This window comes from Ochotona curzoniae, unplaced genomic scaffold, assembly GCF_017591425.1.
Source record: "Ochotona curzoniae isolate NIBS_2020 unplaced genomic scaffold, NIBS_Ocur_1.0 contig_1014, whole genome shotgun sequence".
NCBI classification, from domain to species: domain Eukaryota; kingdom Metazoa; phylum Chordata; class Mammalia; order Lagomorpha; family Ochotonidae; genus Ochotona; species Ochotona curzoniae.
In genome coordinates this window covers 44,722,712-44,866,890 of record NW_024464920.1, presented here as the reverse complement: position 1 = coordinate 44,866,890, position 144,179 = coordinate 44,722,712, and positions in this window count along the sequence as shown.

Genomic DNA, 144,179 nt, shown 5'->3' with positions numbered 1-144,179 from the left:
AAGCACGGATCTCTTCCGTGTTGCCCTTTAACTAGGCTCCTGCTAGTTACTGGAAACTTCCAGATGGAGCATTGGCCAAGACCGGGAAACACCCACTCGCAGACCTCTATGGATGTATGCTATGGCCTTATACCCACCCGTGTCTGTGGCTGCCTGTCAGTGATTGGAAGCAGAATAATATTACTTGCCCCAGAATTCCAGTGATGGACAAGTGGCAACTCCCAGGACTACAGGATCTAGAAATATAGAAAAAAAAGAAAATCCTTTGGAAGAAGTCCCACAGTTGACAGAATCTGAGGCCTGAGTGTTCCCTCACCCAGCGGATGGATGTGCAGCAGAGTTATAAGGATGTAATTGGAGATTGTGAGATGGATGGCTGTGTTCCTGCTGCTTTAGCTCGTGCGATGGTGCTGCTGCTTGTCTGACACATACAGAGCAGCTCCTTTCCTTGGAGAGTAGACTGGGGGATCGTGAGCTTTGCTTTTTGTCATTGCACATGAGGAGAAGTGAATCCAAACTGTCCTTGAGGAAATAGCTCAAACATCAGAGTGGACACTGTGTTATTATGGTGGTGTTAGCTGCTGCAGTGTATATGGTTCAAAAGTTCAGTGCTTTATACAACAGTATGCCAAATCTAATCCAAAGTAGGACTTGGATGGTGTGGAATTCTCCACACAGTGGTTCTGGGACCCAGACTGACAACAGCTGCTCCATCTTACACAGGTGGCTTCCAAGGTTACTCTGGGCATTGAGACAGAAGGAACAGAGTGCAGATTCAAAGATTCAAGTGGGAAGTCACAAGCCCTGGGCCTAGAATATTATTCATCACTTTTGCCAATATCATAGGGAGGAATCTAGTCATGTGGTTAGGTTAGAGCCAGGCCTAGACTATCATTCAGCACTTTTGCCAATATCATAGGTAGAATCAATTTGTTGTAGAATGTTCTGGGAGACATCGCTTAGCTGTGAACCTAGGGTGAAAGGAAAAGAGATTTGGCAGACAGCTGTTTTTGGCTTTAGACCTTATTCCCTCAACTGTCAGTCAAGGCTAAGAACAGAGATTGTGTTGTTGGATTATTCTTCTTTGTGACCAGTGGGCCCTGGTGAATTTTCTTGGCAGGACGTTGCATTGTAGGCCACTTAGGGTGTAACTAAACGACGGGAGGGAAGCTCTACAGCAGTTGGAAGAGATCTGATGTCTTACTATGTATGCCAATCGTGTGTGCTCTGCAAACCAGGGGACCTGGAAGCTGGTGACATCACTCAGGTAATAAGCACGGGTCCTCCAAAATACAATGTGGTCCTGCCACTGACATTCCCCGCCTTGATACCTATGCACATGCTGTTTCCACTTTCAGAAGGGCTGCAGACACACCCACTTCTCCGCTCTGGTGAGGCAGGTGATGGCCCAATTCCTTCAAGTGGTCCCCTTCCCAGGATTCTGTGCCTGACAGGGTAGAGCTGGGTTCAAGTGGGAGGAGATGCTGTCTGTGGGTTAATGTTTGATCTTTATATGTGGGTGAAGTGCCGGCTACACCTCTGGCCTGCTTAATGTAAGTACCTTATAATCGCTTTAATACTGAAAGAGAAAAGGGGACCAGCTTTGTGATTTTTTTATTAACTAAAATTCCTAATACCCCCTTTTTTGTTTCATGTTATTTCCTTTCAGTAAGAAATCTGCTTAGTACGTTTATTTGCTTTGGGTAATGATAGACCTCATTTATGTGGGTGGTGTGTACATGTGTATTTGTGTAATTTTGAAAATTATGCTTGAACCACATGGGTGCTTATAAGGGTTTCAGATAAATAATGCCTTTTGAGGGACTAAGTTCCTACTCTGCATTGTTAAGTTAATCATTCTCAGATTACTTTCCTTCCTACTGCTATTTTTCTGTAAATTTTCTAGGGATGATTCTGGTCAGAGCTCTTTTTGGCAGAAATGGGAACAAATTGAAATTTTTACAGAATCAAAAAAATATTTTTCGAACACGTTTTCTTATGTAAGTCCCCTGTACACCACGTGAGAAGGCGTTGCTTTTCCTCCTGAGTTTTAATCTCTGTTCTCTGTATTTTGTCTTGCCATTCACAACCTTTTACCTGCCTCTTTGAGAACTGGTTGCTAGCATAAAGCTGTTCCAATCGTTGGAGCTCAGAGTTGGGCGTCTTTCTCCATCCCTGTCTAGATTGCCAAAAATGAAGATGCCAGCCTCCCCTAGATTAAGCTCAAAGAAGATCCTGGAGAGTGAGAGATAAAAGCCATGAAGCAACTCAGAAGGGCTGGCTTGTCCTGTCCTTCCCCAGATGACAAGCAAAACAATCTGGAAGCTAGAGAGAGCCCCATGTGAGAGGCTATTCTGTCCCCTGCTGCTTCAAGAGGGAAGAGATTAGAGTCCACAGACTCTCTGTGAAGATAAGGTTCCCAAACCTGCCAGCTTTCTTTTTGGAGCCTGCATGAAAACTGATGGCTCACACTTCAACCTGAGTGTTAGGTAGCGCTGCTGTGGGGGTGGGAGAGTGGTTAGTACCCAGGATGAACCACATTGCCTTCAGGGGTACTGGCAGGGTTGTCAGGATAGGTTACATCATTGCTACCAGTATTTCATCCCTCCTGTATCCATACTCCTGGCTCTTGACTTTGGAGTTCTTCCATGACAGGTATAATATACAGACATTCCTTAATTTAACAATGGTGATCTATCCCAATAAACTTGTTACCAAGTTGAATAAATACAAATGCATTTTTTAAGAAAAGATTTTTTAAAACGATGTACAAAGCAGAGGACAGACAGATAGGAAGATTTTCCATCTCCAAGTGGCTGCAATGGCTGGAGCTAAGCCAATCTGAAGCCAGGTGGGTATAGGGTCTCCCATGTGGGTGTAGGATCCCCATGGGTCCCAGGTCTCCCATGTGGGTGTAGGGCCCCAAGGCTTTAGGCAATCCTCAACTGCTTTCCCAGGCCACAGGCAGGGAGCTGGATGGGAAGCGGGGCCACTGGGATTAGAACCAGTGCCCATAAGGGATCCAGGTGTGTCCAAGGCGAGGACTTTAGCTGCCAGGTTAGCATGCTGGGCCCTCCAAATGCATTTTTAATGTACTTGACTTACCAAGCACCAGATCTTAGCCATTCAGTGCACAGGAGAATATTGGTTGTTCACCCTCTAAGTGTGAGCCATGTTCACTGCTGCTGCCCAGCACGGTGAGAGAGGATTGTACCTCTTATTGCTCGCCTGGGAAAAGAATCAAAATCAGTTGCCAAGTATGGTTTCAATTGAATTTACTGCACACCACTGGGAAGCTAAAAATTATAAGTCAGACTGCTAAAGTTTGAAATCCTCTTTATTCCTCTACTCCACATATGAAGACCATGCGAGTTCCATAAGCCACGGGGAGGCAGATGGGAGTCACAGTTGCCCCTGTTCACAGTCTGGGGCTCAGGAGGCATCATATGTCTTCTTTCATTTATTTTGCACTTCCACCATTGCCATGAAGAGAGCTGTGGGAAAGGTGAGACACGTGGGACAAACCTGTGCCAGCCCCTCAGACCCGAAGCCAGGCAGGACTGAGCTGGAAACCTGCAAGTAGACAGTAAATGCATGCTGTTGTTGTAAACTACTGAGTTTTGAGATGTTAGTTATGCAGCATAACTGTGGCAAGAGGTAACAGATACAGTGGGAAGCACGTGCGGTGAGAGCAGGAATTTGCAAGGAAAATTTGGAATGTCTACTTGGCAAGTGACTTTGAACTGGGCAATTATCTATTCAACAATATTCCATTGAATATTTACTATGTGCCAGGAACTGTTTTAGGTGCTGGACAAGCAACTCATATTCTTGCTTTCCTACAGCTTATATTCTAATGATATAATTATAATATTATAATATAATATGTGCTTACACTAGACTGAGCATTCACCTGAAATAAGACAAAGTCTTATCTAGTGGTTTTTCCAGTCACTCTTTTAGAAGACTGTTTGAAGTACCAAGTGAATGGACTCAACCATTTGTACATTTAGGTAGCAGATTTAATTTGCAAAACAAATAGTGGTAATACTGTTATGATGAATTACTAACCCATATAAAGTGCTTTAAGCTCAGGCTGTGCCAGTGCTTGTTCCAGAATTGTGTATATACTTCTTGCCAAACTCCCTGACTCAGCATTGTTGTGTCCACCTTTTACTGAAGAGGAACCAGAGGAACTAAGAGCTTTTGTAACCTGCCTATGGTGTTGTGGCTTGGAAGTGACCAAGCTGGGGTTCAAATTTAGGATGCAGTTTTTCTAAGCCATGGGTGTGTTAACCTTTCTTATTTTTATTGGAAAGGCAGATTTACAGAGAAAAGGAGAGACAGAAAGATCTTCCATGTGTTGGTTCACTCCAGAAGTGGCCGCAATGGCCAGAACTAAGCCAATCTGAAGCAAGGAGCCAGAGCCACTTCTGGGTCTCTCACATGGGTGCAGGGTCCCAAGGCTTTGGGCCATCATTGACTGTTTTCCTAGGCCTCAAGCAGGGAGCTGGATGGAAAGTGGAGCAGCTGGGACATGAATTGGTGTCCCTATGGGGTCCCGGTGCTTGCAAGTTGAGGATTTAGCCACTGGGCCATTGCACTGGGTCCAGCTATTGTTCATCTTTACTCACTAGCAACCTGAAACTCTGAAAGCCAGGAAGTTTACAATAGGAGTGCAAATTCAAACGTTGCGACTAGAATTCAAGCATTTCCCCCTATTAACAAGCAGTCTGGAATTAAAAAGCAAATTAGTGTCCTGGGATTGATTGATTTTTCCTGACCTCTGCTACAATGAAGTCTCATTGAGGAACCTTGAAACCACAAGTAAGATCAGGTGATGGCTGTAGTGAGCGCTGAGAGAAGACAGATGACAGTACTGTCAGATGCAAGGCATGCGAGTTGTAGCGTGCAAGAAGACAGGATGGAGGGGGGCCAGGAAAGGTAGCATGAGCTTAAGTGGATCGCTTGGGTGGGTGGGAAGAGCCGTAGGAGAAAGGCAAGCACTTCCACCCCTGGCTAAAGCAGTAACAGCACAGTTGAATAATTTGTGATGAAGAAGGCGGGTTTTATCTCTCTCTGGAAGCCTGAAGCCACTTAAAAATCATCTTGCATTAAGGACCTCTGAGGCTTATCCTATTCGAATTAGGAAAATGCACAGGGTCTCCAGCCTGTGAAATCCTGAAGGCGCTCTACTGCCTCCCAGCTCCTTTCCTGGTCTCTGTAATGCCAAGTGCAATCAGCACACACTTGGCTTTTATCTAGTCAGAGATTTTTTTTCTAAAATGTTTTGAAGGAGCATAAAGCTATTAATGGAGTTGGCGGTGGTCATTCCAAAGGCTGTAGTTTGCCTTTTACTTTTATGTGAATCATAAAATTGTGCTCAAATAGTCAGAAATAATGCCCAAAACTTTTGAGTGGAGGGCAGTAGTTCAGTTTAAATCTCATTTTTGGGTCATTTGAAACAACTAGAGGAGCAGGGTCAGATCTCTCTATGTTCTACAAATAATCAAGCTTGGACTTTGTCTTTGTAGCATTCATTACAGATGGAATTCCTGTGTGGCTTCTTGGGCAACAGGTTGTTCCCCACACTAACATCTGAGTGTGATACAGAACATCTCCCTCCTGTTGACTGCTCTTTCCTAGCATCTGGAACTTGATCCATAAATATTTGAGTCTGGCGGGGGAGTGAATGAAGCCACATGAAATATGCTGCTGGCAGCATGGGTGGCCTTGCTGCTCACACTCCAACCTTCTCTGTTCTGAATTGCGATGCTTGATGTGGCTTATTTGAGGAAGAAGGGTGATGATTGATGCTCTGGTGGGCTGGAAAATCAGCACGCTGGGGCCTTGACCCAGGAAGCGGAAGCTGGGCCCTGGGCTGGGCAGTAGCTAGGGTAATTGGCCTGGCCACAGAATCTGGCTCCAGGAAGCCCAGCAAGGAAGTCCTGGCAGAAGGTCCGTGGGCTGCATCCATTTTGGAGCCTATTTTGGCAGTGGGACTGGTGGGAGAAGCCAAACAGGCAGCAAAGAGCAAACATGAGGACCAGCTGAAGCTGCTCTTCTGGGCATCACGTGGGCTTTGGCACAAGTTAGTGGTGAGTGTCCACTGACATGGAAACAGCAGCTCTTGTCTCAGAGAGACTGACAGATGCTAGGAATGCCATGGATGCTCTAGGAAAGATCTGGAGTCTGGTGAGCACAAGATTTCGACAGGCTTTGTGATGTGATAGAGTACCCAGAAACACTGCAGCTCCTCAGGTTGTTAGAATGGCTGTGGTTTGTTAACCACAAGGCTACCTCCCACCTGCTTCATGACTCCAGAGTCTGGTTATCACAGCAGCCTGCTGGTCTGGAATGGACCTCCAGGTCCTGGGTCTGAGGAGCATAACCTAATTCTAAATCAGACTCATAAACAGAGAGCTGATCGTGACTACATAACCAGCTCCTTTTGGAACTAGCCAAGTCATCCTGAAGATGGGGACCATAATATTAACTGAGCTAGAGAGAGCTAGTCGCTCTTCACAAGACTACAATATTTTGATGGTGTGAGTCAGGTGTCCCAAAGCAAGTCTCAATTAAGATAATATAGGAAGGGATTGACCAGAGAGTCCCAAGTATATGTTAATGGGAACTTCAAAGTCTGTGCTGGGATGACTGTTGAATATAATGCCTAGGAGGGTGGTACAAAATGGAAGCAGGAGACTGAGTACCAAGTCTTCCAGAAGATTGCTGTTGCCTGGTACGTAGTGGATTGGCTTAAGGATGGGGACCAAAAGATAAAAGAACCTTGTTTGCAGAAACAAAGGGAAAAGATTATTCTGGTATGAAGCAATGATCTTCCTTTAAGGATATTCTAGTTCCAGGCACAAATGAAAGCTATTCTCCTTATTTATTGAATGTAGACAAAGCTTTCACTTGTTGCTTTTTGTGGTCACAAAAGTATGTACCCGTGAGGGGCACCAGATTTTACCTGGTACTTGGGTAGGACAAATGGGAATGACTCCCTTTTAATTTATCCTCTTTCTGCCCCTAGAAAATAGTTAATGATCTCTTTGATTTAGTCCTTATAATCTTTTAAAACTTGATAACCTTTATCCTTACTACCTGCTCTACTCACTTATCCTATAACCCATCGTCTTCATCCCATTTTCTATTAATGTAACAAAATAACTAGGATCAGAAAATTGTATTAATAGAAATTTATGGTCCTGGCATGGTGGCCTAATGGCTGAGGTCTTGGTCTTGCATGTACTATGATCCTGTGTGGTTGCTGGTTCATGTCCCACCTGCCCCACTTTCCATCCAGCTCCCTGGTTATGGCCTGGCAGGGCAGTTGATGATGCACCTACATCTCCATTCAGTGTTTGGGGTGTTCTTGTCCTTATCTCAACATATAAGGCAACCAATTCCATTTGCTGGAGAGAGCCCAGGATTTATTTAAAGATTTGCTTATTTTTATTGGAAAGGTAGAATAGATACATAGAGAGAAGGAGAGTCAGAGAAAGATCTTTCATCCACTGGTTCACTCCCCAAATGGCCTCAACAGCCAGAGATGAGCTGATCTGAAGCCAGGAGCTTCTTTTGGGTCTCCCATGAGAGTGCAGGTTCCCATGGCTTTGGGCTGTGTTTGGCTGCTTTCCCAGGCCACAAGCAGGGAGCTAGAGAGGAAGTAGAGCAGCTGGGACATGAACCAGCGCCTTTATGGGATACTAGTGCTTGCAAGAAGATTTAGCCATTGAGCCATCATGCCAGGCCCTAGTTCATGATTTAGTAGCAAAGTAGTAGAGCTAGGACTCATATCTGGGTTTTGTCCACTTAATCTCTTAACTTCCTCTGTGAATTATAATTTCATTTTTGCGTCTCTTGGTTGTCACAGAAACCCATGGGTTGTGCTACCCTCAACAGCCTGATGCTAAATATCAGTTCCCTTTCTCTTTTCCGGCCAAGGTCATTATTCTGTCCACCATTCCTTCTTTGATATAGACCTTCACTCCCTCTGTTGAATCAAAATGTTCTGGACTCTGTGTCTCAAAGAAAGTCATTTAAATCCCATTATTATCTTCCCAGAGGGCCCCAAGTTCTCTCTCTTGTTCTGGTTCACTTTCCCCGTGATGGCCAAACTCACAGCAATGCCCCCATCATCATCTGATAGCTGGAGGCTAGTGCTTTGGATGCTTCCATCATTTCTGCTCTGCCTGCCACCATGGGGAAAGTGGTTACCTTTTGCAGATCTCTGGGTCAGCAGGCACTGGGCGGCTTCCAGGACATGGTCCGTGATGTGTGTCTGGTTCTGCCAATGGCAGTGTGGATGGATGACCTCCATCCCTCATTCTGATGTGTGTGGTGGCTGTGGTGTAAAGAGAACTTGAAGAGGAGCACGGAAGATTGACCCAAAAGGATTCCTGATTGTACCTAACCGATGTGCAGCTCACTGTGAGCCAGGCGCTATGTCACAACTTATTTGCATGGATATTTTTATCAATTTCTCAAAATCATGCACTTTGAAATCTAATTTTTTTAGGACTGAGAGCAATGCCCCATGAATTGGAGGCATCCTAGTATAAATCTCCAAAAACTGAAATGAGTCCCATCTTTCACCGAAGCCAAGGAGATTAGGTTGCCTGCTTGAGATCACACGAAAACATAGATTATTAACCTGGGAGTTTGAATATAGAATTTGTTGTCTCATTATGCATGTCTCATGTTAGTGAGAGCCAAAATGAGGGGCAGAAAGTCTTAGGAGGAGGAACCCTAAACTTCCAATCAAGGTATGAATTTGAATCTCAACTTTGCCACTTACTATTTTGGAGCAAATGCATTAATTCTGATTGACAGCCACTGCTCATTGGCCAAGTTCCTTCTGCTCTGTCCTTACTGTTACAAAGAGTTGAATTGTGTCTCCTCAAAGTTCATATGCTGATGTATGCCAAAATGTGACTTACCTTGGAGAGAGTCATGACAGAGATATCTCAGTTACGATGGGGTCCTTGGAATAGGGCTGGTGTTACTACGAAAGTGGAAAAGCCTGATGCAGAGTCACATGTGGAGGGAAGAAAGGGTGGAGACAAGCAAGGTCAGGAGCCCAAAAAAGAGCTTTCTTTCTCCCTTCCTCTGAAGAAAGCAACTCTACTGACACCTGACCATGGATGTCCCAGCCCCTGAAACAGACAAGAGGCATCTGTTGTGTAAGTCATCACCCAGTGTGCTGATGGGGCAAGGAAAAGACTTGGAAATCCCTTTGCAGCAAGTGCTGAGCACAGGGACTGTAGTAACTAATGGAATGTGGGAAGAAAGTATGCCATGAGCGTTGGCACAGGTGTCCTGCTTTCCTGGGAAAGGAGGCAGAGGTCTCGGGTGCACGTTCTTTATCCTACCTTATGTATCTATCTGGCAGTGGATGGGATGTCTGGGAAATTGTGTGATCAGAAAGGAAAACCAGAGAGAGCCACAGATATGCCAGTTCTGCCACCATTAGCCTGCCTGAACCACCTCCTTCCAGACTTGTGGCTTTGTCTAGAACCTTCAACTGCACTTGGTCAGGCCAACTGCTGCTTGCCGTTGAACTAGTTCCTGCTACGCTCTGGGAATCAGCTTCCTCTTTTCCCGAATGAGGGTGATCAGATTCATGGGGCCATTGAGCAGATGAAATGAGAATCTACAGAAAATGATGCTGTAAATGGCAAAACACCATGTAGCTGTGAGTTATTGTCACAATAAACAAAAAGCCTCCCCAGAGCGATCATTCCAGTTTAGGGCTTATTCCCAACCCCAGCCTCATGCCGCCTCATGTCAGCTCCCCCGCCAACGGGCCAGATGGACTGAGACATTTTGTTTCCCGTCGTTAGGGCCTGATTATTATTTAAAGCTGAAGGAGGCCTAGAGATCATTTAGTCCAAATGCATTTGTTTTACGGGTAAGGATGCTGGGGCCCAGAGAGGCGTACTGACTAGTCCAAGGTCACAAAGGAAGTCTTGGGCAGAGTAGCGTCAATCTCATCTCTGGATCTTGGGGCAGGGCTCCCTGCTGACATGTACAGGCGGACTGCAGCCTCCCATGAGTTTGTATCAAATCATCTGTTTCTTAAAGCACTTTTAGGATCCAGGGATCTTTTGCCCTCTGATCAGTTCAGGTCCTCAGCAGGAAGATGAAGGGGCTCTGTCCGGTGAATTCTCTGAATCTCTGATTGCTTAACGCAATTGAGAGATAAGGTGCCAAAGAGACAACTAAAGGAACTCTCAGTCCTCAGGTGGATGGCATCTTCATCATCAACAGGAAAGCCTAACAAAACAAAGGAAGTCTGACAATTTAGAGGTCAATGTGGGCCGTGTTCACAGGGATCTTCACAGTACCCAACCCCTCCCCCTAGTCTACAAAGTAAAAGGGTGGAATACATCATTTTGAAGCAGCATGGTGCTGCTGAAATGTCTAGAGCTCTCTGATTTGATGAGATAGTTCTTATTTAGGCCGGGAGGTGGGAGGTGGGGCGCTGTGATGAGGAGGCAGACCTGACTTTTAGGATCTCCAGGTTAGTTCTGGGGAGGCTGTGGTGAGTCTGGTATTTTGGTTGGGAATCAAAGACTTGGAAGTTTAAGAGTGTCATTCCTGAATTAGAGGCTCTGCCAACTGAGCTCAGGCCAGAAATATTTGATAGCATGGACAGTTGCACGGAAGGAAAACTTTGCTGTTTGCAGATTGGAGTTCAAAAGATGTTGGTTCCATATCTGCTTCAAGTTGTAAGTGGATGGAGGAGGATATACTTTCACATCTCTAAGCCTTAATTTCTTACTGTACGAATGGGATAAGTGATACGCCTTCAGGTTTTTGACAAAGTATGCTGACCATGGGCTAGAGATTTAGTCAGTAATTCTTCATGACTCATAAAAGCAATGAAGAATATTATGTGAAATTTTTCTGAATGCTGGGTCATTTCCTTTCTCAGAGTTATTTATTATTATTTATTAGGAAAAGGGCTGCCTTTACTGCATAACTTTAGACATTGTTTAACTTCTGCATCTCAGTTTAGCTATAAAATGAGACAGCCATGCTTTTGTCATGGGATAATTATGAAATGTCAGGATCTTAGTATCTATCAGATAATTACAGCAGTGCCTATCATAAAAGTAAAACTCAGTGTGAGGCACTTTAAAAAGTTCATAGAAAAATGCAATTAAAATCCAAGTTCAGTTTGGGACAAAAGTTAAAAATCCATATATACTTTTTTCATAACATACATTTCCATGGATAATGAAAACAATTTTTGCATTCACATGTCTTTGTGCCAAAATAAGTTCATACTTCTGATTCTAATTTTCCTTGTAATTTTTTTAAGTATTGTCATTGATGGTAGCTTCTTGTTATCTTTTTATTTTAGTAGTAGATTGCAAGGAAGTTCCGAGCTGGGTCTCAGATACTAATAATCCCAGACATTAAGAAGGAATAATGACAGCAATCTCTAATAATATGGAAATAGATGGGATGAAAATAATCCATTTTGCTGATTGCTGTAGCTGGAGGTCTGATGTAAGGACACTTTCTACTAAGAACTGAATGTATAGCATTTCTCTTCTCAGAACTCCTAAGACTGCTTAGCTTCCACGTGATCCTGGGTACCCGCTACTCACTGTCCAGCTCAGATGTGGTGAGGCTGCTTCACCTATTGTCAAGATTTGACAGTTATGATTTTTCCCAGGGACCCACTGTAAGAGCCTTCATCATGGAGAGAGATGAGCATACCTGGGCGTGCATGGGTTAGCCTACAGCTCCCACCCAGGACAGTCTCAAGTACCTCCACCAGCCAGATGGGTGAACAACCACAGCCAGGATCATCCCACACCAGTGGCAAACAAATAGTTTTGTGTCAGCTTACCATTCAGCAAGAATCAAACTGGTGCTCACTGTAGTTCCAATACCAAGTGTCAGAGTCAAATATATTTTCAAATCACACTTCTATTAGGTATTGCATGTGTGACCCTGGGCAAGTTATGCCAACTTTCTGAACGTCAGGTTCCTTGTTAGAGTAGAAATTATAACACCCACTGTGTGGGGACATTGTATTAATGAAGAAAGTGGAAACATCGTATGTGGTGCCTGGCACAGAATATGTGCTTAATAAAAATACATTTCTTTGTTCTTCCCAAAGCTCTTATCACTCTGCAACATTTCAGCAAATGTCCCTGTAAATCTGCCCTTCCAATAAAAATAAATAAATTAAAACATGAAAATACAGCCTCGATAGTGCAAAAGTCACTTTCAACTTGGTTTTCAGAGCATGTTGGCTTGGTCCTTTTAAATGGTCCCAGGCTTCCTGGGTGTCCTTGGTACACACATTCAGACGCAGCAATTTAGTCCGTGGCATTTCCAGCCTGTCCAGAGAGGACAGAAGGATCGATCTCTACTTAGTAAAGTGATTATTCTTGTTGCCAATAAACCTTAAAATTGTTTTGTGTTTAATGTTATTTTTAGTGTTTCCTTGGGTCTTACCTCTTCTAAGGCTGCATCGTTTGTAATGGTAGTATGATATTTCATTATTTTTTAAAGTTTATCCCTTTATGATTGAGCATTTATGTTGCAAATATATCCAGCGGACATAAGGGATATTCAAAAAGTTTGTGGAAAATGTATAACTTTATGAAAAGATACATGTGGACTTCAATTTTTTTTACATTAAAATAAACTTGCTTTAACATGTTGTTTTCCACAAGCTTTGAGAAGTGAAGATTTCATATAAAAATTTAAATTTTTAAAAATTTCATTTTTTGCGACAGAGTTCCTTAGGCTCAGGAATTTCCCCTTTTGCCCCTCCCATGTTCCTCCCCCACTATTATCCCTGCACTATGACAATAGTGTGGTCGTTCAGCACTAGTCACAATTCTATATTCTGTAAACTTTTTTTTTAAAAAGATTTCTTTTATTGGAAAGCCAGAAATACAGAGAGGAGGAGAGGCAGAGAGGAAGATCTTCTGTCCGATGGTTCACTCCCCAAGTGAGCGCAGTGGCTGGAGCTGAGCCAATCCGAAGGCAGGGTCCAGGAGCTGCTTCTGGGTCTCCCATGTGGGTGCAGAGTCCCAAGGCTTTGGGCCATCCTCCGCTGCTTTCCCAGGCCACAGGCAGGGAGCTGGATGGGAAGTGGGGCTGCTGTGATTAGAACCAGTGCCCATATGGGATCCCGGTGTGTTCAAGGCGAGGACGTTAACCGCTATGCTATCGCTCTGGGCCCATTCTGTAAACTTTTTAAAGTGCTCTCTTTACACTGAGCACTTAGCCAGAAAGACTTCATCTTTCCTCCCAAGTTTAAGATCACTTTCTTGAAGCAGATTTCCAGGAGCAGGATCACTCAGAACAATAAAGCCATGGTCATTTAAAGACTTCTGAAACAGAGTTCTAAATTACTCTTCCAAAGGGTGCACAGTTTAACCTCCTGCCAGTGTTGGCGCAGAACCAGCTCGCAGCCAAGAGGCAGTGTTTGCAGCAGTTACTTTGAGCAGCGGAACAGAACAAGCCCAGCAAGCTTCAAAGGGACTTCAGAAGAAAGGCTGGGTTTGAACAGGGATGCAAAGGAAAGAAGGGGAGGACTGGCAGACCTGGGAGCCAGGAGGCTTAGCAGGGGAAGTGGAATGATAGGCGGGGTGGGAGGGGTGGGTCTTTTGGACTTGGCAGGACTTCAAGATTCCATGCATTGCTGGAGAACTTCTCTACTCCTTTCCTTGTGTTCCTGGAGATTCTCAATGCTACCCTCACCACGGTGCTTCCCACCGAGCACTTAGCCCAGGAGATAAAGTAACCAACTGCTACTCATGTCTGGGTCATGGTGGCGGGGTGCGGTTCCTGGAAATCATGGCTAAATGGATCAAATGACCTTTCTGCCAAATAGACCTGCTTCCTCCAAGTGCCTGTGAGTGTCAGCCACATACATGAATTTCCCGTTTCCAGCATGGGAATTTTGAAATGCCTAATTGGGCATTTTTGTCTCCTTCTGGCCTTGTCTCTGGTCTCTGTGCCCTGTCTCTCTCCAAACTTATCTGCAAGCTCAGAACCAGACTGGACTCTGGGGCATAAAGTCTCACAACTTGACAAATAGTTGCAGGACACCTACTGTGTGTCAGATACTGTGTAGGTGCTGTTGAAGTGTGATGAGCCAAGTGTCTGCTCCCACAGGGTTTGTTGTGTAGTTGGGGTGGAGGCACGGTGGCCCAGTAAGCAGCTAACCTCAGAATTCTTGCCAGGTTTGAGTGCTGTGGCTGGTTGGGAGCTAGTGGGATGAGGCTGCTCTCCGGCACCAGTAGTCAGAGAAGGCCATGCCTCTACTGGAGGCCTGAGTGATGATGAGCAGCCATCCAGGCAGAGAATGAACGAACAGCGGAGAGCTTGCAACAGAGGGGAGAGTACGTGAGAAGGGCTGCAGGACGGTAACAGCTTGGCTGGTTTGCAAAATGCAAGGAAGCATGTTATAGTTCATCACAGTATGTGATAGGAAAGAGAGTGGAAGATGAGGGTCAGGGTCTTGTGGGTTAAAGGGAGATCTTTGGATTTTATTGTGAGGGTGATAGAATTGCAAGCAGGAAAGAGTGAGAGCAGATGTGCTCTGAGCAAGAGACCACTCTCCTGCTATTGAGAGACAGGGGACACTCCTGTGAGGCACACGGAGTTGGGGATTGGTCAGTATTCCAGGTAAATGATGGTGGTGGCTTGACCCGGATGGTGGTGGGACAGGTGCCTGGGAAGTGTGGATTCAGGTTGTGTTTCGGCCATGGGATGTTGGGGTGAGTGTCCCAGAGGAGGTTGAGTTACTTGGTTTGCATGTCTAGGTGAAAGATGGCACTGTGGGAATGACCATCTCTTCAAGACCAGGCATCACTTTTTTTTGTTTGTTTCCCTTGGGTCTCCCCTAGCACCTAGAACAATAGCCTGCTCATGGTAGTTTCCCTACCACCTCTTGCCCAATTTACCATAAATTGTGTAGAGAATCCCAAGCCCTGTGTCCTTGGCCTATTGTATATAAGAAACATGCCCTCACTTTAAAAATTGCTGATGGGTAACGAAGGAGGATAATTAGTGAGAAAAAAAATATCAAAACAAATGCGCACTAAATTTATGGGCATTCTTACTGAAATATCTTCTAGGGAGTAAGGATTACTACAAATCCCTGGGGTGAGCAATAGCGGGAGATGTAAAAGCAGAGAAATTGAAAGTCAGCAAAAAAAAAAAAAAAACCCTTGGCAGTTTCCAGACTTTGTTTTCTGGAAGACAAATGGTACTGCCATGAAGTTGGTTTTATGGGTCAGCTCCTTGACCCCTCCCCTTCACCCTCTTTCCCATCTCACGCTGGAAGTGTCTCCAGAGTGAAAACACATCCCCATTTGTCACTTCTGGCTGCCTGCCCAGGGAGTAGGATTGGAAAGAGGAAGCTGGCTTGTGGGTCAGAATCCCAGTGATGCGCAAAGCAGCTTGATCCAGGCGGGCAGTTGGAGTGGGAGCAGCATCTGAGTGCAGCTCTTCAAGCCTCATTCCCTCACACATCCAGTGCCGCCTCTCTGGAAAAGCAGATGCTTACCTGGGTGGGAGAAGGCACTGAGCATCCCTGTTTTGGTTCCTTTCTGGCCTCCTCCTCCTTCCCACCAGCCCATAGGAAGCCTGCCCTGGCTGCTCCTCAGGGCATCCATGGGGAAGCCTGCATGTGCTCTGTCACCTTGGTGGAGCAATTCTGCCTAGTGCTTGCCACTCAGTGAAGCCTTGCTCTCCAACACCTCTGTCTGAGGCGAAGATGACCTTTAAAGTCCCCTCTGTCTGGCTCCTTGTGTGTCTCAGATGGCCTTGCACCACGGCGAGGGAGAGGTCTGCTGTGCTGAGGCCTCCAGGCCCCAGCTCTGATACCGAGGAAGCAGTGGTGTGGCTGTGACTCAAGACAGCAGGCTCTGGGCAAAGGTTCACACGGCAGAATGGCCCACAGGGAGTCTGGTGGCCAGTGGGTCTCCTTAAAGTGTCATAGAGTGTATGGAAGAGGACATTTATTCCCGTACTGAGGTTGAAGGAAGCAGGTAGTTATTGGTGGAAGCCCTGGATTGTGGGGGAGGCTTAGGATCCAGCCCCACTGGGGCCAGATGTGTTTAGTTTTGCCTGCTGGCCACCCATTTCTCTTTCTTGAGGCAACGGCACTCCTTTCCTTTGGGAAGTTACTTATCTGTGAGAACATACAAGGATCTTCTGCCTCAACCCAGCAAATTGTAATTCTGAGGAATTTTTGGAAGTACAGGGAAGAACAGATGCAGGCCAGGGATCCTCTGCAGCCCTCTTGTCACCAGAGGTGGCATGACTCGGTATGGAGCAGTGCAAAATCAACACAGAGGTGTCAGATGAGTACAACACTTGCTTCCAGCTATGCCAGAAGCTGCCCATCTGGATGTAATTTGGAGGTACACTCCCTTGTACCTTAAGCCACCTACTATGGTCTCAATGTATCAACTATCAATTAATATTTTGAAGCCCTAATCCCCAAATGAAAGGTATCAGGATGTGGGGCTTGAGAGAGTGATTCTATCATAAGGATGGAGCCCTCATGAATGGGATTTGTGCCATTATGAAAGAGACCTCGGGGAACTCCCTAGGACACACTGGTAAGGAACCATTGGTGATCTTGGAAGTCGGCTGAATCTTGGACTCTCAGGCTCCAAAACATGAATGAATTTCTGTGGCTCATAGGCTAGTCGGTTTATGATATTTGATTGGAAACCTGGAATATTCAAGTCACCAGTTTAGATCAGTTTTCCCAATTGAAACGTAAGTGATCAAAATTGAAAAGAAATCAGTGACTTTTTTCAGAAGCAGATGGAATCCACATGTTAATTCTTTGAGCTGTACAAATGTTCATGGAGCCATTGCAAGGCTTGGTGTGGAGGGCTGATGGCACCAAGGTGAATCAAGGCATCACGCTTGGCCTTAGAAGCTCATGGACTTGCTGGAGACACAGACAGCTGGGCAAGTCCCCATGATGCAGTGTGGCACCTGGGCTGGGAGCATCATGGTATCCCAGGAGAGGCAGCCATTCTTGAAAGGGAGCAGGGAATTAGGGCTTCAAGACGAGCAGGATTCACAACAGCGGGGAAGAATAGAGTGATTCTATGACAGCATGGAGAAGGGAGAGGCCGGAGGAATGTAGGTGACTGACATGTAATAATAATAAATGCAAGTAACATTATGGAATGCTTGTCACACGCTTAGCACTGTTCTGAATTCCTTACATACACAATCTCATCTAATCCTTATGATGATTTCATGTGCAGGCAACTTTTTTTTCACTGGTGAGAAGGGGTTAACGAACTCTGGCAGCCACGTAGTAGGCCAGGGATGCTAGAATGCAAAAGGCAAAATGTAGGGGAAGATGACAGGTAGAACTCTGGAGAATTTGAGTTGGGCCCAAATTGCAAATGGCTTTGACCATAATGCAAAGGGCTTAATGAGAAGGCCGAGGGAGCATTGCCATCTACTGTCTACTGGGACAGACACCTGACCTCCTCAGACCTTCACCCTTCCCTGTCTGATAAACATGATTAGAGCCACATTCTTACTGACAAAATGCAGACACGTTTTCATTTTCCCTGACTCTCACTTCCAGTAAATAACAAAAAGAAAACCCAAGAGTCCTGTCTAGTATTCTTTCCAGCACCCTCTTTATGATGATTTTTATTCCTTTTCTTCTCCTTATTGTCACCGGATGAGAGCTGTCAGTCCCATCTACAAAGATATACACATAAATACATAGAAATAAAAGTTTACTTGTGTTTTATCGGTGCATGAAAATTTGATTTCCTTCATATGGGCAGAGCCTATAAACAAGTTTTACCAAGAATTATTCCTCTCCCATTTCTTTTCCTGCTAAACATTGAGGGCTCCTTCCTTAAACAAAAAGCAATAAATCCGAATTTTGCAAATGAACAAAAACTTATAAATTTAGCTTCCGCTGAAATGTAAAATTCAGCAAGGAGCTTGTCGTTATTTTGCTCATACAAGAAACAACAATTCCAGAACTGTCTTTGCATGATAACACCATTTTTGCTCTTTAATCAATTTCTTCATGGTTTTGTTTGGCAGCAAGTTCCAAAACGGTGATTCACAAAGGGAAGAAACCACATTGCTCAAGTTCCCTTGGCTGTATAAGGTTAGATGTCCTAGGATTCTCTAAGATGCTCTGGGTTTAATCTACTTTGCATAATCTCTTTTGTCCTAAAGAGGTCAGCTTTGGCAAGGCCTCTGTATTCTTGGTGCCATCTGTGTCGTTAGATGAGGAGATTCTGAGTAATTCAGTTGTAAGGCTGCCTATGTGATGGGAAACGTCACAGGAATTCTGCCAGAGTTCCAGGTGTCTCCAGGCTTCAGCTCAAGGAGAGACAGGCTTGGTGTTTGTCACTGTGAATGGCAAGCCACAAGCTAGAGGATTTCTCACTTTCTGGGTCTTTGAGAACAATGAAAGAAAGCATTAGGACTTTTGAATGGTGTACCTAAGGGTTGCCTTATTCAGCTTGCTGAAAAGGTCCGTGAAGAATGTCCCCCTCAGATGAGTCTGAGAAGGGATGTTCTTGAACCTGGGGGTTGTGGTGGGGGGAATCAGCTGTCTGTCCGAAGTTCAGTGCCTGGAGTTTCCTCCACAGTAGCTGGGAAATGACCCCAGCAAGGGCTTAGGAGTGTTGTCACTTGATAAATAAAGCTGGTTCCAGGCAAGGGTTCTCTGAGGTTGACGGGTAAGGTTTGGCATTCAAACACACTGGTGCAGAAAACACCCAGGGACAGTGAATCTAGCCTGAGACTTTTTGATCTGTGGTTTTAATTCTGTGTGGTTATGTGACAGGCCACTCTAATATATAAGTGGCCTTAGCAGCACCACTCATTTGGCTCATGATTTTGTGGACTTGCACTTTATTATAAGCTTGGTTTGTGGTTCTTCTGCTCTGGATTGGACTCACCAGAGAGTCTGCATTCATGTGCTTCTGTTGACCAAACTGATCTCCAATACTGGAGTGGAGGAGCGTGAACTCCACTGGTTTATTCTCCCTGCAGCTGGCTAGCCAGGGCTTATCCACCAGATGGCTGGGTTCCACGAGCAGCTTGAAAGCAAGTTCGTGACATGAAGCCCAATTGTTCTGCAAGTGTTTACTTGTGTCACCTTTGCTTCTGTAGTCACATGGTCAACTTGAGGCATGTATACAGACTTTTACTTAGAGAGCATGGATGAGAACACTCTATGGCCATTTCCCCAATCTACCACATTTACACAGCACAGGAGAAACTTAGAAAAAGGAGGCCAATCTGACCATAGCCTTTCTCTCACTTGTAAGTTTAAACCAACTGAAGAAAGTGCATGCAAGTCCAACGAGGCAGAGCAAAGATCCTCTTCATTACTATTGATGTTAGATAGGGGACATAGCTTGCATCTGTAGTATGAACAGACTTTCTGCAACCTTTTTCTGGAATGAAAGTAACCATCTGGAATTGGGTTTGCCTTGCAGGATCTTAAAAGCGTGCGTGCGTGCCTCTGTGTGTGTGTGTGTGTGTGTGTGTGTGTGTGTGTGTGTTGGACAGGTGGATGCCAAAGACCAAGGAACACAAGAAAGACATTTGGTAGAGATGCTTTATCCTCTGCTTTGTAGAAAAAAGTGGACCAATGAACGCTGGGCACTTCCTCTTTCATCAAAGAGGTAAAGAAAAACGTGGCAAAGGGAAAAAATGTTATTTCATGGGTCCACATGGGAATATGTAAAAGGGAGAAAAATGCTCCCGCTAAATTGATAAGTGTTTCCTAGCAATGGAGGTATTCTTTTTCTGCCCCAAGCACCATATTTTTTCCTCTAAGTGAAATTTTGCCTGGCAACAAAACCATTTGGCATTTTGAAGAGGTGAACGCTCGTGAAATTTCCCAATGGGACTTGCAAAATAGGATGTCGTCTTTGACAGACTAAGTGAAAACGGGTAAAACCAGAAATTGGCTGCCTTGAAGAACACTGGTAATTACATCTTATGAAGAGAAATAGCTGCCAATTATTGACCCATTTCTGAAAACTAGAGGGATTTTATGTCTTCAGAGTGGTGCCATAAACTAGGAAAGATACTTCTGTTTTCTTCCCAAAGACCCAAAACAGTTTGGCCTTGACTTGGGGTGCACCCACTCCTGTGGCTTTCATTTTTGTTGGGTTGTATCATGCACATTGGATTTTCATGGTCACAGTAAGGCCCTTAATACTCAGATTTGCAAAGGTGTTAAATTGCTTGATTTCTATATGTTTGAGCCTTAGCGCTTGTGTCTCCTGTTTCATGCATGTTGGAAAAAGTCTGGCAAAACCAAGCAGGCTTAGTCAAATCTAGCCAAGCTTGATCTCTTATGGATACACACATGGTTACTGCATGGTGCTTGCTTTCTTTTTCCTTTGCTTCTCTGCAGGGTTGGGGCACCAGGATGTAGGCAACTGATGGTCCATGGTCGTCCCCTCTTGTTGCTGAGTCCTGGTGAATTCTCTCCACAGGTCCTTGTCATCTGTGTTGACATTTGCTTCTGTGGTCTGGGGTCCTTCGTGGTGTTCTGCAGACAGGCCATGATTTCTGTGCCTTCTGTCATGACTCAGGCTCTGTTGGGTCACATATCCCATCTTAGCACTTTGCCAGCCCCTTGCTTGCCTTGATGCTCTTGGTGCATTTATTTCTATCACTTTGGGTTATAAAGGCCTGCATCCTATAAAATGACCTGTTAGCCCATCCGCCAATGCTCCTCCTCCTGCCATTGCTAGTTCTGCCATTCCCATGCCCTGCCGGGAACAGGTTTTTGGCAAGGTTTGAAGACTACCCAGAGGACCCTGTAGGGGAGGACATGTGAGATTTCCTGCAGTCCTTTGATGTGTCTGTGAAGCCCCTCCTCCACATTCAACTTACACTGCAAAGTGAATCAGTGTGGTTTTCTCCTTCGTGGCTTACCTCAGTGAGTAATTGTCTCACCTATCTACTTGTCAGTCATGATACCGCATCTTATGTTTGCTCTCAGTCTTCTTTATCTCGTTTAATGCCTATGCTTTGTTTTGTTCAAGGCTTAGCTCTTGATTCTTCCCTCCAGGTTTTAAGGCTTGCTGTCACTGTCACAGCTCTCATGCAGGCATTGTGAAACCTTGAGTTCTTGCTGTGGGTTGAATTATCCTTCTCTACTGAGGGCATAGCATACAGAAAGGTTTTACTGCTGGTTGACATGGTAGGGGCTGGAGATGAATTGAGATGGTATTGTAGAGTTCTAGCCTCCCACAGAACCCCACAACATCTTACAGAGAAGCCTACTGTATTAGGGATAGTCCAGGTTTGATTAATATTGAACATTTTTCAAACTAAGCATCATTTCCACAAAATGGGCACTTAGAGGCAGTCATAAGTTGATGCAGTCATTCTCGGGGCAGGAGAAGAGGCTGGTACTGAGATCACCAAGGGTGACAAGTAGGTGGATGTGGGCAGAGTGTGAGTGGACACCATCACCATCCCCAAACAGTCAGATGTTCTAAGCTCTGCACTGGTGTTGAACACCCATCTTGTCCTTAACAGCTGTTCCATGCTATCTGTTGCACCAATATATCATCCATCTGTTCACTAATAGATTTTATTTCCTAATGACAGAACACAAAATTCCTTCCCTCCAACAATCAGGAAAGTGTGGAGTGAGGTGCTGTGCCTTAGAATTCAGTGCGTTGGAGTCGGTGGAAAGGCGCTTGCATCTCGGTTTAGTTCTTTACAGCTGTATGGCTTTGGGCAAGTTACTTACTTTCTCTAGGTGTTAGTATTCTAATCTGAAAAGTGTGAAGAATGATGTCTAACTCCTGTGTTTGTTAAGAGAATTAAGTGAGCCATGGTATGTTCTTGGCAGAGTTCTTCGCGCTGGAATGGGCAGTTGGCCTGTTGGTTAAGATGCCCAAGTCCTACATCAGATAGCTGTTCTTGGCTTTGGCTTCTCACTTTGGTTTCCTGGTGAGACAGACTCTGGGAGAAGTGGTGGTGAGTTAAGTGGCTGGGTTTCTGCTTCCTTTGTAGAAACTTGGATTCTGCTCCCAGCTTCTGTATATGGCTCTAACTCGGCATTGGCCACTGTGGGTCTGTAGGTATTTAGTGGAGGGGAGCTACCTCTCTGCCTCTCAAATATTAAAAAAAAATGTTTAACACAAAACAAGTGCTGGAGATGCTAGCCATTGTTCTAGTTGTGCTGTTTGCAATTTTTATTGTTGGTTTTCAGCAGAGCACTGTAGACTTTGCTTTGGGTTCATCTTTGTTTTTCAATGCCAATGACTCGCACTGTCCTATGTTAGAGTAAGAATGGCTAAGGGTCAGGTGCCAATTCAGTTAGGTTGGCTCTGAGCGTTCTCTGGCAAGATCATCATCATCATCATCCAGAATCGCGGCCATTTTGGAGCCCGACAGTGTTTGACGATGAAAAAATGGGCAAACATGCATGATCTTTGTTGGCATTTTCAAATTCACACTAGAACTGGTGTAGATCAGCCATGCAGAGTCATCGCTGCAGAAAGCGTCTCTTATTGCTTGTCACTGAGATCCTATGTTAGATATTGTTAGATGGTGATTGTGATCTTTACACTTATTAGGAGTGAACAATTGCATGACATACCACAAAAATGTATTTCTAGATAGATAACTGGCAATGCACTCAGAAGAAAATTTATGAAACAAACCTTGTGTTTTGTTTTCTGGGAACTTGGAACAATTCATGCAGGACCATGGGTATATGTATTAAAGAATGTCTTTTGCAGGTCTCCTCATATACCAACATTCCAGATAGCCAGCCCATCCACACGATGCTCCACCCAAAGACACATACAAAGTATATGGTAGATGCCCATTCAGTTGTAGCAAAGCTTCCAGGACTCAAAATTATCCAAGTGTAGTGGTGAACGAGAGCAATGGAATCAGTACTTCAGGAGTTTCCTGTTCAGATCAGATAACACAGCAACTGTCTCGGACACGCCAGACACAAGATTGATTACTGCATGATCAGTCTGTGCCAAGTGCTGCCAGATGTAAGGGATGAGAGAGCTTGGAAAATGAAGCCAGAAATGAGAGAGCAGGAAGACAGCCAGTCAGTGCATCAAAGCAGGGAAAGAAGGCTGAAGTCTGGAGTGCTAGAAGAAGCATGGGAAAGGCAGAGGGGAGGGAGTCCCTGTGGAGGCATAAGGCTGGTGGAGCAGGCTACATCTGAGAATTTTAATCATTTTCTGGGAAGTGTGCTTCTTGCTCTCTGAGTGGGTGGCTCCTCTGAGACCACCCAGAGGAACAGGTGAGTTGGAAGGAAAGTGCAGCCTCTTCTCTACTGCCTTGAACAGGTCACTTTGCTAATCTAGTAATAATCAAAGACCTGCATGGGCAAGATGCTGGCTCTTCCAACTAGAAAGGCATTCCTTGCTAATTCAGGGCAGTCCTCAGGAGCCCCATGGGTAAAGAGCTTAGAGCAAATGCTCCCAAGAAGGGCCAAGGGCTATTGCACTGATGGCTTCTGACCTTGTACAAGCAGAGGCAGTGCATACATCGTTTGCTCTGCTGCTCTGTGCAATTAGGGCCTGCTAAGAATTGGCAGAGAAGTTCAGCACATTGTGGCTCAGAAAATTCACCCCAGCTTGTAGTTTTTATTACCCCCCAAATACAGTTTGTGTCAGGGATGTGCTTGGGGCAGGGAAAGATCATTTCCTGACCCCAATCAATAGGCAGAAGCTATCAGCCTGGGATGTCCTTGCCCTGTCTGGGAGCAGTTCCCACGAAGCAGGGCAGAGTCATTTCTTTCAGAATCCCCCTTCTACCACGCTGATTACCCTCAATGCATCCCCTGGCTTCTGAATCAAGTGCCTGCTCCATGCTCAGCAGGACTGCCAGCTGGTTTGACATTTTGTGATTCACTCGTAGAGGAGCAGGTTTTTTTTGGATGAGCCTGTTGAGGCTGAAAACTTAGCCCTGCAAAATCTTCTTAGTTATAAGCACAAAATGATGTGCTGTGAGCTTGCCAGGCAGATGCAGGATGTTCCCAGCAGTCAGGTCACATGGTTTGTTGCTGTAGAGACCCTGGTTCTTTGGGGGCATGGCTCTGGAGCAGTGGGCATCAGGGATTCCAGCAGAGACATTCCCCAAGTGCAAGCTCAGAGATTCTCCATTGGTGTTGTCTTTGTGGGGCCCTTTCTGTGATTGCTTATAGTAATCAGATGGGCTAATGAAACAGATTTGGCTCTGCTTCTTGGCTGCTGTGTGTCATCAGGCAACTTGTCTACCTTCTCTGACTCCGTATTCTTTACCTGTAAAATCCAGGTTGAAAGCACATGTCCCGGAATGGTTGGGGATTCCAAACAGGTTGATGTAAATGGAGTGTGAGGGGAGCCCAGGGCATACTGAGTACATGCTTGTTGCTGCTTTTTGATCTATTTTAGAATTGGCATCTACTGCCTCTCTGTCTCCTGTCATTGACTCCTTAGCTGTGTCTCTAGGAGTGGGCTAGGAAAATCCATCTCTTTTTTTCAAGATCTATTTATATGAAATGCAGCTGGCTCATTGCAAAAGATATTGGGAATCTCAACTGATGACAGACCTAATGCTTTTATGGGGACGAAGTGTGATCTTTGGGATTAAGTCTCTTATAGAAGCTTCCAGGAGCAAAGGGAACTGTATGTCAGGAATGGCCTCTTTCGTGTGTACCTGTACATGTCCCGTCTTGTCTGTCATCTAAATCATTTATTTCATCATCTGCCTATTCATCTATCTTGCATCTTTCTGTGACTACTTCTGTCTCTTCTCTTTTTCCTTCTCTTTCTGCCTCTCTCCCTCTTTTCCTGCCTCTCTGGCACTCTTACACATACACACACACACACTTCACCAAATCATCAGATAAAATACTGTTTCTTCTTCCCTGAGAGAACAAGTGAGGGGAGGAGAGGAGCCAGGGAGCTCCATCCATATGAAGAAAATGTCTGGTGGAGGAAAGAAGCTCCCTACTGCCAACCTCAACCCACTGTTGCACACAGTATATCTAAACCAATCATATCTTTGATTCTTGAAAATGTGATTTCCTGGCTGCGAGCCCATCAGGGGGGTTTCCTGGTGCCTAGACTCCCCCAAGGAGCAACCCTCATGTCTCCTTTCCCATCTGAAGTGGTAGAGAACTTGGAATTGAGCTCTGCCCTGCCAGCCTCCAACTTGCTCCACTCCTGCTTTATCAGAAGAGATAAATCCTCCACTTTGGCCAGGACAGTTCCCTGGACAGCTGTGAGATTCAAGGATTGTCCAGTCTGCTTCCCCAGAGACACCTGTCTCTTTCACTGTGATGACTTTTCCTAGAAGGGGTTGTCATCTGGTTCGTTCAGGTGTTCCTGAGAGGCAGCAACAGATTATCGCTTCTGGTAGTTGCATTTTTTCAAAGAATTCCTGGGACTCAGCACCTCCACAGTAAGCAGCTGTTTAATCTGAGATTAGCTCCTGTCACATCCAGTGCCTGCCAACAGCATTAAGGTTCAAACACATTCAGCACAAGGGCATTGCATTATTTTTTTCCCATCCATCACCAGGCCCCTAATATGAATTACTTCTTAGGGAGAGAAAGAAACCATTTATAGAACTGGCCTTTCAAATGCCAATGTGTTCGTTTATCAGATTGTTTAACTGGAAGGAGGTCTGCTAGCACCTTGGCAAAAGCCTTCCTGGAGACAAATGTACTACATGGCTACTGGGAAGTTAACATTTTTAGATAAAGAGGCAAAAGACGTGGCACTAATCAGCAAATCCAGAGCTTCCATGGAGCTTTTCGGATTCCATTACCTAAACTGGATATGGTCCAGTGAAATGCATTTGCTGATAATTTTGGAGGACAATGTGGGTGTTACTTGCCTGATAAACACTCTCCCTTTCACAGAACAGACTATTCTGTGGGAATTATTGTTTTGCTAATCATATGCAGTCTTGGGATTGTCAATCAAGGTACTGCATTCCTGGGCGCAGGATGGGTGAGAGACTCCAGCTTAGCCAATCGGAAGTCCCTTCTCTTGAGTCTAATTTTCAACATGAAATATCATGATGGCATCCAATCATTCCAGTGATTCCTCAAACAAGCTGTGCATTTGTTCCCAGAGTCATCCTGGCTCCCATTCTTTTCAAGATCTGGTTCCCAGCTTCTCATGTGATTCTGTGAGCTCTCCCATACCTGGCTAGCATGTTCAGGTCTGCTGAGTGCAGCTCTGCTGTTTATTGCTCACAATCGCATCTCTAACTGCTGTTATCTTCATGGTGGACATGTGGTTTCTGGTGCCTGCTGTTGTAGCATTTGTATATTGGGTGAGGGGAAATGGAATGAGAGTTATTTATTTTAAAAGATTTCTCTAATAGAAAATGTGTATTAGAAAGAAAATATACATTGGTTTCAATGTTTTTGCATCAAATTAAACTCATGCAATTTTCAATCAAGCTTTTCACTACAAACAGCCTTGTACAGTGGGATCAAGTTACTGGGCATTTGCTTGATTTTCACCATACTGGATCGTGGCTCTTTCACTGGTCTGAAAGCAGCTGCACAAGTACAGAGATGGTTATTGGATGGACTAAGTTTAGCCATGCTTAATGTCCCCCAGATACATCCTGCAGGCTCAGCTGCTTAGGTTTGGCTGATGACAACTGCAACTTATCTATCTGCTGGCTCCATCTGAACTGGGAGGAGAGATGTGGGAATGTCACCAACTGTTAGCAGGAAAAAGTGCAGTGGATGCATAGAGAGAGAAGCAGAGCTTTAAAACTTACCTTTTTGCTCTTTGGTGTCTCACAACTACTCCCGAGAGTGGGCATGTGTCTGCTGTGTGCTTCCTGCTTCCCATTCCGGTCTCACCTTAAATGTTACCTCCCCTGAAAAGCCTTTCCTGACTTTGGAATGTGTCTGGTGTGTACACTTCACAAACACCATCTGTGTTTCCTTATTGGTTGTTTACAAGCCACATCACCACTAGAATTTTAGCTCCATGCAAGTGGATTCCACTTCTGTTTTATTTGTCTGTGTAGCTCCCAGATCTGGGACAGTGCTTGTCTCATAACAGGCTCTAAATGATTGTTTAGAATGATGTGGTCTCCCCTTTGAGTGGAGATGTTACTGTGGGTTGAGTTGTATTCCTTGTAATGGTACAAGCAAGTCCTAATCCCTGGCACCTATGGATGTGGTATTTACTGTTGTAGTTAAAGTAAGCTGGAGTGTTGGACTTCAACTGTATGACCAATGTCCTTAGAAGAAGAAAGTAACGTGGATACATACAGAGGGAGGATGCTACAGTAGGATGGAAAGTGATGTTCTTGCCAGCCGAGCAGCCCCAGAGATTCCTGACAAACACCAGAAACTGGGCGACAGGCCTGAAACAGGTGCTTCTCTAGAGTCTCTGGAACCGACTCCACTGACAGCCTTGATTTTGGACAATATATTTGTTATCTCTTCTTAGCATAACCCAGAAGTGTGCAAGCTGTTTCTCCCTTCTCTAAGTTGGGAACAATCCCTCTTTATTCAAAGCTTGGCAAAATCTCTTAATTCACGTTTCCAAAAATTTGTTGAGGGTCTACTACACTGATGCAGCAGAAGTTAGACTGCTTAAGTAAGACTTTGTCAGTAGAGACAATCCTACCCAATTAGTCCCTTTCTCCTTTGTACTCCTATACAGTTTGGCAGAGCTCTAAAGGAGGGCCCTTAGTGTGTTATGTTTTGATAAGATTTTTTTTTTTAGCTTTTTGATCTCAAGAGCTCTAGCTCTTTAATATTGAGTACATGATGCTCGGTAAAAGAAAATACTCAATAAATACAACAAAAGGCTGAAAGAGTAGATGGTGGATTAAAGAACATATTCATAATACAAATAAAAGAACATTATATTGCAAAAGGTCCTTCTTGTGCATATTGAGGGAGGAGGAGGTGGCATGGAGAGACAGGTGAAGTGGAAATGAGAGTCAAGCCTAATTCTAGGTCTGTTACTAGAAAGAACCAGTCCTCATCATGGAGAACTGAGTAGATGGAAATGAGTGGGTGGAGGAAGGGAAGAAAGATGGGAGAGGATGAGCGGGGGGTGGGGGAGAGAAGGAGAGAGAGAAAGAAGAGACCTATTTTAGTTGAATGTAACTTCTCAGGTCAGAGATAAACAAGGATAAAGGCAATTGCTTCAGGAGGTGGTGGGCTCGCCACTGCTGTGGACACTCGAGCCAAGATGGATGGATGGCGGTTGGCAGGACACCCTCTATGATGTGTGATCCTACCTGCAGGACTTCAGCGGGAGGACTGCCTTGGAGATCTTTGAGCCTCACTGATCAGAACATGCTTTTAGTCTCGAGGCTTGGGCAATAAGGATGGCCAGCACTGGACTTTGCGGAAAAGAAAGATCTCTGGATGCATCTGTGAAGTGGTGTGATATTTTGCAAGAATATCCTAGTGCCTTAGGAAAATTGTTTTCAATCTAAACAGATGCTTATTCAGTCTTTGGGCCCTTGAATTATAGATTTTTTTGGGGGGTGGGGTGGGTGGAGTAGAGCAGGCAGGCAGGCTCAGTGTCAAAAGCAGGACTGAATGACAAGAAGACCTAAAACAGGGCTTTACCTCCATCAGTGATCAGGCTGTGATGCGTCTGGGGATCTAAACTTCTTCATAGTAAACCTGAGGCTTCTTCAGGTTGTTTTTGCATTCGTGTAGCTTATTTTGCAAACTTTGCTTTTTTCCTAATTAATTTTCAATGAAAATTAAGTTTACAACAATAAGTTAACAGGGCTATAGAGAAAACACTGTGTTGTAAGGAAAGAGAAGTAGGACATCAAGCAGTGTCACAAAGAGTTGCCTAAAACTAAATATCTAAATACTTCCAAGGGACCCAGGCAGGGTATGGGAGTGGAAGAGGAGAGAATTAAAAGGGAAGAAGGTTTTCTTTGATTTCTGCAGAGACTGATTTTTATTAAGAGTAAGTGACTGACCTAGACTATGGGTTACACAGGCACTAATTGTCTCCTTGTTTGTTAATTGTCTGTATGGCTCTTTCCAGTCCTGTGCACAATTGTTAGAACTTCAATGTATTTAGAGTATCATACTAATAGTGCATGTTAAGATTAAGAGGGAGGCAGGAAGGGAGAAGGAGCGACAGACTGACTGACTGACTGACTGACTGACTGACTGAATGAATGAATCATTGATCTTTTGGTTGACTCCCCAAATGGCTACAATTGGCTGGCAGACTGAAGTCAGGAGCTTGGAGCTCCATCCATGTCTCCCACGTAGATTGCACTTGGGCCCTTTTGCTACTTCTCAAAGTGTGTTAGTAGGGAGTTGGGTTGAAAGTGGAGCAGCCTGCTCTCAAACTGCTTCTTATGTGGGATTCTAGTGCCAGAGGAAGTGGCTTATGCCCCTGAAACTTAAATTTCTCTCATTTGCTGATGTGCAGTTTGAGTTCAAGACTATTTTTAAGATCAAAGATATAATGGAAATGAAAGTGCTTTGTATAGTCCAAGTTGCTAACTCAATGTAAACGACATTATTATCCCTCCAGGAATATTTGCATGTGAAATGACAATGGCTGGAAGACAGTCAAGCATGGCATGAAAGGATGAATTCTAATGGTGGAATTTTAGCTGTTGTGTGTGTGTGTGTGTGTGTGTGTGTAAGTGGTTCATGGCAAATGTGGAAGCGAACTGGAAGAGGGGGTACTTTCTGTTTGGGAGACGTTTTCATCCAACTTCCATGGAAGGACAGGCTCATTCTAGAAGACAGTGGAGGACTTGCACTTGCTTTGGGAGCCTCAGAGGTAAGCAGAGCCATTGTTTGCTGTCCAGGCATCGGGAGAGGCAGGCTTTCCAGTGTTAGATGAGCTTTCTTTGCATTTGAATGCTTTCTTTGCTGGCTCTGTCTGAAATCTGAGGCAGTTAATGAATTTATTCTAACTTCCCAAGAAGGGAGAGATTGCCCTTTATTGCAAACCTCCATTCTCTTAGGAAGCCACAGTATCACTGATTCTGCCTTCCAGATTCCAGAGCTTGATGGAAATCTGGGCTGGGCTTTTTTTTCCCAATTGTTTCCTTCTGGTGAAGATTTTTTAAAAAATTCTTTTCTTTTTAATATTGTTCACACAGTTGAGAGGGATGTATGTCCATGTGGTGGAAAGGGTCAGGTGAAGAGGAAGGTGGGTGGGACAAATGTTTCAGGTTTTTTTTCTTTGTTTTTGTCTTCTATGTCTGCAAGGCGGGAGAGGGAGAGGGCCTCTCCTTGCTGCCAAACTACATCAGCACTGGGATGGGGAATGGTTATTTGATGACGCCTTAGAGAACCCATGTGGGGAAGTGCCCTGAGGGTGTTAGCTGAGTGGTTTTGATAGTTCTGAGAAGCTGTTTCATTGCTACAGGATTGATAAAAATCTTCCCAAGGTCTACTGTTTAACAAAGTCCACCTTAGCGAATCCCCAGCCCCTGAAACATGCTGTAAAGCTTTGCCAGGAGAACTGTTCAACCTGCTACGCTTTCCGTTCTCTGATAATACAGTTGACATCCCCTACTAGATGAGCTGACTGTCGTGTTCCCCATGTGCATCTGGACATGCTGTCCACTGCACAGGCATTGGCAACTGAGGAGGCCCAGGTCAGACTACACATTCTGTGACTTTGCCTGTCGCCAGGGTCTGGTTGGGGAGACCCCGTGAGAAACCTTGTCAAGTCAGTGCAGGATTAGGTTAGGTCTGTCACCTGCACCAGCCAACTCACTTAGTGGTGGATGCAGCTGCCTGGTCAGTTCCACCCAGTCCCATCTCTCATATAAACTGACAGGTTCTGTGGCCCAGCTGAGCTAGCCCACCAAAGACCTGTTCCTCATGCTTACCAGTAGGTTCCCAAGGCCTAATCAGGGCAATCCCACAATAACCTACCAGGTCCACCTCCAGCCTTGGGGCAGGGTCCATAGAGTCATCTTTTGGGTCTTTGAGATCCTCTGGGAATTTTATACAGCCGTGCATGAAGCACAGTGGGATGGCAATGGCTTACTAAGAAGAAGATTCAGTGAGAGTTTATGGTGGTTATCTGAGTTTCCATACCAAAGCTATGATGTGTGAGTTCTTAGAGGCGGACAGAAATACCAGGAATTTATTCATTTAACAAATATTTGTAAAGTACCTCCTATGCCAGGGCTCAATAGAGCCACCTTGAATAGAGCTGTGAAAAATAAGACTTCTGTTCTCCAGAAGCTTAATGGCTTGCTGGGGCAGATGGAATCTATTAATCCATGGCTATTTTGTCAACTGGAGAAAAATGAAGACCTGCAAGAAATGTGTAAAAGGAGGACGAGGACTGTGGACTTGAATTTTCAGTTCGTACTGAATGCTAAGGAAAGGCTACACTAAGAAGATGATCTTTACATAGACTTGGAAGAAGTGAGATACATGGAGATTTGGGAGGAGTGAATTCCAGGTACCGGAAGCAAGTGTGAATTTCCTGAGGCAGAGTTCTTGCTTGACTGATGTTTTTTTTAGAAAGAACAAGAACATCTTTTATAGTTGAGCTCAGAGAGTGATGGGGGCCGAGACTGGAAAACACGAGAGAGATTGGAAAGGGAAGTATTGGATTTTGCCGTGACAAGAATGTTAGTAAAGTTTTTTCTTACTTTGAGGGGGGAAGGGAGTCGTTGGAGGGTTGAGAAGAGCAGTGTGATGTGGTCTGACACTTGCATTGGAATGGTTGTGTTTGGGTGCTGTCTGCAGGACTCAGCAAGGGAAGACAGAAGCAGGGTGAGTAGGCTGTGTGAGGAGCCAGGAGAAAGGTTAGTTCAGGGTCGTTGCAGTAGAGGTGGTCAGCCGTGCTCAGTTTCCAATCTGTCTTGAAGAGCGGACTGATAAGGTGCACGCGATTTGAGAGAAAGTAGAGTCAAACTTGAGTACATGCTTTCCATTCCCCTGAGCATGTGTATTCCCTCTTCTAGAAGGTATACTTCACAAACATTAAGATCTTCACCTGTTTTATTCAGTTCCATGCCTAGAACAGAGCCTGGCAATAAAAATATAGTATCTATACACACATACACATATATATTACACCTATATATAGTTAATGCATATCAGAGAAACTGGCTTGGGAGTAAAACTCGGGAGTTCGATATAGCAATCAGTATGCATCTTCTTAAAATATCTTTTTAAATTTGGATGAATTTCAATTTATTAGTTTCAAAAATGGGTCATACTTTTGGTGTCATAGATAAAAAAATATTTGCCTAACCCAAGAACACAAAGGCTGTTTTCCCCTTTGTTTCTTTCTATAATTTTTTTAAAGAAAGATTCCTTTATTTTTATTTCAAAGGTAGATTTACAGAGAGAAGGAGATAAAAATCTTCTATCCATTGTGTTGCTCTCCAAGTGACTGCAATGCCCAGAGCTGAGCCAATCCAAAGCCAGGGGTCTCCCTCCAGTCTCCCACGTGAGTGCAGCGTCCCAAGGCTTTGGGCTATACTCAACTGCTTTCCAAGGTTACAAGCAGGGGGCTGGATGGGAAGTGGGACTGCCAGGACATGAATTGATGCCTATATGGGATGTTGGAGCTTTAAGGGGGAAGATTAGTTATTGAGCCATTGCACTGGGTCCATTTTCTTCTAGAATTAAAAAAAATTTGTTTCCTACTTAAGTTTATCATTTATTTTGAATTTATGTATGGTCAGGAAATGAAGGATACTTCTCTTTTGCATGTGGGATAGTCCATTTTCCTCTAACCATGGATTGTTCTGAGTTGGTTTTCAATGTTATCAATTGGACATGTGAGGCAGAGGAAGCAACAAGTATAAAATCATGAGGGCTGGAAGTAGGAGAGAATGTGATGGTGAGACTGTACATGTTCTGTCATTGGCTGCAAGTATCACGTGGAAGAGAAGTGAGGAGATTTAGAGCTTTGAAGACAGAGAGCTTATGCAGAGAGCCTGGCCTGCCTTTGCATGTTCCCAGGAAAGCTGGAAATATTCTTGAAAATTCGTAATTTGAATCTTCTCTTCATTTTACTTATGTGGAGATGAAAGCCCACTCCCCCTCCCAAAGGGATGCCATTGAAGTTTAATTATTATTTTACTTATTTTGTCAACCAGAATTGCCTGAGATAAGAAAGGCTGAAACAGCACCCTTAGCATGGCTTTTTATTTTTTTTTAAAGATCTTAAAGAGAAGATGACTCATGTTCTATTTCTGTACAGGACTGATTCCCACCCTGAAGGTGCTGATGAACGGTTTGATGCTTTTTTGTAGAGGGGACTCCTGAAGGCATCCTTCCCTGTCTGACCACCCCCCCCCCTTTTTTTTAATCAGCACCTGGAATGAAGGTAGGAAAAGTTGCTTCTTTCAAATGTTTGAAAGACTTGAAGGTGGGAGCAGAGAGAATATTTGGAATAGAATAGTCATAATCTTCCACGATTCCTGCATTTTAGAGTTCTCACCAACAGTAGTAAGAAGGCCTTTGTCAGACTGGATGTTAAGCTTTGTACTCAGAATCACAAAACAGCTGAACAAAGGGCTGATAGTTAAAGCCAAGCACAGATCACCATGAAGACATTATCAGGGGAGGGTGATCCACTAAATAAAAGCCTGCAGGAGCAAAACTGGGCATACTCCTGGGTCATGACTGGCGGTGCAGCTTGGGTCAGATGACACCTTCAGCACTCTGTTATGGACTGTACCAGGGAAGGCAGACACAGATGTCCGATACGGATTCTGGAGCTGGATTGTCCAGTCCCTGACTCTGTCCTCTGGTAACTGGTTGTGGCCAAATACTTGGCTCCCCTCATCTATCAGAAAGGAAAAATCCTAATGTCATGGCTTGCTGTGAGGTGCAAGTGAGTTCATGTAAAAGTGTTTAGTGTATGCAAGATAGGAATTAGTATAGCTTTTAGTTTCCCTTTACTGAAAACCTAGCTGTACTGTACCTTATGAGCATTCATTATGTTATTTGCTAATCATAATTTTTACAAGATGAAAATATTTTATCCACCTTCTGAGGTTCAAACCATTGGACAAGGAGCCTATTCACAAATACTGTTGGAATGATGCTCTTGGGACAGAACTCCAAGTCGGCTTGGCTCCCAAGTGGCTGTTTTCCAGTAGTACACTCATTGTACTGCTCCTCGGAGTTCATTAGAGGGAGAATGACTCGGAGCCACATCCTCCAGTTTGGAGGAATTGGTGAAGATGAGTTGGCTACATCCAAAGAATAGATAAGAGGAATCCAAGTCTTTTGGCATAAAATTAGTCTTTACCTGCTGGAAATAACCTAACAGTCACATTTGCTAGAGATGGAACATGCAGCCTTGTGTACTAGTTGGTTCCCCATCAATGGGATGTTTAGGCAAAGCAAGACAGATTGAAACACTGAAGAGCTGAAGGGAGTTGATGTCTTCTAAAGCTGTTTGGAATTCTGTGATGGTCTGTTCTTGTCTTTGAACCTTTGTGTCTTTGTTTTCAAAGCAATTTTAATGATATTAATATCTTCCTGATTCTAAAGGGAGCTATTAGGGTTAAGCAAAAAGTGTTCATTAAGCACACCAAGTTCCTGAGAAGAAATGCACTATTTTTAAGATAAACTATTATTGTAACACTCTGTGTAACTGCCAAGTGGATAATGGAACCAGGAATCTGCTAACTCATGTACATAACAAACTGTGATAATTTCTCAGAACCAAATGTGTTCATTGCACGTGCCCAAGTATTGCAGTCGATAATTGCTATCATACCCACTGCCTTGGTGCAGAGCAAATTCTCATAAATTATTTGGAGGCTTTGAAAGTAAAACACAACAAACGCAAAAGTAATCTTGTACTTCATTTGGAACCTCCCCCAAGAATTTCCTAATACGAATGCTGAGATTCTTAGTGATGAGGTAGAAATCTAGGAATGAAATCCAGACAGAAGAGCTAGCTGTGGCCTTATGGGGTCTACTGATGGCCCTTTTCGGTGTTCTCTTTTAGAGGGTGGACCATGGCCCTTGTCCATTTCTACTTTGCTTTTCTAGCCAATGATGTTGGCATGTTTTTGTCCGTTTGGGCCAATGAAGCTTAATTGCCTGCTAATTTCGTACTGGATGGAATTCATTTCAAGACCAAATGAATTAACAGATGAAACTCCCTTTATCTATTATTCATGAGCTTGTTAGAACAGGAGGGAGCATATTAGCTGCATTAAGGGTTTTACATTGTTTTAATGAACTTTTTTTGATGCTCATTTTATGGCTGTGAAGTTGCGCTGGCTTTAACATATGTAAATGGCTCCTCTGAAGTCTTCATGGACTTGAGAAGGTGGGAGACCAGTGTGTGCATGAGGCAGAGGAAAGAATGACATCTGTCAGGAACAAACCTCTACTGCAAACAAGAGTTGTTGGTTTTATTTTTCAATATATAATTTATTATTTTCAAAGTCACAGTTACAGGGTGATACACACACACACACACACACACACACACACACACACACACACACACACACACACAAAGAAGGGTCTTTTTCCAATCATTCATTCCCCTGACCACAATGGCCAGGGCTGAGCCAGATAAAAACTAGAAGCTTCACTGAGCTCTTCACGTGTTTGGCAGGGTTAGGGTTAGGGGCTCGAGTTCTTGGTCCATCCTCTATTGCCTTTCCCAGGCAATTATCAGGGAACTGGGTCAGAATTGGAGCACTTGGGTCTTGAACCCATGTTCATGTGGGATGCTGGCATTATAGGTGGAAGTTTTACCTACTATGCCACATCAGTGGCCCTATGTATTATTTTGGGATGACGACACATTTTTAGTTTACATTGAAGTTAAAAATTTAATCACTGTACTAAATGAAGATTTCAACACACAAAATGTTAAAAGAACATAGTCCAGTAGGAAAAATAGGCAAGGGGTATCAACCAGAGTCACATGAATACATGTTAGCTGATAATGTGTGTAGGAATCAGATTATTAAATAGTATGTGGAGATTATCAAGATATTGGCAGAGGAAGAGGAGCAAGGCATGGAGGATGTTCAGTGAGAGAGATAAGGTTTGATTTATTAAATTCACCAGTTTAATAAATTGCTGTTTTTGGCATGCGTGATTAATGACTAATTCTCACATGCAGTAAATGCTGAAGGTCTGAACCTGTTTCCAACAGTTTTCTAATGACCGACAGGTGTTGCACGTTCTGGTCTTCAAAATGTTGGTTCTATCCTTTGAGACATCTCTGAGGAAATCCATCTAGAGGTTGTTTTCTTAAGGTCAGAATGTATCAAAAATAAGAAAGAGCCGTTAGAATGACTGGAAACATACCCTCTAATGAGGAAGCTAGTGGGTGGATGACGGAGTTGACATTAGGAGGTTCATGTACCACGAGCTCCAAATGCTGTCTTGGTTACTCTCCTTAGTCTCACTGGTAATGGAGCAAAGACCTTTTTCAGGGAACTTGTCTCTGTCCTGGGAGATAATTACACAGTCCTGTTGCTAAGTCTAGGACGAGACAAGTGATCCATTCTGGCTGAATGTGCTATCCTCAGTCAACCTAGAGTTGGGCCCAGGGAAACATCTTTAGAGTACTGCTTGTCTGCAAGGCTCTGGGCCAGGTACAAGGTTAATCCTGACATGCTCCCTGTCCTTGGAAAGATTCAAAAATCAACAAAGAATCTTATTGAAGCTGGGAGGGAGAAATGGGAAGAATGGCTCAGAACTGTCACAGGGTGGTCCCTGACATGAATGTTGTTGCCTGCCGGAAGCAAGGTCAGAGCCGTAGATAACAGACTGAACAGGTGCTGCAGGAAAAGCTCCAGTGTCAGCTATTTTGTTGCTTTGTCAGACATATTTTACTAACCTATAATTTAAAAATACTCATGCAGTAAGAGGAACAAAAAGTGACATTAGTCAAGGTTCTGCCATGTGCCACACGTGGCATTAGTCCCCCTCCCCATGCTGGCATCAGGAACACCATGGAGCACCCAGTTTTCTGACGGTCTGTGTTGCTGAGGAGCCATCTGGGGTCCAGCGAGGGGCTGTCTCCTGGCCCACATTACATCTGTTCCTTTTCCACATGATGTGAAATCCTGATGTTGCAAGCAGTGGCAAGGAATGGACGGTACTGAGACAAAACCAGACAGGGAAGGTGGGAAGGAAATAAAAGGGAGACGAGTGGAGGTGTGTGTTCGGTGGAGGTGGGAAATGGTGCTCTAGATGCTGAGGGATATTTCTGTCCTCTGCCTGGGGAGTTGAGAGCCTCTGGGAAGGGATGTGCCTAATTGGCAGTGGTGTGGGCCATGAGGAAGGAGGAGGATTGGAAGACGAGGCTCTGGGGAGCTTCCCACCCTCACTTGCTGGATGGGTTGTTGCTAAGCAAGTAGCTGGCAGGCAGGGAAAGCAGCAGCAGAGAGAAAGGTGAGGCTTAAAGGGGAGACAGATGACAAGGAAGCTGGAACTCTAAGACCCAAGGTGCCACTGCCTACCCCTGGACTCTAAGAGGGTTTCATCTGCTCACCTGTGCTCTGGTGAAACAGTCCCATCATGCTGTTGGCATGTTGATTGATGATGATTTTACTGATATTTGGAGGCATTTTAGTAATAACTATATCTAATTTTCTGGAGCACTTGCCATCTGCAAGGTACGCCATCATGTGGACTTCCCAAAGCTCTATGTGATGAAAGTTACTGTCATTACCTCTCTTCATCAGGTGATGAAACCAAAACTTAGATAGCAGAATAAGCAGATCCTTACTGAGTATTAAGGGATATGACTGTCTTCCTTTTTGAACCTGCCCGTTTTTGTCCTTCTAATTGACCTAGGAACCTGTTTGTCTTGCCGAACCAACAGATTACAGATTAAAAAAAAAATCACCAGAGAATAAGACCATTCATTTATTTCATGGAATTAAACTTCTCCAATGTAAAATAGAGTGTTAGGCTCTGTTAGCAGAAAGATAAGCAAAAGATACATGACCACTGACTGAAAACTGCTTATAATTAAAAACGCAGCAGCTATTAAACAAATGACCATGGATGCAAATACTCACAAGTGTATACTCGGTGAACAGATTCAGGTGGGGATTCAAGGAAGGCTTCCTGGAGGAAGTGACAGATCAGAGAGCAGAAGGCAGAATGGATTTTGAGGTGATGGGGAGTCAGGGGGAGGGTTGGGTGAATACGACCATGGTCTCAGAAGGAGAGCGGAGTCAGGAAGATGCAGTGTATGTAAAGCCTAAAGAAGAGTACTTGTGTCCCGAGACTAGAGTGAAGGTAAGAGTGGTGAAAGAGTGGCTGCTGTGTTGGCAAGGACACAGTAAGCTACTTCAACCTCCTACTCAGAGTGGAATACCAGCTGTCAGCAGAGGCATGATGAAGATACTCCTCCTACTTGGGAGGAGTGGGAGCAACAGGAGAAGCATGCATCCGGTGAGATGGTGGCCTCAGGAAAGAGAAGGGCAGCTCCGAAGAGGTGGGCATGTGGCTACCTGGCCTTCTGTTGATTTCACCACAGAAGGTTGTGCAGAGCACATTTCACATTGGTGGTGCATTTAGTTGGATGGACAATCAAATGGGACCCATTGGGCTTACCGTACTTTGACCTCCGCATGGTACCTGCTGTTTGACATCAACAGGAATTTTGAGGAAGTACAAATGCCTTGGCCTTGGCTTTGGCTTTTGGTTCTCTGGTAGTCTATAGAGGAACTCATAAGAAGACTAAGAAACTCAACTTTCAATGTGGAGACCTGGATGTTGGTTTAATCTGACATCAGCAGGAAGCTGGAATTGGGAGCCAGAGCTGGGATTTGAACCCAGGCAGTCTAATATGGGATGTGGACATCCTATGCAGCCTTCTAACTCCTGTGCTGAATGTCCACCCGGAAATTCTGCCTTTTTTAAAAAGTGGAGCTCATGCTGAATTTTTTCACTGTATTTGCATTATAGTAAAAACATTCTCAAGATTTTCAAATAACATGTAAGCTTGAAGAATAAACTGCGTCTTGGTATATTGATCCTATGTTCCTTGACTCCTCATTGCATGATCCTGGGAGGCAGCAGGGAATCGCTGAGATATTTGACTCCCCACCACCCACATGGAAAGACCTAGGTTGGATTCTGGTTTCTTGGCTTCTGCCTGTCCCGACTTTAGTTCTTGCTGGCATTTGGGAAGTAAACCAATGTGTGGACAATCTCCCTGCTTGTGTTCCTGTCACTCTGAGTTCAAATACAGTAGAAATAAACAAAAATTAAAAAAGAACAGGGAACCAAAAGCCACCAGGAGAAACAGGTCTGTCTGTCTGTTTACTCCCATGACTAAGAGGACTGGGTTTTATTAGCCCTATAGACGTGAAATATGAGCCTGTGGCTTCAAAGGGTTGATTTAGGAAATGAGACGGCTACTAAAGCCAAGACCTTCAAGTGACTACATCCTTAGTGAATGTGTTTACGAAAATTTCAGTTGCCGCTGTAAGAAGGTAACAATTGTCCATCCTGGGGTATCCTCTCTGTGGAAAATTCTCAATAATTTTAAACCTTATTTCTATACTCACATTGGTTTGGAGTCAGTCTTTGGACAATCCATGTGCTACCAAAATGTCCAAAGAAAATATGCAAGTCCTCTTAGAGTGATAACTTTGACATAGAATAAAATATCTGGCAGGAAATGCCTTCAACCAGGTGGCATAAGATTCTGACAAAGTCTTACTGAAGTCAAATTCACAATTAAAAAAAATTACAAAATGCATAAGGAAGTAATATGACAGAAAAGCAAAAGCAAAAGCCAGACAATGCAAGAAGGTTGTCACACGATGGATTTTCTGGATGGCAATTAAAAATACATTCCAAATTATTAAAACTGGAGAAGAAATTGAATTTTCTCATTCTTATTTATGTCTGATGGAAAAAATAGAATTAAAGGAAAGCAACATTTGAAGAGTTAATGATTGAGACTTTCCTTGAATTTATTAAAGATGGGAACTCTTAGTTAAGTACAACAAAGTCTGAACATAAAAATAATGCAATAATGTTGAGGTGTAATTACAGAATAAGAATGAGAGGTTCATTCATGCAGAATATTTTTGATTTCATACTTGAGTGGCACTTTGGTAATGTAAGTATTATTCATGGGACATTTCCGGTTTTCTTTGATTTTTCTAGATGATCTTTTTATTTGCATACTGAATGTTTTGGCGAAAAGTCTCAAGTCAACCTGTTTTATTCTCTTCACTTGTCCGTCTCCTCCTTGCTACAACTGGACTGAGAAGTAGACAGTTTGGTCATCCAGTTTATGCTTTTCGCTCATCCTTTTATCATTAACGACACAGTTTTATTTGTTAATTTTTCTAGATTTTAATTTTATTGGAAAGATAGTGGAAGGAGATCTGCCATTCTCTGGATCACTGTCCAGAAGTCCCTCATAGCCAGGGATGGCCCAGGCTGAAACCCCAGACAGGAGCTTCATCTGGGCTTGCACACGAGTGACAGCAACCCAAGCACCTGGGCCTTCGTCTACTGCCTCCCAGGAAACACACTGGCAAGAAGCCGAATTGGAAGTGGAGTAGCCTGGCCTTCAAACAGGCACTCGAATATGGGATGTGGGCACCTCATGTCACAACATAATTGTTGTATCAAGTACTTGCTCCTAATACACAGCTATACACACACACACACTGGGAGCACGTGCGTTGTAAAATGATATATAAGGATTATATATATAATGTATCTCTGTATATATACATATTTAAAATCCTTTTATATATAAAAAAAATTTAAGATCCTCACATAGTAAAATTGGCTTTTTCAGGGAAACATTTCTATGACTATTAATACATAGGCAGATTTATGTGACTACCCCTGCAATCAGAAATACGGAACAATTAGATGAATTTGCAAACCTCCCTTGTCTCTTTACAATCAAACTCTTTCCTAGCTGAAGCACTTGCAGCCTTGGATTTGCCCTTCAGTATAACTGTGTCTTTTCAAGAATGTCGGTTACATGAAATCCTACAGTCAGGTGCCTTTTGAGGTTGGTTTCTATCGTTCAGCATTACACTTTGGAAAGAAGCTGTGGGTTGGCAGCTTTGGTCTTGTGGCTGCTAAGCAGCATCTATTGGATGGAGGACCACGTGTTGAATGGTATTTGGACTGTTTTTGGTATGGGACCGTTATGAAGACAGATATAATCAGCATATCCACAGATTTTTTTCTGAGTGAGTTTTCATTTCTCCAAGGCAGAATTACTGGGCCAAAGGGTAGTATGTGTGTAATTGCATAAACATCTGCTAGGTCATTTTTTTGTAGAATTTTACGTTCTTACCAGTGATAATTAAGCTGTTTTGTTTCTCCATACCATTACTGGTACTTGACATGGTCAATATGTTCGCATCTTTAGTTGTTACAATTAAGTTGTACAGTTATCTATCATTGTGCTTTTATATTTCCCTCATGGCTACTGATATTGAATTACATTGTGCAGTATCTTTTTTATTATTTCCCCCAGTTTTAAACTGGAGTCTCTGCTATTGAGGTTTAGGAGTTCTCTTGTTATTTCTCATGCAACTTTTGTCTAACTTCTCTTTCTGGTGTCCTATCTCAGGATGTTCCGCAATCCAGCTGAAAAGCGTGTTCTTCTGATTTATTTTTAAGGTTTTATAGTTTTGCATCAACATTGCTGATCTGTGCTGAGTTGATTTTTGTATACGATGTGGAATATGGCCAAGTGTTCTTTGGTACATGGGTATCTGGTTAGAGTATCACTGAGTTTCCACATACATTTGTTGAAGATCAGTTTCCCATATTTTGTGTAGCCCTGTTTCTCAGCTCTCTCTCCTTTTTCATTGATTTGTGTATATTTGTTTTCCCACAGATGCCACACTATGCTTTATAAGAAGCCTCGCAATTGCATGCTATGATGACTCAATTGCTTTTGAAAGTTGTGTAAATTCCTCTGATTCCATTATTTTTCCTCATGAATTTTGGATTCAGCTTATCTATCTAGAAAAAGTCCCTGGGGTTTTGATTGGATCTGTATTGATCAACTTAGAGAACTGACATCTCTATTACGTTGCGTCTTGCGCTCCAATGAACACAGATGTGGCTGCCTTGATGTTTTCCCCATTAGCCACTTGTAGTTTTCAGTTTGCAGATCCCATATGTGCTTTGTTCGATGTATGGTGATGGACATTTTCAGTTTTATGAGAAAATGCTCCCAAAAGACTGTACTGACTGATTTATCTATGTAACAGTGGTTGGCCATATACTTCTACATTCTTATTCACAGTGAATATTGTCAAGTGATTTTAAACAGTTTTGGTATATATACATAAATATGTACGTATATAAATACAGCTATATTAAATGATTTCTTTTGGTAAGTAGGCAAGGACATTCCACCCCAACTTTCTTTAGACTCTTCATGTTGAATTTAGAAAGACTTCTGAGAGCCTAGCTGAAGATCTTTGCAATTTTCTAAGCAATGAAACTGTGACAGCTCAGACAGTAGGAAATAGCAACAGTTCGGCTAGATCTTCTGAAACACTTGTGGGACATGTGCATAACCTGACCTTTGCCATTGCTTTGGGTTCTTGGAAAGTCCCAAAAGCGAAGAGAGCGAGCGTATCTCAATGCAGGATGAGATCTTGCTTTTCTGTTACAGCTCAGGCAGTAGCAATAAACGGATGGACCAAATTGGGTTCTGTAGACAGAATTGGAAGGACCTGTTTGCCTGGTTCTGCTGTTCACCTGCAGGTGGGATGTGACTCTTACTGATGGAATAGTTTAAAGTGCATGAATTTTAAACTGGTTGTCTGTCCTATACCACTGCAGTTGCTTGGATCATTTGTGTTGTGCACTGATGTAAACTTGGTTGATTGAATGATTCACATCATGTGCCAGTCCTTTCTTAATTGATTGGATGATCATTGCTTAAGAATCTTGGAACGTGGCTAACGGGGCCACTCCCCTTTTCCATATGTTGTAGTATGGGACATTCCGCTGGCTGGTGAATAAACACTCTTGAGCTTCTAAGTCTGCCTCTGTCTCAATTTTGGGATAGACTTGGTCAACTGGAACAAAATCATCCAGTCTCCAGATGCACATTTTGGCTTCGAGATAGCCTTGAGTACATGAGATAAAGACCCGGGTTTAATTTCCAGCTTTGCACTGACCTGAGATGTGAATCTGGGAAAATAAGCTTCTGTCAAGATCTCAGTTTCTTGTGATGTTAAATGAAGTTAAAGATCCAAAGATTGTTCTAGTTATATGAGTGATCAATCACAGTTCTCCTTTGAAAGATAAAGACAGGAGTAGGGAAAATAAAAAAAGAAAGCATTGAAAAGAGGGAAAAAGGCTTCATGGTCAGATTGCTGGCTTATTAGGCAAAGATTAGTTGTCCAAATCAGCTGTCTCTTGCAGCGAGACTTTGGGGGTGAGGACATGCGGGGCATTCATGACCTCTAAAACATCTCCTGATTGAGTGTGCCAATGGTGTTTCTGACACTCAACCACAGCTGCAGTTCAAAACCTTCTTTTGCTTTTTTTTTTTTTAGCATTGTGATTATATTTCCTTTGCACCATAGAACAATACGTGTGTTAATCTTGTCAATTTCATATGTAAATGTGACTTTTGAAAATGCCAATTTCCTGCCGGCAACAGGTGGAAAACAAAGTAGAAAGAAAAAAAATGGTAATTTTGTGATAGAAGGAATGAAAGTTCAGAAAGAGCAAGATATTTTCGATTTCACAATTATTTATTGAGACCCAGTTGGGTGCCAGATGCTATCCCGGGTGCTGAAGATTCAGAGATGAGCCCTGCATCTGTGTCACTGCCATTAGTGACATTTCTTGGAAATGCCCAGAGTGGTGAGACCTGGATGCATGCCCTGGCTTGCCAGGCTGGACCATCCTTTTGGAGACTACTAGAGCATGTTGTTTTCAATATCCATGACACTGAAGCAATTGGGTTGTTCCTTCTGCTTCTATTTAACCCCAGTATTTCCCAGCCTGCTGGAAAAGTAGCTTTACCCTTTTCATTGCTAACTAAGCATTTGATCACAATAGAGTTCCTGTAATAACACTGTGTTTCTTGAAGGCATTTCACATACTAGAAAAAAGATATTGATTGTTTGATAGCATTTTATTTCTTTGTTTGGCTTTTCACTTGGAAACAACTATAAATTCATAAGAAGTTGCAAAAAATAACAGATTGGTCCCTGTGCCATTCATTTAACTTTGTGATTACATATATATGTAATTATATGTATTATATATAATACAAATGTATTTATATATAAACATGAGAACATATCTATTATGTGTAAGGATATATGTTACATATATTTGGGGATATAACTATGTACAATCTTAGTACAATATTAAAGTCAGGAAATTGACATTGGTGCAACATATGTGTATAGTTGCATGCTATTTTTCACATGTATATATTAGTGTAGTTCTATTTTGTACCATGTGTAAATTAGTATAATTCCAAGCTATTTTATCACATGTGTAAATTTTTGTGATTACTGTTGATATGAGAATATGGCATTATTATACCACCACAACATCTGCCTCCTGTTCCCCCTTTGCAACCATTCCAAACATCTCCATTCATTCCCTACCTTTTTCAGGCCCTGAAAATCACTAACTTACTTTCCATCCCTATAACTTTGTCATTTTGTTGTATAAATGGTGTCCCGCAGTAGGTGACCAATTGAGAATTGCCTTTTTTCTTCTATTCATCCAAGTTGATAGTTCTTTTGTTTTTATTTCTGAGTTGTTCTTCTGGATCGCCATGGTTTGTTTATCTTCATCTTGAGCAGCATCCTGATTGCTTGCAGCTTTAGTCTATTGTAAACAAAGCTGTAAGGAACACTGACATAAGATCTTGTGTGGACACATATTTTCATTTATCTTGGGATTTCCCTTGAGTCTAATTGATGGGCCATATGGTTAAGTGAATGCTTACTGCTTAAAGAAACTGCCAAATGGATTTCCAACGTGGCTGCTCCCATTTCGAATTCCAACTAGCACTGTATTAAACATCTAGCTTATGCATTTACTTGCCAGCATTTAGTATTAATATAGTTTTTTTTTAAATGTAGCTGTAGTTAGTGCTGCCAGACATGTTTTCTTTACTTCTGTGTTCACATCATTTTTTCTCATTTTCTAATCAGTGTTTCCATCTTTACAGATAAGTTAGCAAGTTTTTAAACATACTCTAAATATTGTTCCTTTTCGAGATATGTGGCTTGCAAATCTTTTTCCTTCCATGATTTATCTTTTCATATTTCTAATACATGTACTTCAGAGTGAAAAAATATTTTAGTGAAGTCAGACTTATTTTATGGATTGTACTTTCATGTTATGTTTAAGAAATTAAACTTTTAAAATGTATTTCAAAGGCAGAGGGAGACAGAGGAGAGTTCCCCATACGTTGGTCCACTCAGCAGATGCCTACAATGGTCTGACTGCCTTGAGCCTGGAACTCTGTCTAGATTTTCCAGGTGGGTGGCAGGGACACGAGTCGTTGAACTATTATCTGTTAGCTCCCAGGATTCACGCAGTTAGGAAGTTGAATTAGAAATGGCAGAGCCTACACTCAACCCAGGCACTTCAATAACAGAGGCATCCCAACGGGCATCTTTTAAAAAGTTATTTATATGAGGTGAACACATTTCGTGTATTTCACAATGCAGATTTAGGAGAATAATGATACTTTCACCGTACTCCCCTACTTTCACCGTACTCCCCTCCTGCCACATTCCTCATCCCCTCTTTTCCTTCCAAGGGTGTCTTCATTAGTGAACCAAATGGCACCCTTATTTTATGAGCTTTTAATGAAGCCCTTGCTTCTAAAGATTCTTACCTATGGTTTCTTCTTAATTCTGATGCTTTTCTATCTTAGGCTTGTTTTTGTAGAAGATGCGATGTTTAGGTTGGGATATTTTATTTGATAATGATTGGATTACTTTTGCATGATTGTCAAAAATCAGTTGGCTGTACATACATAGGTAGGGCTATGTCTACATAGCAGTAATTCATCGATCTGTGCTTCTCTTTCGAGTACTGTGCAACTTTGTTTACGGTAGCAACATAACACATCTTAAAATTGGGTAAATGTGAATCCTCCAACTTTATTTTTTCTTTTGAGAACTGTCAACTATTTTGGCTCCTTTGTTTTTCCAATTCAACACAGTTATAATAGTATTTTTGGAAACAGTTGAATACCCACAGAAAGAAATGAACACAAAATGAAGCTAAACTTAAAGCTTATACCTTGCAGAAATGCTAACTCAAAATGCATCATAGGCTTCAGTATAAAACCACAAAAATTTGAGAAAAATACAAAGGAAAACAAGAAAACCTGCAGAACCTAGACTTTATGGTAAAAACTGTAGAATTGACACCCAAATCAGGATCCATAAAAGGAAAGATGAACAAATTGAATTTCATCAAAGATGTGTTTATTAAGTTTTAATTTATTGTTATTACAGGTATTGGGATTCTCCCCCTCCCTCTCCTTTCTACTTCATCAATTTCACTTCCTGCCATTTATCCCAATATTGTTATAGTAGAATCGTCCTTTGTAACGGCTACAGATTTAACATTCTGCCATATAGGTGTATATGATAACAATGCAGGTATAAAAGGTAGAAAATCTAGTGTCATATTGTGAAGGCATATGTAAGTGTTTCATTGGAGTTCTCCTTTCCTCAGTATGGATGCGTAGTGCAACGCGTCTTCACTTCCTGCTATGCTGGTCCTCATCACATATAGAACATTTCACAAAGGAACAAGTCCAAATGGCAAACAAACATATGAAAAAATGTTCCAGCTCCCTGGCAATAAGGGAAATCCAAATTAAAACATCGATGAGGTACCACCTAACACCAGTAAGATTGGCCCACATAAACAAGAACACCAACGACGCTTGCTGGCGAGGATGCGGGGAAAAGGGAACCCTACTCCACTGCTGGTGGAGCTGCAAATTGGTACAGCCTTTATGGAAATCAGTCTGGAGAACACTCAAACAACTCAAAATCTGCATACCATATGACCCAGCAATAGCACTCCTAGGAATATATCCAAAACACCTGTTTTACGACAAACCAACATGCATCCCTATGTTCATTGCAGCACAATCAGTAATTGCAAAAACATGGAAGCAACCGAAATGCCCATCAGCAGAAGATTGGATAAGAAAGCTTTGGTTCATCTACTCCATGGAATACTACTCAGCTATTAAAAAAAACAAAATGCAGTTCTTTGTGGCTAAATGGGCCCAACTGGAAACTATAATGCTAAGGGAAATGAGCGAATCCCAAAAGGTTAGATACCACATGTTTGCCTTGATTTAACCTGTAATTTTTTGTTTGGTTGTTGGTTATTTTTTGAACCTGTCATTGATACTGTCTCAACCCAGATGTTTCGAAGAATGGAACTCGCATTATTTTTAACATATTGTTTACCCAATACTATGTCAATTAATTCCACAATGTTGTATATTGATACTGAGGCCTTGTTGGGGCTTTTAACTGACCGGATCTTTACTCTGTTAGACCTACCTTCAGACCAGAGAAGGTCTCCCTAAGAGGCCACTGAACTTATCTGGACAATAAGACGCTGAACTTTATGCTAGGCATGTGTTTGCAAGGAATGAATCTCAACTGAACTTGAACTATGGTTATGCAGCAAGGTGGAGGAATCCACCATGGGGGGAGGGATATGGGAGGGGTGGGGGGAATCCCCAGCGCCTATAAAACTGTACTACATAATACAATGTAAATAACAATAAAAAAAAAGATGATGACAGAACAATAAGTACAGTAAAGGGTTTGGTGCCATAGCCTAGCAGCTAAAGTCCTTGCCTTTCAAGCACCAGGATCCCATATGGGCAGCGGTTCTAATCCTGGAGACCCCACTTCCCATCCAGCTACCTCCTTGTGGCCTGGGAAAACAGCGGAGGAGAGCCCAAAGCCTTGGCACCCTGCACCTGTATGGGAGACCCGGAAGAAGCCCCTGGCTCTTGACTTTGGATTGGTTCAGCTCTGGCTAGTGTGGCCACTTAGGAAATGAATCGATGGATGGAAGATCTTCCTCTCCGTCTCCTCTTCTCTCTATATCTGGCTTTCCAATAAAAATAAATAAATCTTTTTTTTTTTAAAAAAAGAACTATATGTGAGTATATAGATGTCTCTGTGTGTGTTCACCTATATGTCCATTTGTCTTGTATTTTGCATGAAAGTTGCCTAATATCAGAGAGAACATACAATGCCTGTCCTTTTGGGATCAGCTTAGTTTATTGAGCACAATAGTATCCAGTTGGGACCATTTTGCTGCAAGTGGTAGAATTTTATTCTTTCGAATGACTGTGTAGTACTCCATGGAAAAGATGTACCAGAGGTTCTTAATCCATTCCTCTTTCGATGGGTATCTGAGTTATTTCCATGTCTTTGCTCTAATGGATTCTACTGCTATAAATATAGGGTTGCAGTTTATATTCTCTTATGCAGATTTCATCAAAATTAAGAGTACTTATTCTATAGTGCATCTGTTAAGAGGCTGAAAGAGAAATTCTGAAAGTGAATGAATGAGCCAACAAAGGACTAATATCAGGATTGTATGAAGAGCTCACAAAAAATGAGCAACAAATTAAAGAACTCAACTGGAAAATGGACAAATACATTTTTGGAAATTTCACCATCCTTTTTAGGATAACCAAATAGCAAATAAACATCCAAAAAGATGTTTAAACTCATTAGCTGCCTAAGAGGTAGGGATTAAAATGACAGTATGATTCACTGCAGATCATTCAGACTAGCTAGAATAAAAGCGAGTGATAAATGCTGGCCAGGACGTAGAGAAAATGCATATAGCCACTTGGGAAAGTAACTTGGCCGTTTCCTAGAAAAGTGAATGTCAGGATTATATTTAACATGTTGATCTTATGGTCAGCAGTGTGGCAGAGCTCAAATTAGCTGTAATGATATGCCTGTGTATTATCTTAACTTCTATGTAAAAAATCATTTCCTTGGATTATCCTTCGTCTACTTCTTTATCACTCTTTATTCTTTCTTTACTACCCTTTATGTATTCCTTTCCGTTTCTTGTATCTGATACCCTCCTGCCATGGCGCCCCCTCCCCCACCTTCCTTCCAACCTTCTCATGTGGGATGAAACTTTATATTCACCTACGGAATCAGCTTAGACTTTAGAGTCCAGAGGGCTTTCGTTAGTTGTCCACTTAGACACTCGGACAGAAGTCAGAAGCTCATCCTGAGCCCCATTCCCTCAGTCTTACGGCTTAGTTCTTAGTTCCACTTCTTTAGTGGATGATGCTGGATCACAAAGGCACCAGGTCAATCTGTTAATGTTTTCAATGTGAGCTATCTCTTTATTTTGCTACAATAAGAAATTGGCTGTTTTCTCCCTCAACTCCTTGGTTGAGTATCTAGTAAACTATTTTTATGGTTTTATTGCCCCTTAACGTAGGGATTGGAGGAAGAGCTAAGTCAGCTCAGCATGCTATAGTCACAGAAATCCTCTTACAGTACATTTTTCAGGAGGAAATGCTTTTTGATTTTCAAACTTCTGTCCCATGACATGGAAATGTCTTGCCAGTGTAAAGTGGGTCTCCTCTTTGGGCTGTGTCGTGGGGCCATGAGTACTTATCTTGTGGAGCTATCAGGGAGCTTGGGTCAAATGAAGGCAAAGAGTAAGTTTACTTCAGTTTCTAGGCAGTGGTGGCCCTCAGTAACTGCTAACCCTGATTACAGAGATTCAAATATCCGCTTTATCTGAGGCACCTACCTACTTCTCTATATTTTTTAATTGAAATAAACTCTATTTTAGGATAGTTTGGCCTTTGCAGGATTGTGAAGATAGGATAGCACTCAACTGTTTGTCCTGGTGTTGACAGCTGCAAGATAATTGTATGATGCAATGAAGGAGCCACACCGGCACAGTATGGGTTAACTGCATTCTGTGCTTCATTTGGGCTTTTTACCCGAGATCCCCTTGACTTTGCCTCCCAGGGTAGTAGCCCAGCTTGGTCATTTGTCATATTTTTCAAGGGCATACAGAGCACTTTCTGTCACATCCTGAACTTGAACCAAGCCATGTGAGATAAATGCATAGATTCATATCTGGTCTCTCAGGTGTGTACCAAAATGGAAATGAGATCAGTTTGTTTTGAGGCAGACAATATTAGTCATGGTGCACATTTTCATAAACTCCTTTATTTTAAAATTTTGTTTCAATAAACTTTAACAAGTTCAATGCAATTTGTGGATACAATTCTAAGAACATGATATTCTCTTCTTCCCTCCCTTTAATCATTCTTCCTTCTTTCTCACTGTCTTTTTTTCCTCAGATGAAATATTTTAAATTTACATTCTCATAAAAGGCTTAATACAAGTTCAATGCGATTTATGGATACAATTCCAAGAATATGATATTCTCTTCCTCCCTCCCTTTAATCATTCTTTTTTTTGTTTCTTAGATAGCATATTTATAGTTTACATTATCTTAAAAAGGCTTAATACTTCACTGAATAAGAACTTTAATATATTAAAAGCAAAAGTACTGAGTTTAGTTAGAATGCAATGACTGCAAACAATAACTGAATGCAAAAATGATCATTTTACTCAAATATAGTAGATTTAAAGTATTCACAGAAATTAAAATTATAGCATAACATTCTTTTTAAAATGTATTTATTTGAAAGGCAGAACTACAGAGACAGCAGGAGACATGGAAAGCGATCTTCCATCTCCTGGTTGACTCCTCAATGGCCACAATGGCTAGAAAAGTCAGAAGTTGCTTCTGGGCATCCCGCATGAGTGTAGGGTCCAAAGTGCTCGGGCTGTTCCCCATTGCTTTCTCTGGCACATTATCAGGAAGCTGGATTAAAAGTAGAGCAGTTGCAGATTTGTATCCTGGCTGCTCCATTTCCCATCCAACTCCCTGCTTGTGGCCTGGGAAAGCAGTCGAGGATGGCCCAAAGCCTTGGGACCCTGCACCCCTGTGGGAAACCCTGAGGAGGCTCCTGGCTTTAAATTGGTTCAGCTTTGGCCGTTGCAGCCACTTGGGAAGTAAACAGGTGGATGGAAGTTCTTTCTGTCTCTCCTCTCTATAAATCTGACTTTTCAATAAGCAAGCAAACAAACAAATCTTTTTTAAAAAGTGGAGCAGCTGGTACTTGAATTGCACCCCTTCCCCGTATAGGTTGCTGTCACCACAGGCAGTAGTTGCACTCACTATGCCATGATGCAGCCCCTAGTCAAACATTCTTAACCATCGGTTTGATAAAGGTATAAAACAAGTTTTTTCTTAACAAAAGTGTATTTACAGCAACACTGGCAGACATTTGTGTTTTCTAATGCTGGACTTTATATCATTCTTGATACCTACGATACCAGGATAGACTAAAGCGGCAAAATGATGGAGTTGTAACTGTTGAGGGACTAAACCATAGTTAAAGTGGGGGAAGGTAAGGGAGGGTGGAGGGGGAACTCTGAGTCTAAGGAATTCTATCATGAAAAACAAAGTATTAAAACATTTAGAGAAAATGTGGTATTATGCTGTTCTCCAGTTGAGTCCTTTTTGCTGAAGAATTGCAGAATTTCATTTGTTCATTTTTTTTTTAAAGCGGAATGATATGCTATGGAAATATATGTACCACATTTTCCTTACCCATTTGCCAGAGGATGCATTCCCTGGTGGATTCCAAATTTTGGCTATGGTGAACAGTGTTGCTATAACCAACAGGTGCAGGGATATCTGATTGCTTGTATTCATGGCTTTTGGTTACATACGCAGTAAATTTGCTAAATCAAATGGCAAGTCTATTTCTAGATTTTTTTTAAAGGTAATCTCCGCACTGTTTCCCACAGTAGTGGCACTCATTTACATTTTACATTCCCATCGTTAGTGTATAATGTTCCCCTTTGTCCACATGCTTGCTGGCATTTGTTACTCTCTGTGTTTTGGAGTTTAGCCATTCTGACAGGGCTGAGATGATCTCATTGTGGTTTTGACTTGCATTTGCCTGGAGGCTAGTAATGTGGAGCATTTAAAAATACATTGTTGGAGTCTCTCTCATAGAGATATGCAAATGATTATAAATCCTGAAAAACCCTCATCCTGGCAGATTCTATTCTATTTCACAAAAAAAGCTAATGAGGTTTTTGAGCATTAAGAGACTTGCCCAACAGGTCTGGTCCGGCTGGCTCCAGAGCCAGAGTTCTTGAGCTGCACTGTAGGGCCCCCTATTGCCTCCATCCTCCCACCATCCAGTGGCAAGAATGCAGTCAGGATGGGTTAAACTCTTGTACCTTTCCCAGGTTGGTGAGTTTAATTGCATCTCTGATTCCTCTCTGGGAAACTCCTAAAACAAAGCTGCTTGTAGGGCAGCTGGGAGGATGCTACGGATGTCCTGTCCCACAACTAGCTCTTGCAAGAATAGCAGCCCCTTGGAAAAGAGGAGGGCAGGGGTGAGTGGAAGGACAAAGAGCCAGGATCCTGGAAAGCAGTGGACTTCAAACCTGCACCTGCACAAGGGACTGGAATCCTTCGTCAGTCATTTCATAAAAGGCTTTTTTGGAATATAGGTATGTTCTCATGAATTCAGGATTGAAAAATAATTATGAAAGCCATATGAGGAATCACAGTGAAAATAATCCTCCCCTGACCCAGTGCCTCCCTACTCATTGTCTCTCTTCTCTTCCTGAGCTTTTTCTTCGTGGTACTTGCTTCCACTTCACTCTCTGCTCAGTCTCTGCCCATCTCAGTGGATGCAGTGGTGGGCACGACCAAGACAATCACGATTATCCACTTATTGATCAGCTTCCATGAAACTCGCTCATCGTCGTCTCAAGTTTGCTGCAATCTGATGTTCTGATTACTCCCTTATTACGTTCTGCTTTGGACAAATTACTAAGCCAAATTGAAATTCATGGTTGTTACAAGCCATTTCCAAGACATCACTCAGGAGCAAGTCGAGTGACGCTTCTTGCTTACTTTTCTGCCTGTTAGAGTTTGCATCGAGAGTGCATCCCATGCCATGCCCATTAGTCTGAGGTTGTTGTTATATTCATGACCTTCACTTTGGTTTGTTGCAGTCTATTTCTGTTGTTGCATTTTCACCATCTCATATCAAATTCTGACTCTCACCTTGCACAGTGAGGGAAAACTGCATGTCTGGGTTGCTTTATTTAGCAGATGGCTGGACCGATGACAGATCTTTTGCTTTTTCCTCATCCCTTGGACAAGGTGGAGGAGAGTGGGTAAAATCACGACTTCCTCTGTGCTTATTTTTGAACAAAACCTCCTTAAAACTCAGAAGAACTCTTCCTCCCGAGGAGGCTGGCAGCTGTCTGGCCCAGGGACACAATTACAGTTTTGTCGTTAAGATTGGAAGTCACTCCTCCTTTTCCTCCGTACAGCTTACACGGATGGAAACTCACTTGGTGGAGCAGTGTGGAGTAAGGCGTACCCTCCTTCGCCTGCTGAGGAGTGGGAGTTGGCAAATGTGTCGTGTCTGTGAGGAGCCACTTTGCATTCCTGACTTTTTTTGTTTTTATGATCTTATTACCTGCACAGAACTCAGCTCTCTTTGAACTCAACTATCTTTGGTTGGTGTCAGGCAACGTGGCTTGCTTCATGGCAAGGAGGAGGTGGTTCTCCATAAAGAAATCGACGTGGGCACTGAGATCAGGTGGTCCTGAGTTCCTGCTTCCCTGGATTCTGGCTGTTGGGACTTGCAGTCGTTATCTTCCCACCACATACATCTAAGGCCCAAGGATGCCAACCTAATTTGCCCATCAGCAAACATTTCCTTGTTCTTCTGGCTAGTTTTACTGGGAGAAGCCTTCCTGAGCCTGGCACTGCCACCTGTCACTGTGTCTCATACCCCAGAAGGGGGCTGAATGGCTCGTTGGCTCACAACAGAAATTAGATAAATGAGAGAGCCCTGGGTGTGGGGGTGAGACCGAGTGTTGCTGCCCACGCTGACCTGTGCTGATGGTGTGGGCTCTCAGCAGGAGGTCAGTGTACACACAATGCTGCATTGTCTGTCTTTCCTCACAGGAAATATAATTGAAAGACACATTTGTTCTGGTATAAATGACTTTGAAATCTTTAATGTTAGGAGTCTTCAGAAACCATTTGTGGGAAATATGTATTAACAAATTGCATGGATTTCAAAAGTTTTTAGATCAAAATTAACTTGCTTTTTATTTTCCATAAACTTTCTGAAGTACCCCATACTCATGTGAGCTTGGGGCAATTTAATGCCTGCGAGTCACACTTGGATTGTTACTTGCATGAGGATAATGGAACCGTCTGATGGAGCTGGTGAAGTAATTTATTCATGATGTGCTTTACTTTATGTGAGAAAGAGGGAGGAGGAGAGAGAGGTTCCACCTGCTTGTTCACTCTGCAAGTGCCTGCAACAGTGGGGGGCCCTGCGGAAGTCAGGAGCTGGAACTAGGACTCCCACATACAAGGAAGAGACCTGGTCATTGAAACAACGCTGCTGTCTGTCTCAGGGTAAGCAGTAGCAAGAATCTGGAGCTGCAGCTGAGTAGTGAATCCCGGGCCCTCCATTATGAGATGGACGTCCTAAGCAGGTGAGACACCTGCCCTATGGAGCTGTGGTTTGAACAGTTCTTCTGCAGTTTCAGTTGTCCTGATGGGAGAAATGAAATCTGATTTTGATATCCTGCCCAGAAGCCCAGTTAGTAAGTACCATAGTACTTACTAATCAGGGCCGCTTTCCCTATTAGCACTTTACTTGATGTTGGCCACTCAGTGTGGCCTGGCACATGGTTTCTGCCCTGATAGAACGTGGAGACTACAGAGCGATGTTCTTGGCACAGATAAACTGACTGCAATCGCTAGTCCGTACAGGGACATGGGTGCTTCCTGATTTAGAGTCAGCATCTCATTGTTCCTTTTTCAGACTCTGCCTGGTTATGGGGCTTCTCCTTAATTTTGACACTATCAGAGTTTGCTTCAGCATTGTTTCTTCATCTTCAGAGCCTCTTTGCCCGCGAAGGTCTTATTCATCTCCACAGCCTATTCAAGTGGACTCCTGGTGAAGCTGTTTCTCAATGGCCTGCTCTGGTGGATTCACCTGGAGGTGCAAAGAGTGTGAGCTCTACACTCAGACCGCCAAACACGTCTCAGTTATCCTTCTAATGTGGCTATCAGTTTATCTGTCTGGGCTTCTTTCTTTATAAAATAGTAATGACAGTGCTGACCTCATAAGGCTTTTGTGAAGAATAAATAGAATAAGGCACATTATGGGTCTGGCATATGGAAAATGTACATAAATATCCGACTCATGTTTTTCTACCCTTTAATGCATATTTATTTTATTCCTTGATTTAGAATGACGTCAAAAATTCCCTTTTTACTTCCCACTAGGGTGAGGGTGATCTATCCTCAATTTAAGGTGAAGTGTGAAAGAAGACTTTCTTGGTAGCACAAAAATACTCGTTTTTTAAAAAAGAGAGCAGGAGGGCAGGAAAAGGTGAGGATGAAGCCTTGGATTTAATTACAAGGGAAGTGCTATGCTGATGCCAGGACCTAGTTATGGAGGAGTGAGACTCCTGAGACATGAATGGGGATGTTTGCAGAACCTCACGTGGTCCAATTAATCAAAAACCCAGCGTCTCTCAAAACCTGGAGACTGAGTGAGCAACAAGGGCATGCATGTTGCCATCGTGGTGATAATATCTAACTCGGTGTCAGAGGGCTCTCCCTTCAGTGACCGCCTGATCCGTTTTGGACAGGAGCATGGAGGGCATCTTGCATGTGTCCTCCTGGAACTGGAGGAGAATCACTATGCCTGCTGGGGATTTTTGGGGATGCTAGAGGTACATACACTCCTTGACCGACTTACCTGATCACATACAACCCTCCATCTAATCTTGAACGGAGCTCTCATTTTTCACTGTCAAATAGCCAATATACACCCAATGACCTGGGCAGGTGAGGCCAGCTAGACTCTGCTTGCTGCAGTGATGCTGGTGCAACAAGCACAGCAGTGGAGCACCCATGGTGCTGGCATGGAGGCTGCAAATGGGCTCCTGCTCCAACATCAAGACTGAGCCAGTCCTGCTTATAGTCCATCATGTTTATTCCATCACAAGCAATGCTGCTTCTCCAGCTCAGCCCCTTTGCTAGAGGAGAGTGACCAGTAATTTGGTGCAAACCTTGCTGCATCACACCACTTCTACACTGGGAAGTGGAAAGCTCATGGAGCATTTTATGTGTTGCTAAGAGTTGCCTACATATTGCTTTGGACCAAGGAACTCAGTTATAGCAATAGAAATGCAGCAATGGGCCAATGACCAGGCAGTAATCTGGCTGTGTGACTGGTCCACCACTTAGAATTGACCTGACCAAGTGTTAGCATGACCTTTTGAGAGAACAATGAATAGAACACAACAGAGATGGCATCTTGCTGTGTGCAGTAAAGACACTACCTACTAGATCATTTGCTTGTGCTGTGTCCCTAGTAGGGAGGCTACATAACTAATAAGCAGGCAGTGGAGCCGGCAATGGCCTCGCTCACTGGGACTCTGTATCTGCCGGTTTAGAGGGGGGACATTCCCACCAAGGTGTAGAGAAGGATCCTGTGAATTCACCAGTTTGGCGGCTGTTTGGCCTTCGCAGCCTTCTCCTACCAAGAGATGAACAGAACAGTAAGGAAGTCACCATCCAGGAGCACAGTGGGATGCTTCCCCTGGTGGATGTGAGCTCCACCCGATCAATTGCACATCCGAGGAGAGTCGAGGGAGCACTGCTGCCTGATGGCTACGGCAGGGATGCTGGCTGGCTGGTTAGTTTTTTTGTCCTGTTGTTGGAGTTGAGTTGAAGCACCAGTTCCTTTTAAGTCAAGAGCCTGATGATTTTCAGACTGGAACCACTTCATCAGGTCTCCTGGGTGTCTCAGTTGCTGACTTTGGGTTTTGGGGTGTCTGAGTTTCCTGTGAGTGGATTTCTTTACAAGTCTCTTTACACACACACACACACACACACATTCACACACATGTCCATGAGCTATGTGTTTCAGTGTCTCTACAAGGGTTTTCGGATGTCTCGTGGAGGATTACGCTCAGCCTAGTGGTCAAGATGTCCTCTCCCATATGGGTGTAGGTAAGATTGCTTTCTGGATTTGGTCCCTGACTCCATTTACCTGTCAGTGCAGACTGAGAGGCCGCAGTGATGGCTTGAATAATTGGATTCCTGCCACCCACTTGGGAGCCCAGATTGTGTTCCTGGCTCTGAGTTTTGGCCCTGGTCCAGCAGTGGCCCTTCCAGATGTTTGGGGAGTAAATCAAACATCCAGGATGGGAGGTCTATGTGACTCTAAAATAGTTCATGGAAAAATATATATTTTGCAAAAAGCTGTGCATGACTGGTAAGTATGGGGGTACAGAGACTCAATCCTGCTGCTGGGCAGGGCAGCTCTGCAGGTGGCTTCAACACCAGAGCTCGCTGAGCAGCCGACCTGTGTGCTGTGAGGGTGTCCCAGCTCAGCTGGTTGTCCACAAGGTGCCTCTGCTACATTTCCCGTGCACAAGCTTCCATCTGAGTCTGTTTCTGGAGAAAGCAGACCTAAGACATCTTTGTATTATTACAACACAAGATTAAAAAAAATAAATATGCTCCCTAACTATAACTTGAAGGAGGAATAAAAGTAAAACTGTAGCCAATGAAATAATAATGCCTTTAATAGTTAACATAGAAACAATGTATCAGGCAAAACTATCTCAGAAGGTAAGAAACAGTGAGATGCTGGCGTCGTAAAATTGCCATGAACTTGAGGGACACACGATTCAGAGATATTGTTTTGCCAACATCCCTTGAATGTAGCGAGTGATCCTGCTGTTGGGGATATTTTTGTGAATTAGCTCTCAACTCTAGGTAATTTCTGAACACAAATAATACAACATTCTCCTGATTTACATGGTAATTGTAACCCTGAATAGTTCTGTGTAAAAATAAGGCAAATATTACTTGATTTTTTATAAGATGAAACTATGAAGGTTCTCAACTCAGATAATTATAAACATTTTTTCCACTTGTCCAGGACTGTCTGCCAGAATGCTGGCAGGCTGCGAGGGCTGCAGGACAGTTCTTGCTGTGTGGAGCTAATGGGAGCCTTGCTGTGCATCGGCCACATGGATGCTTACCCACCTGCGCCTGCATCACTGAGACACACAGACATTTCCTGTGTGCCTCCCATATGCTCTCCTGAAAAACAAGGCAGATGGGTAAAAGAAAAATAAGTGAGTTTTGAGAAGTAGCCTGGAGACTGCACCCTCCCAGTACTCAGAAGCAGGTCTCAGGTCTGAACCCAGGACTGTGAGACGAAGCCCCAGGCTTCTGTTTCCATGCCAGGCATCTTCCCTAGCCTCGCCAAGAAAGGTCGGGATCAGAGAAATATCTTGTTTGACTTCAGTCCCATCTTCTGATTCTTACTCAAAGTTGAAACCTTTAATTTATTGATGCTGGGGGAGGAGAGGGGGGAGGAGAAGGAGAGAGGAGAGGAAAGGAGGAGGAAGAGAAAATATGAATGAGAATGAAAACGTTACACTGCTGCTTCACTCCCCCAACTTCCTGCAGAGGCTGGGGCTAGACTAGGACTGAGTCCAGAAGCCAAACACTCAATCCAGGTGTCCCATGGGGATGGTAGGAGTCCAGCTACTCGAGTCATCACTGCTGCCTCCCAGGGACTGCATCAGCAGCAAGCTAGAATTAAAAGCCAGAGCCAGGATTCAATTCCTGGCACACTCAGGTGGGGTTTGGGCATCCCTATTTCTGGGTCTAATGTGTGTGCTCTCTGCTAAATTAGCAGCTTCTATTTTGAGCATCTTGATGGAAGGTCTCTGGCATAAGCCTTTTCTAACTGCCTTTTCAGACAGGCCAGCAAGGTGGGCAAGCTTAGCAAGCTTAGCTTTCAGGGTTTGATAGCCTGGCAATTAGTAATTAGCTGGCCCTGGCTGCGTTTTAGTAGTTGTGGGGCGATTACATCGGAATGACACACAGTCCCCTCCACTCTTTTCTCCTGAGGGAGAGAGAATGAGAACGTTCATGCGGACACTATGGTGGTACCTGAGGAGGCTGAAGGCTTTGCCCTGAGCCATCTCTTTGGTAGAGGACCAGAGAGCAAAATTAAGCTAGAGAAGGTAGGTTGAGTCACTCTGTATGAATAGTTTATTTGCCTATAATTCTTTCACCCTGTGCCACTGTCTCTCCAGTCTACACACTGTGAGCTCTGAAAGCAGGCATGTTGTGCCTGAGCAGTTTGCCAGTGCTCCACAGACACTAGGCATTCGTGGGAGGAACTGACAGAGCAACAGGCTTAGTATGGTTGAACCTGGTCTGTGCCGCCCACTTATTGAATAAAGGACCAGGATTCCAGCCCATGTCTGTCCCAGACTGGAGTCAGTGCCATTTCCCCTCCTAGGAGGCAAAAGTCAAGACTGTTGACCGGAAGCATTCAATGTAATAGTGAAGCCAAACCTGGGTGTGAGTCCTAGCTCACCCTGGTTACTGAGTGATCACAGCCAGGTGCTCGCGTCTGTCTGAAACTCGGTTTTCTCTTCTACAGGTTGACTGTAGAAGATGGCCCCTGGAAGATGAGGTCATGTGGAGGATGAAATCACACAGTATGGGCAGAGTAAGGGTCAGATGCCATAGATTTCAGGATTACATTTGCCAAATGGTGAACGTTATTAATGCTTGGGTATTCTCCATTTTGCTATCCCCTCCTGGTTGTTGAAGCACATTTTGAATTAGTATGGTTTCTTTCTTCTTCCCATCACTCCCAATAGGAAACATTAGTATATATATTTAACTTGTGTGCTTGGGCTCAAGACCTGCAAGCAGGAGCTCCTTGAAATGCTTTCTAGCTGTTTGAGCCCTGCTCTTTGTTGCTAGCTCACCCGGGGATAAGCCCAGAGGTCTGAGTTCCACAAAAAGTGCACTAATATTGTTGAATTTGTTCACTACAATCCCTTCTCCCCATGAAACCTGGTCTCCCTTATCCGTTACACATCCTTATTCTCCACTCAGACCCTGTTCATCTTCCCCTTCCATGGCTGTCGTAAATAATTCACCGCTTCCCCTCACAGCAAGCTCACTGCCTATCACTGTGAATTATTTACAGAAGAAATTCTGACTGGAGAAACTAAGATCATGGCACGGGTTATTTATGCAAAAGGGATGTGAGCTTTCTCAGACTTCACTCTTGCGTTGTGACTTCCCCGATTATGATTCTTAGTACTTGCCCAGCCCTTTGGAAGCATAACCAAGCTGATTTCACAGTCAATCTCCTGTACAAGGGGGAGCAGTCACTCTTCCCACTTGTATGAGCAAGGGGTAAAGGGATTAGTGCAAATGTGGAGTCTTGGGCTGATGTTCTTTCAAGACCTGTGCCCAAAGCTGCAGTTTTCCTGACAATTTCAGGTGTAATACAAATACGCCTTTCCCTTCACATTTGTTATCAGTTAAGATAGCAGAAAAGATCTCCATCAGTTTTCCTCTTGCCTTATGCAAACTCCTCATGAGGTCAAGAAGCGGTTATCTTTTCTGAAGCTTGCTCTGGAACACTTCTTCAGGTTTTAAAAAGAGACCCTACCCTTAGCCTTTCTCTGTCTGCCAACTTGAGTAAGGAGTGTTACAAGGACCATAAATGACTTCCTGCTGGCATGTTGCTGACTGTTGCGCTCTGTGCTCTCACCTCCACTCCCAGAGCTCTGAGAAGCGAGCATTAATCATACTCTTTCTATACAATGTTCAGAACTGGACGAGAAAATAAATGCCAAACAACCAAAGGGCAAAGGAGCACTTCCATATTGGATCACTGTATTTTGAATGTACAATATTCTGATGTTCAGGAATCCCAGTGTTTGGCCCTGATTTGGGACTTCAGGATGATGTATTCAAGGGAAAGTTAGGTTCTCTTTAGCTGTCATCCTTACCCGGAATAACTTCCCTAAGCTTCCCAAGGCCAGAGAAGGATACCAGAGAAGAACAAGGTTTGAGACCGTCCACTGGAATATGAACATGGGCCCCAACTCTTGTGTGCATATCCTTGGAGACAGCACTGGAGTGGGTCAGAAAGGAGTGCCCAAGTGGGATATATCCACATATGCTATTTTCCTTTCTGGCATCATGTTTCTGATACTCATTGATATACCTAGAAAGGAGAGTGCCTCGTTAACTAAATTCCATTCAGATGAATGGATAAATAAAATGTGGTACTTTAATCTATGGAATAATACTCAGCCATAAAAAAGAATGAAATCCTGTTTGCAACAAAATGGACCCAGCTGGAATCTGTTATGCTCAGTGAAATGAATGAGTCCCAAAAAGATAAATATGTTATCTTTGATATGTGACCACTATTACATGGAACACACACACACTGACATACACTGACAAAAATTTCTGTGTTGGAAAGGCAGATTCAAAGAGAAGTGGAGACACGGGAAAATCTCTTGTCCGATAATTCACTCCCCTAGTGGCCACAACACAGTTGCACGGTCCCAAGGCTTTGGGCCGTCCTCAACTGCTTTCCCAGGCCACAAGCAGGGAGCTGGATGGGAAGCAGGGCTGTTGGGATTAGAACTGATGTCCATATGGGATCCCAGCATGAGCAAAGTGAGGACTTTAGTCGGTAGACTACTATGCTTGACCCAGCTGTTAAGTCTTTCTTACAGATTCTGCCCAAGACCCTATATGAGGCCCACTTTTTGTTTCATATTCTTGCTGCAATTGGTTGAAACCTCAGCTAAACTACTTAATCCAGGGGGCCTGTCCTGGTTTATCAACATGCCCAATCCAGGACTGCTATTCACTTTGAACTTGGCTCCTTGGAAGCTCACAGGCTATCATGGAGACTGTGGCACCTTCCTCCCCTCAGATGTGCTTTCCTGCACTCTGGCACCATCCTCAGGTAAGTTGTGGCACGTGTAGCAGTGTGATGCTTGCCAGCTATGACTCTGCAGTGATCCTGGTGGCTTAGAGAGGAACAAACTATTTCTGCACCAAGAGTTCCAACAGACATGCAGGTGAGTCTTCTGGTCTTGGTCTAGGTCATGCATCCATCCCTGAGCTAATCACCATGGCCAAGGAGATAGAATGCTTGGACTGGCCAGGTGCTGTCCTTCAGTAAGACCATGATATGTGTGTGTGTGTGTGTGTGTGTGTGTGTGTGTGTGTGTGTGTAGGGGTTTTACACAAATCATGTGGTCTAAGATTAGATGGTGTGAGGATTCTTCAGGAAATACAAGATGTTATGCCCAGAAAGGCACACAATCTTTTTTTTTTTTTTTTTGCCGATTCCTTTAGGGTTTTAATAAGTACACATTGCATTTTAGTATAGTCTTAGACTTACAGAAAGATTGTGAAGATGAACTCCACACACACAGATTCTTTTATTAACATCTTACACGATCATGGTACATTTGACAAAATGAGCCAAAGCTGGGCCATTATTATTCATTAAGGTCCATATTTTATTCAAACTTCTTTAGTTGTTAGCAAATGTATGTCTATTTTGTTTGGTTCCAGAATTTTATGTGGGATGTCATTTTACACCTAAGGTATCAAATCTTAGATTCATCTTAGCTGTCAGTTTATTGGACTTTTCCTTTCTTTTGATGACCTTGACAGTTTTGCAGAATGCTGGTCAAGTATAATATAGAATCTCCCTCTGATGAGATTTGTTGGATGTTTTTTTTCATGGTTAGACCAGGGTTGTGGTTTAGGGGAGGGAAACTACAGAAGGAGAGCACCATTCTCGCCATGTCACGTCAAGGTTTCCTGCTGTCAAGGTGACTTGCCCTCTTGAAGTTCAACTCAGTCTGACCTGAAGTTTTCTTACTGGTATTCATTTCCTGTGTCCTCATACCTTCTCAGCAAATGGCCACTACATACGGCTTGCACATAGCGTTAGTATTTGACATTCTTCTGTATGAGGGATTTGTCAGTTGTCCCTCATAGACCTTAATATTCACTCACTTCTTTACATCACTGTGGATCAGAGCTAGGGGCTGTGTCTGCATTTGGTCCCTGTATCCCTTTGGCTTACTCCATCTGTGTGTGTGTGTGTGTTTTCCCAATTCCTGGATTTTTGATACCACTGATGTCCCAGACTCACCTTATCTCCTAATCCTTGAATGAACTGACTCTCTAAGAAGTTCTTGTTCCTTTAATTGTAAATATTAGGGATTAGCATATGGGTGTTAGGTGTACCTCTTGCTACTGATGTGAGAGTGCTCCCAGGCCCTTACTGCCGATAGAACAAGGAAAAACTATGTTTATGTGTAATATATGTATTCACAATACAAATGTATACATACATATGCATATGTATGTGTAAACATTTCTCTGTGCAGCCATCTGGATACACATGTTGACCTCAACGCGAGTCCACAGGTGTGAAACACTGACCCACTGCCACAAGTATTATTCGAGCCTTCTCTGCCTTGTGCAGCTTTTAGCATAAATACTTCAGAATTATTGATTCAGCCTGTCTCTGGATTCAGCATTTTGCTTGTGTGACTGTATTACAGTTTACCTTCATTTTCCGCTAACTGTAATATATCCACCCAAGTAGCTACCAATAACCTCTGGTAATGTATGTATACATTCACTTTGGTCTGACGTCAGTGACATTAACAGCTGAGCCTTTAGTTTCGTTAACTATATTTCAAGCTCTTTGTTGCCACCCGTGGCCACTGGACAGATCACAAGGTCTTCATCCTATGAAGTTCCATTGCACAGGCTAGAGCTTTTCTTTCTCTGTGTTTATCTACAATGTATTTGCTGCCACAGACCAGTCTGTCTTTCCAGCCTTGGCTGTCAAGCCCGTGCTCACCCAGGGAGAGGAGGACTTGAGTTGCAATGTGCTAAGAGCTAGATGGCAAAAATGCAGGCGTGGCTTTGGAAAGTACCAGTCCTGTATATCAGAGAAGTATGCAAAATGTCGTGACTCCTAGAGGACTTCTGGACTGAGGACAGATGTTGGCTAGAGAAGAAGACATCCCAAGAGTGGTTCAAGTTTGGTTCAGGGAATCCTGCAGGAAATGCAAGCTGGCCAAGGGCAGATCCATGGTATAGACTGGCGGGTGCCATGTACAAGGGTGTACGAGTCCTCTAAGAGCTTTGTTTACTGAACAGGGGAGCCAAGACTGTGTGTGCTTGGAACCCTGTGCCTGGGAGTACAGTGGCAGGGCGTGTACTTGGTGGTTTGCCTGGGTAGGCTGTGCCTTGCAAGTAGCTTTTGATTTTATGATGAAGGTCATGGGGAGTTAGTAGAGAATTTTAAGCTGAAGAATGATGTGATTTTTATCTCTGGCTTAGAAATATCACCCTGGTGGTTGTTGAATGTCGTTATGGGTTGGGGTGGGACTGAAAATAGAAGACGTGGGCTAGTTTGCAATGAGATCAGGATTTTTTTGTTCTCCTTTTGACTTTCCTTAACTCTCGTACCTCCTACTACTTGCAGTGCTAACCTCCAGGGATTTTCTTGACAATGTTCTCTCCTGCTCTTCTCTTCCTATCTGTTTTTCTTAAGTGTGTGAGTTTTCTAACACTGCCAGAGCAAATCACCACCAATTTTAGGGGCTAAAAACAGTGCACATTTATTGAACGTCTGCCATGTAGAAGTTGGAGCCACAGTGGGCCTTAGGCAAAGCCCAGCAAGGCTGCAGTCCTCTTGCAGGTTCCAGGGAAGAATCTCTGTGTTTTTGTATTTGACAGAGACTGCCCACATTCCATGGTTCTTGACTTCCATTTTCATCTCCAAAATTCCTGCTGATGGGTCACACCCCTGTCAGCTTGCATCCCTTGGACTTCTCATCTGACTCCGTCATCCATCAGCCACATGGGCTCCTTTCTGTAACCCCAATCTCTCTCTCCAGCAGTCCTTCCAGTAAACCACAACTGCAAAGTGCCTTTTGCCTTGGAATGGAAGATACTCCTAGATGAATGTCTTTGGGTGAACCTTAGTTCTGCCCAACACTGTGTTTCATAGGTGTTTCTGGCTTTCCATTCACTCTAGCCTTTTTACTCTAGACTCATATTTGGAAGGTGGTGTTTTAAGTCTCTATTACGTATCTGGGGGAAATAATCATGTGAAGAAAGGAAAAGTATGTTTTATGGAGCTTGTTATCAAAGATAGCGAGATCACGGCAATGGAGAGGATGTTGGTCTCCAACCTCTGAGAACCTCCATATTGCCCTGGTTATGGAACACCATCAGGTTTCTGATCCAGCCAAGTGAAGGAGGAAAATGAAGTATCCAAGTGCAGAACCAGGCAGAGCCCTCTGTGGTGCCTGGAGGAGCCAGGTAGGTGTTTGGTGGCCAAAGGGAAGCGTCTGAGAAATGGGTCCTGGCACACAAAGCTGCTTTCAGGCACCTGAGGAGAATGAGTGAGAGAATCAAACCACCAAGGGGCAAGCTTATGATTGGATTCAGGCTTTTGCGGAGGCAAATTGGGATCCTATCTTTTTTCCCCAGAAAAATTGTATATTTATATGGGAAGAGACACAAGGAATTTGGGTAAAAAGTAAGGCTTGCTTTGCAGGCAGATTTTCCTGGGATCTCCAACTTCATTGCCTAGAATGGTCAAGATGAACTACTCTGAATTCTTGTTTACAGTGTCTAGCTTCTAGCTTCTTCCCACTGTCATCTCCCCATCTCACTGCCATCTTGTAGGCTGTATTTTAATGATGAGAGAATTGAGTCTGAGAGATGTGAGAATGCAGTCAGAATTCACTGGAAGCTCTGCATTGAAGAGGCACACATCTCTATGTAGATAAGCAGACAGTATACTTTGGGAAGGAACATACAGTGGATGCCTTACACTTTGGGAGCCAAAGGGTTTCTGCTGCAGCTATTTTGCTCTGCCATTGCAGCCACTCAGCAACCACAGTTAGCGTGACAAGGGGTGGCCACATTCAATCAAAGTACGTCCATAAAATAAGGTAACAGACCAGATTTGGCACCAGTTAATCATTCACTGACCTTTCACTGAATCTGGTGAAAAAACTATGCCTTTAAGCCATACTCCATCACTTAATGTTCTTAATTACTCCTTGTTTTTGTAAATGTTGCATGGGTCTTGTTTTCATTAGATTGGAAAGAACTTTGGAGCCAAGGGGTATCTTCCTCTTTAAATGGCCTCATGAATCCAGCATGGTGACTCCCACTGCAGTGCATTTGAACAACGAGTCACTGAATTGTTGACTTTTATGTTGGCCAGTGTATACTACAGTGACCAACTGTAGTTTGAAACTTCCTTTTCTTGGATGGAAACTCTGAAGTTCAGGCAGAGGCTACGTCTTTGTCAACCCCAAAGCTCATAAGAGCCAGATCTGAGCTGCAACCCTGTGGTTTCATTCTGCACTCTTATGTACCAGGATCGCTGGCACTGCTCAGAGAGGAGCCCCTCCTGGTTTGCTGCTGACAGACAAAAGAATTGGAGCTGATGACTGAGGGCAAGGGGAACTCAGCCCACGTTGTACTGGTGGAGTCAGACACTCTGACATCATGCTCCTGCACGTGCAGCCTTCAGCAGTCAGCGTCAGATCACACCACTGGGCACACATTCCCTGTAATACCAAGCCTGTCATGTACTGGGAGCTTCCATGTACCTGGCACCATACTAATCACTGTGTCTGCATTTAATTCCCTGTCTTTGGATACCTTCAAGCCCTCTTACTACAACATATTAAAATTTTAATTAAGGAAACACGTCGTGGCACATATCCTTTCCATTAAGTGTGAGGCTTCATTAAGTACCTTCCTGCTTACAGGCAACGGGACTTTCTGAAAGATCCCCATCAGCAAAAATCCATTCAATCTACTACATGGGGAGTGTGTAGTTATTTCTGGAGTCAGGTCAGCACGTCCCTGTGTTTTCTCTGCCGGGAACTTCACTGGGCTTACTCCTGGCAGTCTTCTTAGGCCATGTCCTTTGGAGGAATTCCACATGCACGTGGTCTCCCTCTTCCGTCCCCGGCACATCCTAGTTCCTACTGTTCTACAGCTCCACCTTCTGATGAAGCTGTTTTATATTAGTGACGTGACCTTAGCTGTTGCCAAGCCTAGTTCCCATCACAAACTGCTGCTGAATGAAGAAAGTCTAAGTAGACTCCTTTAAACTGCCAGTCGCATGTATGCAGCACGAACACTCAGATACCTACCGATGGCTTGCATACATCTCCTAAGGATGTACTCACAGCATTTGTGACATAACACAAACTGTCTCATCTGCAAAACCCTGGGAGCTTGGTATCTACTCACTTTCAGACCCCTGTGGATGTGCACCTTGGGGAACAATGGCATGGAGGGCTTTCTCTTTTGTTTTCAGTCACCACGACTAGGTTCAAGCTTGCCTTTTCCTGTGTCCATTTGGATGCCAGTGAGTTGGCATCGGAGCAGAACAGAGAGGAAGAAGAACCAGCGACATTAGCCAAGATTCTGTTCTATGAAGGCAGCATTCGAAACCAAGTTGAAGTTTGTTGCAATGCAAGTTCCAGAGAAAATATGCCATTTTTCCAGTGTGACAGCATGGTGCCATTTATAAAAGCGCAATCACACTGTGCTGGCCAGAGTTGACCCAATCAGAGCAGGCAGGGATATCGGAGGTCAGAAATTGCAGCAGCTGGACTGGGAGGACCAGATAGTACATTCAGATCTGCAGCTCTGAGTAGAGCAACTTGGGGCAAATTACTGAGCCTCTCACAGGGCAAAGGAGAGAGCAGTAGGGAGATGCCCATTAGATGCTTCCTACTGTCCCATTCTGCTCTGACATTGACGAATTCTTTGCAGCCAGAAGACAAACATCACTCTCATTCTGAATGAATAGACACCTTGCAGTAGATTAAATAGTGCTTCTCTTTTCACCCTCCACATCTTAATCCCTGGAATCTATGAATGTGACCTTGTAGGGAAAAGGTGTAATCGAATTGTTTGCTTTTGTGGTGTCATTTAAAGATCCTGAGTTAGAGGGGATCATCTTGGATTACCTGGGTGGGCCCTAAATCCAATGACAAGTGTCCTTGTAGGAAAGGCACACACGCAAGGAGAGGCAGTGTGAGGACACAGATTCTAAGATACCTAAATTCTGGGCTTCACCAAAACCGGGCGAGAATACATGTGAGCTGTTTTGGAACACCCAAACTGGGGTCATTGCCAAAGTTGTTACTGGAGACTAGTCCAACCCGGAGACGTGAAGAATGGGGGCACCTGGGGCAAAAACCAACCAAGGCAAGCATCTTGCAAGTTCTACTTTCTACTGCGTTGTTCACAAAGCATGGCATTACTGAGCTGCTGGGATGGTTGAGTGCTAGGTTGGCTTTGTTGTCCCTTCTGGTCCCAACAAGCTAGAAGATCATTGCCCTTTATCTGCTGAAGCCCAGTGGGAAGGTAGTCAGCTTTTGCGCAAGCTGTCAAGAAGATGGTGTGATTGCACCCACTGATGTCAGGGGAGGTTCCTGACCCAGGTAAGAGCTGTGGATGATGATTCTCTTGGCTTTGCAGAAAGTGCAGTAATACTCCTGGTGCTCAGCAACCTGTTTCCTTCATTCCTTCCTTTCTTTCTTCCCTTCCTCCCTCCCTTCCCCCTTCCCCCTCATTTCCTCTCTCCCTCTCTCCTTCTTTCCTTCCTTCCTTTCTCTCTTTCTTCCCTTCTTTCTTGATTTGCTTTCTTGGAAAGGCAGATTTACCCAGAGAAGGAGAGACAGAGAGAAAGATCTTCCATCTGCTGGTTCACCCCTCAACTGGTCACAACAGCTGGAGCTGAGTCAATCCAAAGCCAGGAACTTCTTTTGGGTCTTCCACATGGGTGCAGGGTCCCAAGGCTTTGGACCATCTTCCCTTGTTTTCCCAGGCTACAAACAGGGAGCTGGATAGGAAGCGGGACTGCTGGGATTAGAACCGGCACCCATATGGGATCCTGGTGCATTTAAGATGAGGATTTTAGCCGCTAGGCCACCACGTCGGGCCCCCTGTTTCTTGATCATGCTTTCTGTTCCCTACAAGTTCTTTCTTTGGCATTCCTTTCCTCTACAGGGGAGTGGAAACAGAAAGAACCTTAGACTCACTGAGTAGCCAGTTCCCAATTTAATTCTGACCCTTTTCCACCTGCGTGACCCTAGGCTGTGTGTAACTCCTTGCTCCTGGTGGAGACTTTGTATCTTCAGCCACAAGATGAAGGTGACAATATAGACTCCCAAGGGCCATCTGTGGTCCAGCATCTCCTGAAATAATTGCATCTAATCTTTGCTGGATGTTTATTATGCGTCAAGGTCTAAGAACATTGCTAAGTTCTTATCTGCTAAGAACATTGCAATAATAGTCTTGTTTAATTCTCACCAGGGTACTGAAGTAGATATGGCTATCAACTCCATTTAATAAGAGACAAGGATTGGACAAGCTGAAGTAATTTGCTCCAAGAATGGGGGCAAAGTCAGCCTGGAACTTGGGACTCTCTTACATGAAGCCTGTACTCTAACCCTTAAGCCACATTGCCAGCTGTTAGCTGAGTAAATGTGTGTTATGTTGGTTGTGGTTGTTGCAATCTTCAGATTACTTTTCCCCCATGGAGTCTCTGCAATAGCCTTTAAATTTTAAATTAGGGAAGGTAATCAGCAAATGATGGCCCTTGAGCCAAATGGGCCTGCTGCCTGCTTTTGTCAATCTAGTTTTATTGGAACCCAGCCCTGCCCGTGTGTGTGCGAGTTGCCTGTGGCTGCAGGCTGCTTTTGCTACCCGAGCTGGGGCTGAGTGTTTGCCACGGAGCCTCTCTGGCCTGCAGAGCCAACCTGCCAGCCTTGGGGTAGGTGAGTGCCGGAGCTTTACAGTGAGGAAGGAGTGGATTCCAATCCTCCTCTCACTGCTCTCTGGGCTTGGAGAGGCCTGGTGAGCTCTCTGATCTTCACTTCCCTCTTCTGGGAAGCAGGCAGGGCAGTGGCTGTCTTAGGGTTGAGTAAGAATATCCAGCAGAGAGCCCGGATGGAGAAGTGGATGCTCCCTACGAGATCATGCCTTTTTATTTCCAAGGCTGTTATGACAAATCTAACCCACGACAGGGCACTTCCCAGAGGCAGCCTCCCCAGCCTCCTCACTCTTCTATTTCAGAGGCTGCTTCATTCCAGACCTTCTTGGTCCTAGGTGGGCTGGAGGCTTCCCCACCTTACACCTTCCTTGCTCAGGTTTGCTCCTGCCTGAAGTCTCTAGAAGGCCCAGACCTTGCTCTAATGGAGAACTGGGCAGGTCTAGTTGGTCCAGATGCCCCTCCTTCCGAGCCCTGAGTAGATCTGGCATCCTCACAGTGAGCAGCCTTCAGGTTCCTTGAAACACACCATGGCTTGGCCCCTGTTTTCTTTGATTCTCCGCCAAACCTATTACATGTGTCGGAGCAGCGAGGGCCTAGAAGAATTACGACTTCCATTTGGCTTCCGCGGCTGCTTAGTCTAATTTGCGCTGGCTTTGAAATACAGCAATTGCTGTTTTTGTGGTTTGGAGTTGGGGGTTGTTTTGAGTCCTGTGTCTTGTCTCTCTCTTCCAGCTTTTCCCCTTTCTGGAGGGGCAGGAATGGGGCAGGCGGCATAAGCAGTGAACCGCATGGAGGCTCAGCTGCCACCATCAGAACTATCTCCTCTACGGACTCACTGGCTGCAGCACCAGATTTCATTAACTGAATGACTACATTGCAAGGCGAAGCATGATAATGGGGTTGTAGCTAATCAGAACATATGGAAGGGTTCGCCGTTAGCTTTGATGCCCGACTAGGGAGGAGGGTGGTTTAAGTAGAGTTGCATTACCCACATAAGGACACACCAGCCATCCCCGAGAATTCCTTCTCTCCCACATTGCCTCCTGCTCTGGTTTGCGTCCTCTGTAAGCCCCTATAAGCTCTCCCATGGCGATAAATTCAAGTTCATGGAAGTGGGGCCCAGCATGGTAGCCTAGCAGCTAAAGTCCTTGCCTTGCCCGTGCTGAGATCCCATATGGGTGCCTGTTCTAATCCCTGCGACTGCACTTCCCATCCAGCCTTCTGTCTGTGGCCTGGGAAAGCAGTTAAGGATGACTCAAGAACTTGGGACCCTGCACCTGAGTGGGAAACCCAAAAGAAGCTCCTGGCTCCTGGCTTCAGATCAGCTGAGGTTCAGCCATTGTGGCTACTTGGGGAGTGAATCATCATATGGAAGATCTTTCTGTCTCTTCTCCTCTCTATGTATTTGACTTTCCAATTAAAATCTTTTTTTTTTTAAAAAGTTCATGACATCAAGGGCTGCTGTTGCTGAAGGAAGTTGCCAGCCCCAATAGGGTCTCTTTGATCTCTTCCTGTTTGGCTTCCTGGCAGCATGCAACACCATTACCTGTTCCACTACTCCCCTTTGGCCTCAAATGGGTTCTAGGACATTGTTTGCTTCTTTCTTTCCAATTTCTCTGGAATATTCTTCCTCCATCTGTCTCCTCAGTTTGCCATGTAATACTCAGAAGCCTCCCGTTGCTACACAAGGTGAGAAAACTGTAGGAATCAGAAATGATAATCATCCCATTTCCCAGATGCATGCCCAGCGGTTCTGCTTTCAATTTCCTGATTGGGTTCTGGAGGGCATGTATGAGGGCCTCAACTGGTGACTTGGCGGCCACATCTGCAACCTGTGAGCTCACTCCACTGGTTTCCCCACACTCCACTGCTGAGGTCTCCACCGAATGTATACATCTGGGCTTAGATGGCAGAGAATAAAGCATTCGTAAGAATTTGTGCTATAGAAGTTCCTCCAATGTGTCTAACTTCATGGGAGTTTCAGAGTTGTGTCAGAGTAGAAGGATTTTGTTGACAATGAACTTACTTATTAGAGGTTGCACTGATTCACAGAGGGAATTTACTTCTCGGGATGAAACATGGGAATGATTGGCTGACCCAAGGGTACCCACCTCCTTAATATTTAGTTTTATTGGGAAGACAGATTTACAGAGGTGAGACAGAGCTTCCATCTACTGGTTCACTCCCCAAAAGACCACAATGGTGGGATATGAGCTGATCCAAAGCCAGGAGGTAGGAGCTTCCTCCAGGTCTCCCAAGTGGGTGTAGGATCCCAAGGTTTTGGGCTCTCTTCTGCTTTCCTGGGGCACAAGTAGAGAGCTGGATGGGAAGTGGAGCAGCTGGGACAAAAACCAACATCCATATAGGATAGTGGTGCTTGTAAAAATTTAGCTATTTGAGTCATTGTGCTGGGCCCCCGAACGGTATCTTTTCAACATCACCCCTGACCACCAACCCCACCACAAATGCATAATTCAAGAAATACATGGACTCTGTAGCATTTGATTGTGAATAGCTCCCTCCTGCCTTCTTGGATGAGGGACTGGCTCTGGTTGCTTGAATCACTTTCCTGGAGCTGCCTGGGAGGCTCTCTGTCCAGCCCAGGATACAGCTGTGAGTGATGACTTTGTGTGGGAAGGAGGGATGAGTTCTCTTGTATTTGAGCAGAAGCAACTCTGTGATGCAGTTTATACCCCGTGCTCCCAGAGGAATCAGTCTGAGTCTAACCATCTGCCAAAGTCATGATGCTGTGTAACTTCTTCCCTACTCCATCCTCCATTTGCTTCCCCCTCAGGTTACTGTCCCCATCAAGTCCAGTTTGTAGGAAACCTGCCCTATGCCAAGTGTCACTGCTTCCTCTACTTGGATGGGTCTCGCCGTCTCTATCTCAGAAATGAAATAGTTGACCTAACCACACACACACCCACTGAAACAGAACAGGCAAGGGTCATGTCAGCCACACTCCTTGCTTGGTCCAAGGACTTCACACGAAGTAGTGCCCTCTGGCCTGCTTTGAGATCACCTTGGCCCTTGAAGAAATGCCAGATGAGGAAGTACGGAGGGCCGCTTCTCTGGGACACAGAAGAGCTATGTGAACATGCTGACTCAAGTAGAATTGGTTCTAAGCCAGCACAAGGGCAGGAAGCATGGTTCCTCTTCAGCCAAGTGTGACACTGCACAGGCACAGCAGTTTAATTTCCTTGGGGCAGATGTGGTTTGAATGTCACGATGCAAGTGAAGTGGCTTTTCTCTGAAAATCACTCAGAATTGACAAGAAGGGTTTGTGTTTAAGAAGAAAAACAATCTGGATTCAATACAAACATTTTTCTTTTCTGTGCTTCTCAATCCATGTCCATCCTAGAATGGGTGAATGTTCATTGCTGGTATCTTCCATCTATAGAGTCTGTACAAAGAAATGAGTATTTATGGGGGCTTCTCTGTGTGGAAGGGACATGGTAGGGTGCGGAAAAAGAGTCTGGTGGGAAAGATGCCCTCACGTACATGCACACATGGTTGATGAAATGGATCGTAATGTTGTTAAGTGGGAAAGGCTTGTAACTGGGAAGAACTTGTAGCATCTGCCCTTGAAGGTTCTTCATCTCCACTGCCAACTCCTTCATCTGAGTTCCATCCCTTCCTGGACTACAGCACTATCATCACATGATTCTTGCTACATCCCACTCTGCCTCTTTTGCATCAAGTCCCGATGCAGCAGGATTTCACAGACACCAATCAGATGAAGGCACTCCTTTCCTCCGAACATTTTAAGCTTCCTTAATGTGTCCCTCCCTCCACTCTCACCTTCTGTCCCTCTACATCTTTACTCTTATGACTCCAGCTGGGTTGGCCTACAGTAGCATGCTCCTTCCTGCTTCAGGGCCTTTCTCACTTGAATCTTCCCTGTGCCTGGAACTGCTACCCAACCTTTGGCTCTCAGTTCCACCAGGGACACTTTCCCTGCCCTTCTGGAGCAGGTCAGCCCCTCCTTTGTCAGTCCTCACACTCCCCAAGCTCTCCTTTGGAGTGACTTGCGGACATTCTTTGTTACCTCAGGGATGTGTGATTGGTGGATTTCCTATAATAACTAACAGCCAGCTACAGCATTTAGAGTTCTTTCTCTTTTGTTTTTAAAGACTTATTTATTTTTATTGGAAAAGCAGATATACAGAGAAAGATCTTTCATCTGCTGGTTCACTCCCCGAGTGGTCACAATGGCCAGAGTTGAGCCATTCCGAAGCCAGGAGCTAGGAACTTCTTCCAGGTTTCCCATATGGGTGCAGGGTCCCAAGGATTTGGGCTGTCCCTGACTGCTTTCCCAGGCCACAAGCAGGGAGCTGAATGGGAAGTGGAGCTGCCGGGATTAGAACTGGCACCCATATGGGATCCTGGCGTGTGCAAGGCAAGGACTTCAGCCACTAGGGTACCATGCCAGGCCCTCATTGAGTTCTTTAAGAAATGCCTTCAAATGCCTTCTTTAACTTCCCATCACAAGCTGATGATGCAGTTAGCGATACTCCTTTCTACAGATGGGAAAGCCACATACTAGCTGCTTGCCTCCTTGCTGGCAGGTTGGGGCCTATGATATGAAACCCCCGTTCAACCTCTTCTTGCCTGGGCCAGAAGCACAAGGGCTCGATTTGTACAAAACGCCTGAGTCTCTGCTTCATTAAGCATCGTTCAGAATTGAGTGGAGCTGAGGCTGTCTGTGAAGCCCGTGATTGCAAACTGAAGTTACTAATCATGCCCCGACTGGTTTTTCTTTTGATTTTGATTGTGTGTGCATGTGGTCATTCTCACTTTCCACCAAGTAACACCATGAAGCTCCCATCTTTCCACACCGAAGAGCATAGGCAATGATAGGAAAGCTGGCAACACGCCCCCATTTCTCATACTTTCTCAGGTGCCTTCCAGTGAGCACTCTACCACATCTGAAGAATTGTTTAACGGACATGTTAATTCTTTCCCCTGGCAGTTATATATGTCAGCATTTTTCTCCAGCCCTTATTTGGTTAGAAAAGACCAATAAGGTCTTGTGTCTCGTAAAAAAAGTGTGTGTTTATGTTTCTATGCACGTGTGGTTCATGTGTGCATGTTTCTGTATGTTCCCCATGTACATACATGTGTGTATGTGTGTGTGTGTGCAGACCAGAGGGCCATGAAGACTTGAGTCTAAGGTGAGATGTGCATAAGGATCAAAAAACTGCACCAGCTTATCAGTATCTTTTAAAGTCTAATTTCAGTTGGCTCCTGTGTCTGGGTGGCATTTGTTTACACAGCTCTGCTTATTTATGGCACATGGTGAAACTGGGTGAAGACATGGATTTATTACAGGCTAGAATGAGGCAAATAAATCTCACTATGAACATCTCCCCTAACTGCCCCATTAAAGGTGCCCCATCAACGGCTCCTCCGCTAGGGGCTCGAAGCGCGGGCCTGGGCCTGAGAAAGCCCATGCTTCCGGGGAGGCACTTTTCATTTCCCACCAACCCTCCCTTTCAAGGGACTTCATCTCCCCTGCCACTCTCAGCTCCCCACTCTGCTCACAGCATCCGGAACTCCTGCATGAGATGGGTGGCAGGCAGGAACCAACACGTGCACAGAAGGAAATCCAAGGAGAAATTAAATACATGAGAAAATGTTCAACCTGATTGGTGACTGAAAGAAAATGCAGACATCTCTTTTTATCTCTATCATGTAATAAAAAAATAGTAGCCATGCAAACACCCAGTGCTGGCTGGAGAGTTATGTTAATGGCGCAGTTATTGACTGTGTGTGGCAGTGCAAATTAGTAAAACATTTTTGCAGGGCAATTTGGCAGGACACAGCCAGGTCTATCAGCTGCTGCATACCTGTTGGCCAGAGATTTTCATCTATATGGAGAATTAGGAGATAATTCAGTGAAAGGAGAAATCTTTGACATGCCTGAGGCTGTCTCCAGCAGCATGATCTATAGTAGGCAAAAGCAGGGGTGCTGTCTGACAGTGGAGGCAGTCATTAAGAGAGTTTACTTAATCATTGGGTAGTACTCACAGAAATATTGTATGGTGATTAAAAATCATTGTAAAGATTGTAGAAGCAATGAAAAGACATGCACAACAGCAGCTGAAGAGTAAAAATAGGCTACAGAGCTGATCAGTCATCACAAAGATGCTTTTGACCAAGCTAGAGGAGACAATTCAAAATGAGAATCTTTGCCAAAAGATAGGTGTACAAGTCTGTGTTAGTAAAAGGCTTCATTTCTTTATTTAAAAGGCAGATTTGCACAGGGAAGGATTGGGGGGAAGAGGAGAGAGGGAAGAGAGAAGATTGGGAGAAAGGGGATTGGGAGGGGAGAAGGGAAAGGCAAGAGAGAGAGAGAGGGATGCTGGGAGAGAGAATGAATGAATGAATGAATGAATGAATCTTCCGTTGCTTTAATTCCGCAATGGCAGCAAAGCCAAGGCTGTGCCAAGCTGAATCCAGGATCCATGAGCTTCATCTATTTTTCCCACACGGATGCAGGGTCCTAAGCCCTAGGACCGTCTTGAGATGCTTTGTGCATTAGCACGGAGCTGGATGGGAAGTAGAGCAACTGGGAGTGTAACTCTGTGCACATGGATCTGGATTTGCAGGTGTGACTGAACCCGCTGTGCCACAATGCGGCTCTTACAGTGTTTTGTTTTCGTTCTTTGTCTCAAGTGCATGGGCATCATTGTTTCTGTTGAGTTACACGGAAAAGCATCATACACTCCTGAGGAGACACCCAGAGCACATTAAACAGGGGCAGTTACCAAAACCACGTTTCTGGGCCCGGCGCGGTGGCGCAAGTGGTTAAGGTCCTCGCCTTGCACGCCCGGGATCCCATATGGGCGCCGGTTCTAATCCCGGCAGCCCTGCTTCCCTTCCAGCTCCCTGCCTGTGGCCTGGGAAAGCAGTCGAGGACGGCCCAAAGCTTTGGGACCCTGCACCCGCGTGGGAGACCCGGAAGAGGCTCCTGGCTTCGGATCGGCATAGTATCGGCCCGTTGCGCTCACTTGGGGAGTGAATCATCGGATGGAAGATCTTCCTCTCTGTCTCTCCTCTCTGTATATCCGCCTTTCCAATGAAAAAATAATAAAAATAAATCTTTAAAAAAAAACCCACATTTCTTTGAGAATTTGAGAATATTATCACTAACGAGTAATTGGTCTTGGAGTCCCCTGTATATTATGTGCAACGTGTTACATATTTTACATTTATAAAGTCAGTGCACACTATAGAAAGCTTCTGGTTCTTATTTTGTCATCAGCATTCTGTCATTTTTTAATTTTTCCTTTAAAATATTTATTTGCTAAAAATACCATAGGAATTCCAGGAAGCACACTTTACATAATTAATAGTCTTGAAATTAAACAAAGAACTCTTAGTCACTAATTCGTATCCTTAATCCAATTGTTTGACTTCTCCAAGTCTCATTTTTCGTGTCAGTAAAATGGGGATGAAAACGCAATTTATTGTTTTGGTTGGATGTTGACGGGGATCAACAAGGTGATGGATATAGAGAATTTAATACTTGACATAGCTGACTTTCAGTGGTAGCCTTTTGTTTTTATATCTGTATGCCAACTATCATCTATCTGATTTTGAAAGACATGGCAATTGATCACATGCCATCCATTATTTTACAGATCATTAGTCAAAGCCAGTCATGGTGATCACATTGCATTGCCAGTGACTGACTTAAATGCTGAGCTGTCAGCTAGTCCCAGCCAGTGGGACGTGAGCAGGGGAGCCACAGAAAGAACTAGTGTATTATTTCCTGGACTATTGTCGGGTCTATGTGTAGCACTGGTACCTTCAGCCAGCCTTCGCTATCTAAGGGTGAAGACAACACGAAGAACAGCAAAGCAGAGGGGGAGAATCATTGGCCATGGACAACATAGAAGTTTTGGACCCATGATACTGAAGTCCATCCTACCTCCTTCCCTTCAGGTATATGAGCCTTAACATTTTCCTAACTGGTTCAGTTAACTCGAATGAAGGCATACTGTTCCTTGCAATAAAAAAATCTTGTATTGGAATTTGGTATTAACCCTAGTGGCTCAGATACCTGCCTCCCATATCAAAGTGCTTGAGTTCAATGCCTGGTTCTGGCTCCTGATTCCAATCTGCCTGCTGAGGTAGATCCCAGAAACAGTTCAAGTAGCTGTGCCTCTGGTGGGACAGTCCAGCTCCTGGCTCCAGTTCTAGTCCAGCATTACCAGTTGTGGGCATGAGAGCTTTGTTTCCTTGACTATCAAAAAACAATACTAAAAAGCTTAAGAAAATATCAGATTTTTTTAAAATAAAATAACTAACTTTAAAATTTTTTCTGTATTTGAGAGTCAATGTGACACACAGAGAGAGGGAAGGAGATCTTCATTTCCCGGATGTCTGCAGTGGCCAGGACTAGCCAGGAGCCAGGAGCCAGGAGCTTTCTTGGGGTCTCCCAACACTTGGGCTATCTTCTGCTTTTGAAAAGGTTACAACAGGACTGTGTTTGTTTGCATGACTGTGTGATCAAGGTCTGTTTTGACTCCAGTAAACCTAAGTCCTACTACGCATCCATTCTCTTGGGTTCAACAAGTATTCACTGAGTAACTGATGAGTGAATCAACATGGCCCTGTTCCAGAACCTTCACTTCCCGAAGTTGCAGCCACAGCTGTATACGATGGCCTTTGTCTCTCCAGGGGTGTGCCTTTCATTCCATCTGCTAAAATGCTTCCAGAATTAATTCTGATGCGTGAATTCTGACTGCAGCTATTTCTGCATCAAACTATCCAATGGTTCTCCGCTGCACAGAAAGCAAATCGTTTTAGTCTCCAAATAATTTTCCTATGTTGTTTCCCATTCTTTCATTCTTTTCACTGTCCTGTTAATTTTGTTCCTTTACATGTAATTACACCCACCTCCTTGCCCTTGTCTGACACAGTTACCCTTCCTCTCCTTGCCCATGCTGTTCCTGTAACCAGAACCTCATTGCACCATTACTTTCTCTTCACTTTATACACCCTTCTCAATTGAGAGCGTGTGCCTTCTGCTTCAAGTTTTCTATAATTCCTTTGATTAGCATTAATTACCCATGCTTAGTGCTTTTATAAGATATTACACACAAAATTGGCCAGTAGTAATACTCCTTAACCACTACACCCAGGGGTGTCTTGCGTGGTGGTAGAAGTGAAGAGCCACATGGCCCAGCTTTCTGCACCATAAATAATGCATTTTACCTTCCAGCCTGTGACAGGCTGTGTTATTGCTCGCAAATATTTCTTACCCTCTTGAGAAAGGCTGAATCAGTCCAGGGCCCTGGAATTTAAAGTAGCAGAGGAGAGAGGAAGGAGAAACAGGAGGTGGGGGGAAAGCACACACTCGCAGGAGGTGAGCCTATATATAGACACTTGTTGGGGGAATTGGGTTCCGGGGTTCGGAGCTGGGACGTCTCCCCAAGGAGGGAGGGAGCGGCCCTGCAGGGACACATGCGTGTCCTCTTTTGCCACTTAGATTTTTAGCTGCATGTTCCACTGCCTGCCTGCATCACAGCGCTCTCTGTGTCCCTCCCCAATTCAGTTTTCTGTAAAATATTTTTCAACATGAAAGAAGGAGTTCTTCTTGCCTTTGACACACAGTTAAAAGAAAACACATTTCTCCAAGTAAAAGTGGATTCACTTGTGCGTAGAAAGAAATAAGTGAACAAGAGATAGGCTGGCCGTCCTGGCAGTATGCAGATAATTGAGGTCCATGAAGCAGCTCTGTGCTGTGGACTGCTGTCTGCTGATAATTCTGAATGTCAGCCCTCAAGCCGGCGTCTCTAGGCCTCCTGGCCAGAAAGACTTTGAAAGAAAATTAAAGCAGCTCTCTGCCACTTTGCTGTTCATCCCCTAGTAACGGTTCTTGAGTTGCTGTACTTTCTCCCTCAAAAATGAGTGAGGAATGTCCTGAACTGTCATGTAAGACTTGATTTCCTCTTGGGATCTTACTCCATAAACAGGCCATGGTTGGAATCTCCGAAAGACAGAACAAAGGCAACGTCTGAAAGTAGGGAAGTAGAAATACTGCTGATAATGGCATTGAGAAAAAGGCTAACTGACAAGCAATGCTCTCAGTTCCTCTGGCCCTCTCCTTTGCGTGGCGGGGAAACTTGTAGTAAATCATGGCACTGTCTTTTTAAATTAGACTTCCAGATCTTTGTTATCAGAAGAAATATCCTGCAGTTCTCCACCAGAGACTATAATGTGTTGGACCAAGCCATTCAGACTTCAGCTGGAAGGACAGCTGCAGGATTGGCCACAGACTAATTTGCAATGGACCCTCCAACAGCTCCCCTCACTGGACCCAAAACTGGATCAGTCGGCAAGCCACTCCTCTCTCCTCCAGAGAAGGAGCTATCCTTCCAGCTGCTCTGTGCTGCTGGAAAGGAAAGTTCCCCATGAGTCGATTCCAGTGTTTCTGCAGTGAGATCAAAGTGCTGGCTTGCATGCAGGCAGGGATGGTTCCCCATTTACTGGGAGTGATTATACAGGCTGCTGGTCTCTGATTTGGTGCTATTGTTGATGTCCCAGGCTTCTGCTTTGCCCTGATGTCTGCCTATATTTGACCCCACCCTGTCTGTCCCTCTCCTCTGCATTGTCATTTTTCTTTTAGAAGACACGTATTCAAGTGTTTCTTAAGACCCCTCTCTTCCTTGGTAAATGCCATCATGGTCCTACTTGTGTATGTGAGATCCTTGGGCAGGTGTCTAAGTGTCCTTACCGCCATGTCCTTTCCCACACCCCGAGTCCAGCTTCTCTCTCCAGTGTTTCCCCGATGCTGCTCTTTACAAGGTTTTCCATGACCTCCATGTGACCGAGTCCAGAGGCTTCATCTCATTTCTTATCATCACTTGAACTTTCAAAAATCCCTGCCTTTTTGAAATGTCTCAGCTTCTATGACCCTGATCTCACTTGATTTTCTTCTGTCTCTTCAATTGTTATATATTCAGGCTTCTCTTGATCTTACCCCTGCGATGTCGGTTTCATCACAGAGGTCTTTTAGGATGGCAGGTGAGCTTTGATTACTACTTGATGCTGTTTAGTTGGAGAGCTGCACCTGACTGTAACTTTGCACCCCACCAAAGGTCTCACCTTCAAATTCCAATAACACATGGCTTTGGGAATTAAGTTTCCAGGACTTGAACTTTTGGGGCTACAAAGCAGGGAAGTGGTGAGGAAGTATGTATGAGGAAAGTTGAGTAGAGCAGTACACTTTCCCAATGGGCTGTTTATTCTTGTTATTCTAGCATACTCTTTGGTTTATTCATCCCCATCCCCCACCTCCATACAAATCATCACTTCCATCTTCTTAATTTACAAATCTCTGTGTTTTTCAAATAGAACTCTCTTGTGAGCACCAGACCTATAAAATCAACGGCTTATTAATAACCATCTGTGAGTTTTATGGGCATCTAAAATACAACATGTCAAAAATTAACTTATATCTTTCTCTCCCACCTAGCTCTGCTTTCCCAAGTTCCTCATTTCAGTGATAACACCCATTTAACTGTCAGCTAAGCACAAAACAGAGCAATCATTCTAGCTCGTCTCTTCCTTTCATCTCCCCATGCAATCATTCACCATGTCCCATGAAGTCTAAAATCTCTGTAAATTCTCTCCTATTCATTGAGACCCTCACCACCACTGGAATAGATTATTCCATTGGTTTCTGTCTGGTTTCCCTCCCAGATTATCCTCAACAAGGGCAGCCATGGTATATTTCTAAAACATAATTATGAATCTAGTTTATATTCCTTACTAAAAACATTAGTGGCGTACACTTGCTGTGCCTTTTAAGCACAGCCAACAATGCCATCTCCTGTCTGGTCCTTCCTCTTTCCAGTCCTTCTCAAGCACTGCCTTTAGCCACAAGGAGCCATTGAATGCAGCTCTCATCTCTGAAAAAGCCTAGTTCCCTTTGTTGGAATGTTCTTGCAGCGACATCATAAACCAGACATCTTACCCTGCCTTCCTGCCATACCTCCTTTTCTTGATTCTGTGCTGCTCTCCCTAACACTTACTTCATATGTCTCTCCTTCAGGAACTGCTCCTTGCACCCTCTCAGTGTGGGCTGAGGGCTGTGGCCCTCCTGTAGGTTGCACTGCTCCCTGTTCTTTGTTCTATAGCTTGCATCATGTCGGGTTGCAATGATGTTACATGACAGACAAGTCTTTCCAGCTGGGGGCTTTACATATTACTCTGTTTCCCCCAAGTGACTGCAATGGCCAGAACTGAGCCGATTCAAAACCAGGAGCCCAGAGCCTTTTCTGCATCTCCCATGTGGGTGCAGCAATCCCTCAATTGCTTTCCTAGGCCACAACCAGGGAGCTAGATGGGAAACAGGGCCGTTGGGACTCAACGTGTCCATATGGAATACTGGTGCATGCAAGGCAAGGACTTTAGCTACTATGCTACAGTTTCTTATTCCTCATCTTAGTGCAAATTGACCTGTGATTTCATTGTTTCCAGGGGTTAAGAATCCATTAAGCATAGTGGTATGAATGTTTATCATATGCAGGTGCTATAAGGGGCAGGCAAGTCTTGAGATTTACTAATTTGAAAAGAGAGAGGGAGGGAGAAAGAGGGAGAGAGAGGAATTCCATCTGGGTTTCCTGTGGATGTACAGGGGCTCTAGAACTTGGTCCATTTTCTGCTATCTTCTGACGCACATTAGCAGGGAGCTGGATCCGAAGCAGAGGGACAGAGCAGCAAGGGCATGGACCAGGACCCATGTGGAATGCTGGTGTTTCCGGCGGTCGCTTAGCCTGTTGTCCCACACCACATTCTGCATGGGCATGACTTTGTCTTATCTCTGTGCTGGCTGTGCTAACGTCTTCTGTTCTGACAGTCCTTAGCTCCTGAAAGTTCTTCTTCCAAAATCGGACTGCAGAAGCTCACGAGAGCTTTGATACACAGATGGCCAGTACTTTCTCCAGCCCACCACACAAGAACTCGGTGAGCTGAGATCTGACAAATTGCTTTTTTAAAAACTCAGTGGGGAAGGAAATCTTTCTCCGGCAGAGGGAAAATCTACCTTAGAACTGGGGAGTTTGCCAAAGGCAGCTTCATCTTGCTTGGTTGTCTCCGTGAGTGTCTCAATAATGAATACATTCATTTTTCTGTCTGTTTTGTCTTCTTGGAGTTTGAACCATTAAAGTTACTTAAGGAAAAGCCAAGTGGTTGCAAGTCTCGAGAAACAGAGAAACATTTCTTTACTGAAATACATAAATGAAAGTGAGAGGGAGAAGAACTCCCTTGTAGTTTCACACTCAATAAATACCTTGAAGAAGTGTAGAGGAAGATCCTTGTGGCCGGAGAATATCTTCACTCTTACAGTATCATGGAAGTTTTGATTGCAATGAACCCTGGGTTTGACACCCTGTGTGAAAGGTTAAGTGACTTGCCCCAAATTGTGTAAAACTGGTCAGTGGCAACGCTGTCAAGTGGTTCTAAAAGATTCAAACAGTATTCTGTGTTAATGAGACCTTGCTGTGCGTTCTACAAACTGCTCCATGCTGGTCTTTGAGGCTGTGCAGTTTCACAGCCCTTATTGAGTCCCTTCTTGAGGTCCTGGGGCACTTTCCATTAGTGGGAAGGCAGCATTACTCCAAGACAGGCTTTGCTGTGGGCTGGCTCTGACTGGTTTGCTCCATGCACACACAGACCTGTGACAACCAGCATCAAGATTCGACAAGATGCTTAGTGCAACTTCAGACCTTGGGCCCCATCCAAAGTGTGAGGGACCAGAACTTGGGAATGAACCTTGTCATCTGTCAAGCTTGGAAACTTCTGTTTCCTGAGCTTGTCTTTTCAATACCATCATTTAAAAAAAGAGATTTATTTATTTTTACTGGAAAGGCAGACTTACAGAAAGAAATATATACAGAGAGAAAGATCTTCCCTCCACTGGCTGCAATGGCTGGAGCTGAGTTGATCTGAAGCCAGGGGCCTCTTCCCAGTCTCCCATGTGGGTGCATGGTCCCAAAGCATTGGACCATCCTCTGCTACTTTCCCAGGCCACAAGCATGGAGCTGGATGGAAAGTAGCACCAATTTTTGTGATAGATTTGGCCAGATCTGGATCCTTTGTATTGGCAGATATTGGATATATTATTCAATCGCTTTGAGTCTCTGTGTTCATTCATAACAAAGAGAGAATGATAAAAACCTACTCCTTGGTTGTTCAATGAGACAAGGTAGATACAATGCAGGACAGTGTTTGCCGTGCACCAAGTGTCGAATAAACATTTGTGTTCAGTAGGATGCAGAATTCACTTATGAATGGGCCCCACAGCGGTGACTCAGTTCCTGCTTAAAATATGAAGAAATGTTCTTCATTTCACTGAAATTCAATTCTCTTACTTACTGAGGAACAGAAATCCCCAGAGAACCAATATGACGTGGAAGAAAAAGTATAAAGTTGGAAATCACTTGATTGAGGTTCCAGTGAGAAAGCAACAACAAAATGCCTCATGGGCGTCTTGCCTTTGGCAGGCATTCAGGAATGACTGCTGTTGTCTTCCTGTGCTCTTGGGCTAATTAGCTTCTTTAATCAGAGGTTGGTTTTCTCCATCTGGAATGTGAGTTTGATAATGATATAACTGAGCTGATACGTGTGATTTGATTCCTCATCTTAGATGTTTTTATTCCTGAATATCCACCTACGTGATTTTTATTTCCTGGTTGGGAGCTTGGACTTCTGCACTTCAGCCCTTATAGGATCAGGGAACTGCACTAGCCATGGATGCTTTAGTCAATGAGTCTCAAACTTTGACCTGTGAAATGTTCAGTTTTGCAGAGCACAGATCAGGGACTATCTACCAGAATGCCCCATGACGACGGGATGCTGTACCATCTTTGTCCTACATGCTAATTACCATCCGGTGTGTCTGCTGAGCCCGTGACTTGACAAGTGTAGCTGAAGAACTGACTTCTCAATTTTATTAACACTTTAAATTAAAAATTAATATTAGCCACATGCGGTTAGTGACTGTAATATTGGAAGGATATTGTTTAAAACTTCCTTTATCAAAGATTTCCATATGTGCTTCAGACTGTTTGGAAAGAAAGAAAACATTGTAATTAAAATTTACTTTAAACACTGTATGTCTCTCCAATCTCATTGACTCTCATGCTCAATCTGTTGTGTCCCTTCCCCAGCAGGCTTGACCACTCTTGTGAATATAACTTAACATTTCCATGTACATCTTTATACCTGAACCATCTATTTATGTAAAATGTATCCATAAATAAGATTTTGATGTATTTCTGTTGTCATACTTTATATGTGTCATATTCTACACATTTTTCTATAACTCATTTTATCCTAGATGCATTTGAAATTCATCTATTTTAACATAGGAGTGCAATTTCATTTATTTTGCCTCCTCTATTCTATTTCAATAAGTGAATATTTTGAGATTTATTTACCTAATCTTTTCCAAGTGGACATTTCAACTGAGTGTAGTTCTCACGTTTATGAGTCATGTTAACAGCCTTCTACACGCCTCCGAGTGGGTGAGAACCCCTTTTTGCCTAAGAGTGAATTTACTGGGTATGTGCATGTTTGCCTTTGCAAGTTGTTGTCAAATTGTTCCCTCACAAGGCTGTTCCAGTAAGCTGTCCCACCAGAAGCATAGGAGACAGACAATTCCTCCACAGACAAAAACCTTCAAACCTGTATTAACTAGAAATATCTACATATTGTCTCAGAATATGTACACTGTCTTATCACACCTGTCATTTACTCCAGTAATAAACTTTGCCAAACTCTCTTTTGAAGGAAAAATACAGTTTCTCTTCCACAGGGTGTGGATTCTTTTGCTGAATTAACTGGTGTCTCAATCCTTGCATCCTTGCTGAGACTCCTCCTTTCCCCTTTCTTCCCTCCCTCCCTCTTTCCTTCCCTTCCGCTCTAAATTAACCTTTCTCCCTTCCTGTCTAATAACGCAACAAACGCTTACAGAATCATCTAACATCTAAGTGGAGCAGCTGTATTCTCGAGGTGCTCCCCACCTAGCAGCTACACAGGGTTAAAAAGTCATTCCCAAGGCTGTAGGCTATGGGAGAAGGAAGCGTTGATGGTCGCTTGAGAATCCAGAAAAGCTTTCTCTGAAGACAAAACCTTGAGCTGAATGCAAAAGAATTTGGGCCAAAGGGAAAGCAATTAGGAACATTTCCCAGGGACTTAGGGAGAGACAGAAAGCAGGCATAGTCTGAGGAGCACTGGGTGTTTGGTACCAGTGGAGCACTGTTTATGAGCATGTCGAGAGGAAACAAAGAATCAGAAGGCAGAGCCAAAATGCTCACATTTCATCTTGAGGGTAACGATGTGCCAACAGCAGTTGGCATGTATAGTTTTTGTCCACTAGGCATTTATTCTCTCTTCTTCTGATACAGCTTGCTTCATTCATCATTTGGGGACCGCCTCTCCTAAATACATTCTGGGTAATTAGCCAATCACAGCTTTCTGTCAGTTATGTGACCCAGACTTGACCAATCATAGCTCCTCATTTTCTTGTGCAATGTATTAGTATTTGATCTGAGTGAACCAACCAGGATTTTAACCACAGAAAGAAGTTGATTTTTGTTTGTTTGTTTATTTCTTTTTTGGTAGATAGGAGGTAAACTTTTACTTACAGAGTTGTTACAAGACATTCAGGGAGAGATGTCAAACAGGATGCTGGATGGGGTTGGAAGAGGATTTGTCTTATCAGAATGAATTTGTAGATGTTTATTTGATTACTCCCCTTTTCTCTTCTCTTACATTCAACCCAAGAGTAGGTCCTTGAAGCCTTACTTTAAAACTCCTCTTGAATCCATTGATAGTTCTCCATGTCCACAGTTGTCTCTGGTGCAAGGCACTCTTTTCTCCCACCTTGACCAATGCGGTAGCCACTGAAGGGTCTTCTGCCTCTGCCTTGTCCTCCACATCAGGCTTCCTCCATGCAGCGGAATGGCCTTTTCGAAATGTAATCAGGATCAAATGACTCCCCTGTATGACTGTATGACTCCCCTGTGTGACTGTATGACTCCCCTGTATGACTGTATGACTCCCCTGTGTGACTGTATGACTCCCCTGTGTGACTGTATGACTCCCCTGTATGACTGTATGACTCCCCTGTGTGACTGTATGACTCCCCTGTGTGACTGTATGACTCCCCTGTGTGACTGTATGACTCCCCTGTATGACTGTGTGACTGTATGACTCCCCCTCTAATGTTTCCCATCACCCTGAAGTGATGTTGAACATCTCAGGATGATGTTCAAGACTTCCCATATTCTGATCTCTGCCTTCTTCTCTATCATGAACCTAAAGCATATTTGACATTCATTCACTGCTTTATTCATTCAACAAATATATTCTGCACTCAAAGTAGAAAGCAGGAGACATTCCCCTCCCTGCTTTTAAGATGTTTTACAAAGCTACAGTAATTGAAAGGACATGGTATTGATATAAAAGCTCACACACAGACCAAAGGAATAAAGACCCTGTCAGCAACTGCTCTTTGACAAAAGTGCTAAGAATATGCATTGGGAAAATAAAAATCTTTTTAATAAGTGATGTTGGATAAATTAGATTTCCATATGCAGAAGAATGAAACGAGAGACTCTTCTTCATATCTAACCAGGAACAAAATTTAACTCAAACTGGAGAAAAGGCCTAAAAATAAGACTCTCAAACTTGAAGTTATTGGGAGAAAATGCAGGGGACCTCTTTTAGGATGTTAGAATGTTCAGGATTTTTTTTGGACTTCTAATATTATAGGAAAGAAAACCAAAACCACACAAATGTGATTTCAATAAATCAGAGCTTTTGCTCAGCAAAGAAACTAGGAGAATAAAGAGTCAATTCATAAAAAGGAGAAAATATTTTCAATTTATATACCTGACAAGAAGATAATAACTGGAATATATAAGGCACCGAGACAGTTCTTCAACAAAAACATCAATAAATACTCTCACTGAAATTGGCAGTACACCTAAGCATATTTAAATGAAAAAATGGACATAGCAAATAAGTTCATGAAAAATGTCAACTATGACTAGTCATGAGGGAAATGCAAATCAAAACTCCAAGAAGGCATCATCTTGCTTCCACTAGATTGGCCTTTATTAAAAAAAAAATGAAGCTGATGGGGCCTAGCGGATAAAGCTGCTGCAGGAGACGTGGGCATCGCATACAGGTTCTAGAGGGAGTCCTAGCTGCTCCTCTTCCAATCCAGCTCCTTGATAATGTGCCTTGGAAAGCATCAGGAAATGGCCTGAGTGTTTGAGGCCCTGCCACTCACCGAGACACCTGGATGAAACTCCTGGCTTTGGTTTGGCTCAGTCCTGGCTGTTGTGGCCATCTGGGGAGTGATCCAGGGCATGGAAGATCTTCCTGTCTTTCCCTCTCTCCCTCCCTGTCTCTTCCTGTGTCACTTTCAAATCAATAAAGAAATCTGAAGAAAAATGACAAAAAATAGCAGGTGCTGGTGAAGATGTGGAGAAAAAGGACACTTATACATTTTTGCTGGGAATGTAGATTAGTAAGATGTTGTGGAAAGCAGTGTGGATGTGCCTCAAAAAGCTGAAAATGGAACTACCAAATGATCCAGAACTGTATATATATTACCAAAGGAAATGGAACCAATCTCTCAGAGGTATCTGTTCTGTTTGTACTGCAGCATTATTCATGACAGCCAAGAAACACAAACCACAGAAGCATCACCTTTTAATGAATGGATAAAAAAAAATGTGGCCATGTTTACAGTGGAGTAGTATTCAGTCATAAAAGGGTGCCATCTTTTCATTTCCACAAATTAAACCAGAGATTTTTTTGTTAGGGGAAGAACTCCAGGCACAGAATGACAAGTACCGCACGCTCTCATTCATATCTGGAATTTTAAAAAGTTGATCTCAGAGGTGTTAAGCATCTAATGGCTGTTACCAGAGGCTAGGGATAGTGGGGGAGAAAGAACGGGAACAGCTGGTTAATGAGTGCCACATTATATTTGGATAGAGTAAGATTCTCACGTTCTGTTTCTTAATGGGGCGACTATAGATGATGGTAATGTATAGTATACTTATCTGAACAAAAAGCCCCAGAAAATAAAGGGATCAATGTTTTTATTATAAAGAAATGTCAAGTGTTGGAGGAAAGAGATGCATTTATGTGATTGGACAGCACATAAGATACATATTTATTGAAACGCTACATGATGTCTCAAACACATGCTATTTTTTTTAAAGGTTTATTTTTATTGGGAAGTCAGATATACAGAGAGAAAGATCTTCTGTCTGATGGTTCACTCCCCAAGTGGCCGCAACAGCTGGAGTTGAGCTGATCCGAAGCCAGACCAAAGCTTTGTTCTGGTCTCCCACGTGGGTGCAGGGTCTCAAGGCTTTGGGCTGTTCTCAACAGCTTTCCCAGGCTACAAGCAGGAAGCTGGATGGGAAGTGGGGCTGCCGGGATTAGAACTATTGCCCATATGGGATCCTGGCGCGTTCAAGGCAAGAACTTAAGCTTCTGCGCTATCGTGCTAGGCCCAAACATGCTATTTTTTTTATTATTGGAAAAAAAAAAACTTAAAAAACCTTTTCCTTATCTCCCCCTGCCTCGTATTTATTTAGCATTTACTACTTTTTTTTAAAAAAGATTTATTTATTTATTGGAAAGTCAGATATACAGAGAGGAGGAGAGACAGAGAGGAAGATCTTCAGTGCGATGATTCACTCCCTAAGTGAGCGCAACTGCTGATGTTATGCCGATCCGAAGCCAGGATCCAGGAACCTCTTCCAGGTATCCCACACGGGTGCAGGGTCCCAAAGCTTTGGGCTGTCCTCGACTGCTTTCCCAGGCCACAAGCAGGGAACTGGATGGGAAGTGGAGCTCTGGAGCTGCTGGGATTAGAACCGGCGCCCATATGGGATCCTGGGGCATTCAAGGCGAGGACCGTAGCCACTAGACCATGCCGCTGGGCCCCAGCATTTACTACTTTTTGGCACTGATGAGGCAATGCAGATGCAGAAATGAAAAAGATACACCAGGTCCTGGTTCTGATGGAGCTTGTGGTTTGGGGCTCCAAACAGAAAATAAACAGTAAATAAACAGAAAATAATCAGTCACTGCCTGTATCAGATATTTCCAGTGATTACTATGAAGATAACTGAAAAGAATGGCAACAATGGCAAATAGCTAGTGCTGGCTTACATGGGTGAGACAGATTGGATGGTTTTCATTCTGTTCTTAAATATATCTTTTGTTTGTTGCTCAGTCTTTGCTTTTGGGATACCATCTGCTAAGAGTCCTGTTCTTCCAGTTGTCCTCACGGCTGCCTTCTCCTTGTCCTTCAAGGACATAATAGAGCAGGCCACCCCGCCTGCTTTGCTTTAAGAGTCCCTAGAGGGACATGGATATCTGTGGGCTTAGAGAGAGACGTTTTCCAAGCTCTTTCCCCCTTAGAGCTCCCGGGAACCATCTTTATGGCAGTGTCAGGAATATTCTTACTGAATACAAAGTCATCAAAGATAAAAGAGTTACAATAAATGAATATAAAACTTGAAGCAAAGAGATAAGCAGAAACACAGGTAATTTCTTCAAAGGCCCCAATCAATCAAAATGCCTTAAACAGATCTCTTGTTCTCTTTTTGGATCTCAGCATTTTCAACTGTACAATGAGACTGCTAGTCCTAAGGGGCCTTCTGCTTCCCTGAGTTCTGCCCTTCTTGAGGCTGGTATTCAAGCTGCTGCTGGCTATGGTTCTGGGGAGCTTGGGGCCTGGAGGTTGGAGAGAAGGCACCGTTGACTTGGGGGCTTCACTAGGGATTGGGAGAGAAGCCTGCAGATGGACAAGAGGGCCCAGGGAGCTAATGAAATGGTCCCTGGCTTAATCGCTAGATGGATTCTGTGACGTGGGGCTGGGTCCAGCAGTTGCTCTGCATTTGAAGCTATGATTTGCTATCCAGGCTCACACCTGGCTCTAATGGCAGACTGGTTGGACATAAAAGTGTGCCTCTACTGCCCACCAGACCATCCTGTGAGGGCCTCTGAGAAACTCAGAAGGCAGGGGAAAAGGCAGTGTACAATTCATCCTGATGGGAGAGATGGCCCCTGGCATTACCTAGGCAGACCCATTTGTCAGAAGCTGCACTGCTGTCTAAAGTGCCTAGAAGGAAATGCACCTGCTGTGTGGATGTTCTTCCCAGACCCTGAATCAATCAGGAGGGCAGATGCAGTGCTAATACAAAACAGACCTGGAATATGAGCCCAGGTATCTGGAGGACATTGAGTTACAGCCTTCCCCTCACCTAACTATACTAGCCCAGGCTCATTAACATGCTACCTGCCTCAGTTTCCAATTCCATGCATCCTTTAAACTCGAGCTGGAGCTCTATTTTGAATTCCAGCTTCCAGACTCCCCATCTGCCTCTGCCTGGTCTCTTGGAGTCCCAACTCCATTGTTGAAACTCTTGCTGATGACAGATACTGGACATGACATAGCAGCTGGCTCTGAGGATAGTGTCACTCAGCCCCAAAGGTTCAGACCCATTAGACTAGACTCTTCAGCTTCTGCAAGTAAAAATTATTAGGTGCCATGATGCTGCCTCCTGCAGATGGGGCCGCAGGATGTCATGATGCTTGTTCTAGTTCCCCTGCCATCCATCCCACTTTACTCCCCTTTCCCACTGGGGTGAGTCAGAGGTTCCTATGTGACTCAAACTGGAGTCAGAGCAATGAGGATCAACCAGCGTTGAGTTCTAGGGCAACAGTGCTAAGAAAACGAGATGCCCAGTTTCATTGGGTTACAATCCAACGATGAACTGATGTGTTGTTCACAAGCAACTAGAGCACAGTTTGCAGCAGAGTCACAGATGGAAGAGTAGATGTCCTGAGGGTTGTGGAAAGGTGGCTAGCAGAGAATATCCATTCCTGCTGAAGATAGCAGGAGCCCTATTGCCATCCACAGCAGTGTGAACAAAGGGGGAGAGGAAGGTGGCGGGTGATTGAGAAAATAAGAAATGAGACAGACACAAGATTAGGATTGTAAAATTGAGGTAGCCAGAGGCAAGCCCCCTTCTCTAAGGGAAGAAGGTCAAACTAGAAGGCACACTGCCTCAACCATTTATTAAACCGCTTGGGGAGTCAAGTTACACAAATTGATGTGGCACAAACTTTGCTAGTTACATCCATGTTGATGTTCACCAGCCAATGCTTGATGAACAGAAAGCAACAGCATAACTCATGCATAGAAGTCAGAATGTGACTATCTCAAGTATATCCTTAGCGCACACAGTTGTATGACCTTGGACTCTTACCCAACTGCAGACCCTAGCCTATAGCTTTTGACTCAGGTCCCAGATTTTTGCCCAGTAGTAGTCCTAGTAGTAGGCCATTTCCAACAGAATTTGACTTTGGTTTCTGGCATGCGCGGTTTGTGAACTCAAGAGTCTGGGTACAGTCTGCCTGCTCTTCCTTATCAAGTCACACTTTATTTATTCTTTACAAACTTTCTTGGTAGACCTGACCACCAACCATCATCTACTACTCTCTTCCCTTTCCTTGTCTTGTTCCAAGTGTTTTCTCTACTGTTTTTTGAATGCATGTGGCAGAATGAACTTTGCTAGAGTCTTGATGGGTCCTTTACTGATTTCATTCATATTTCCACTTGAATGTGCACTGTCTCATCAGAAAGGTCTTCATTTACCACTATGGCTGCAGTAGTTCCATTCTTCCCTCTATCCCATCCTGTACTCTCTATTCACTGCTTGCCCTTCTTTATAGCTGTACCACCATTCAACAGAGTGTGGCTGTTGGTTGGATTACTTTCTGACTTTTCCAATTAGAGCATGTCCTGTTTCAGGGAAGGGGTTGAATATAAGAGTACTTCAAAAAGTTCATGGAAAATGGAATTGGAAGTTAAGTTTACTTTGAACAGAAGAATTTTTGCAATGCGTGTATGTGGGTATTATTCATTGTTGAATCCCCAGTGCCTCCAATGTCACCCTAAAACTAAAACATTGTAGGTTCTAAGTGGGTATGGTCATGTGCTGTGTGATGATATTGAGTCAGTGACAGCATATACAATGGCCATCTCATAAGATTAAAACAGAACTGAAAGATCCTTGCCATCTTGTGATGTCTTAGTACAATGCATTGCTCAATTTGTGGTGATGCTGGTACAAACAACCCAGTGTACTACCAGTCATACAAAAGAAAAGCTGATACAATTATGAATAATGCATAATAATACATTTGATAATGACAATGAATGCATTATGACTAGCTTACATCTTTACGGCATTTTTGCTATTTTAGAGCTCTTTTGCTTATTAAAAAAAGCTTACAGTAGAAGAGAACGTTATGTCAGTGAGCAGTATGTGCATCTGAGGGATCTTTAAAAAGTTCATAAAAAGTATATACTAGAGAAAAAGTGTTCTGGGTTTGAAAATAAGCTTGTCTTTTAATTCAATCTTCTAGAAACTTTCTGAAGTGCCCTTGCACATCTCATATTTGCTGCCTCTTGATAACATCAAGAGGTCACATAAAGTAATTAGCCTGTCCCATCTATATTTGTGCAAGTATGCTGTACAGTGTTTGCACAGTGGCACAGTGGTCCAAGGACATATTTCTCAGGCTGTATCCCTGTTAAGTGACACACACACACACACACACACACAGCTGTACTTGTTCATAGAATGGGTGAATGATATAAACAGTTTCAAGCAGAGAGTAGATCTCAAACTGACTTGGAAGGATGAGTGGCATCAGATTGGCAGAGCTTTCCATGAGGAAACATTAACATGGGCGAAAGTCAGAGGTGGAAAAAGTTAATCAGAAAAATATCAGGTGGAGGTAAAAAGGAAGGAGTGTTAATTGTCAAAAAAGGAAAGCACACAAGTTGTGCTGAGAGGCTCCCTCCTTACCCTGCAATTGGTTTTCATTTCCACCCATCCAGCCTTCATATTCCTCTCTTCATTGTAAACTAAAAGTTCAGCCAATGTTCCAAATAAGCCATATGCTTTTGGATCACAGTCCTGGCTTTCAAATTTACTAGCTAAGTAGCTCAGCAGAGTTTTTTTCTTAGAGTCCATGGGCCTCTTGAAACCCATATCACCCACTGTGACTGCAACACCTGAGCTCTTTCTTCAGTGTCTCATGAGATTTATTTAAACCGCGAGCATAGCTCCAAGTTTACAACAGTATTAAGAAAAAAAAAAAACAACACTTTAAAACAACCCGCAGGTTTGGGATAAAAGCAGAAGTGACTTTATCTTGGTTCTACCCCCATAACTAGTCATGTAATTGGGCAAGTCTCTTAACATTCCTGGGCCTCAATATCCTTATCCATTCAGTAGGAATTGAAACTCTCCCTTTCTAGCTAATGTAAACATTAGCTAGAACTCTATTTAAACTATTTGGTCCCGTGAGGAACACTCAGAACAGTTGGATCTTGCCTCCTTTTCTGTCAGTTCCCATTCATAACCTTCTCCCCTGGCAAAGGCTTCATAGTTTCCCATGTGAATCTTCCCATGAAGGCAACACTGCACCTCCCTGCCGGCCTTATAGCAACCCAGGCAGCCAGGGCTCTTCCTAATTAATGGATTCAATTTTCAAGCAACCTTAACCTCTCAGAGGGGATCATCAGCCCCATTCATCAGAAGAGGCCTTCCCAGGCCTCCTGTGAGGTAGCCTCGGGCATCATGCAGAATTCATCATAGAGATACAAGTGAGACGGCAAAAGTATGTTTCTATGCCAAAGCCCAGATAACCCGTTTGCTAAGACAGGGGTGCCATTTTCTGTGTGTATTTGTGGGTTGTGCTTCTGCTTGCGCTGATGGTATTATCCTTCCTCCAACTGGAGCCCATCCAGCAAAGGAGGGAACTGACTTGCGTGGCATCTAACTATGTCATAGAGCTCTCAGGAAGGGCACCTTGCAGTTGTTCTAGTCTGCTTTTCTCCAACAGAAAAGGGGGCGGGATATGCATGTGAAGAAGTAATCCCTGTTTTGAGTTGGCAAGTGAGTGGGGACCCAAGGACATGAGTTGGTCTACTTCTGAAAGTGCAGGGGGGCGAAGTCAGAGACCATGAGGCTCCTCCACATTGTGTTCACATTGGGCAATGGGAAATGGACTCCACAGGTTCATCTTGATGAAAGTGCTTCCTTTTTAAAACTGCATGATGATAAATCACAACGTTCACTGAGCTCCTGCCATGTACCGAGCAATGCTCTAGGCACTTCCATTGTGATGCTTCATTTTATCCTCATAAAAAATGTTGTCAAGTAGATAGCTTCATTGTTCTCATGTAACAGACAAGAAAACTGAAGCACTTGTCCATGGTCAGTTGTTAAATTATTGGGTTAGGTGTTAGATCTGGGCAAACTGGCTCCAAAATGGTGCTCTTGACTGTATTGTTAATATTAATTCAACATGTTAATATTTATCATTAGCATATGATTATAGTATATTATATTAGTAAATACTACATTTATCAATTTAGAAACTGATAGATGGTGACTGTATCCGACTCTGCTGTTGGATTCTCAATTCTTAATATTTACTTTTATTGGAAAATCAGGCATATAGAAAGGAGGAGAGACAAAGAAAATGATTTTCCATCTGCTGATTCACTCCCTAAGTGGCTGCAACAGCCAGAATTGAGCCGATCTGAGCCAGAAGTCTCTTCTGGGTCTCCCATATGGGTGCAGGGTCCCAAGGCTTTGGGCCGTCCTCGACTGCTTTCCCAGGCCACAAGCAGGGAGCTGGATGGGAAGTGGGGCTGCTGGGATTAGAATCGGCACCCATATGGGATCCTGGCGCATGCAAGGTGAGGACTTTAGTCACTAGGCTACTGTACTTGGCCCAAATTCTCAATTCTTTTTCTTTCTTTCTGGTGTCTTGGCTCAGACTACATTTTTCAACATTCCCCCCAGTAAGATGTAGTCATGTGAACAGTTACAGTAATGGAGCCAGAGTGGGAGTGATGCAGGCAACGTCTCTAGCTCTTGGCTCCTGAGATGTATCTAGCCCTATGCTGTACCTAATTCTTCCCATTGATTGTGTGTGTGTGTGTGTGTGTATGTGTGTGAATATATATATATATATATAATGTATATATAATATATATAATGTATATACATGTGTATATATATATATACACATTATACATTTTATTGGAAAGGTGGATATAAAGAAGGAGAGACAGAGAGGAAGATCTTCCATCCGATGGTTCATTCCCCAAGTGGCCACAATGGCTGGAGCTGAGCCAATCCAAAGCCAAGAGCTTCTTCTGGGTTTCCCATGCAGGTGCAGGGTCTCAAGGCTTTGGGCCGTCCTCGACTGCTTTCCCAGGCCACAAGCAGGGAGCTGGATGGGAAACAGGGCGGCCAATATTAGAACCGGCGCCTATATGGGATCCCGGAGCATGCAGGGCTAGGACTTTAACCACTATGCTATCGTGCTAGACCCCATTGATTGTGTATTATTGCTGAGGAGGGTTGCCCCAGGAGCCTCATGTTGGGGGGAGAGCCTTTTCCTGCCTCAAGTTGGTTCCTATAATTCCCTGGGGACAGAGGCTCTCTACTGTTCTGAGAAAGGAGTTGTCAATTCCTTGACTTTTTAATAGCTGTCTTGATTAATGCCACCTAGCCTTTCTTCCCATAATCATAGTGACCTTCCACTTTCACACCAACAACGAATCTCTGCTTCTATGGGCGCTCTAGATTCGCTTCGGAGTCCATCACCAGACATACTCTTGGAGACATTTAGTTAAGGATGGCTGTCTTTCTACCAAGTCAGTCCATTCTATCTTTAAAAGCTCTATTAGAAAAGTTTTAAAAAGTTAACTTCTCAACTAAAATGTTTACATTCACAGTCTTGATGCTTTTTAAGGTCCTATAAAACCATCATAATTTCCCTTACTATACTGAGAATTTTCCATCTCCTGAAGATCATGATGAAGCCCCATGAGTATTTTCTTGGGATAAATAAATCTATTTCTTGAAACTTTCTTCTTGCACTGTTGTTTTGGGATTCCACTATTTACTTGAACATGTACGGCGGGGGGTCTGATGGCATTAAGACACCTTGGCAGAGGACTGTTCCCAATTTTGTACCTGTTATTTCCTCAGTTTGGAGAACCAAGGAGAAAACTACCCCCTGTCTCTCTTTTCCTGACTCATATCCATCCATCTCAATGCCAGATTTAACAAACTTTCCTCCACCTTTGTTTCACACCTGCTCAGAGATGGCGAATAAGGTTTCTGGTTATGCCTGGCAAGGTTGATCCGCTCTGAGCCTTCTGTGGGCTACTTTGCCATATTGTCCTCATTGTTTCCATTAAGACATGATAGGTTTTTTTTTTTAAGATTTATTTTATTTGTATTTCAAAGTTAGATATAAAGGAGGAGACACAGAGAGAAATATCTTCCATCCAATGATTCACTCCTCAAGTGACCGCAATGGCCTGTGCTATGCCAATCAGAAGCCAGGAGCTAGGAACTTTTTCCAGGTCTCTACCCATGCAGGTGCAGGGTCCCAAGGCTTTGGACCGTCCTCGACTGCTTTCCCAGGCCACAGGCAGGGAGCTGGATGGAGTGGAGCTGCTGGGATTAGAACCAGCACCCATATGGGTTCCCGGAGCATTCAAGGCGAGGACTTTAGCTGCTAGGCCATGGGCCTAGACATGATGGGTTTTTAAAAACAACTTTAGGACTTAACAAATATCTGTATTTAGTTCTCCACCCTGTTTAGTCAGGGTTATTGCCTTCTGACTTCCACCTATTATTCAGCCTCTGGGAATAAGGTGATAATTTAGAGAGAGAAGTAGTTTTGATGGCGATTCTCTAGAGAACAATAAGCTTTAATTTGTTATCTACCAATACTCAAAAAGGTAGGCTACCTGTCATGACATTTCCCCAATGTCAATCCCCAATGTCATGTTTATACACATAAACATGATATTTTAAATACCAGAGACAACTTGACCTTGAGACATGTGCCACGAAGGTTGTTCCTGTATGTGGTGACTCAAGATTATATACTGAGGTCACACATATTGATTATTACCTGCATAGCTAATTAGCAAAGAGACCACTCCCTCCTCAGGTAAATGTCACTCTCTCAGTATCCAGTATCCATTTCTTAACCTCTTAAGTCATAACTAGCTATTTCACAAATGCAATGGAAACAACATTAGGAGGGTTCAGGGAAAATCTCTCTTTACTATCAAGATGTTGGGTGTGAATCAAGACTGGCTCCCTGAACACCAGAAAGCGTTCATGAACTCAGTGTGGTGTGCTTAGCAAGGTCTGTTCATTTGATAAGCATTTACTTCGAGTCGCACGTGTTGGATTTTAATGCCAGAGTAACACCAGCCGTCACAGCTTTGACCAGGCTCTGCTCTGTCTTGAACACCCTTCCTCTAACTCCCTTGTCTCCCTGGCAAGCTGCTGCTTCTACAGTGCTCACACGTAGCATTGTTTTATGTTTCCCTGATGTTCACATGCTCAGCAAACTTTTTCTTTGTGTTCGCATGGTGTTTGTTCGTGGTTTCATTTCAACGCTGATCACACCAGATTGTGGTAGTTTATTAGATAGAGCTGTAAGCTCTTTCGAAGCATGGCTGGGGTGTTGATACTTGTCTTTTTGAGAAATTGGATGGGCCTCAATAAGCTTAGTAAATGAGAAAAAATGTTAAGTTTTCTGACATGAAAAATTTGAGGTCTAATAGGGAAAGAGTATGTCTTTCATCTAAATTTTGCAAAAATAACGAGTGGAAGATTTTATTATCCCATTTTACAGATGAGGCAAATGAGTCTCACAGAGGGCAAATGACAAGTACATGATCACACATTGAATAGTTAGCTGACTAGGGATCACACTGAAGCTGGGACTCTTTCTACTCCACTGTACAAAGCTAACTACCATAGAGTAGCCCAAAGTCTTATAGTTCCATGAGCCATGACAAAGTTCATATTCTGCAGGATTAAGAAGAATATTGGTAGGTCTCCCAGGTCTGGGATAGCTAGAGGAGCTTAGAGTGGAAATTAGGCAGGCAATGGTTTCTCACTGATCAGATATTAAATGGGGACTCTGATAGCCCTTGGGGCTATTTGGCAGAAGCAAGGCCATCAACCTTCTGATGGCAACTTTGCCAAATGCACCTGTCCCCTGTTCCCTGGGGGCAGTCCAAAAGGCCTAGGAAGGAGTGCACGAGTGGATTAAATCCACACGATCTATCTGGTGGATTGGACATGCCTGGTGTTTGATCCCATTTACTTGAGTAAGACTTTATACCTGGGCACCTCAGGTTCTAAATTACATGTCACAGGCAATTTTGCTCACTGGGCATCTGATAAAAGCTCAGCATTCAGCATCTCCTGAGGGGAAGCTTCTTGATGTCATTCATTCAGCAGATCTAGATTGAGCATCTCAGCAGAGCTGGGCCTTGTGGTAGGGGCTAAGAAAGGCATGGTTACATCTTAAGGGGCTCAGGACATGCCAATGCTCACAGTTACTGTTAAGTCCTTCATTTCCGCAGCATGCATTGTGCTGTATCTTTCTGTACAAGGCACTGAGTTGAGACTTGCACTTAGGATCCTTCACAGAACACGATGGACAAATGCCCTCCTGGCTTTGGAGCTTATGCTATAGCAGAGGGAGAGATACAGTAAACAATACCAGATCACTAATGGGATTAGGCCATGTGTTAAAAGGTGACAAATGCCAAGGAAAAGGGGAGAAGAGTTAAAGAGATAAAAAAAAAATGCTGGGCCTGGTGTGATGACTCAGTGGCTAAATCCTTGCCTTGCACATGCTGGGATATCATATGGGCACTGGTTCATGTCCCGGCTGCTCCGCTACATTCCCATCCAGCTACCTGCTTGTGGTCTGGGAGGGCAATGGAGGATGGTCCAAAGCCTTGGGATCCTGCACCCGCGTGGGAGACCTGGAAGAAACTCCTGGCTCCTGACTTTGGATCGGCTCAGCTCTGCCTGTTGTGACCACTTGGGGAGTGAGCCAGCAGATGGAGGATCTTTTTCTCTGCGTCTCCTTCTCTATGGATTTGCTTTTCCAGTGAGATTGAATATGCTGAGATTAAGAGCAAAGGTTGAAATTGTGCCTGGGGTGGCAGGATGGATATACTTAAGGAGGCAGAAGATAGGAAGAACTGGAGAGTGCACCTTGCAGAGATCTGGGGAAATGTGCTTGAAGCCGAGGGAAGAGCTCACCCAAAGGCCATGGCATAAAGTATGCCCTTTATGTTTTGTTGTATAGCAAGGATGGCTCTGTAGCTAGAGAGGAGTGGGTGAGGTGCAAGTAGATGATGAGAGTCAAGAGGAAAGGGAAGCAGGTGCACCCTGTGGGCCCATGTAGGACATTGCAGGGCTTTGGCTCTGATTCTGAGTGAGATGGAGAGCTGCTGGGTTTGGTACAGAGAGCATTTATGATCTTACTGTTAAAGGAGGTCATCCCCAAATGGCAACAGTGGCAGGAGGGAGTCCAGTGAAGGGCTGTGGCATGGTCGGCTGTCTTCATTTACTTTGTGGGACTGAAAATGAGTTCTCAGGACTAGCCATCTGTACCGAGCAGAGAGGCATATCTGTCCTCTTTCTGGAAGGCCAAGGTCAAGGTTGATGGGCCTGTATCAGGTGAAAGCCTTCTTGCTGCACCAATAGGAGGTAAAAGGCAGAAAAGCAAGAGAATGCCAAGATAGAGAACAAAAGATAAAGGGAGGGACAGGCTTGCTTTTATAGGAAATTTATAATAGTGAACCCACTCCATAGTAACAGTATTGGTTCCCCCCATCAGGGCGGTGCGTTCATGACCTACTCACTTCCTGGGAGACCCCACTTTGGAGGATGCATTCCAAGGGTGGACCCAGTGAACAAGGTCAGTGTTTGGGTCAGCTGTGGGCACAAAGGTGGTGAGGAGTGGTTAGGGCCTGTATACCATCTGGAGGAAGGACTCTTGAGAGAGCCTTCTAGATCAGACATGGTGCATGACGGGAGTCTAGCCTGGGTTTTGGCAGGTTGCCAAGTTCTGAGTGTGTGAAAGCTGTGTGGGAACAGGCTTTGCTGGGAAGTTATTGAGATGTATTTTGGACACATTCCATTGAATACATCCGGTAGGTAACCACACGAAGTCAGGCAGGAGGTGATTTAGGCAAGCCTAGAATTGGGTGTGTGTTTATGCAAGAGGTGGGGAGAGGGATTCAGACTGGACTTAACAGTTAATGGTACAAAGGTTAATTGCCAGCATTGTATTAAGAATTTTATATCCATTATCTCCCTGTATATTTTTTGCTCCATTAATTTTTTACAAAGGTAGATTTACAGAGAGAAGGTAAAACAGAGAATGTTTTCCTCCCTAAATGGCCAGAGCAGCCAGAGCTGGCCAGGGAGCTGGATTGGACGTGGAGCAGCTAGTGCATGAACTCGCTAGTGCAATGGGATGCCAGCAGTACGGATGGAGGATTGGACTGATATGCCACAGTGCTGGCCACTCCTTTAAATTTTTAGTTGAAAAGTAATTGTATATATTCATGGGATATGATGGGACATTTTGCTTTAAATGTACCTTATGGACTGAGTGAATTGACAAATATAATAATTATCATACTTATGTGTATGTACATTTAAAATACGCTCTTTTGATCATTTTTGAAGTCTGCGGTGTATTTAAGATGTATTTTGATTGAAAGAGGCAAATTTACAGAGACAAAGATCTTCTATCCACTGGTTTATTTCCCAAGTGGCTGCAACGACTGGGGCTGAGCCACTTTGAAGGCAGGAGCCAGGAACCTCTTCCTCTGTGTTTTTCATATGGATGAGGGTCCCAGGACGTTGGGCCATCCTCTATTGCTTTCCTAGCCAACAGGCAGGGAGCTGCATGAAAAGTGGAGCAGCTGGGACACAAACTGGTGCCCAAATGGGATCCTTGTACTTTAGGGAGGGGAATTAGCCAGCTGAGCCATCACTCCAGGCCCACAATATATTACTATTGAATGGAGTCACCATCTTGTAAAACTTTCTTCTAATTGAAATTTGTTATTCTTTGATATTGGTCACAGAGTTCTAAACATGGCTTTGAGGGACAATGTATTTCTAGGTCATTGATGAGAAAGTTGAGGTTCATTATGTAACTTTAGGCTATATTATTATAAATTATAGAGTCAGGCCTCAAAAGCAATGACTCTCGGGTGAATACTGGCCATTCATGCCATTGGTTTACCAACTTGGGTTATGCCGCCTCAGGTGTTAGATATGTTGCAACCAAACTTCAATTAGAGGTAGATTTGTTGTCCTGGTGACAGTTGGATTCAAATGCAGAGGATGAAGAAGCATATCAGGGGCCAGCACAGTGTTGCAACAGATTATCCTACAATGCCGCATCTCATGTGAGTGCTGTTCGAGTCCTTGCTGCTCCACTTTCCATCCAGTTTCCTGCTAATGCACAGTAGAAGATGGCTCTGGGTTCCTGCTACCTACTTAAGAGACCTAGATGGAGTTCCAGTCTCCTGGTTTTGGCCTGGCCAAGCATCTATTGCAATGATAATTGGAAGAGTGAACTAGCAGGTGAAAGATCTCCTTGTTTCTCTAACTCTGCCTTTCAAATAAGTTAAACAACCTTTGAAGAAGCAGCACATCAAGTTAGGTGAGCAGAATGAATTAGATCCCCAGCTACAAAGGAATTCTAGACTGCTAAACCAGAGGTATTTTATGATGCTAAGCCAGAGTTAAGGAGGTTGGAACTGAGAGAAGGATAGAGGCAGGAGGGACAGCAGGGTTGTGGGATGCCCCTATGATGTCCTGGAATTTATCGCAGCCTCCATTCTACTTATGCTCGGATACACATAAAACAAGATGTTTTATCTAAAGGTATTCTCTCTATATCCTCATTTGGGAAGTCAGCAGCATAATTTGGAAGGTGTGGGAAACAAATTCAGAAAGAAAGGCATCCTCTAGGATCCGTTGCATATAACAGGCAGCTAATATGCTGCCAGTGAGGTTTTGTGGCTCCCCAGCGTCCCCTGCCCTGGAGCAGATTAATGGGAGGCAAATCAGGTGTTCTGTTGAGATCTTGCTATCTTTCGAAGCTCAGACGCTTGTTTCCATCTTAAGGAATGTCTCATTCTGATCTTACTTCTGCATGCAGGGAAGAGACCATGCCAACAGTAGAGCCTCCCAGTGAGCCTTCTCAGGGACTCCTGTTTATAGCATTCCAAAGGTGAAAGGACACAGAATCCGAATTTTCTGGCTGATGCATTACTCTTCTCCGAGCATCCTTACTATAGAGTCCCTTCCTACATGTTCTCAGTAATATAGAACTGAGGCCATTGATGGAGGAAAGATAGTTTACATTTTGAGCTTAAATGGACCTTGGCTGAGACAGATATGGGAACAAATCCCTCTGCTGTCATCCATAACCAGGTCCTTTCATTCTCTTAGCAAGTTTCTTAATTTTTGGAGTTTCAGATCTACCAAGCATAAAATGGAAATGCCAAGCTCTTTCTTTTTCGTATTATTACTATTATTATTATTTTTGATGATATGGTTTCATAGGTATAGGAATTCCTCCCTTCCCTCATTTCCCTCCCTCCCGACATCCCTTCCCTCCACTTCCCCCATATTATCCTGGTAGTGTAGACCTTTAGTAACAAGTTTAACATTTTACTATTCAAGCATATCGTGGCATTTGTAGATATAGACAAAGGTAGAAAACCTAGTATAATACTGCCAAGATATATTTAACTCTTCCGTTGGGAGTCCTCGTTTTATTCAGGAGTGGATATATATGCTGCAAAATCTTCACTTCCAAGTACGCTAGTGTCTATTATATAGTTTATCTGGGATCAAGCAAGGCAAGATTGTTTCATGTTCAAGAGCATGGGCTGTGCAGTCAAATGATCAGAGTTCAGACCTCTGCTTTGTGAAATGCTCTGTGCTCCTGGGCCATTAAGCAAAACTTTCTGGTGCATCACTTTGCACAGCTCCCCAAGGAAAGAATTATTCCAACATCATCAGCAGACAGGGGCAGATATGTTACATCAATTGGGTATAATTTAGAGAAAGGTTCTCCTCCCTTGAGGTGGACACAGCTCCGCACTTGGCCAGCCTCCCTCCAGCAGGACAGGCTTTGGTAGCTGTTCACAATGGCCTGCTCAGTCTTGCTGCCATGAGCTGCCCAGAACATTGGCAGATGCATATCAGAAGCATCCAATTAACAACAGGGATCATTATTATGTAAAAACATTGGCTCTTCATACAGCCTGTTCTGTTATGCAACTGGGCTGTTTCCTCTCACTCTGTGTTGTGGAATCTGCCTTCTCTTTCCTCCTGTCATCACCATTTAGGCTGTTCATGTAGAATACTAATTGGGAAAACACCCCAATTCTCCACCTCTCTGTGTAACTGTGCTATTTGCCGTTGGACATTGCATCTCCTCTTGTCAAGAGGTGCAGTTGATTTTTCCATCCTTTGAATCTGGGCTGGCCTTTTGACTCAACCTTGTGAGTTTTCATTGGAACCTTGTCACCACCATCTAGACCTAAGCTGGCCAACTGGATGTTGTGGAAACATGGACCCCTTCCACAGCCATGGACCCAATAGCCAGCCATCTGCCACATGTGTGTATGAGCTGGTCACACATCTAGATCTGGCGCCTGGACTGGCCAGCCCCTGATGACCACAGACACAAGAGAAAGGCCACCCCCACCTGGCAGCCTTGTGAAGGAAGGCCAGTGCTCACTGCCTTTGAGCCTGGGGCCTGCTTGTTATGCCGTATTCCCGTGGCAGTGAATAACTGAGACATAGCTGGACTTCTGTAGCTGCATCCATCTATTCCACACCATTAATAGCCTCCTTCCCTCCCATCCTGCTGCACACACAGCTCTGAGTTGCTAAGTCCTTCCTGTAGTCTCCCTTGGGCCCTGCCCCGATAAGGCTGAAGCGATTTTCTGCTCCCCACTGTTTTTTCTGTCACCTCCTGGACGAGACTGTGGTGGCCAGGCTTGGACTTGGGGAACGCAGTATGGCCCCCCAGGCTTCCTCTCTGCCGATCTCAATTTCAAAGGACATTTGATTCCCACACTGCCGCACACAGTGCTGGCTCTAATGACATTTTAGTGCTCCCTCCAGAGAAGCCCTGGTTTTTCCAAGGGTATATAACTTAGCTGTTATGACTCACTCTAGGGTAGAACTGGGCAAACAAGTCCTACTGCCTGAAGGCGATTTTGATTTTTAAATTATGAAATAAATCATCCTGAACTTTTATGTTTTCTTGGGGTTTGTTTTTGTTTTTCTCTTTGGCTCCAAACTTGCACAGTAGCTTTCCGGTTTGGGATTATTTATCATTTGGCTCTCTTCTCACCCCAACTGTATTTGTTTTGTAAAAATGACAAATAGCCCCTGCACACTCTGGGCTGCAACCTTTGCCAGGTGGAGTGTCTGGCGTGGAGGGGATTGGAAGTAAACAGCAGGGGTTAGCTGAACTCCAATAAGGGGCCGGGGGCTTCTGGGGCAAGAGGAAGAAGAATTCTCAAGCCACCCTGGTAAGAAGACAGAATTTGAATAAACATTTGCTGTGCTCTGTCATATCTGTGATAACTGAATTGGTTGTCCTCATTTAACAAATCTAATGTTTTAAATGATCTGTGGCTTTCAAATTATGAATCAGGCACTACTGAGCTGTCATGATCATTATTGTTTAAGGTTCTCCAATCCGTGAATGTTGCAGAATTGCTACAGAACAGATAGATCTGGCATCTCCAAAATCAATGCTTGTCTTTTTTTTTTTTTATCAAATGTGTCGAGTCATCAATGAGCCTGTGAAAAATTATTCCGTATAATAAAGGGATCTCTAAACTCATCCTAGACTTTCATCAGGATGTGACTTTCAGCTAGCAGTGATTAACTGGGCGACAGAAGCATGGAGTTTAGCTACATTTTATTTTTGTAGAGCATGGAGAAATCTTTGAAGGTGAAACTTTGAGACAGCAATGTTTAGACATGATAAGAACAAGGTTGCCTGAGCCCAGCGCAGGAGGAATGCTGAAAGGGTCAGGTAGTCCCATAGTTTCCTTTTGGGGTTATTGGTCAGATGTAGGAGTGGAGATCAGGTGGCTGCAAGCTTGGGACAGGAATAACAAGTTGGTCAGGGGTGGGTTTCTGGTTAGTTTCATCTCCATCTTTGAACTGTTTGCGACGAGGAGGAGGGTAGGCCTAAAGAACAGAACAGGGAAAAGATGATCAGCTGGTTGCTCACTGGGGATTGTCTCTCTTGAGGGAGAGATACAATTCCTGGATAGTCATGATTTCAGCCACCATCTGCACAGTGCTTATCTCCCAGGCCAGTCCCCCATTCATCAGTGCCTGGAATCGCCCACCCCAGCTCCTGTCATGATTTGAGCAGTTCTCCTTGGTCTCTCAAGTCCCCTACTTCCTATTGCACAGGAATTCTTTCCTCCCTCTGATCAACCCATCATGAACCATCACGCTCTTTTTTTTATCTTCCCTAGAGATAACAATCAAGTCCCGGCATCTGACTCTCCAATCACACCCTTTCAGTTGCTCTTCACATTCTTGTCCTAGAGCCCTTCAATCCCAACATTCTACTTTGCTCCCTATCCACAGCTCCAGTTTGTCTCACCTGACTTCTTTTTCCAGTTTTGTGTTCAGGGTACCAAAGTTTGATTCTCTTCTTGATATATGTTTAATTATCTTTCCTTGCTCTCTTCTCTTACCAACTCATCAAGAGCACCACCTTGGACTTCCCATCATTCCACAGGAGGCTCTACACAGAAACAGAGTTGGAGCAGCTCCCGTAGCCATTTTATAAGAAGATAATATTCAAGTCATAACCTCCAAACTTTTTATCGTGCAGCCCAATTCACATTTCTATTGTTCAAGCTACTTGTGTATTCTGTGACTTGTGACAGTATTGGCATCACTAACTGATAGTGCAGATACCCAACAAATGCTTGCTAAATGTGAGTCTCAATTGCATTGTGATCCTTGGGATAGAACGCCCCTCACAGTGTTGGGCTCAAAGTATGTTGAGTTACATTAATTCTCTCATTCTTTCCAAGTAAGAATGCTGTGTGTGTCTGACTAACCTACTGCTTCTTGCCCGTGTTTCAGAAACCACGGTGATGACAATATTCCTTTTCTCTTAAATCTTCCATGGGTTTTCATACAAAGATAAAAAATCAATTTATAAAGTGATTGAGTTTCTTGATTCCAACTTACATTTACTGTTTCACCAGTCCTCTGTGCAATACACACTGATTTCCTTACTGCCCCCTCTGCAAGCAGGCAAGCTGTTTTTCCAGCCTGGAAAGCTGTCTGTCCCCTTTAAGGCAGAGCACAAACTCTATCAGCGTTTGTATGAATCCTAACCCAGCAGGGGCAGGCTTGCTTACAAGGGAGAAGATGGACAGAACCGATATTAAAAAAGCGCATCCATAGGCCTAGGAGTCTTACACCTGGGCCAGCAGGGCATTTCACCTTCATCAGACACAGTGGAGGCCTGTGAATAAGTTTACACAGTTGCTGGAATTTTAAGTCTGCCAGTGGACCTGTTTATTCATTCCAGCAGGTGCAAGCCACCAATTACCATCCTGGACTCTTACAAAGCCATGGAAGCAGAAGGGTTTTTCTGGGAAAACATACCTCCGATTGCTGAACTGTAACTGCTGTGCTGAGTTCCCATCTGGTTCAAGTCCTTCCTCCTACACAAGTCCAGAAAAACATGATGAAGTGCAGTATTATCCCTAATTGAAAAATTGTCCCAGCACCTGTGAGTTGTAAACTCTGCTTCCAGTAGAGGCCACGTGCCTAGTTGCATGAGGTTGTTAGGCATCTGCAGCCACACGAGGCTACCCATAGCTCCAGCCATGTTGGCTGTTGGCTGTCTCTTTCTTTGGGGGAATGGAAGTGAAGGCACCTGGGTGCATAAATCTGGAGTCCAAGTTCACACACACTGAGTTGGAGACAATTCACCTAACATAATTCATGCCTTATTTGGTCAGAAATTCACTTAGAAAAGAAAATTTCAGGAAAATCCAGAGGATAAGCAATCTGTTTTCTGACCAAAAATGTGCGTCAGTGACATTCACCATGTCAACAGTGGGAAATGGAAAGAGCCAATGCTCTCTGAACTGCCATGTTCAAGTTCTGTGCAGAGTCCCTCAGTTAGTCTTTGTGATATGCTGAGAGCAGGGTTTTCTACTATTTTCCATTTCACAGATTTAAAGAATGAGACACATAAGCTGAAGCATTAATCCTGAGCAAGCTGCTAGAGGATGGTGGAGCTAGCTTTCACACCCATGTCAGGCCAACCAGTCGCCTCCATTCATTCACTTGAGACTCCTCCAGTAGATCCTGTGCACCAGCTACAGCGTCCCATGAGTGACTTACCATGTGTGTCATCTAGGCATAGGAAAGATAGGCTGCATAGAGCCTGTGATTCACCAGTCACGGTCCAGAGAGGCTAATTCACTTACCCAAGGTCACAGAGGTTGCAAGGGGCTGCACTGGTCCTGGAACTTGGTTTGTTTTGGTTTCAGAGCTCATGCTCCCTTGATTAGAAGCGGGTACAAAGCTGCTTGTCCCTTAGCCAGGCAACCTTGTGTCTCATTTCTGTATTTCAAAACTAGTGGGGGGTTCTCTCTTTCTTCTTTTCTAAGCCTACACTTTCCACGCCTCAGTCCTTCACTGCCTACTGGGTGGTTATTTCGCCAATCTAATACATCACTCTTTGCCAAGGTTTTAATGGGCACCTTAATGGTTTGTGGAGCCCAGATAGCAATTTGCATTTTAACAGCAGTTTTTAATTCAGTCCCATTCACCTCAGCTTAATTCAACAAATACGATGAGGTTAGCTATGCACAAGGCACTTTGCTATATACTAGGGGAGATATAAAATTTTTAAAAAGGCCTGGAGCCTCTCTTCAAAGGACTACCAGGACCTTGGGTGGGAGTGGGAGGGAATGCAGACAACTAACCTGCAAACACAGAAAGACCATGCATCTAAAAATTGAGAATTATGTTATAGGAATACAAAGATGAACCATTTTAGCTTTACTCAAGTTAAATAACTCAAAGTGTAAGAAAAAAATGAAGACCCATCTTTAAACCTATCCAGGAAGAAATCAGAATCCCAGTTGAAAAGCATAAGCTAGAGGTAATTTAGTCTCATAGATGTGTGTTAACAGGAGTTAAGGGCATGCAGGCCCAAGTCAACCACTATGTACTACACTGCAACAAGCTTGATATGGTTTCCTTCCACTAACTTCTCCTCTGCAGAGCTGCTGTGAGACTAGAAAAGTCTCAGTTCTGATCCTCACTCTACTTTAAACACTGCAGTTACTTCAGGTGGCCATTTAAGGACAACACAGCCTTGCACAAATCCGAAGTGGCTGTTCTGAAACCTCAGGTGGGGCTGCATTCCTGCTCCACTGGACTCCACAAATACCGCATGGAACGTACTATGTCAGCCTTGAGTCTTGCTTTAGGAAGCATAGAGACAGACCTGAACCCAGGCAGAAGATACTATGAGGATGCTGCAAGGGCTTGAATCTGCATCATAGGAGGTAGGAGTTTAGCACCAGGAGATGTCCAAATGAGACAATTGAGAGATGGGATGCTAAGGAGGAGTGCGAAGATTGGGAGTTTACACTTGGCCTTCAGAACTCTGAACACCCTCTATGTGAAAAAAGGAAGTCTTGATGCTTTTCATTCTGGAAAGAATAATCACATGCAAGTGATAAACTTTAGAGCAGGCAAGATAATGGCTTAACCAAAGAGCATGCTGAGGATCAGAACTGCTCAAATATGTGCAGGCTGGGGAGCTGAGAAAGAATTTGAGGGTTGGTTTTCTGATTTCCCACCTACCTTGCACTACCCTAACTTGATTTTCTGTCTCTCATTATAATTGTGGTTTGGATTCAAGGGCCCAACTAAGGCTCTAAATGGATCTGAAGTTCTAGAGGAGAAAATGGACTTGGAAAGCAAGTCTTTTGTTGTTATTGTGTGGGAAATAATGTCTTGTTTTAAGAAAATCTGAATGCTAGATTTTATATCCAATAACAGGAAGAAAGTGTCTCACATAATTTATGCTGGAACCAGTAGTTTGGGAGGAATGATGACTTAAGAGATGATTCCTTCGTTACTCATTCACTTATTTATTCAACAAATACCTTGGCCTCTAGTGTTTGCTGTGCTTTATTTTAGATACTTGAGAAATAGAAGTGAACCAAACAAAGATCCCTGTTGCCATGGAACTTATATCTACTCGGTTGGACAGATGACAGAAATAAGCTTGAACTACTCTGCTAGAAAGTGAGAAGACCTGTGGGGAAAATGCAGTCGAGGGACCAGAAATTATGACCGGAAGGAATTGCCATGTGAAAAATGGGGCTCAGGGTTGAAGCTTTGGAGAAATTGAGGTCTGAGCTATAACATGAGGACATGGCGGTTAGCTACTTAGATAATTGAAGGAGCAGTGCCCCAGGCACTAGCTGTACAAAATGGAAATTCAGGCGTGTGTTTGGCGTGTTTGTGTCACTGAAGAATAAGAAGGCCACTGTGACTGGTGGGAGCCAGTGCAGGGGCAGTGCAGGAGGCGGGATCAGAGCTGTGAGTGGTTCCATGGGAGAACGTTTGGAGGGCCTGTTACGCTATGCTGGGACTATGTCTTGTTATCAGAGTAAATGGGTTCAGAGCAGAGGGAGGATGTGATCCAACTTAGCAGCACTTTGAAGTTGAGTGACAGCAGGGAAGCTGGTCAGGTACAACTGCAATAAACCAGGTCAGAAATCATGGTGGTTCAGAAGGGAGGATGGTATGGAGGCAGATAGAGGAGATGAGATTCTGGGGCCCTGAAGTAGGCAGATGCTGTGAGAATGGAGAAGGAATCACATGACAATAGAGAGGTAAGGTTGTAACCTAGCAGTCAGGACACCAGTTGGGATAGCCCTGTAGTCCTGGCTTCTGATTCTAGTTTCCTGCGAGTGCACATTGCAGCGGGTAGAGAGGTGGAGATGGTGTTGAACCAAGATACTGGATCACTGCCACCCCCTTGGCAGTCTCGTGCTGAGTTCCTACCTCCAGCTTCAGCTGGGCTCATCCCCAGCTCTTGTGAGTGTCTGAGGCATGAACCAGCAGATGGAAGGAATGTCTTTCTCTGTCTCTCAAATAAATAAATTAAAAAATGAAAACAAATTCCCAGCATGGTAGTCTAGTGGCTAAGTCCTCATCTTGTATGTGTCAGGATCCCAGGGCGCTGGTTCATGTGTATCTTGTATGTGTCAGGGTGCTGGTTCATGTCTCGGTGGCCCGACTTTGCATCCAGCTCCATGCTGTGGCCTGGGAAAGCAGAAAGGACGGCCCAAAGCCTTGGGATCCTGCACCTGCATGGGAGACCTGTAAGAAGCCCTTGGATCCTGACTTCGGATCAGCTCAGCTCTGGCCACTGTGGCCACGTGGGGAGTGAGTTAGTGGCTGGAAGATATTGTTCTCTCTCTCTCTCTCCCTCCTCCTCTCTGTATATCTGAGTTTTCAAAATGATTCTTTAACAACAACAACAAAACATGAAAAGATGAATTGGGAGGTTTTGGCTTTAAATTCGTTGTATGTGGAAATGAAGAAGGCTGATTGGAACAGGTGCAGTGGGAGGAGGGGACCAGCAGCACAATTTGGTGCCATGAGGTTTTGGCGGCTGACCAGCCATTTAAGCAGAGGTGTGACCATGTAGAAGTTGGAGAGTTTTGTCTAGAGACACAAGTGTGGGCATCCTGTTCATGGAGCCATCCTCTTTCACCTTATCTGATGCTTGCAATTCAGGAGAATCCAAGGTATATTAAAGCCATGCAAAGCACCTTTGCTTTTATCTGGAGTCAGATTCTGAGCACAGGCGATTATAAACAGTGGGAGAGTTACACATGATGGAGAAGGATTCTTTGTGCGGAATTATTTCCAGTGTAGTAGCCAGTATCCCTAGCTCCCACCTGGTAATAGCCAGAAGGGTCCCCAGCCAGAGTGACTACAAGGAGCTGAAACACATCTCCAAGTCACCTCCTGAAGTGGTTGTGGCATTTCCAGCTGGGAGAATCTCTGCACTGTACATTTGACTCCTGGCTTGAATAGCTTTGTGTACACTATTGTCTCTCAAGCTTATGTTGCCCGGCTGGAACTTTTGTGCATTTTAGGTCCAATTACCTGCTGAATGCTGCTTCTTGACTGTCGTGCAGGTGCCCCACACTAGCTTCTATCCCATCTTACTTGTTCCATCATTCCTGAAAGTAGCACAGCTTGGCAGCATTGTTGCCCAAACCAGAAGCCAGAATGTTGTCCTCGGTTCTTCTGCCTTGTTCAGCTCAGCCAATCACCCAGTATTACTGTCCCCACCTTCTCTGCCTCATAAAATCCCCTCTTTTCTTCCAGCCTGGATGCTTATATCCAATTTAGGCCACCTCTACAAGCATCTTCAGATTTGCTTCCTATCTTTAGTCTTCACTCCTCCAGTCCCTGGCATCCTCTGGAGATCTGGAAATGAGCTTTGGGAGACTCAAGTCTGATCCTTATTATTTTGCCTTTAGCATAAAGCTCGAACCTCTGGACAGTTGTATGTTCTTTTGTCTATTCTGTTTATGCTGTGTGTGACTCCTTTTTAAGAATCGGTTGCTCTCAACTCTACTTGGTTTTCTTTGGAAACATTTGTCATCCCTGCCCAATATCTGGGATAAATTTCTGCTGTCTATATTTTCAGTGTGTCCTGATCTTTTCCTATTGGGCATTTGTTCCTTTACCTTCTGATTGCCATTTTATTTGTCCATCCTTTCACATGAGTGTGAATGACATGAAGGCAGAGAAATCTCTCGTCTTGTATCTTTCTCAGTTCCTGAACATGGAACAGCTTCTAGAACATGGAAAGTTTTTCTAAAAAAAGATTGCAATTAAAATTTTTGTATTGAAGAATCTATAGGTGATGAATAAAAGATAAATGAAGGGATAATAGTCAGTGGCCAGCTAGCTGGTCCTCCACTTTGCAGTTCCAGCATCTAATGTGGGCGCCAGTTGGTGTTCTGGCTGCTTCACTTCTCATCCAGCTCCCTAATTGTAGCCTGGGGAAACAGTGGAGGATGACCCAAAGTCTTGGGATGGAAGACCCAGAGGAAGCTCCTGGCTCCTGGCTTTGGACCACCTCAGCTCCAGCAATTGGGGGTCATCTGGAGAGCGAATCAGAGGATGGAAGATTCTTTCTCTCTTGGGCTGTCTTCTGTAAGTTTGTCTTTCCAATAAGAATAAATGAATGCTTTTTAAAGGATAATATTAAAATGAATCAATGGGAAGTGTGCACTTGCCAATCAAAATGGAACAATACAACCCAAATTATGTATATTTGTTGAATGTTTGCTCTGGATGAGTGGATAACTGTAACACAGCCCTGAGAAATGGAGGAAAGTAAAAATACTGAGAAATGAGGTCAGAAGTGTCCGTTTTCAGGGTCCTTCAGAGAAGGCTTGAAAAGATGTCTTGATGTAAATGCCTATAATATTAGAATAGAAACTCTAGTTCAAAGGCCTATGGTTGGTACTTGGGTGTCTGCAGTTCTCTGCAATCATTGGCAATGTTTTCATTAAGCTTGTATATTTCTATGGCATGTAACTACCTAGATTCTATTGACTTTCCATAGGGGTCTATGACCTAGAAAAAGGTTAAGACCACTTCTTTAAAAGCACCAGACCATCAAAGCCTAACACTGCCTGGCTTTGAAGCCTTGCCCACCATGGGGGCTTTGAAGCTGAAAAGGCCATTCTCAAAGGTTTTCATATTTAAGCAGGGGGCCTGAGCCTCTTCTGATGAAGAGTTATTTTTGACTTCTCTGAAGCCTCCTGAGAATGAACCTAGCAGGTGCAGGGGTGAGGTAGGGGCTGTCTCTAAGTGTGTTGCTCAGGGAGGGATGGCATGGGCAGGTGCAGCAGCATCATTGGTCACAGTCCATTCCCTACTGGGAATTCTTATGAGCCCTGGAGGGGGCGAAGACATGTGCTAGCTAGGAGTGGAAGTCTGTTAAATTGTGAATTCATTTGGAAATCCTCTAGGTGGCTGAAGAGAAGATCATCCAGGGGTGCGCTGCTTTATTCTAGACAGGACACAAAAGGGTGCCAGACCCTGAAAATGGGATTATATTAAGCCAGTTGATGAAGGCCGAAGAATCGGTAGTTGGCATGGCTTATTAGAAATAAGTCGGTCATTTGGGAAGGAGATCTGCTTTGGTCACTGTGGATTGAAAATGCTGAAGAAATAAGGAAATGGAAAGATCTGGTCAGTGTATGCTGTATAAGTGTTCTGGAATACCACACTATACCCAAACTGTACAAGCATTAATGTTAATCAGTGGGTTTTTTCTACTCACTATTTGCTGAATTCTTTATTTAATGGGGGATTAAGCCTGTGACTATGAAGTGAACTGAAAGTACGGCATTGTAAAATTAAAAAAAATAACAATGGAAAAGAAAGGAGGGTAGGGATGTGGGGAGGAGGGAGGGTAGACCAGGAGTGTGACTATGCCCTTGATTCTGTGTTGTGAAATGCATCAAATTTATTCACCTTGTATAAATAAAACAATGAAAAGCCAATAAGATAATAAAGAGCCATAATGCATTTCATGCAATTCCATCCCATAGGTATCTATCACACCTCAATTTTGGTAGTTCTTATTGAGTAAATTTAAAATACAATTCTCTGTTATAAAATATTGAACTTAAGCAAATTTTATAAAGCAAAGGAGAAAAAGAAACCATTTTTTTTTTTAAAAAAAGATGTGTTTATTATTATTGGAAAGTCAGATATACAGAGAGGAGGAAAGACAGAGAGGAAGATCTTCCATCCATTGATTCACTCCCCAAGCTGATCTGAAGCCAGGAACCAGGGGCCTCTTCTGGGTCTCTCACATGTGTGCAGAGTCCCAAGACTTTGGGCTGTCCTCAACTGCTTTTCTAGGCCTCAAGCGGGGAGTTGGATGAGAAGGGGGGCTTCTGGGATTAGAACTGGTGCTCATATGGGATCCTGGCATGTACAAGGTGAGGACTTTAGCCACTAGGCCACTGTGCTGGGTCCCAAGAGTTTGACCTTATATTTACCAACATTTGCATTTTTAAGGTATGGCAAAATCATTGCTTTATAAATACATTCCTTTCCATATAATTTTAAATGACATTGAGCTTCCACAGAAGCCTCAGGGGCCTTGAAACAGTCTATCTTATCAGGCCAGGTGGAGCCCAAGTAGGTCAAGGCTCAGCCTTCGTGGACTTGCAGAGCTTAAAGCTCTCCAGCCATTCGTCTGTGCGTGTTCATGTGTTCCCTTGGTTTAATCCCTTCAATCGAATATACACATTTTAATGCCCCTGCAGAAAATCATTACCTCTTTTCATTTCCTTCAAGACAATAACACTTTACTTTGTGAGGTGCTGTGGTAGAAGGTTCAAAGTGTTACGGGGGATTAGACACAGAAAACAACAGCAGCCTTGTTCCTTGTTTCACATGAAAAAGACTTGGGGAGTGAGGGGAGCTCATTCACATGAACAGTGTGGTTCCTGGTCAGAAGGGGTGACTGGCTGCCTGCTCCTTCTGTCACCATCTCTTTGCTTCCTCCTGATATAAATTCAGAGGATTGCAAGGTGACGCAAAGATCAATGGAATTTCCTGGCCCTTTTTCAGATTTCAGGTAAAACTAATACCCAAATTACTAGTTTTAGGAGTGGTAGAGTTTACATCCCAGTAAGAGCTCCACTCCCAGACCCGTCAGTTGCTATTCTTATGGTAAAACCAGAAATCTGGAGGAACTCCTCTTTCCAAAGAAGGCAGAAATAGGGGGAAAGCAGCAGGATATAATATTTTCAAAACATAACTTCACCAGGGACCAGAGGCCCTAACTATCCATTGGCTCATCTGACTCTTCACAAAAGCAGATCAAGCTCTGCCCCTTTAAGAAATGGTATGAGTCCCATTTCACTGCCTGCAGAGAGGGCGGGGCACAGACCAGGCCTCTAGCATGTGTCATCTTGACATTGACATGCCGCCTGTGACCACTGAAGTTTCTTGCTGAAAGCATGGGCCACAGTTAATTAACGTCCTGCATTCGTTCTGGCTGTGACTAATGAAGCAACTGATTTCCTTGGCAGAAATGGCTGGAGACGCTGCATGACACAGGACTCGAACTATCTACCCCCTCTTCCCTGCCGCCCTCTGCCCTTCACCCTTTGGATCTGTGAGTGTGTCTCTCCCTAGCAGGGTTGTTTTCCTTGACTTCTTTGGACTGCGGGTTTTATGTATTCTACATGTAGTTCTGGTAGAGCTCTTTGTGTGTGTGTGTGTGTAGTTCCTGTTTTGTAGTCATTCTGCCCCTGTCATTTGGGAGTCTAACTCATCCATGGAGGGAGAGGTATATGAGATTGCTCACCCAGTAACCTTTAAAGGACGAGGAAGGGCTCTCTCACTGTACATACTTACACGAGTTGTTGAGTTGCCTTCTGGAGTTCTCAGCAGTCCTTCACAGGAGGGCTTCTGGGTGAAGATGGAACTGTACCCCATGTAACTGTATCAATGAAAGGCAATGAAGAGGCTGGGATTGTTTACCTGGAGAAGGGAAGACTTTGTGCTGTCTGATAATGTTCCCAGGGTGGAGGGGAGGCAGGAGGAGCTGCTGTTACCAGTCTGTGTAGCACTAGGGAGGTGGGTGGCACAAAGCAGAGGAGGTGGAAAAAGTAATTTGCAACAGTGCAGGGCTGGCCTGTCCCTAAGACAGGAGCATCACAACAGGGAGGGGGAGACCTCAGGTGCTCTTCAAGCAGAGAGGGTTGGCTGCGGAAGAGCTGGGGACAGCGTCCCTGCTTCAGGTGGCTGGCTTGGAAAGATGACTTTTGGAAGCCCCCCAGTAAATGAGATGTTACAAGAATCGCAGATCCCTAGCTTAGAGCGCTCTCTTTAAAAGGGTAAGGGAGAGCAAATGAAGAGGTTTAAGGCTCTGCAAAGACATTGGAGTACTGTGCACACAAAATCAATGTGCTGGGGGGCCGGGTTTGGAGTTGAGTTTTTGCTGATATTCTGAGTTGCTAAAGGGGCGCCCTGATGACAGAGAGGCCTTGGGTTGGAGCCAGCTCTCTCCTTAGAGGTGATGTTGAGGAGATGGAGGGGTTGCAGAAGTGCTACACTGGATCTAATCAAGAATTCTAAGGAATTGCAGTTTAAAAACCTAAACTCTAGCAATCAAAGCTCAGGGACAAGTATTTTGTGCAGCAAATGAGGACGTCCACACCCAGGTTGGAACGGCTGGGCTGATGTTCTCCACCTTGGTTAGCTTCTCTCACCCACATCCTGGGGGACAGCCGGTGATGATGCAAGCAGCTGCCATGTGGGAGAGCTGGACTGGGTTCCCCGCTCCTAGTCATCTGAGGAGTGTGTTAGCCACTGCTTCTTCACCTAACACATCCAAGGCGAGTTTCTTCGAAGTTTTGAGTTTTATAACTCAAGATTAGGTAGTGTTTTCAGTCTAGTGCTTGGTGGAGGCTGGCAGTAGGAGAAAGCATATAGGGGAAGGATTACATGCTGAGCCAGGAGCCAGAGAAGGTAGGCTGGGTATGGTTTCAGTGAGCAGTCTCTTTTAGGAACTGCTGTTCAAGGGCAAATCCCAAGTTATTTTAATACCTCCCACTCCGTCAGGCTCCTAGCCCTCATAATTAGCTTGTCTCCACCTACCTCTATTAACTACTTACTAGCATTCATCCAGTAGCTGCCAGCATAAGACTTTGGGATTGAAATTCTCTGCCTGATTTTGAGGAGTCGACTTCTGTGACAGCGAAAGAACTGGGAGATAGGAGCCCTCTTTCTCTCTATTTTTCAAAACACAACCAAATAGAACCCCTTGCATGACTTTTCCCAACAGCAGTGCCAGGCTAGGATTTTGTCTTTTATTTAGAAATTACTACTTGCATTTCCTAGTGCACCACAATGATGCCTACATTCTTGTGATTTTACCCATTGAAGAATGAAGCGCAGGACACCAGGGCACCCCTGTACACAATTTCCCCCAGTATCTAAGTCTGCTACTCGTTGCCTATACACAAATGACATATCTGGTGATTATACACATCAGGGGTTTGGTGTGAGTTTCAACTGTTCCAAAAATATTTCTGCTCCCATTTGGGAAGAAATTTCACAGAGAAAAAGAACACAACATGATCTCAGGCCCAATATGTTGTTACTTGAGCGACATTTACATAGAGACCAGGAGCGGCGTTCAGTAGACACAGGGTGAAGGCTCCTTTTGACTGAGGAGACCAACCCCGAACACACCACTGGGAGTACTTACCATCTCCATTCATGGGGCTGTAGTCAAGAGGGCTCCTGAAGTAGGACCTGAGAGGTGGAAGCCTACCGGATTTGCATCCAAGACGGGAATGTGTGAGCAAACAGATGGACACTGACTGTGGAACTGTAGTTGGCAGTAATTCGTTATTTATATACAGTGTGAATGGATCTTATGAACATAGTGCTGAGTTACAAAGGTAAGAGAGTAAGTCCTGTAGTACAATAGATGTGATACAAGCTATTTATATCTGTATATATCTATGTTTGTCTACAAAGGCATGCACACAGCTGTTATTTCGCTCACTCTCTATCTGTGTTTGTGTATTGTAAGGAACTAGTTAACCTGATCGTACAAACGGACGAGTTGCAAACTGCAGCTGGCAAGTAGAGTTTCAAGGGGAGCTGAGGGCATAGTTCTCATCTGAGTCTTCAGGTCTGGAGGGGCTAGAGAGACAGTTATGTAGTTGCAGTCAGAATACCAATAGCCTCAACAGGCAGGAGGTCCAAGGTTTCAGTTAAAACCCCAACACAGAAAACAATGGTCCCAGGTTAAGGGCCATTGGGTGGGAGGTGAGCCAAGGTTAAGGACCATTAGGCGGGAAGTGAGCCCAGGTTAAGGCCATTGGGCAGGAGGTGAGCCCAGGTTAAGGGCCATCAGGCAGGAGGTGAGTCCAGATTAAGGGCCACCAGGTGGGAGAATTCCCTTTCTGGGTGGAGACGGGCTGTTTCCAGGTTCTATGGATGTGTCCCACGCACACCTGGGGTGGCCACCTGCTTTCCTCAGTGTATGGATTCCAGTGTTCATCTTGTCCAGAGGCTCACTCAGACACTCCTAGAGTAATGCTTGCTTGTTGTGTCAAGATGTCTTTGGATACAGAAAATCCAACTATTGATATATCTGTTCATACAAAATATAGTTGCATACCGGCAAAGACATATGTAAACTCAAGGACAGATAGCAAACACAACCCAGTGACCGTTCAGGACGGTGGGTAAAGTGAATGGAGATGCAAAATGGTAAAAAGGATGGGAAATCAAGAAAAGGGAAGAAATATAGAAGGAACAACATAGGTGAACCTAATGGTCTTGCCAAGGAGTCAGTCATTCCTTCTGTGTCAGACTACACCTGACCTTGGTGGAGAGGATTGGAGATGAATCCTAATCAGGTCCCTGGTGTGATTCTGGGCTTTGTGGGGAGAACACCGAGGTAGAACTGAGGCCGAGCCTAGTCTGAGTCATAACATGAGGTGCTCTGATCCTCAAGGCGGTAACTTGTATGAGCAGCATCCACCTGTTCCTTTGGCCTTGTTTCTTGATGTTTTGGACCAATAGGAGGACCTGGTTAGGCATGTAAGGGTTGGAGGAGAGGGAAAATGGGATTTTCATGTCCCTGTGGTCCTGCCTACTGGGCCTTCATTTGGCAATGTCTGTGCTTTTCTCCAGAAGCCATAGTTGTGACTGACCACAGCGTCAGCATTTCTCCATTCTGTGGACGTCTCATTTTTTGTCTCTGCTTGATCTTGGAGTGGCTATGTTTTCCTGCTGTGGATTTTCTGGGTATTTTATCTTCCCAGTTTGTTGCTTCTGGTTATACCTGTGCATTATACATAGTTCCTTTTCTTTTTTACTGTTAGCCAGGGCCCTGGCAGGTACTGTGACTGTGGCAGAACCAGTCAAATAGGATTTGGGGATTGGATTGTGGACGTATCTGATGAATGCTCCGATTGCCTCCTTGCTGGGGGAAATGAGACACTGGTAATCCATGGCGTGTGTTGGCATCAATTACTTAAATTATTGCTGGTGGTTAGCACAGAAAGAATGCTGGTGGAGGCCAAGATGTTGGAAGATCAAAGGATAGAGACACTTAGTCACTATGGCAACAATAGAGATTTCAGAGACGTGATATGAGCAGATTGCATCTGGCACTAGAGAGTACACAACGAAAGGATAAATTACAAGACTTGCATGTCCTTAAAGAATGCAGGGATAAAATCATAAACCCCTAGAGTCATTTTGACTGAGTTCCTTGTGTCTGCTAATAGCTTCTGAAGCTCAAGTCCACAACCCGATTGAAGGGCCACGAACCTTTGCTGTGCCTCCTATGCTAAGGTAAGGGCAAGGATGAAATGGGAGACCCTGAGAAATTTGGGATGAGGATTTTTGAGCTGAGGCAGCTGCTGTTGAATGTCCCTGAATGTTTCCTCTCCAAGGGTCTGACTTTCTACATATAACATGCTTTCGATATTTTTTTCCCTGCGTAGTTGTTGGAGTCTCCTTAGCTTCTATCTCCACTCTCATTGCCTCCAGGCCACAAATGACAGAATCTTGTGCAGCCAAACTGAGAAATCCAAGAGTTATTGTGAAAGTCACCAATTTCTTGTTTTCGTTTAGTGTGGAGAGGGTAATTAATTACCCTAACACTGAATAGTTTGTACTAACAAAATGGATTATTAAGATTCAATAGGTTGCATAAGGTTCAATTAAGTAGTTTTTCTGTTCAGAGTTTATCCGGAGCTGGACAAGTCCTGGAGTGGACCTCCTCCCATGAAATCTCTGTTAGGTTGCAGTGGGACTTCTGACCCCAGGGGTAGATTAGAAGAAGATTTTGACGGGCAATGGTGAAGGCCTAAGCTGTAATTTCTGAAGACTTGACCTACGTGGGCAGCCATGTAGTATTTATTCCAAAATATACTATTGTCCAAAACAGATCACAGGGTCAGTTAGTGTTCAAGATGCGGATTGACCAGCCTCGTTTATTTTATGGAAGAGGTAGTATCATAGGCTGAATTCTGTCCTTCCCAGATTTGTATGTTGAAGTCCTCCTAACCTCTAGTATTTCAGATTGTGACTATATTTGGAGATGGGCTCTTTACCAAGGTGATTGAAGTGGGATGGGTTTGTAATCCAATATGATTGGTGTACTTACACTAAGAGAAGGTTATGACATATGTGCAGACACATACAGAGAAGAACAAGTTGAAATCCAATGGAGATACACAGCTACAGGCTAAGACAGGCCTCACAAGCAAACAGTTGCAGGAAATATCTTTGTCTTAGACTTCAAACCTTCCGAAATAGGAATTGGAACTGAGGAATAAATTTCTTTAAGCCACCCACTTTGTGGTATTTTGTTGTTTTGATTGCCCTAACACACTAATGCAAACAGCAAAAACATTTGTAGTTTTCTTCACCATAATGTATAAATGTTGAGATTTTTAGTGCCTTGCTGGTTATTATCAGCAGATGTCTGGATGACACTATAGTGGTTGAATAGGAGAGTTGTAGATAGATGTGAGAGAACAAACTGTAAGATGAGGTCAGAACAGATTCCTCCATGGGGACATTCTTCTGTTGTATGCATGATTTAATGTACTGCCTTAAGAAGCTGCGAATAACATTGGCCATCTACTGAGCTGGAACATAGAAGCCTGGATTCAAAAGTGTATCCTCTACGTTGTCCAATGCATTTGAAGACAGCGATTTTCTTGAAGAGCTCTGTCATGTTGAGTTCCATAAGCTGTGATGGCTTTGACAGATATTTCAGTGATGTTGAACAGATCTCATGGAATCCCATGATCCAAGCACTGTAGAGACCTGATGTTGCAGCTTGTTAAAGATGAGTGAGCTTGATCATAAATTGAGCCTCAGAGATGAAGTACCCATAAGACTGCTTTGATCTATAGCAAACTGTGGTAATGGATGACTAAGCAATGGGTCCCTGATAATGAAACAGAAAGCAGCCCTCTAAGCTGATGCTTGACATATGGGCGGACAGGCTTTTGTTCTGAGGAGTGTAAGCCTGACTTCAGTTGTCACAGTGAGGATTTATGACCTTAGTTCTTCCACACATGGTAGCTTGTTCATTCAGAGACCCTAAAGTAAAGGGGTAGGCTAGGTCCCTTTTAGAAAAGGCTCTTATAAAGCTTACTAACTGAGTGCCCCCTGTGAAGACTTCTAAAGGAGGTATTGCTGCTTGCTAAGTGACTATGAAATTGGAATTGAGCAGTACCCCAGCTTCTTGAAGTTACTGACTCTAAACTTACACCTAATCCTCAAAGATATATAATACCCCAGATTGTGGGCTATGAAGTCAAGTGAGAAATTAAGTCTTACAATGAATCTTTTTTACAGAGTCTTATGGGGGTTGTATACTCATATTGCGGTTATTTTCTTAGACCATGGACACAATGAGCATGGAAGGTAGAATTCTAAGAATGACTGCCAGTGCCTGTTGCTCTTGTATGTCGTTCTCTCTGAGGGTGAAACTTATTACTTACCAAGGACTGTCACTGCCAGGATTGTTTTTAGATGGTGTGGCAACAGGGATATTGCCTGGATTGGCCTAATGTTTTACTTTAGTCCTTAAAATACTGGGAGTACTAAGAGATATGATGCACAGCAAACGTTTAAAAAGAAAACACTGGAAGTGTTTTGTTCTGGCTACCTGCAGAAGAGCAACTTGAATATATGATGAATAAGAAGATTCTAGGTACTTTGCTGGCTTTGATAATGAAGGAGCCAAAGGGTTTGTAGGACATTTAGAACCAGAGAGCAGCCTCCAGATTACAAGGAAAAAAGCCCTTGGTCCTCCCATTGCACTGCAATTTCTGCCATTGCCGGGAGTGAGCCTGAAAGAGGATTCCTCCCTGAATCCTTCAACAAAGAGCCCTGCACTTCCAGCAGGCTGGGTTTTCAACTTGTGAGACTCCAGGAGCGAATTCAGTCGAGCCTGTCTCGAATTCTCATCCACATAACATGAGTATTTTAAGTGACTAAACTTAGGGTGATTTGTTACTCAGCAGCAGAAATTTGGGAATGCACTCGAGAATAGATATATTTAGTAACTCTCAAAATCCCTATATGATTCACTGACCCATTAAATGAGGGATATTTTTATAGGAAGGAATTGCCACCTCCACTTCCAAATACAAAAGTTTCATAACTAAAGGAGAAATTGGGGCCATAAAAATGCCACCATAAAATCTAAAAGACTTGGGGATGGCGATACTCTGCTAAAGATGAAAGTATGTTCAATGCAAAATCCAGATAGTCTTGGAGAGTAACTGGACTATCACACACAGATATAATCATTGACATGAATCGCAGCTGTTTCAAGGTGAGCATTGTATTCTAGAGAAAATCAGTAAAGCCTTTGGCATATACGATATAGCTGTTGATATACCAAAGTTCTGTTTTTTTCCAATGGCCATTGATACTCATCAGGAGCAATCTTCCTTCATGTGGCCACGATAAAAGTTGAGTTTATTTTTGTAAAGACTTATTTGTTATTTGAAAGGTAGGTTTATAGAGAGAAGTATGGAGAGAGAGAGAGAGAGAGAGAGAGAGAGAGAGAGAGAGAGAGAGAGAGAAAAGAAGAGAAGGAAGGAAGGAGAAAAGCAGACAGCTGAATCAGAAGTGAAGCAGCCATATGGAATGTCTGTCCCACAAGTGGAGATTAGTCTATTATAGCACCACCCTGGTCCTTGTTGAGTTCATTCTTTTATCATAGGATCCTGATGGCTCTCTTGCTTATTATTTTAATATTGTCACTAAGGAAACTTTTAAACTTACTATTCTATAGATAATCATCCTAGTCCATTATGTTAAAGACATGTTCCTAATTGGACTCAGTGAGCCAAGTGTCAAATAATTTACATACCTTATGAGACAGGCATGCCGAAGGATGAGGGAAAAAATTGGAAAATTTCGGAGTCTGACATTGATAAGTTTGCTCTGGGACTATAGCCTGGAAAAAATTCCCTTAGGAGTGAGACACAAGTAGCTCCATCTTGCATTTCTTACATCAAAGACAGACACATTGTCAGGTGGACATATAATATGTACAATCTGGAGGCTTGGAATAACAAGGTCTTTCTCTCATGAAGGCTTAGTTTGTTACTTTCACTGCTTTGCGTCCAATTTGCCAGCCACAAAGGCCATTGCCAGCCTTTTGATACAGAATTTTTCCTTGGGGGACAAGGCGGTTACTTTAATATGGATTGATTAGATCAGACTTCTTGGAACAGCAGTGGTAATTTGTCTTCAAGGGAATGTGTTTATGTGTTAGAGATAGATGTGGGTATATATGAAAAGTAAATTTTACCTCTTTGTTTGCAATACTTCAGCTAGCACCACCAATCATGGAATCATAAATGTTTTAGCTACAGCCATCCTGTCCCATACTTCTGATTACAAAACTTATTTTATGGCAAGAAAAATGGACCAATGAGTTGATATCTACTGGGACCCAATGCAGAGGAGAAGTCTTCTTCATTAAGTTGATAGAATGACCCTCTTAAAGATTCACTCATGGTGTCACTTGGGAGACAGCGCCTTATGAAGTGAGATCTTAGATGGTGGACTTTATAATTTAAGTCAGTGGCCTGGGCTTGGTACTGCCTCCCCTTGAGTCAGGTAAGGTATCTGCTGACATTTCAGGCTTATCTGATGGTTCAAAGGGTGGTGGATCATGCTAGGTCTACACATGGGGTTGTAGAATGCAGTTCTGTGATGACGGTTAGGTTCTTCAGTGGGGTTCCTTGCCTTGAAGCCTGTTTCACTGGGCCTTCACATGGTGTTGGCTTCATCAGGACAAAAGCATTGGAAGATTATGTATGTAGGGGTGTGTGTGTGTGTGTGTGCACATGTGTGTGCCCTATATTCACATATACGATACACATGGGGGTGCTTCAAAAACATATTGGAGAAAGAAAATTGAAGTCAAAAGATGCTCATTTTGGTGCACAATTTGTTTTGTACTACAGGCTTAATTTTCCTAATTTTTCATGAAATCTTTACACATGTATGTGTATGTGGAGAGAGAGAGAGAGAGGAGATGACATGGGCAAAAGTCTGTAATCAGCTACTTTCAGAAGCAATATGTCATGCCCTTTAGATGCAAGTTACTGCAACGTCCACTTGGTATAGATGGTGAAGGATGAGATTATTGCAGGATATTTTACAAGACTGCCTGCTTCATGGTGCTTTTTTAGGTGAAAGAACCAGAACAGTGGCCTTACATCCATTTGTCCATCGTTCATGAGGAGTGAATTTAAAACCAACCTGGAGCCTAAAGGAATTTCTGGGTTCCCTCTTAGTCTTTCCTTGCCCATTAATTCATGTCCATGGAAATCTGTAGCAGTTCAAAACAGAAAAGAATGGTTGGCCATTAAGATCCTAAAGAATTGAAGGCTTGACTCATTCCATGTGGCCCAGAAGATGCAGGAGATATTTGCAGGTCATCAGTGCAGCAACATAGTGGACAAAGGAGATTGTGATCCGTGTGTTCCTGGTGACCCATTACAGAAATGTGAGTGGTGGCAACTTAGTTCTAAGTGAACTAATTGTTCCTTATTGCCTCTCTCTCCGTCCCTACCTATGTAACAATTGCTTTGGGTTTAAGGAATAGGACTCAGTTGAGATTATCAGGTGATGGTATAGTTGCTGATGAAGTGTTGGGGTTTTGCCTGGTAACAACATGATGTTCTCATCCAGAGTATAAGATTGAATTCGGAGGAACACAGTGGAGGTACCTTACGCCGAGTCGTCTTCATTTTGCTTTCCTGAGCCACTCCCTGTAATTTTCCATTACTCTGTGCCCTGAGAGGCTAGGCTCTATGATGTTTGGGGTGGGTTCAGTCAGTGGGAGTTACTGGCAGAAGTGTGAAGGGTGGAGGAGAAGCTCATGTAGTCTCCTGTGTCCCAAGGGCTTTTAGTTAACCCTGCCCTGATACGTATAAGTCATCTTCTCTGAGCTCTTCCTTTGCTGGGTCAGCTTTCATGTGTTGGACCTGGAGCCACTTAGGAATAGTGACTCATTAGAAGTTTTTATGAAGTTCATCATTAAGGAAAAATGTAAGCTATGCACATGAATTATTTAGTATGTATATTATAAAAATTTGTCTTGTGTTTCATAAAAAGTGTTCAAGAACTGAGATGAGATGAACGTATGAATTGTAACTTTTAAAATTGATTTATTTACTCACTTGAAAGGCAGAAACACATACACACACACACACACACAGAGAGAGAGAAAAGGCTATCTCCCTAAGTAACTGCAGCGCCTAGGGCTGGGCCATATGTCCTGATGTCCATTCATGTCTCTTCAGTGGGTATCTGGGTTCTAAGTACCTGAGCCTTCATCCATTGCTGTCCCCATTTCATCAGCAGGAAGTTGGATTGAAGCCCAGCAGCCAGGTCTTGAATTGGTGGTCTTACATAGGGTACTGGTGTTGCAAGTGGTGCCTTCAGCAGCTGCACCGCAACACAGCCCCAGCGTTTTCTTCACAAAGGCAAAAACCAAGTAACTGGCCAATGTAACAAGGCATTGCTAGAGTGCAGGAAGATTATGTGACTGGTCAGGGTTCATTCAGTGACTTGGAGCTGTTTGGTGCACAGCCCGGATTTTCCTTAAAGCAAGAGGTCTTTTATTGCCACTGGAGGCACCCAAGGGTGCCTTAGCGGAGTCTCACCCTTTCTGCTTCCAATCTAGCTTCCCGGGAGGCAGCCGGTGATGGATCAAGAATATGAGACCTTGGCTGTGCCCATGAGAGACTCAGAAGGAGTTCCTGGATCCTTGCATGGCCCTGTCCTAACCCAGGCTACTGTGGGATTTGGAAAGTGAGTCAGCAGGGAGGAGAAGTTCCCCTTATCTTTCTGTCTTTCAAATAAAACGAAGGTAGAAATAAAAAAACAAATGAAACAGGGAAACTGATGAAAGAGGTCCTTTGCAGGTTTTATTTTGATAGTGATAAGGGAGAGAGGAAGGGGTGGGGATGAGGAGCTCCTCTGAATAGACACTTCCATGGAAGGATGCCAGAGGATGGAAATGCTGAGCACAACTTTTTGCAGGTGGCAGCTCTTGATCAAGGCTGACCCCAAACTTGACCTTCAGTTTCCTTCACTCAGGTGAGTGAGTAGGGCAGATCTTTACTGGATCCACCAAGAGCCATCGCAGCCTGGCTCCTCACTGTCTGGAAGCTCACAGGTGGGTTGTTTCACCCCACCTCCCCCTACCTTCTGTCTGTGGAACACAGGCTGATGGTACTCAGAGCATCCTGGAGCATCTCAGAGGACGCTAATTAGGTTTGCAAACTCCTCCTGCTGCTTTAAAGCTTGACTTTCAGTCAACTTCAAAGCAAAATATTTGGGTAGAATACTATCCTTCACTTTGAGAAGCTGGTATGAGTTGGCCTGGTGAGGCTCTTTTTGATCCAATTTCTGTCAAATGGAGAGAGCTGTGGACCATAGCAAGCACAAGATTTCTTGAACTTCATTGCTGAGTCCTTTCAAGACTTGCACTCTGACCCTGGGGGAAAAACTTGCCAAAATACAGACTTCAAAACATTCAGCTGTGTATGTTTCTGTCTTTTAATCTTTTTCCAGAAAAAGAGTCCCTTGAGTTCTTTCCTCAATTTTCAGTCGCCTTTGGCTTTTCGTGGCATTTAAGTAAGATTTCATGGTTTCTCTCTGGCTAATATCTGTGAGGAACCCTGTAAAGTAGCATTGATGGAGAAGTGCAGAACATGATAAAAGCTTGTGTTATAAGGTTCTGCTAAGATGTGTACAAAGCCATATACACAGCACAATTACAACCACTTAGAAGATGCTTAGGAGATAAAATATAAAGCACTTGGGAGGAGGGCAAAGGAGCTAATTTGCATATGAAGGTGTATCATTTTTATAAATATCTTCATATTTTGTATATGTGCATTTTCATGACCATATAATATGCATGGGAAATATTAACATTATTTAGAATGAATAAAAAGTTTGGGGATCACCATTTTCACTTGCATAACTTTCAACTGCTTAGGGTACCATGCAAAGTGGTGATCTATGGCTGAAGTATAGTCCAAGCTCAATTGTGGTATGGAGGTGTACATCTGCCAGGCACAGGACTTTCTTCTAATTCATTTGTCCAGAGGGGACATATGTTTTTAATTCCCAGAAAGTTTAAAAAAGATGAGTGTTACACTATGGGTAGAGCTGGTGAATAAGCTAGTAAGTCTTCTGGTGGGGAGCGCAGGATCTCAGTGACATCTCTAAATGCAACAATTGTATTTTACATGTTCCCCATCCTGTAACGTCATTAGAAGCCCAGAACAACTGTTACAGAATTTTGATTTGTTGGTTCCAAATAGAGCTGAGCAATTCAAATCCAATTTCCTCGGCTAAGAGGACATGCCAACTTTGTAGTCTAAAGAATGATTTCAACAAAATGTTTTGGATCATTCAGCCCAAGCTTATCTGGGCAAGAGTTGTTTCCAGAATGAAGTTGGACTGACTCCTATCCGGTGCAAGCTAATCAGAAGTTTCTCTGCCTAAATTCTCAAAATTGAGTTCTCTGAGCTGTTAATGAAGTTTATCTGTGCACAAATGAATGCACTACCAACAGTTTATTCTAAAGCTTATATAAAAGGGAATCAAGTGAGATGCTTCCTATTTTCTTCCAGAACTTAAGTGAAGAACAACCCAATAGTCCTCTGTATTTCCACCTACTCCTGGGATGGGAACTGCCAAGAGTACTAACATATTTATGCTTGCTTTTGTACAACAGAGTTTCAGCTCCAGCTAGGGAGGTGAATGCGATAAAATATTTGGAAAGGTTAAAAAAGTACTATTTCACAGAAACACCTGTCAGGGAACCGTGACTCCTCACCTTCCCCTCTTTCCTCCAGCACAGAGCAGGATACTTGGCCCCATAACAAGAAGAGCTTCAAGAAGACATGAGCTTGACAGGTGTTCCCTGGAGTTGCGGAGTGCAAGACTTGTTTTCACGTTTTAAAAGGCTGAAGTTGAGAACTCACACTGCAGATTCCCAACTGGCAGGAGAGCACCGAGAGCTGAGATGGGAAGGCCTGAACTTGAGAGACATACAGTGCAAGGATGCATGTCTATTTGGGGCGAGTCCGGTGTGGCTCCCACTGAAGGGAGTACGGCTTGGAAATCAGAAGTTGGCCCTTCCTCAAAATGGCTCCCATAAGGTAAGCAGAGACAGGGGCAGACCATTGGAGACCATGGAGCTAGGAGGGAACTGGTCAAGGGAATGGTTGCTAAGAAGACCCATTGGTCCAGGGTGAAGAAATCATTTAACAGAGGGACTTTGAAAGGTCTCTTTTGTGTAAGGCTCCAACGCAAAACTCAAAGAGTGCATTCCTATCAGAACTTCTCACATTCTCAGAACAGCAGGTGTTTCAAATAGCAGCTGGTAAATGAGAGAAGTGAAAGTGAAAGAGAAGTGAAAGGGAGCTACACCTTCCCTTCCCCCTTCCTCAAACTAAGGTTGACCTTTCTTGGGGGCAGAGCGAGGTTTTAAAGTGACATTCTAAGTTTTGGTGTTTTGTTGACCACAGTTTTTAGTACTAGGGTTTTTAGAAAGGTTTTTGTTGTTGTTGTTTATTTAGAACAAAGTTAAGAAGCTGCAAGGTCTTCTGAAGACCTCCTGACAGGCAAAAAGAGATCTGTGTGTAGAGGAAGGTTCGAAGGGAGCTGAAATGAAGAGATGAGTTCAAGTCATTTAATTGACTGTTCGCGGGTGTCTAAACAGAACTGCTTATGTAATGACCTCACTAACTGCTAAAGACAACTTGGCCTTAGACATCCTTTAAATCATTCTATGTTACTTCCTGTCTGTCATCTGTGTATCTACCAATCATTGTTGACATACGAAAAACTGTACATAATGTATGCACCTTGGTGAGTTTGCAGATATGTACACACCTATGAAACCATCACTGTCATTCATGCTACCAACTTATTCATTCATGAATTTCCCAAACTTTTACCTCATTCCTCTTATTTATTGTGTGTGTGTATGTGTGTGTGTGTGAGAGAGAGAGAGAGAGAGAGAGAGAGAGAGAGAGAGAACTTAGTACAAGACCTACCATCTTAGCAAATCATTAAGTACATAGTTCAGTACTGATGACTACTGACACCACACTGTGTGGTACATCCCTATGACTTTCTTATCTTGTTTATCCCAAACTCAGTTCCCGTGGATGGATACCTTCAGACTTCTACTTCCTACCAGCTGCTGGGAAGAACCATTCATTCTGTACTGTGTCTATGAATGTTGTTACTTGACATTTGCCTGGCAGGTAGTCTCATAATATGAAGCATCCTGTTTCTGACTCCCTTCACTTAGGAAAGCACCTTTCAGGTTCATACATGTGGTAAAAAAAATATGACAAAAATGATGAATAATATCCTGTTGTTTATATAAATGATATTGTCTTTATCTGTTCACAGACATTGGGTCCACGTCTTAGCTATTGTGAATAATGTTGCATTGATGAGAATGTAGACAGCTAAAATCTTGATTCCAGTTCATTTAGATATATACAGAGTGAGACGGCAGGATCATATGGTGTTATATTTTTAATTTCAAAGTTTTATTTATTTATGCATTGAATTTCTGGTTTACTTTTTAAACACCTGCAATAGACATGGCTGGTCAGGCTGCAGCTGGAAGCTAGGAGTCTTAGGGATTCATTCCAAATCTCGCGTGGTGGCAGCAGGAACTCAACTACCCTGCTGCCTTCCAGCGTATACATACACTGTCAGCAATAGGACTGGGGCAGAGGCCTGGACCCAGACACTCCAATATGGGATGTGAGTGTCTGCTGTAGCTTCTTGACCGCTGGGCCAAAATGTTTGCCCTTACTTTTGACTTTCGGAGTTCTTTCTATACTAGCTGCGGCAATACACGTTTCTACCAACGTTGGTCAAGGGTTTCCTTCTCTCCATGCTTGTATCAGCATTTGTCATGTGTATTACTTGATAATAACCATCGTAAGAGTTGTGAGGTGGTATCTTACAAGAATTTTAATTTCTATTTCGCTGATACTGGCGGCATGCCTGTTAGGTATTTGTACATCTTCTTTGAAGGAAGACTTGTTACCATTTTAAAAAATATTTTCTTTTCTTTCTTTCTCCATTCCTCTCTTTCCTCTTTCTCCCCATCTCCCTCCATTCTCGTTCCCCACTCCCTCCCTGCCTTCTTTTTAAATTGTTGAATGGTAGAATTCTTTATGTGCTTTGCATATTAATTCTTTATCAGATAATACGTGGCTTGCAGATATATTCATTGGTTGCCTTTTCATTGCATTGATTGTTTTCTCTGCTATGCTGAAGCTTTTCGGATTGATGTAATCCCACTTGTCTGGTTTTAATTTTGCTGCTGGAGCTTTCTGTGTCATATCCAAGAAATCATCGCCAATGCTCACGTCCAGAAGCTTTAGTCCCACGTTTTCTTCTAAGCACTTTATGGTTTAACATCTTACATTTAATTCTTCAATTCACTTTGTGTATGGTGTAGAATGATAGTCAATTTTGTGATTTTGTATGTGTTTTTCTTGCTCTCTTAACCCATTTACTGAAGGAACTATTCTTTCTGCATCTCAACACAATTGTCAAAGATCAGTTGAACAACAGCTTTCTATCCCATTGTCTATAAATTTGTATTTGTGTTCCTGCTCTATACTGTTTTTATTTCTGTCACTTTGTAATATATTTTGACATAACAAGGTGTGATATCGCTAACATTTTTTTTTTCAATATTGTTTTTGTGGTTATCTATGTTTTATTTTTTAAATTTTTCTTTAAATTTTTTTTCCTTACCATAATGTTTTATTTATTTTTGAAATGATATATTTTAAATTCACATTATATTCAATGGTTTAATGTTCCACTAAATAAGAGTTTAGCAATAGTATCCATAAAAGACCATAGTTCAGCAGAAAATAAGAAAGAGCTATTAGCAGTAATCATTTGGAAAAGATGTTCAGCAATCACTCAAAGTAATATTTTTTCTTTTTGAAATAATATAATTTAATTTACATTAAAGTCAAAGGCTTCATGGTCTAATATGTAAAGAATTAAACAAGCGAAAAATAGAACATACTATATTTCATCAGAAATGTAAGCCAGGGATACTTATATGACAAAGGATTAACAAACAAAATGTATCAGCACCTGAAAAAAAAAAACTCAAGAGTAATTTTAAAAACACCCAATCCAGTTAAGAAATGGAAGCAATACTTCAAAACACAGTTTTCAGGAGACATACAAATGGTCAACACATATATGAAAAATGTTGCATATCACTAGCCATCAGAGAACTCTTAGAACACTGCAACTAGACTTGCCATGTGTTCCAACAGTCACACTGCTGAGTGTACACCTGATCGACCAAGCTTGGTTTAGCTCAGATTACTGCTATAAGCACAGTAGAGCAGATGTCCCTTTGATCTTTATTTTTGGGTTTTATTAGTTTTATTCTATTATTAATAGGATTGTTTTGCTAATTTCTTTGCAGATATTCTTTATTTTTATGTAGGATTAAAACTGGATTTTGTACATTGATTTTTGTATCCTGAAACTTTGCCAGATTTCTGTGTTAGATCTGGTATTCTTGTAGGCTTTAAGGTCTGCCATTTCCTATTGCATTTCATCTGGATTATCTGTCTACTGTTACCACTATAGTGTTGTAATCTCCTGCTATTATTGTACTGCATTTATTCCACCCAAAATTCTGCTAATATTTTCTTTACATATTTATAGAGATCTTAATATTTTTATAGCTGATTAAATAGCTCAGTGAGTGTGTGTGTGTGTGTATATCAGTTTTTTTATCCGTTCATCTGATAAGTCCAACACTGATTGCATATGTATTTATAATTATATCTTGTTAAGTTGATAAATTCACCTTTTAAAAAATGATTTGCTTATTTTTATTAAAAAGTCAGATATACAGAGAGGAGGAGAGACAGAGAAGATCTTCTGTCTTATGGTTCACTCCCTAAGCGGCTGCAACTGCCAGAGCTGAGCCTAGCCAGAGCCAAAAGCCTCCTCCAGGTCTCCCATATGGATGCAGGATCCCAAGGCTTTGGGCCATCTTCAACTGCTTTCCCAGGCCACAAGCAGGGAGCTGGATGGGAAGTGGGGCTGCTGGGATTAGAACCGGTGCCCATTGTGGGATCCTGGCACATTCAAGGCGAGGACTTTAGTTTCTAGGCTACTGTGCCAGGCAATAAATTCACCTTTCTGTAAGGCTCTTTGATGTCTTTTGTGGCAGTTTTTAAAGTTTATTTTTTATGTAATGTAAGTTAGCCACCCCATACCCTTGGTGCTCTTTGTATAAAATGCCTTTTCTCGTTCCATCACTTTAAGCCTGTCTGTGTTCTATACTAGATAATGTATAGTGGGGTCACGCTTTTATTTCTCTTTGCCACTTTGTCTTTTGATTAATGGTTTTAATTCATTTGCTTGTAAAGTGATTCTTGGCAGGAAGGGACTTACTATTGCCAGTTGGTTTGCTTTCTGTTTTTTAGCTCTGTTTGATGCTTTCTTTTGTAACTTTATTTAAGTTTTATTTTTTTGAGGGGGTAGTAATACATTTGTATTCTTTTGTCTTTATCTTTTTTTGGTAGAAGATACAGTTTTTTTTCTGATGGTTCTTTTGAAAGTTGCATAAAATATTGTCATGCAGTGATTTTTGAACCAATAACAACTTCACCTCAAGTACAAACATTTTTACTACACTGTCCCCAAGACAATTTTTTTTCTATATCAGGATTTGCATATTTTTAAAATGTGTATCCATGGTTTTTTGTGGTTGTACCTACTGTTAGTGCCTATTCATTTTAGAAATTGTATTTACTTATTTGTATTGTACGTCTTTAGGGATTGCCATGTGACTTTCTGTACTATTTTACATTTTGTGTTGATCAACTCAGGATACTTGATTATCATTAGAAGTACTCATTTATTTATAATGATTACATTCAAACTATGTGGTCTTGCATTTATTTTGAATGACTTGAAACAGCATTTTTAACTTTAATCACACATGTGTGACGGAGAGAAGTATTCCTGTGACTGGCACATGTTAGCCAGTCTGTATCCATTGCCCCTTCCCACTATGTCGCTAGCTTCTTCTAACCTATGTTCCGCTCCGGGCCTGTATAAGCTCTGTACTTTTATTTTTCACTTGTGCAAGAAGGAATGTGGTATTTGTCTCTATGATCTTGGCTTATTTCACTTACAATCTTCAGATCCACAAGGCTTAATTCATTTTTATGACTGAATAATATTCCATTACTCCAAATCATAATTTCTTTAATGATTTGTTTATTGATTGACACTTTTATTATTTCGTATCTTAGCTGTTATAAAGAATAGTTCAATAAGCATAGGAATTCAGGAATTACTTTGATATATCAATTTTTTTAGATCTCTATTTTCAATAGTGAGATTTCTAGGTCATATTACATTTTCAAGTTGCTGAGAAAGTCCCATACAGTTATTCATCATGACCGTGAAAATTCACATTCCAACCTGGACGATGTAGGCGTTCCCTTTTGTCCATGCTTTGGCCAGCATTAGCATTTTCTTGTCTTTTTTATTACAACTACTTTACTGGGGGTAAGATGGCATCTTGCTGTGAATTTGATTTTGATATCCCTGATTAGTAATGTTGAGCATCTTAATGCACTTGTTAGCTGTATGCCTTCTTTTCCTAAATGTCTATTCAGATCACCTACCTAATTTTATATGAGATTATGTGTTGGTGTTGAATTTGCTCAGCTCCTTATATACCAAGATGTTAATCTTTGATTGAATAGGATTATCACTAGCAGCTTGCCACTTTGTTTAAAAAGTCTGCATAATGTGAGAGACAAATTCTATGAAAACCATAACAGAGCCTGTATAAGAGGAACATACATTCTGCTAAAAATCCAAGCAAGGAAAAAAACACTAATTTTATGGTGGAGCGTGGGCAGAACAATTTTGCTATCATTGATCACAAGCTTATCAGAGTAATTGCCAGGAATATAAGCTATTTGCAAGTATATAATTCATTTCAAGAAGAGAAAAGATGATAATGAAGAGGAAAACCCAGTTGCCAATTTGTGAGGAGATATTGATTTTACTCATGCCCAAGTTGAAGACTGATGATCGGCAGAAGCAAATATTTTCTAACACTACACACATCTGACTTGGCTCCGTGTACACATTCTAAGGAGAAATTAAAGTGCAGGGAACTTTCTGCTCAGTGAGTGCCAGAACTATTGCATACAGCTGCAATTAAGAGCAGAGGTTTCAATGAAAACTTTAAATGAGCGAGATTAAGAGAATAAGCTTAATGAAATAAGCCAATTCCGAAAGGACAAATATTACACGTTCTCTCTGACACAAGGCAGCCTTCGTGCAAAATACAAGATCACTGGATATCAAGTTCACGGTGAAGTGGAGCTCCATTGCAAGATGCATCTCTAGTTCTGAATAAAGGATGGACTTGCGATGAAGCGGTTAAACACAGCGTGGCAACAGAATGCTGGACTTTGCATCGTTGTCTATACCTGTAATAGCAGGATACACTTAGAAGGATGATGGACCTCTGACTGTTGTTGAAGGACTATACTATTGTTTTAGGGGAAAATCATTGAGGAGAGAAGTGTAGGGGAAAGGAGAGGGAATATAGAAGGGGAAACCCCTGAGCCTACAGAACTGTATCATGAAAAATTTTAAAAACTTTAAAAAGATGCTGAAGCATATCTTTGAAGAACTGTACCAAGAAAAGCAGCATAGCTTTATCCATAAGATCTGGAAGACAAGGCACGTTTGAAGATGTGCTACCAAGAGGTGGAAGTGGTCTAATCAAAGTAAAAATAGGCCAGTCAAGGTCAAAGGTCATAGCATAATTCTTTTGTGGATATTTGGTCACTTTGCATATTGGCTGTCTGACGAATCAAATAATGGTAATGTCCACTTAGTAGAAAAGTGTTTTGATGGGCCCGGTGTGGTAACCTAGTGGCTAGAGTCCTTGCCGTGTGTGTGTCAGGATCTTACATGAATGATGGTTTGTGTCCCGGCTTCTCCACTTCCCATGCAGCTCCCTGCTTGTGGCCTGAAAGCAGCAGAGGACGGCCCATGGTCCTGGGCCCCTGAACCCACTTGGGAGACACTGGGGAGGCTCCTGGCTTTGTTTTGGCTCAGCTCTGCCCATTGTGGCCACTTGGGGAGACAATAAAATTCTCTCTATCTCTCCTTCTCTCTGTATAACTGATTTTCCAATAAAATAAATGAACCTTCTTTTTAAAAGAGTGTTTTAAGAAATTTAATCAAAGCTGTAGAGGCAAAATTCCCACCAGAAAGTCCATTTCTGTCATTTGATCATCCCTTATTCCTGCGATTGGGCAAGATCAATTCTGTAAAGTTTCCTAGAGAAAATCATTGTGACTCAATCTTTTAGTCTGTTTGTTTCCTTATGAATTTTTCTTCCTAATCTCCAACAACAAACCTTTAAAAGAATCCATTTTTCTCTAGCTAATGATGAAAAAGATTGTCCAGTTAAATTCTCAAAACATTCAGTTCTTCAGAAATAGAGTGTATGTATAATGGCATCATTGCTTATACATTTTCTCAAACTTGAAGGAGTCTTTGCTGAGATGTGGAAAAATGAAATTCATATGTTTTATCTTTGGATGCCTTTATTTCATAAAATTTTTGAAGTCTCCTGTGTTAGCGCATTATTTCCTGGCCTGCAGGGTTTCTCCTGATAGAGATTCTGGCAGTCTTATAAGCATTGTCTTGTACATAAGAGTCTCTTTTCATTTTTAATGTTTTATTTTCATCTACTTGAAACACAGTAACTGTGAGGGAATTAGAGACAGAAAGATCTCCCATTCATGGTTTATTACCAAAATACCGACACTAGCCAGAGCTGAGCCAGACCAGAGACAGAAGCCTCCTATGTGGAGTGGCAGGGACACAAACACGCGAGGAGTAAGCTGCTGCCTCACAGACTGTATAAATGGGAAATGGGGTCAGAAGTGGAATGTTGGGCCATGAAGAAGCCCCCCAGTATGGGCTGCAAGTGTCCCCTGTGCCACAGTACCTGCTGCATCACAATAAGCACCCAAGAGCCTCTGCTACTTTCAAAATTCTTTCTTACTTTTGATAATTATGATGCATTTCAATATAGACCTCATTAGACTCGATTTATTTGGGGTTCTCTGGGGTTAATAAGTTTGTATAACTGTTTCCCCCCTTCAGATTTCTAAGTTTTTAGCCATACCTCTTTAAATAAGCTTTGTTCCCCATTCTGTTTTATTTTGCCTCTGTGACTCCAATAATACGTTCATTTATAGTGTTTCCTGAGACTTGGATGATTTCTCAGTTTTTCTTTTTCTTTTGACTGAATTTGAGCTGTGTTTGAGTTGGTCAATTCTTCTACGTGATTGAATAAGCTGTTAGAGCACTTTATTAAAAGCTTTTCTCATTCTTTCCCTCAACCTAGGTGCTATAATCTGTCACCTGGACTTGAGAACCTTTTGGGAGGTTTTCTCCATTGACAATTGTGTGACTGGTATTTCTGTGGAGGGATGAGGGTTGGAAAGTTCCTATTTCGCCATCCTGCTGACATCATTTTAAGGCATTATTGGGGATGATTGCCATGATCAGTGTGGCATGAAGAGGGATGGAGAAGGGGCAATATGTAATTGAGAAAAGAAGAAATGAGACAGACGCAAGTGAAGAGCCAGAAGGAACCCCCTTCGTGAGGAAGGAGACAGACCTAGAAGGCTTGCTGCCTTCATCTTTCATTACACTGGCTGGGGAGTCACATTAAAGGGACTGATGTCACATGAACTTTGATAACTATGTTCTATGTTGATGTTCATCAGTTAGTGTTTGCTGATCAAGAATCAACAGCATGGCCCAAGTATAGAAGTCATTACTGTGTGGAACCCAGCACCTGCTGGCACATGTCAGATCTGGGTCTGGGAGTGGACCTGGTGGGGGAGCCTTGGAAACTCCCCTGGTGGGCTATAGCTCCCACTGGTGGACATGTGAGTTAGGCCTGGGTATTAGGCTGGGCAAGATAACTTCATCTGTTGGCAAGTGTGTGGGATGGTTCTGGAGTGGGGTGGACCAGGCAGGACAGGGCCCAAGAATCAGGACAGGTGCAGGACAAGCTGGGTTGGGCCACAAAGCAGCCAGTTCATGTTAGGGCTAGGACTGGAGGCTGACTGGGCTAGGCTAGGCTGCAGCACCCACCAGCATCAGCTGGAACTGAGGGCAGACTGGGCTGGGCCAGGGTACAACACCTGCTGGCAAATGTCAAGGTGTGGTGGGTCAAACTTAATTAGGCCATAGCATTCACTAGCATACATGAGACCTGGGGCAGGGGTGCTAGCCTAGTAGGGAGGCAGCACAGGCTCTCTTGCTGTGCTATTGCTTTCACTGACAAGTGCAAAAACTCGGAACGGGAGCAGAGTAGGCCAGGCAGGTTATAACACCTGTGAGCCTTTTATGAACTGTGTTAGGGGGAGAGCCAGATTGGGCTAACTGACCGTACCCACTGGTGTATGCTTAGACCAGAGTAAGTGCAGGCTGGTTGGGCTTTGCCACAGCATCAACTGGCAAGTGCTGGGACTGGCCCAAATCTTGTCAAGCTAGACTGCAGAATAACCTGGAGAGTATGGCAAGCATAGGAACCAGGGCTGGGCTAAGGCTTGTTGAAGTTATTGGAGGTCACTCCAACTAGGTTGCAGGTCCCACTGGTGTACATGAGGGCCAAGTGTGTGGTGGGAAGGCTTAGGCTGGGCAACAACATTCATTGGTTTATATGAGAGGTGGAGCTAGAGACAGAACTGACCCAGAAATTGCAACTAGTAGTGTGTGTATGTGTGTGTAGGATGATGTGGGTGAAGGACAGAGCCAGACCCCATGTTGGCAAGCAACACAAGAGTCAGGTCTGGAATCACTTCAGGCAAAATTTCTTTGTGGATTCCCCCAAATGAACCGTTGGACTCAGAACTCCAACCATGGGGAAAATCACAGGATCTGTGGACGGACTATGGGGTGCATGTGTCAGAACTTGACGTCCTCAGTGGTTTAGACAGAGCAGTGGAAGGCATATCCAGATGGAAAAGGAGAATATGGCCATCCATTGCAGCCTGCAGAGGACATCTGGTACCATAGCAGAGGAAGGAGGGCAGCATAAACTGGTCAGCTACTCCAGCCAAACATTGTCAGCAAACACTAAGGTGGATTATGTCAGCCAATGGACCCAAAAGAGTGAGGGAGGCGGAAGCTTTGACTGTGCAGCACCTGTGGGTTTGAGCCTCAGCCTGCACCTTCTGAGACAGCAACTATTGTTCATGCCCGGAAAGCAGTAAAGGAGCAGGTTCAATAAGTCTTTCAGCTACCAGCCCAGGAAAAAATGATGACGCAGTTGGTCTGGTAACCCATGAGCCATATCGGAGCAGCTGGGGACGCATCAGAAACACCTAACCTGGTGGGCAGCCAATTTCCTCCATTGACTGACTGTCTGCCAAGATGTGTCAAACCCAGCAACCACTACTCACTTCTTACAGGATGTGTGGGTAAAACTGATGGTGACCTAAGTAGCTTGATATTTGTCTCCTGTGTTCATAATTTACTGTATGAGAGAGAACGTTGCAGGCCCTCACGTTATGAGATAGTGCTTCTTTGTTTTCTCTGCCACTATAGGGCAATCATGCAGAAGAGACAATGACGTGCAAGGAGTGAGTATTGTAGAAGATCTAAAAGAATTAGGCCATGACCTTCTAGACTGCCTTTTGAAATACTAGAATAATAAACCTGCTACCGTTAGGAGCTTTGGGACAGAAAGCAAACTCTCTCAGCATAAGGGCTTTAAACTGAAATGTGAGAAGGATGTTAAGACGGACTCAGATAATAGTGATTCCCCAGGAAACTGTAGAGGATGGCAAGCATGATCTAGAACAAATATTCCCAAATGTGAGTAGCTTCAGTTCTTCATGAGGTCAGTTGGCGCTCAGCTCAAAAGGGTTCTGTGGGCAAGTGTGAGTGGGAACCATATTTCACAAAACGAATTGGGTTGCTTTGGGGAATCTTAAACTTTTGTACCAGTATGTATGGCGATATTGAGAGGGAGGTTAGAGAACAAAGTCTTCCACAACTCCTGTGACTGTAGAATCTTTTTATTTCCCATGTGGCACCTTGATTGGGAAAGATTGATCTGGAAGAATATATAATCCCTTTCATCTTTTTTCACAGTTCTATAAATCTCTGAGTGGAAAGGTTGGAATTTGAGAGGACAGAATAAATAAAGGCCTACTCTACCAGGTGTAGGAGCCAGCTTAGAGATGATCAGCCAAGTCAGAAACATGAACATCCAAGAACAATCTAAAAGTGCTCATCAAAGCTGGGTGTGTAATGTGTCATTATATCTCTTATGGATGTGTTACTCTAAGCTGGATTTTGTTCCCCTAACTCTTGGTATGAGGTATTGATGCTCCGTGAGTTATGAAAGGTGCTATTTTCTGATAAACTCATCAGATGTTGAAAAGATTTTAAAGTTGGAAATGCATTTAATAAGCATCAATTGCCAGAAATTGTATCTCAGCAATCTACAACACTGTAGAATCTCCGTTGTTTCACTTATGGGCCTCAGCTTGACAACGAGCTAGGTTTACTGCCACTGTCCAGCATCACAAATTAGCTATTGTACCAACTAGCAAAAGATCAAAATTCAAAGTACTCTTTATACCTTTATGCCATCACGTATCAACCATCCTAAGTCTGGATTGGCCTTTGCAAATAGGCGTATTTGGAAGTAATCAGGTTTCGATGATACAGGAGGTGGGGCCTTTATAATGGGGTTAGCATTTCTGCAAGCAGAAACATCATCATATACTGTTTCTGTGACGTGTGAATACAAAATCAGCCAGCAATAGAGCCCTCACTGCAACCTACCCGTGCAGTCATTCTGGTCTCAAACGCCCATCCAAGCACTTGTTTAAGTTACCTAGTTGATGGTACTTTTATGGAGCCCTAGACTGACTGAGATATGTAGGCTTCGTAACGTGAACTCTATGCACGCAATCAGCTGTAGCTCTGAAAAAATGTAAATTTTGAAAGTTTATTGCTTGGCTGAGATTGACTAAATCTGAGCGATTGAGCAGATTTTTTCATGTAGGCCAATGTGTTCTCTGAAACTAACCAAGCACCCGTTCCCTGCCTTCCCTTTCAGAAAGGGGTTAGTGAAGGGGAACACTGGAATTGATGGACGATGTGTCCTTCCTTCACGGAGTTTGCATGCACCAAAAAGATGTTAAAATGATGAGAAACAATTCAGAATAATACTTATGTTCTGACCTGAAATGAAACAAGTTGAAAGTCACCTTGTAAGTATGAAAAACCTAACATGGACTTGGTACCAGTGTATATGCCAGGGAATATCTTTCCAGTGGCTAAATCCATGTGATACATCTGTGCCTGCCTACCTTGTAACAGAAATCCCAACTAGATGTTAATCCCAGTAAACAGGTGAGTGTGTGTTAATCTGCATCTGTAGGCACACCTCAGCTTCATATCCAGTTCCATGTGCTGAAAAAGGATTTGGTGGCTAGGTAGGTCCTTAGGAGCTACAAAGAAGATCAGAATTTCCATGTGGTTTCTCAGGACTCCTTGGCAAAGTGCTGGAAATTGATGGCCATGGTTTTTTGACCTGGGCCCTGTGCAGTGTTCTGTAATAGATTTCCATTTGTTTCCATCATCATTGATAGCAAAATCCACAAAAGGCAGTGGCCTGTGAAGTTGTCCTGAAGGAGAAGACGGAGAGATATTCAACCTATGCTTGGGCAGAGTGAAGCCCGGGGACAGTGTGAGTTGGGGTAGAGATGTTGGTCACGGTTTTCACAAGATTTGGCTCCACACATTCATTGTATGCTTTTAAACTTTAAAGTCTCATAATAATGGCTCATGGATTGATACTAGTGGTCTTGGGGTACTTAATCTAATTATAGTATCTAGAAGTGGCCTAGTAAGAAATGATTAGGTCATTGACCACTTGTCCTGGGAAGGTGGTTCTTGCAAGAGGGCTGACTATATAAGCCTAGAGTCCTTCCTGTCTTTGAGGCATATTTTTCCATGGGATCCTGCTTCAGTACTTTTTATGCTCATCAGATAGCAGATTAGCAATCCTCCAGCACACTTGCTTCATCTTGGAGCTGGAACCTTGAAAACTGCATGCAGAAGTAAATTTTCTTTCCTCAGAAATTTCTCTCAAATGTTTTATAGTAACGAAAGATTGACAAATACAAGGGACAAGGGAAAGCATGAGAGTCAAGATTCGGTTTGGAAAGAGAATGAGCCTAAGCTTTTAGTAGTCCTGAGGTTCCACATGGATGAGACTCATGACTAAATACCAGAATGACATGTAAGGGTGTGATACATTTAAATAAAATAGATCTATGAGGTTTGCTTGTGGACTAGCATGCACACCCAAATGATGAGCACCCACAGTGAAGCAAGCTTTCTGTCTCACTGAATGCCAGGGCTTTTCATTCAACAGACATTAAGGTGCAAGTTGGCTATAAAACCATTGATGAATTATATGGGATTGGTATAACTCTATTGAGAATCAGTAACACTTGGTAAAAAATAAGTACTGAAATTCTTCTTGGTGCATTTTGCTGAACTTGTTTGAAATGTAGAGTGGCAGAGAGAAAGAGAAAGCTAGCTTCAACCCACTGGTTAACTCTGCAAATGGCTGCAATAGCCAGCTAGAACCAGGGACCAAGAACTCCATCCAGGTCTCCCATGTGAGTGAAAGGAGACCAAGTAGTTGGGCCATCTTTTGCTGTTTTCCCAGGTGCATCATCAGGAAGCTGGATAAGAAGGAAAGCAACCAGAACTGAAACCGGGTCATGCTATGGCATGCTGGTGCTGCAAAGAGCAACTTAACTCACTGAGCCACAGCAGACCCAAGGCTTCTTAGTTTACTCAGGGGGTATACTGTAGGCCAATCTGCAAGATCATGTGAAGGGTGACAGTTGAGACCACCTGCAAATTAAACAGCACACAAGTTGCACTGAAGCCTGGTTCTGAAGCCTTCTTAAACTCATTTATTATTTTTGTCTTGTACTAAGCTAGGACCATCTTTTGCTGCTTTCCCAGAAGCGTCAGCAGTTGGTTGGATCAGAAGGAGAGCAACCAGGGCTTGAGCCAGTTCTTTCTATGGTATGCTCACGTTGCAGGCTGGTATACCATAATGTGGCCCTGAAATAACACAGAACAATTTTCACATCTTATGGGAGAGGAGGTGTGCTCATGGTACCCACGCTGTAGCAGGCTCTCGAGAGACTCTGCATCTCCATGACCACTGCACAGTTGGCGTTTATCAGAGCAGATTGTTATTACATATTTATGTGCTTATTGTAACCTCTGGAAAAGGCTTCACCCCCTGGATGTGTAAGGGTTTGTTTTGTTTACCGTTTATATTATGCTTAGTCAATATAGGCTTCCAGTAAATGGTGATTGAATGAGTGAATTGACAAAGAGAGGTTTTAAGTGAGATTAAAAGGGAAAAGAAAAGGATTGCAGGAGTCTGGAAGGGCACATTTAATGAAATAAAGATGTGATGAATGAGTTGAAGAGGGGCAGGCGTGAGGAGGAAGAGGAGAAAGTAAGAAGAGCTGCAGACAGAGTGAGATAGCACATTCAGACCCTGAGAAAACAAAACACGATGTGCTCTGTTCTGGCAGAACAGGAACTTAATGTTCTTGAAAAACCTTATATGATAAAAAATTCAAGTTATTACAGTATCATTTCAATGGAAAAAAAGGTTAGAGGGTTAGAGATTTTCAGATTCAAAATAGCAGATGATGCTTTTTTCTGCGTGGATCTCAAAATATGCAGAGAATTAAGATCTTGAACCAGTGGGGATTTCAAGTAGACAGACATCTGCTGGGGTCTAACCTTGCGAAAAGATGTTACCAGGCAAATTGTTTTTAAAAAGTCTAACAGTCATCTTGTTTTTTCAGAGGTTGGACTGAGCAATAAATGAGACAGAGACACTGAATTAAATGGCAGTGAACAAAAGATAGTGACAAGGAAATGGGGGCATTTATTGAGTCACCCTCTCCTCTCCTTTCCTCTCCCC